Below are 144,179 nucleotides of genomic sequence, written 5' to 3'. Positions count from 1 at the left end.
ACTCATCGAGGTTGAAATAAGATGGATGAAACTTGATTAAAACCAAAATGTGTTTTTGAGTTGCTTTCAATATAAACACCAATAAAAAAGAGTTTGCAGTTGGAGCCCCAAAGATTATTCTCTCAGTTTTCTCATCTTCCTGTCTTGCTGAATTGTATAAAATAAAATAAAACTCGACTCCCCCAACCCAATGGCATCAAAATTGGACCTTGAGAGAGCTGGGAGCTACAGTTAATGTTTAGAAAAATGGTTAACTGTGCATAGATAAGAAATACTTCATTGTGTGAAGGCGAACAACGAGGGATCTGCTCCCACCAAACTCCAACTACCTACCCCAGGAGAGAAACCACCCCGGGAGAAAACATTTCCAGTGCCAGGAAAAGCTGCTGCACTCCCTCAGTGCAGCTGTTATCACCTCTGTACAAGTTTATTATGGAACTAAAATCCACATAATTGTAGCTGTTATTATGGAGAGGAGAAAAGCATTTGTTGCACAAAGATGGGAAGAGAATGGATGCATTCAGACAGAACTGAGCATCAGCTCGAGGCAGACAAGCCTTTATTCTTGGGTTTTAAAGCAAGCTCTCCAGCTAAGTGGTAAATTGTAATAGTCACCACATCAAGCAGCTACAAGGTAACATAATTATATTTATTCAGGCAAATATGTCGTGCCCACATTAGTTTTTCTTTACTGTTGCTGCTAAAAAGGCATCTCAATGTGAGGGCCCAGTGGTTCCTGAGCAGCACTTGAAGACATATTTAATAAAATACATAAAAATAGATAGGAGCACACAAGAGTTTTGCAGATTTTTAGGTCCAGGGATTCTTGATGAGATACTGTGGCTCACTGCTCCTCAAGGGTGATTTTCATGTGGGATCAGATAAAAGCTGCACGCTCCCAATAAAGATTTGGATACGCACGGTGTTGCAGCATGTGGAAAAAAAAAAATGTTTGGGTTTCCAATTTTTTAAAAAAATATTCTCTCTGCTTAAAGAGAAACCACAAACCCATTTCTCTCACTGGTGATTCCCTTAGAAACATATTGCTTTCAATTTTTCTAAACTCTCCCCTCACTGCCCATCAAACTCCAGTGCTTTGTTCACAGTTGTTTTGATTATCACACTCAGGATGAGCTTCCCTGCCCACTCAGAAAAGGAAGGAATGATTTGCTGGTATTAATTAAAGTGGACTGAAGGTAGAAACAGTGTCTGCCTGGTGAGGAAGAATGCAGGCTCTACCAGATGGAAGAGAATGGCCTAATGAACTCATCAATAGAGTCCTCTCAAATGTCTTTTTAAGAGTGAATTTTACCTTGGAGCCTTCTCCTTTGTCTCATGTATCCCTCAAAGATCAATGTTGAAGGATTATGGTACTGCTGCACACAGATCTTTGATATTTGCTCACCTTCCTTCCAAATCTCTCTTTACTCAAGGTTTACTTGCAGGCAGGAGCCAGCTCAGGCTCAGGGAGTGAATCCACGGAGCAGCTCCTCAGATCCACAGCAGGATTCTGCTCCAGACCCAATAACCTCGTTTTCCAGCTTGGGTGTCTCTAGCTGTGAACCTGCACCTCTGCTCCTGTGAATAAATGCCTGGATGAGACACCTCAGGACTGTTTGTCCATCACAAATCTAAAAAAAATAAAAAAAATCTACATTTGATTTTAGTGGGAGCCAAATCTTTGACTTTCCCAAAAAGTCTCAAAATACGGAGTCTGTGTCTTGATGACATAAAGAGGACATAAAGAGGAAATATTCCTTCACCAAAGTTTCACACAACTTTCTTTTGCAAACAATGTTAATTTCCCTGTTAAAACATTGCTGGTGAAGTTTTGCTGAAGCTATCTATTGAGAAAAACCCAGGATAACAGATTACTTTTAATGGAGTTTTCATTTTCCCAAACAGAAGTTTGCAGACAGGTTTACAATCAACGTCTCTGGTACCAAATCCTTCTCTGAGGGACTTGAGGGGTCTGCAGATCTCTATTAAATTCCATTTCACGTTCAGTTGGGAATATCCTGGTCCATCTACTGTCCATAGAGAAAAACTCTCTGACCCATTACCATGGACTTCTCTGCTCCTGGGGAAAAGGGAGCACTTTTTAGTTCTTTGTATTCCATCCACCCTAAAAGGATTACATTAATATGTCCCAAAGGAAAGAGCGGATAAAGAGAATTTATAGCCACTTTTCCTCACCCTTTGTTAACTGTGGCATCTGATTACTAGATTATGAGACAGCATAATTTGAATATTTTTATTCAAACTGGTTGAATTTGGAATTGATTTATTTTCTCATACTGTACACAAGGTTTTGTACCTAACAGACCTGAATGTCACTGAAGGATATTTGATAAAATTCTCCCGCTGCCTTGTCCATGCTCTAATCCCTCTTTCCAGGCTGTGCTATGCTGGCAGTTCCCTCTTCCCCCTTCGCTATTTGCCTTGTGTTTCATTGTTTACTCCTTGTTATCTCCTGGTTTATACTTCTTAGCAAGTCCTTTGGAGATTTCCACAAGTAGAGGATAAGTCCTTGAGAATTTGCTTTTGTCTGTTTAGATGCAATTCTGAGTTATTGTTTAACTCCTCTCTAGGTTCTGTACAATTATTGTACAGGTAGAGCAAACAGAGCTGTGCTTGTCTCCCCCCCTTTATGTGAGATTTGACTGCTGCTAAATCAACTGACATTAGAATGACTCTGTGGGATGTGAAAGGGTTTAAATGAACCAATGAACACATAATGCACTTGATTATCTGAAAACAAGAAAGGAAATTTGAAATGATTTTATTTGGAGAGGTATCTAGAGGTCAAGGATATTCTGAGATCTGAAGGGCTGAATGTGGTAAGGGGAATTTTTGGCTGGGGGATATTTTTTTTTCTTTCCTGGAGAAATTCAATTAAAACAAAGAGGTTTTTGTCATTTTAGGTGTTGTGATTCAGTGCATGGCCTCGGTGCAATATGGAAATAAGAGGACTGGAGGAGTGTGCTCCTGTCCTTTGTCCAGCCCGGGGGTGTGAACGAGCTCAGTTCTGCACATCCAAATCTCCTTGAAGGTTGAACAATCCTTATGACAGCGCTGCTCCTCCCTGCTGAGCTGGAAATCGAAAACTGATTGTGGCCAAGAAACCCGGGGAGTGGTTCCTGCAATGCTCCTCGGGGTCTCCAGGCAATTTTGAGGGAAGTGTCCTTGGCTCATCTGTGTTTGGAGCGTGGATGGCCAGAGGATGAGAGGAGCTGTTGGCAGCTGCTGGGCAAGGTGTGGATGCTCCCCACCTTGCTGGACACTGCAGAGGTCGCTGGGAGCCTCTCTCCAGCTCTGCTGAATCCTGGAACAAAAGGACGTCCCCAGGTACTGCATTTTACTCAACTTTCCTGAGATGATGGATTTACAGTTTCAAAATAATTTTTTTGGGTTGTTTCAAATCTGAGTTAATCTGTGCAAAAGCAACAAGGGAACAAAAAGCTGGGAACATCGGTTGTGCTTTTGGGAAACGCTCAACTAAACAGGCTCTGAAATTCCTCTGAAAAAAGAGGAAAAGCAACTTATAACACAGGCAGATGGTGACAGGAGAAGGGGAAAGTGTTTTAAACTAAAACAGGAGAGATTTAGAGAAGAAATTCCTCCCTGTAAGGGTGGGCAGGCCCTGGCACAGGTGCCCAGAGCAGCTCTGGATCCCTGGCAGTGCCCAAGGCCAGGCTGGACATCGGGGCTGGAGCACCTGGGACAGTGGGAGGTACGAGGGGCTAAATTTGGCATTTGCCACCAAAACAAAATTACTGTAGATCGCAGACCTTGTTGGAAGATGTTTCAAAAAGACCAAGAACTCACTTTAGAAAGTGAATTTAGATTTGAAAATATTGAGCTCCTAATGGGTTTGATTTTACAGTGTGGAAGCACTAATGAAAAACAAATGCCACAGGCCTTTTCGTCAAGAAACAAATTTCATTGCTTTAAAACATTCTTCTTCAAGGAAGACAGAAAAACTGTGGAATTAAGACAGCATTGTCAGTAAGTTCAAGTGGTGAATTGTGAAAATTAGGCAAAAAGTCATTTAAAACACACAGACTATGTGGGTGTTAGTTTTTTTGTAAGATCCATTAATTAAAGTGATGCAATTAATGAAACAATTGAAAAACCCACTTCTTTGACACATGGGTCACAAAGAAAAGAAGTACTAAATAACACATTATTTATTGCTAATTGTTCTTTGGGGTTAGTTTTTCATATTTAAAGGCTCCCTTGGAGGCAGCTCCATCTTGAAGCATTTCTTGTTTGCTGCCTTTTCAGAAATGGGCATCATTTAAAGTTAAAAAACACAAAGTTCAGTGTCTATCAGTATTTGTTTGAAGGCAGTCGCTTCATTCTGAATTATCTGCTTGAAGTGCAAAACCACCTATCCATTAATTAATTAAATTTATTCATAGTTCTCCACTTTTCCCCACTCTGCTTAATTACCTGCACATGGACTGAAAGAGGAATATATTTGGAGCTCAAAGGATTTTGGATATGAATTGAAAGCCTTTAGCCACAGTTGGATGTCAATAACCAAGAAATTTGCAATTTAATAAATGCCTAATACAGTGGAAACATTTTATTTTCTCTTTTTCCCATTTATTCCAAAGATTCCTATAACATATTTGATGTAGATCAATTTTGCTTCCATGTTTATTTTCTGTTTGCTTTCTTTGCTTTCCTAAAACATCTTAACTCCAATTTGATTAGAACCAATCCAACTTTTAATTTTTTTTCCTGCAAGCAGACATTTATTAAAGGCCAAAAATTGGATGATTGATGAAGAAATAATAGTGGGATTCAAAGCAAACCCTCCTAACCTTTGCAGCCATTTAGAACGGGATATTGAAATGAGTGTTTTAAAAAGACCTTGATAAAAACCTTTCATGAACAAACAATTCAGGTAATATTTGTTGGCAGAAGAATTTGAGAGAAGCAGAAAACTAAATGAGCTATCTCTGATTTCTCACCTGGTTTCCATAAAATGGTCCATTCACTCAAATAACCAAAGAAAAATGAATTCTGTTCTCTTGTTGGTCTCATGAAAACCTGTGAGATCTTTTCAGCTCATTGAAAATCTAAATTCCAACATTCTACCTTTTCTCTTTACAAGCCCTCAGGCATCCAGATTTTGACTTCCTGTAGCCATTGGAATAGGAGCCACCAGCTTTTCTGCAGATCCAGTCTGTAGCTCAAAAATGGAACTGAAAATCTCACCAAGGGAAAAAAAGAAGATAGAGTGGGAAAAAAAAAGGACCAAAGAGTGACAAATACTCTGTTTTGTTGAGTGGTCACTTTGTTAAGCTTGGGTTTCGTGGTGCTGAGCAACTGCACCTCCAACATCTCCATCGAGGATGGGTGGGGTTTGGAGATAAACTCTGTACCTCTAATCAAGCTGTAAAAACACCCATCATGAGTGGAAACAGCAGCTCGGTGAAAAGAGGCAGCTCATCGAGGGCAATTAGACACTTAGTGAGCCAATTTGTTAATGGCAGTTTAACTAATTTAGTGAGGAGGTTGGCCCAGGCAGGGGGCTGGAAGGAGATCATCCTCAAGGTCCCTTCCAACCCAACCCAACCCAACCCAACCCAACCCAACCCAACCCAACCCAACCCAACCCAACCCAACCCAACCCAACCCAACCCAACCCGGGATGCGGTGATAGCGCCCAGATTCCTGATGTTTTCAGATAAATCAGTGCTTAGGGAGACAAGGAGGTGGCGAGTGTGGCAGGGACACCTCAAGACCTCAAGAAGGGCCTGGGTGGGAGTTGAAGCTTTGGGATTTCAGCTTTTCTATTTCCCATCTGTGTGTAACCCTGCAGTTCTTTAGTGCAGAACTCCAAACTCCACACCCAGTGCCAGCTGCTGCTTCCCCACTTTGGGCAGACACAGCAATTCCTCTCCAGGCCTGGCAGTCAAGGACACCTCACTGCCTCAGGCCCCAGAGATGGAAACAAAAGGGACTTGGGGGCAGCAAACTTGGGCTAAATGACTTCATTACCTGAGCTGGAATTGGAAAATCAACCCCCAAAATGCAAATGGACCAAACTTATAAAAGTGTGAAACCTGTGGTCCATTTTTGGGTGCAGGCCCTGGGGGGCTTTGTCTGCCCTAAATGTCCCTGAAGGCCTTCAATAAATAAAACTGTTTTTCATTCTATTAATTTTGTCTGGCCTCTGTTTTTAGGTAGCCCCATAAGGCATCAGGAACAGTGGAATTAACTGAAGAGAATACAAATTAGCCCACAGATTTATTCCTCACACTGACACAATAAACAAATATTGATGGTTTCCCGTGGTGTAATACATCCTTATTCTCTGCTTCACAACTCACTCGGAGCTTCATCATTTTCTCTTCGCTGCTTCTAAATGGCTGATTTATCCTATACTTCGGGAAGTATTAGTCTGTTTACAGTGCTCAGATAGCAAACAGATTGTGCATCATTGAAGTTACAATGTGGAGACTTGCCATGGGTGATTGTTGTGCTATTCTCCTTGCTTTTCTTTTCTTTTTTCTTTTCATGCATCAGAGTTTTAGAGAAGAGAAGCAAACTGTATCCACTCTGTAGCGAAGGGAAACGTGATTATAGATTTTTGTAAAGACTTTTGGATCCCTTCAGCACCTCAGGATGGCTCCTGCCTTTGGAAAAATGTGATTTGGTTGGTGCAGGACTCGGGAGAAGAGCACAGATCTGCAAAGCACAGGAAAAATGCTGAGCCCCAAGGTGTAAACTGAACTGACATCCTGTGGCCGAGGGTAAAACTGAGCAGAAGGTTTCCAATGAATGGAATGATAAAACACAGCAAGGTTTGGGTTGGAAGGAAACGTAAAAATCATCCATTCCCACCCCAGCCATGGCAGGGACACCTCCCACTGTCCCAGCTGCTCCAGCCCCAATGTCCAGCCTGGCCTTGGGCACTGCCAGGGATCCAGGGACAGCCCCAGCTGCTCTGGGAATTCTGTGCCAGGGTCTGCCCACCCTGCCAGGGAACAATTCCTGCCCCAAATCCCATCAAAGCCTGCCCTCTGGCAGTTTAAAGCCATTCCTGGCACTCCAGGCTCAATTTAAACACAGTGAAGCCCAAACACTCCTTGATTGTGGTGTATTCACAATGCAGAGGAGAAGAAACACTTTCTCCTATCTTGGAGCCACCCAAACTCTCCCTTCACACTTCTCAAAGGCAAATACAGAGAGGGATCACTGCAGGAACACTGACTGAGACGGTCCTGTAGGATAAACGTTATTCCCAGCTCTTTTCTTTGCTCTCAGAATGAGAAATACTCTCATGCATAAAGCATGCAATACTTATTTTTCATAATGAAATGCCCCAGATATTGAAAAATTCTCAGTAGAATCCTTGTAGATTGAATCTTTGTATATAGACAAATTGACAGATTTTCACAATGAACTTTCCTAAAGCCAGGATCTTATTTGTGGGAATGATGTGCCAGAGGGGTTCTAGTCCAGCTCTGGACTTGCACAATCCCACAGAAATTAAAACATTCCTAGTTAAGACCCACAACCACAAAATTAAATTGAAGGTCTTCTACCAATTCTGAGATTTAAAAACCTCTCATGAGATCCAGTATTATTAAAATTTAAATAAATAAAATTCAAGACTGCTGTAAGTTCTCTGTGCAGAGAGAAGAGTGCTCAGATAGCATCAGTGTTATGGATTTTGATTGAAATTACCTGACAGACTTTATTCCACTGTTTCCACCTTATTATGTATAATTGCTTCTAGATTTCTGATTTAGTTTCTTGACATTAACACAGAATATAAATTAGAAGTCACTTTATAAATATAAAGTGAGCTCCACTGAGAGCTGAGAGTTTGGAATCAAACTCTACATAGATCAAAATACTCACAATTTGCTCTGTAGCACTTGAGTTTTACTAAATGAGTTAAATGCTTTAAAAGTTTCTTCCACACTCTGCAAACTCTAGACATGAAACTCTGCCTAATTATGTTATTTTGTGCTGTATTCTAATACGTCTGTTAAGTTATTCCATGTAATATATAAAATGAATCAAAGGCTGCCAGAAGGTTTAATTTGCTTTTGGAGCATTTTTGCAAGCAATATGTTAGAAAGTGTAATTCACAGTTTGTTTCAAATGAGGGAAAAAACAGATATATCAATGGAAAGTGAAACCATTTTGCCTCGATTATTGATCTTAGAAAGGGGAACATTTTAATTAAATCTCCCATTTGCAATTTAATGCTCTGGTTTTGCATGCACTCTCATTGGGATGAGATGAAGGATGTCTGTGAGAGGTGTGCAAATCACAATGGTGGGGCCTGAAGTCAAAAAAGGGCCTCACATGGCAAGGGCTGGAAGAAAACTCTGTTGAATTCTGTTGAAAACTGCTTCCCAAACACTGCTTCAAGCTCCTCTGGGATTTTTTACCTCTCTCCTGAATGATTTAGTCCACGGGGAAAATTGGAACTGGAGATGGATTCCCATTCCCACCCTTTCCCAAGGACATTTTCACCATTCTCTGCTCTGCTGAGGAGCCCCAAGCACAATTATTTTCCTTATTCTGTTTTTTTTTCAGTCCAGGTTCCAGTAGCTGTTATTTCTGGATGAGTTTCTGTCAGGAAATCCCCACATCCATCCCTCTTGTGCTCCCCGCTGGGGAATGAGGGCTGAGCTGAGGTGACCAACACCTCCCACCATCCATCAGCACCTTCACATCCCCGTTGTTCTGCTGGGCCTTTGGGAATGTTTCCATCACGGGAAATATTCCAGTTTTAATCCATCCGTGGCTCTGCCCGGAGCCCTGCTGATTCCTCTGATCTCCACGGGGGTTGTGTTGCAGCAATCCCACATTTCCACCTCCAGAAATCTGCCCCCAGGACTTGGAGCCCTGCACATCATCCTAGAAATCCCAATCTGGGGCTTTTTGGCTGCTCCAGGGGGCTCCCCAGTGCAGTTGGGTGTGATGGCCCATCCCTTCCAGCCCCAGACTCTGCTCCAGGAGATCAAACACAAAATTGATGTCAAATCCATTGTCATAGGGACAGCAGGATGGGATCTGTCCCTTGGAGATCTGTCACACCTCTCTCTGAGACAGAAAAATTCTATCTTCACTGTCTCGTTAAGGACTTTTGGATTTGGGTTCTTTTTCCCTTTGAACTGAAGATTGACCAGAGGGAGGCAGTTTTCTCTTGTTTGGTCTCAGTTGTTTATTCTTTTCTTATCAGCATTACAAGGTACAAGGAGCTGTGTGCACTATGATAGAAAAGGGGTAAAATGGCTCACAAAGATCCTCTTCAAGGTCTTTTATCTGTCCATTTACCCAATTAACAGATGCCAACTAAATTATTTTTCTTAGTGACCCAATGACCCAACACCTGTGAGCTGCACTGTGGTATTTTCTATCCAATCCCTTACTACTGCCCAAAAACCCCCAGGAGAAGAACATGAAGAGGAAAGAAGAAGGACAAGAGACAACACCCTAAATCTTCCATCTTGTCTCCTGTTTTCTAAACTACTTTTTCACCCAGTGATTTAAGAAACTTTCTAATCTACACACTTACACTTTTCCTATCTAACTTTAACATTTGTTTTCATGTATCACCATGAAAACATGCTCATGAATTTCATATTATGTGAAATTCAGTGTTTCTTTGAATCCTAGAACTAAGTATTAGAAACAAGGGCACACACTCTGGATCTCAGACTCCACCTTTGTTACAGGCAGGGAAATCTGTCCCTAAAACATGCCAAACAAACCTCTGAGGACACTGAGATTGTTCTGGGGAAAGTACAGAAGTTAGAGACGACAGGGTCATTAGTACTGACATTAGCACGGAATCGTTCAGCTTGGAAAAGACCTTTAAGATCATTAAATCCAGCCCTTCCCCCGGCAGAGCCACCGCTAATCCATTTGAATGCCCGCAGGGCTGGTGGCTCCAGCGCTTCCTTGGAAAACCTTTTCCAACACTTTAGGTGAGCAAATGTTTCCTGATATCCAACCCAAACTTCCCCTGGTGCAGCTTGAGGCCGTTTCCTCTTGTCTTGGTGCCTGTTCCCTTTTTAAAGCCTGTACTAACTACACCAGCTCTTACCCAGCTGAATTTAAAATTTTCTAGAGAATAACTTAATAGAGCTTGAATTTTTTTATCTTCTCCTTCGTAGAAAGAGTGCATCAATAAATTTAATGGGATTTTCAGGAGCCCCCAGTAGCATCTCTCAGCACTTCTCCACGATTGAACTCCACAGGTTCCACCGGAGGAGCAGAGTCCGTATCCATCACCCGACCCTGGAATCCAGGGACACCCAAACCACCCAGGACAGATGTGGAGAGACATCTGTAAATCACAGCAAACACACAGCCCGAGCCTTTCCCTGCTCTCTCTGCAGGAGAACCATCCCAAAGCTGCTGCTACATGAAACAATCCAGCAATCCAGCCCTTCCCTACCCCACTGAATTATTTCAAGTGGCTGTTCCTGCGTGTGCTTCTCCATTTCTGCATAGCTGTAGATTTCCAGCGCTCCTGAAAAGTACTGCAAAACATAATAATAGTGCTGCTCTCCACCCAGCTTAATGACACCGAGAGATTGGCTAATAAATCTCATTTTTGAAAAAGAATACATTTGTGATTATTTTGATTTGCTTTCTGCTTTTCCAGATTCGATTTCTCCTGCTTTACACTGCAATTTTTCTTTTCTATATCGGGGGGAATAGGAAAGCAGTTGTTTTTTTTTAGTTCAAAACCGAGACTTAATGTTAAAAATCAGTGGTTCCAACTGCAAAGGCAAAATCACTTGAAATCATTAAAGCTATGGTAACATTAAAGTATTTTCACGTTCACAGAAATCTTTTAATAAAATGGTGTTTCAACCCATTTGCAAGATCCATTCAAACCCCAAATATCTTTTTTCCCCCTCCTCTTATCTAAATCATACACAGTGAGCTGAACTCATGGATTAAATCTTTGGAAATAAATTATTGAAGCAACTGAACAATTTTTCTGCTTCTGATTTCTGTGATCTGCTCAGGATCGCTGCAGGTGTATTTATTATTAACAGCTGTTAATTACCAGGCAGGACCTCTCCTTGCACATGGCTGTTTGCAGCAGACTCCTGAAATTATTGAATATTTGCAATTTACAGCAAGGAATTGGTCATCTGAGTGACATGGGTAGTTTTTGTTTTATGGCTGACAATGTAGAAAAATAACTAAAAAATAGGAAATATCTTTGCTTGCCTGGAAGTCGAGACAGATGAAGGAAGAGCACCCATATCTCAGTGGTGTACAAAAAATTATTCATGAAAATATTAATGAATATTGAAAGATTAAAGGACTGGAATATAACCAAACCCAAACTGGTCTCTGGAATGCAAAGGAGCATATTCAGAGTTGGTTTGCAGCAATCCAAGAGCTCCTTGAGGCTTCTCCAGTGTGTAACACCCCTTGTAAAATTAGTTACTGCATATGTGAGCTCATGTGCATCCAGAGGAGAGACTGAGTCCCAAGCGAGCTCCTCTCATTCTCTGATTTGCTGTTCCGTGACTTTTCCTAAGGAATGGCACTTTATCAGCAGGCAACACACCAGGAGGAGAGGGGGAACTCCCAGCAGCAGTCCCAGTGCTTCCCACTCCCTCCAAATCTCATTCCTGAGCTCTCCTGCTCTGCTCTGCTCAGCTGCTGTGGATCCCTGCCACTCCTGGCCTCTGGAGTTTAATATTCCAGCACATCCCTCTATTTATTTGGAGTTGAACACATGAATCACACCTCTGTTTTTCATCTGATTCTACAGCACTGGGCTGGAAGTGAACAGCCTGGGAAGGAACAAATCTGACCTCAGGTCTCCTGATATTCCTTCCTGGGCTTGTGCTGGGGTTTCAACACAGTTACACTGCATTAATACTTTAAAAAACCAGATTTGGCTGGGATTTGTTGGGGAGGGATAGGGAAGCAGATGAGTGATTGTTTTAGTAATATTTGAAAATGGCTAGAAATTAAAAATCAAATAACTTCCCTTGAAATCGAGGGCTTGGATTTTTCCGAGGGTTTTGCTGGAAGATTTCATTGACAGCTGTGGGTCAGAGGCTGGCCCTGGAAAATGTGTTTTATACCCCAGTGAGTAACCCTGGTGTCTGGCTCAGAGTGGGATGAAACCCTGGCAACAGGAGTTGTCAGATACATCTAATCGAAAAGCAGGAAAAACAGTAAACAGCACTCAGGACCTCTGGGAATGATTCCTCCCCCTGAACTGCAGGCAGGGGAAAAATCTTTACCTGAGCTGCGTTTCAGAGCAGGTTTTCTATGGAAACCAGGTCCAGGTGAACACCAGGAATAGGTCTTGGAAGCTCTGAGCCCAGAGCAGAGGGCACCTGGAGCCCGGTGCCATCACAGGGTCACAGAGGCTCTCACTGGGTGTGAGATAAGCTGGGCTTAAATCTGCCTGAGCACTCACCTCAGCAGTGTTTCTCTGCTATCAAAACTTGGTGTCTTGTATCAAAATGCTCCTTTTAATACGAAATTCTGCATTTTTTACATTTCCTACTGTGTTTGTCAGGGCAGAATGGGAGGAAAGGGCAGGGAGAGAATATTGGGTGAAATTGGGTCACCTGCAGAGCCCTCCTGGTCAAATCTTCAGTGGTGTCATCACAGGAGAGCTGGAGAGGGACTCCTTCAAGGAGATGTAGTGTTAGGACAGCAGGGAATGGCTTTGAACTGGAAAAGTGTAGCTTTAGATGGGATTTTGGGGGGAATTGTGAGGGCAGTGATGCCCTGGCACAGAATTCCCAGAGCAGCTGTGATCCCTGGATCCCTGGCAGTGCCCAAGGCCAGGCTGGACATTGGGGCTGGGAGCACCCTGGGACAGTGGGAGGTGTCCCTGCCATGGATGGGGGACACTGGGTGGGATTTAAGGTTCTTCCAACCCCAACCATTCAGGACTCTATGATCCAGGCTTGTTTGGCATCAAAGCAATGCTTAATTCGAAAACTTGTATTTTTCCAAGCTACCACCTCTGTGCATCCCCTAATTGGACTTCAAACTCATCTGGTCAGACTTGTATTTGTTCAAAAAATACAAACCTAAACGTTTCTGGGTCATTAACTTGTGTTCATTGACAACACTAAGCACAGCCTCTATTCCTGAATGTATTTCAATGTGCTAAAATCAATATATCCAGAATCAATCCTTCCATTCAACTCCAAGCTTAAGGAATGCACCTCAAGGTTGTATCAGACCAAGAATTTGTCTGGTTCACTTCTTAAATGAGCTCCACTCTGCTGTTATTTAATTTTGGCTCTGCACAAAAGGCAGGTGAATGTCCCAGAGCCCACATCTCCCACAGCCACCTAAAGAATAACAAACCCAGCTTGGAAGAGGTTATATGCAAAAAGTTAAAGGAGACAAATGAATGAAGAATTTTTTCTTCCTTGTTATGAATTACATACAGTAGAAATAGGAGCCATTTATTATTTTGTGGCTGAAATAGAGCTGCCAGCATTATCGAGGCAATACTTAGATAACCCCCAGGAGAGAGAAGCAATAAAAAGTGCCCTGCAAGCAATATTGCCTCCTAAAGCACCATGGCCAGATGGATCTACAGCTGAATTTCGTAGAGCATCAGTGATAAATTACTTCCAATTTCATCTGTGATTTACAAATATTCTTTGGAGACTAAGGAAATGTCTTATTTTAATTAACCACCATTGCTGTCTTCTCAAAACAGGGTGAAAATCTCAAGTGCAGCTGATTCCAAACCCTTTCACCAAAATCTGAGCTATTAGCTCAGAGAAAGTCAGAGTTATGCCTCCTTCTCTTGCTCAAACTGGATTTGTTCTGAGCAAATTTCTAACAGATGGCTCCCAGTATCTAATGAATACAGCAGACCATTACAAATGGGACACGAGATACACTCAGATAAAGGAATTTGAAAGAGAGTTTAAAAATACTTCAGAAGTTCAGGAAAATGTTGCTAATTTAGACTCAGGTACAGCTAATGACTTGAATTAAAACAACAAGACAGAAAATGTTTTCAATTAGAAATGAAACTCATTTAGCATCTAATAAGCCTCCCCCTTGTTTGAAAGCTTTGCCAGAACTCCTGGAGTAGCTGAACAGGAGCTCACTTCACTCTTCCATTAAATACTTTGTGTGAAAATGGAAGAGTAATTTCTTTTTTTTTTTTTTTTTAAAGAATATAAATAGAAGTGAAAAAAAAAATAAAAAAGGAAACTTGAGTCATAAAATCTATTCTTCATAAAGTACAGAAATAAGGATTTGGGGATTATAAAAATAAAAAAAGGTAGCAAAGAGGAGAACTTCCCAGCTGCAGGAATAAAAGAGGTTTTTGAGCAGATGTTTCCAAAATGTGTCTGCCAGGCTGCTGAAGGTCAAATTGAATGGGACATAAAAATAAAGGGTGACAGGGACAGGGTGAAGAGTGGCTCTGGTGGCTGCTCCTCTGGGATATCATGGAGTTATTGTGGAAAACCATGGGATTTTCTCCAATTTACCCCAAACTCCTTCAACCTTAGCTCATTCCTCAGTTGTGAGCACAGGATGAGTGAAAGGCGGCTGCAGGGTAAAACTGAGTGTGAAACAGCTTCTCTTTAGGCATCTCCAGAATATTCTGGGCTTGCAAGGTGACAATAGGATTCCTTGGAAATTCTCTTTTTCCAGCCCGTGTTAAAAGGACCATTGGAGCCTTGCTGCTCTTTTCCACGCAGAAAATGGGAAGGAAACTGAGTTTTGTACCTGCCCCCAGCTGTCTCTGTCCCCTGTTCCAGTGCAGAAAACATTTCTAAGATAATGAAATTAAATATTTCAGTGCTTGATAACCTTTCCATGAAGAATTTTCCCCTGATATCCCATCTAAACCTTCCCTGGCACAACTCGAGGTCACTTGCTTTAGTCCTGTCAGTGGTTCGTGCCAGTGTTTGTGTAATGTGCAAGTGACAGTGTGAAGCTGATAACACCTGCTTAGAAAAATGACAGAGCTGTGTTGCATTTTTAATGACAACAAGTGCAATTTTCTGAGGAGATGGGTACAAAACCTGAGAAAAGGAAAAAGCCAGTAGCGTCCTGTTTGTCGTTAAACACTCTGAAATGTCTTCAGCTGAAAACAAAATCCCAGTGTGGTGTGTGGGGTGGGAATCTCTCATGGAAGTGTATTGACAATGCAAGTGCTTTAATCAGTTAAATTATCATTTTGTACAGAAAAAAGTCAGATTTGTTTAATGACCTCAATACTCTGGGGAAGGAAGAAGAAATTGTCAATAAAAGCAATTACAAGTTAAATGAGAGAGGCAAGAACAGTAAAGGATGGATCTTACCTGTTTTTTTTTTATTTTTTGAAAATTTTTCTTGCAAATAATAGTCCTGAAACAAAGCAAATGTGTCTTACAACAGGTCAATACTGGAGGATCACCCTGAAGATAAATACAGTTAGGTAGAAAAGAAAATTTAAGTGATGATTCCTGAACTGGCTCTTCCTGTGTGATAACAGGAAAGTTTTATTTGGCTGGACTGGCATCAAAAGTGATCTTGATGGTCACAGATTTAACTTACAGGGGAGGCAGAATTCTTGCAAGATTTCAGACCCTAATATCAGCATGAACCCTACAAAAAAAAAACCATTTTCATGTGGTTTGGAGCAATTTTTACCCTGTGGACTGTTTCCTCAGCAGGTCCATCCCTCCAGTGCCTTGTGGGAATTCCCAGAGTGGCCAAAGGCTCAGTTCAGTGATGATTTTGGGCTGATTTAAAGAGGAACAAGGGGTGATGCCATCTGTGACCTGAGGCACCACAGTGTAGAGCAGGGTGACAGAAATAATTTAATTACCTCTGGTTTTGTGTGATAATCTTCTGTGGGGAAGGATAAATTCTGTTGATATCCATATGTATGGATGAAAACTGGCATGCAGCATCATGGGAGACTTCTTTCTCTTTCCAGAACTCTGAATTAGAGTTTATTTTACTGATGAAACAGCATGGACTGCTAGGGAATATTATTTTTAATTCCTGCAGATATTCAGAGTGTTTGAGAATGGATTGGGTTAAAAAGGACCTTAAGGATCACCTTGTTCCACACCTCCCACTGTCCCAGGCTGCTCCAAGCTCATCCAACCTGGCCTTGGGCACTGCCAGGGATGGAAATAAAGGGAAATTCCCTTAACTGACACCTGTAAACAGCCAAAAACCAACCTGGAGGAACATCCAGGGCCAGCAGCTGATTTCCTTAGATTAAATCTCATTCACAAGTGACTGGGTTCAGCGTGAGAGACACCCCCAGTGTCACAAATCCCCAATTTCCAAGTGAGCAGATGACAGGAGCGTCTCAAGTGCTGATGAGTTTATCTGCATAAAGCACTGAAGTGCAAATAATTAAGAATTGCATTGATCACGGGGCTTTAATGGCTCTTCAAACCGCGGGGAGAGGCTGCACAAACATTTCTGCCATCAGCAAAGCTGCTTTGAGCCTTTCCCCTGGGCTCCTGCCCTGCCTCCAGCGTGCAGATCCCGCTGTTTGGGGGTTTGCTGCGAGCAGGACAGATGGAATTATCCGGATTAAGGAACTCAGAGCACAACAAACCTTCAGGTTCTGTTTTTTTAACTGGGATCATTGGCTGATCCAATTTACGGCGCAGCCCTGGAGTTACAGCGAGAGCGAGGGGGGGAGGAAGGACCAGGAGTTCTGGTGCCTCAGCCTGAGAAAATGCTTTTCTACCCACGGCTCTTTTGTGTTGCCTGGTGAGATTCCACCCAAAACTCATCTTAACTCGGTCAACAGGACATTAATATTAAGGATATGAGGTTTTTTTTCTCCTGTGGGTGGGTTTAGATAACATCAAGAGCGAAATTTCTCAATGTCCAGACTGAGTCTGTGTCTTCAAGGTCAGGTTGGATGGAGATCTGAGCAATCTGGGATAGTGGAAATTGTCCATGCTAGGGGGTTGGAAATAAATGAGTTTAAAGTTCCTTTCCAATCCAAACCTTTCTGCGATTCCTAAATGCAATGTGGGCTTTTTGTTTTCAGCTGAACCTTTCAGCACAGCCACAGGCAATGATTTTTGGGGTCAAAATTCCCCCCCTGTGCAAGCAGAAACCACCGGGAATTTGGGGGAGCAAGGGATGAGTGAGGTGGGGGATCTCTGCCACTGCTGCAGCACTGAAGGAGCTGTGGGCAGAATTTGTCCTAGGAAAAAGGACTTTCCAGGGTAATCCTGTCCTATGGCTCACAGGAAATGGAAAACAATTTTGGATGCCTCAGATTCTTCTGTTTCCAGTCTGTTCAAACCCACTGAAGGATTGTTTCAAAGAGCTCCGAATGAATAAGTTTCCATTCCAGGTGTCTCTTGGTTTTTTGATTATAAATGAGTTTTCAGTTCACCTGAAACAGATCAAACATTACCACTGGGAGCTGCCAGTGGGGCTTGGGCACTTCTGGAATTCCTGCTGCTGGGTGTATTATGAGAGCAAGGGAGCAGAACTGCAAAACCTGATTGACACTGTTGAACAGAAAATGGAAAAATAAATTATTTTTTAATAAAATTGGAAATGAAAGCTGAAAGAAAGCTGTATGTCCCTAGCAAGGCAAAAAAGCATGAAGAGAATACCCATTATAACAGAAAGTATTGAAAGTCCTGAATATTTGTTCTCAAAAATAGAAAAGATGAGCTGGCTCAAATCTCTGATCTGGGCTCCCTGTTGATGGATCTGCCTGTTTCCTTGCTTTGTTTTCCTCTTAACAGTTATTATCCCCTCAAATATTGCAGGGAGGGAACTTTTTAATGTATTGTTGTTTTTTTTTTGACTTGAAGCCTCAAAGAAAGAATGCTTGGACAATTTTCAATCCACATTCAGAAGTCCAAATGTTCTCTTTTTTTCATGCCACGGAGAAACATGAAAATGGAAGGATTGGGCAAAGAGAGTTTTCACCATCCCAGCTCTTCACCAAGGGAATATTCTCATCCCAGATCCCAGGAATGTTGGGATGGTGTTCCAACACCAGGGGAGAACCTTCCCTGTCTCCTGACCATGCCAAATGTCCATCCCTGCTGCCTCAGCAGAAATCTCTGCCCCTCCAGATCTTCCCAGAGCAGTCATTCCTCAACCCAATTCTGTCAAGGAGATCCAGTTAATTCGAGCACTTTTCATAGTAGAGGTTTCTGGTTTCCTTTTCCCAGCTGGGTGTTTTTGACAGACTGTGGAGCTGAGTGGGCAGGGAATGAGTTACACTTGGACAGATGGTCCTTGAATTCCTGGTGCTGTTACTACAGCCATGGAGGGCTGGGATAATGGAATAAAGAGACTGGAGTTCTGGTGCAGGAGAGATGGAAACAGAGAGATGGAAACAAAGCCTGGCCTGGAAAAACTCACCTCCCTCAAAGAACAAATATCCAGGAGAAGCTGAAGTGGAATAAAACATCTCCCTCAGCACCACAAGAAAGAGCAGAGTCCAGATCCTACAGGAAAACCCCAATGACAGAAGGAGCTCCCAGATTTTTGGGAAAATTCAAAAGATAATTATTAATTAGGCTCTTTTGGATAATTCCTTGGGCTTCTCCTGGTGGCAGCAGGGAGGCAGGAGCTGCTGACGGGGTCCAGGCCGCAGAGATCAGCCCAGGCTTACAAATGAACACTCTAACAAGACCAAAAATTGAACTTCTTTCTGCATCTGTTGACTTAATCACAAAGCCAACACTTCCTGCAGCCAGCAGAGCTCTCCCAAACCTAAATCCAGCCATTTCATTGCATTAATGGATGCAAAGATATGAATACCATGGATAATATCCTAATTATCTTCATTATACCACAGCTGGTTTGGGGTTTTGTTTTACATTTTCATGTCACCCACTGCCAGAATGAATAATCCTGCCCTAATTGCTGTTTGATCACTTTTCTTTAATTGACAATTTGTCCGTAGGAAAGAGCTGTGTGTTACCAGGGAAGAGGTGAAAACGTGGTTGGATAAGGTCAGGGATTTCTCTGACAGGTATTTGTACCTGGAATCCCAGTCCAGACACATCAATGGCTAAAAGGGGAATGGGAATAATCACAATAAACACCATATCCCAACTGCTTTCTCTGTGGTTTCAGCTGGGTTTTTCTCTGTGCATTTCTGTTTAATCAACCCACTGCTAGGTGATGCTGTTAGCAGGGATTCCTGTTCTTTCTTTGATATCTCAAAGCCAACAAAGCGTGTTATGGTGGTTGAACAATTATGCCATTAATGGCTCAATGTGGTTGGGGAGTGTTGCTAAGGAGATAAAATGATTTTTTTTCATAGCTGTATAACTCAAGGTGGGTCCTGAAGTGAAATTTCTGCCTTGTTTGTTGTCATCCTGCTCTAGATGTGACAGTGAGAGAACCTGGTTCCTGTTGTTTGGGAGCACAAAGGAGGTGGAACAGAGGACATCTCAGTCCATTGATTTTTCACTGGTTTTTACCATCTTCCTAAAGCATTTTCTGGCCTTTTAAATTTTCTCTATCATCAAGTTCTTACTGCTGGAGTTGTAAGATGGGCTCTATAAATGTCTTTCCCTCATTATATAATGCCCTTAGTCAGGCTGTTGTCTATAATTAAGTTCTGCTCTTTAGTCTGTAAACACCAACAGGAGATTTTCTCTAAACTCCTCCACATTAGCAGGACTTTAATTTGATTTCCAGGGGGGATCAGCTGGGCAGATTAAACACTCCTGCTTAGGATGGGACAGCATGGGGCTGTCCATGGTTCTTGGAATTCCTTAGGAATCGCTGGCTGTACCTACAGGTGCTTCAGGAACAGGGAACAGAGGTGATGCCACCCCCAAAAGTTCCTCTGAACATGATCCCCCAGCACTGCCCCGTCCCTTCTTGGCTGGAATTCAGCTTGATGAGCACACAGGATGCATCTCAAAGCTTGACCTCGCAATTTGTGCCTTTTTCTTCTGGCTGCCCTGAAAACTTTGGAGGAATCTGAGGAGGAATCCAGGGAGGCTTGGAGCAAACTCCCCTTCCCTTGACCCGCTCTGCATTTGCAATTCCTCTCTCTCCATTAGCAGGGAGCCTGGGGCTGATGGCACTGAAGCTTTCAGCTCGCAGGGAATTGTTTGCCAGACTTGGAGGCTCCTGTGCAATCTGTCCTGGGATTCTGTGGTTTAATGACATCCCACAGCCATAGCCCGGGGCAGCAGAGAGCCTTGGACAGGAGGATTCTGTGCATTTCATGTTTTCTAAAGGTTTAGGGCATTCACGGAGATTTCCTGAAGAATGTGTCAGGTTTTCCAGCATGTAAAATTCTGACTTTTGGGAAATGAAATTTCTGTTCTCCCTCTAATCCTGGGAGACAGGGGAGAAAGTGAAAATGGATTTGGTTGGGATCTATATCTTGGCAGGATTGGGGAAAAAAATAGTTAATTCCTCAGGAATAATACTAATACTAATACTAATACTAATACTAATACTAATACTAATACTAATACTAATACTAATACTACTACTAAGATTCAAACCAGTGTAAATACTATGGGTGTGGCCCTGTGGTTTCCCCTTATTTCCCATTCCATGGATGTTGAGGACATCAAGAATATTATTCCAAGGTCAAATCTGTGCCTGTGCTGCCTCACATGCCAACAAATTAATTTATTTCATTTCTGTTTGCCCACCCACCTGACCAGGTTCCTGATCCTGCTCTTTTCCTTCTTCATTAATATAAGTTTAAACCGTATTTTTTGGCAAAATCTGTTTGCATGCTGCTGGCTGAAGCACCTAGAATCCCAGATTTGCAGGGAGACAATCCAAAGGGAGATTTTGCTGATTGCCATGGTTTAATCAGACCAAACTGTGATGGATCCTGAAGGTGGGGATGCACTTTAGTGGTTCACCCACCACTTCAAGGTTTTCATTTTATTGCTTTTCTTCTTCTAGAGGTGCCAGGGAGATCAGAGAGGGGAGAATTGCTGAGGGATGATTTGGAATTTCTCTCAGGGATGTGGACAATGTGGAGATGAGTAATGCAGCTATTTCTGATGAAGGAAAATACATCCCATAGACAGCGAGCAGCCAAACCCTTGATTCTTTCTATCAGGGCTCTGTGGGTGCACAGATCATTGAGTTTTTGATTTGAAACGTCTTTTTCCAAGAGCTGTGAGCAGAACAAGGCCAAATCCTTGGATGATGAGCACAATCCTCATGTGGTTGAGCTCGTCTGTAACTGACAAATGAGTCACATCATTTTGACTAATTGATCTTGTCTTGTGTGTTTGTTTATTAACAGGAAACCACTGACTGCTGTTCCCAGTTTGCTTTTGTATGGAAATGAAGCTTGCAAGTAGTTACCAGCCAGGTTCTCGTGGAACTGGGATGGTGAGGGATCACCAGCAATTTTCAGGTGGATTTGTGTTCATGCAATGGTAACAAAAATCTATTTTTAAAAGTTTCTTTTTTATTCTTTCTTTTTTTTCTTTTTTTTTTTTAATGGCAAGCTAAATCATGGCTTGTTCCTAGTAGTCACTGCTTGAGGTTAGCAGGGAAAAGAAATCTGTGGACATGGTAATATTTCCAAGGTTTTGGGCTATGTTTAATGCCTTCACCTTCAGGCACCTACAGCACTGCCCCTGACTTAGGAGCTGGTTATTTAGAAACTCCTTTTTTGACTTCTATCAGCATTTTCCCAACTCCTTACACTTAGGAATGTTGTTTTTTCTTCCTGAATTAAAACTGGTGGATCTCCAGTGGCCTAAAGGATGTCCAGAGAAGAGCAGTGGAGCTGGGGAAGGGTCTGGAGCACCAGGAGGGGCTGAGGGAGCTGGGAAGGGGCTCAGCCTGGAGAAAAGGAGGCTCCAGGGGGACCTTCTGGCTCTGCACAGCTCCCTGCCAGGAGATTGGGGTTGGGCTCTGCCAGGTGGGATCAGGCTCTGCTCCCAGGGAACAAGGCTGGGCTGGCAATAAATGGCCTCAGGTCATGGCAGGGTCACCATCCCTGGGGGTGCTCAAAACACATGGCATCAAAATATGGTACAGTGGGCATTGGGGTATCGTCCAAATCTTGGAGTTAATGATCTTGGGGTCTTACCCAGCCCTGCTGGTGCTGTGATTCTGTGATTCTGTGATTCTGTTGCTGCAGTGCTGGTACAGCACAGAAAAGCCCCCCAGCTCTGTTCCCCCAGTGAGCTGCAGCACTTCTGCTCTACTTGGTGTCAAAACCATCCTCAGAAATGGGATAAGAAAGCAAATATTCAGCTCCACTTGTCTGTACTTCTAAGGGGGAAGTGACATTTCATAAATACTCAACTATGCTGTTCTCAACATCCAATTTTCTATATTGGATTCATTTCTCAAATCTACTTACTTCAGAAGGCTGAAATGTTAATCTAACAAGTCCTGCAGTTTTACAAGCAGCGTGTGGCTTTTCTTCCCATCTGACAGTTGCATTTAAATGACCCTACAGCTTTAGGGCATTGAGACAACCATTATTTCATTAGAACACTTCCATACAATAATAAATAATTCCATGCATGACGACTCTTGAAAGGAAACAACTTGCACTTGGTATGGCTGGGATCAGCTATGGAATTAACACGTGCTGGTAGGAAAATTTGTCTGTGGGGCGCTGCAGGAAATGTTTTCCCTGAGGTCAGAAATCAACTGTGCAGCAAAACTGAGCTGCTCCTCACGCTGCTCTGCTGCTTCCCTTTTTGACCTCTGCATTGGAACTGCCAGAGAAAAATTCCAGTTGGTGACAGCTCTGGTAGATTTGAGCATTTGCAATTTTGGAGCCGGCTCTGCTCAGTGCTCAGCATCACTGAGCACTTGTCAGTTGTTAATCAGCCAAAGTCAATTAGTGCTCTCACTATGGATTTGTTCAGGGTATGACAGCCCTGAGTGGCTCTGTGGGACTAGAAACCAGCTGAGAAAGGGGAAAGAGGCTTTTCTAGAAATTCCTTGGTTCTGCACGACAAACCCAGGACACTTCTGCAAATTTTGGCTAAAGTTTATAAACTTTTTTAAAGCTTTAAGTTTGAACCAGTCCAGTGAGCCATTTTATTTTGAATTCTAAAGCTTCTGGCCAACAGGACAGGGCAGTTGGTTTGTCCTAGGAGTGGTCACCTGGAGTTTTTCCCTCAGAGGAACCTTCTGGATGAGGAATTCCCAGCAGGTGAGTGTGGGCTCACCCCAGTGCCACACCTTTGTCTCAGCAGGATTTCTGTGTGGTCATCTGCTGTACCAGGGTTCTTTGTGTTCAGGGACTGCTGAGGAACACAAAGGGACTCCATAATTAAGGATAATGTGTAATAAGGGTAAGAAATTCCTCCCTTTTTTTAAGAAAAAGAATGCTATGCTGAGAAATGCAGGATAAACTTGTCAGAGCTCTTGGCTGAGTTTCTTTGAGCCCAAGGTTGAATTTATGACCTCCTGAGGTCTCATCCAGTCTCACTTATTCTGTGCTCCCCAGAAAGTGGCAGAAGAAGGACAAGTCATGATTTTTAAAACTCTAAGAAGCTCTGACAAGAAACATTGTGTTGACTCTTCAAGAAAATGCAAATTGTTGTGATTCATCTCAAGTCTCCCCTCCCAGAGCAGCACACAGCTCAAACCAATTAACTTCATTCCTTCAGAATTTTAAGAAATGAGCTTTCACATTAAAAAAAAAAAAAAAAAAAAAAAAGAAATTTTGGGTTGAAAGTTTTAATTTAGTTCACCTCTTTTCTCTCAGGAGATGCATTCTGCAGAGCACTGAATTATGCATGTGGACAAGGGGGATTCATTAACTGGGTGAAGTATGGGGACTTTCCTCTGTTTTGTTGACACTTTCTTTCATATGGAAAATCCAAGCTCCAAGTTCTCATCTATTCATGTTGTGGCACCCCTTGTAAAAGTCGATATGTCACAATTTTCTGTGTGTCAGCCCAGACTGATGGCAGTGCTGACTTTCAAGACAGGTCAGGAAGGCACTGGGAAAAAAAAAAGCAACAACCTTTGCTGAAGCAGAGTGATGCTAAATGTCACAAAACAAAGATTTAGCTGCAAATTTTGAGAGCTGACATGCAAAACGTGGCCACTGTGGAGTGCAGGGGCTTGCTTAAACCCCAACAAAATCTGCAATATTATACCCAGATAGCTCATTGCTTCCCCATTCCCCTCCAAAGCTTCAATCCATCTTTGAGGGACTGACATCACCCAGGGCAGCGCTCGGTGGAGCTCTGCAGCTCTTGCTCCGCCTTTCCCACCAGCTGGAAGTGCATCCACTCACATCCATGGCAGGATATTGTCTCCTTTCCCATTAGCCCCTTCCTCCCAGTGGATTCAGACTGAAAGTTTGGCTCAAAAACTGCTTTTGGCTACCCAGGCCAGCATTAGAGCAGCTTGAGCAGAGAGCAGAGGCACCGGCTGGAAGCGCCTCAGACCCCGGAATTCTGTGCTGGCACCAGCCCCATTTCCATTCCCCGTCTCCTGCTATTTTTTAAAATTCATGCATTACCATAATGCTGCAAAGCACTGCAGAAATCCATCCTCTGACTTGCCTTCAGCACACAAAAATTTGAGGCTGAGAGCTGAGCTGAGCCTTCTTTGCACGAGCAATTGTCATCAGAGCGAGCCATCCTCCCTGAGAGGGCGGGAGGCAGGGATGGGGACAGGGATGGGGACAGGGATGGGACAGGGATGGGACAGGGATGGGGACAGGGATGGGACAGGGATGGGACAGGGATGGGGACAGGGATGGGACAGGGATGGGGACAGGGATGGGGACAGGGATGGGACAGGGATGGGGACAGGGATGGGGACAGGGATGGGACAGGGATGGGACAGGGATGGGACAGGGATGGGGACAGGGATGGGGATGCAGAGATCTCTGCCTGGTGCTTTCCAGAGCTCACTTCTTGAGATTGATGGATTAGAGGATCTGCAGAGATCTCTCCAGAGCTCACTGCTCAGGATTGATGGATTGGGAGCCAGAGGATCTGCAGAGATCTCTTCCTGGCACTCTCCAGAGCTCATTGCTCAGGATTGATGGATTAGAGGATCTGCAGAGATCTCTCCAGAGCCCACTGCTTGGGATTGATGGATTGGGAGCCAGAGGATCTGCAGAGATCTCTCCAGAGCTCACTGCTCGGGATTGATGAATTGGGAGCCAGAGGATCTGCCTGGCTACAGCTTCAGACCTGATTTTTGTCTGTTCTTGCCTGTGACCTCTGTTGTGATGCCCATATTGTTAATTCAGTGCTGGAAATCAAAGGCAAGCGCAGCCTAAAAATACTTGAGCAGAAAAAAATGAGCTTGAATAACTTGGTCTTACCTTTGCATTTCAAAGGAGCTGTCACATCACTCAAAGAGCCACATGTTTTCAGTGATAATGCCATCTACACCAGAGACAGGATTCCATTCTCACCAAAAGTTATTGATTTTTTGACTGAATTTTAGTGAAAATAGAGGTGAACAAGATGCTTTCCAGTCCAGTGATGTGCTGTAGAATATGTCAGTTGGATGTCACTTGATTTCATATATATATATATATGAATCTATATAAAATATGTACAACCAAGCCTGGAAGTGGCAGAGCAGCTTTGGCACCTGGGTGTCAGTAGCTCCCAAAGTTATTCTGGATATTAATTTGGGATTCTATGAGATCTTATTTATAGGAGCATTAAATAATTCCTAACAATATCCTGTCACTTCTAGTTCCATGCTGCACCTTATTGGGAAAATATGAAAACAAACCAAACCATTTAAAACTTAAAGATTCCACTTTTAGCTTCTTTTAATATTCCATTCCTGGGGAACTCGCATCTTCTATCCAAAATTCTAAGAACTTTGATCAGCACAACAACATCTGTGAGATTTTCTGGAACTGGAGGATAATTTCTAGTTGCAACTTGGTTCTTAACATACAACAGATTGAATAATTGTGACTGACAGCCATAATTATTTAAACTATTGCACTGTGTAGCCCCACCTCCCCTTTAATGGTTCAGGGAAGAATATATGTATCAGATTAGCATAAATTTAATTTACTGTCTCATAGAAAATGCAAATCAAGAAGGCAAAACTTTAAGTAGCATTCATTTAGTTTTTCATGCAGGACAAGGATTCTTACCAAGGGTGAGGCAGAAACAAATCAGCATAAACTTTGTGAGTAATTTGAATTTATCTGTGAAGGTGGAGCAGAGTGCTGAGTGCTCCCTTTATGGTCTGGCTGATGCTCTTTTGGGAATCCTGAATTTTTGTTCTTTTTCTACCATTTTTCTCAAATGTGCTGGGATTCATCCCCCCTCAAATTCTTTGCTAAATCCTCCCCCTTTTTTTTTTTTTTTTAATTTTAATTTATTTGGAGGCCAGCTCTTCAGCGACACCACTGAGCTCTGAGGGTGAGAATTCCCCAGATATTTTGAATCCAAGACCAAGATTTAGCTTTAACTCTGACACTTAACTCTCAGTGGATGATCCATTTCCTTGCTGGGGATGATTAACTCAGAGCAGTTACCAGGGACAGGGGGTCAGCAGCCAGATCAGCATCTCAGCATCCCCACTCCAACCACCCTGGGAGATTTCCTGCACACAAAACCTCCCCTCAGAGCCTTTTTTCTGGCAAGTCTGGGAAAATAAACAGGCTTTGAAGTACACCCTGAAATTCTCTCCAAACTGCAAGTCAAGGATGACTTCCTACAACATGACAAGATTTTAACATGATTCCTATGTTTATATAGATATATATTTTAAGTCAGAGTTCCTTATTTATCATAGGATTCGAGAAACAAAGGTCTCCTGCCTTTGATTTCCTGGGAGAAAACATTTTACTGATGCCTCTAGAGAGTTCTGAGGGTTGTTTAAAGTCATCTGCTGTTTTTAAAGATGGAAGTTCAAGGGAAATTTTTTCAAAGGAGCTCAGAGGAGAGAAGCTCAAGTTGGCACATCTTCTCATTTGTGTATTCCTTAGCTCTGATTTAAAGGAAGGAAAAGTCTCATTGATTTGTAAAGACAGAAGAACTGAAATTGCCAACAAAATAAATCAGCTCTGAAGAAAGGAAGGTTTTGTTTTTCCTCTCAGCTGGATGTAGATCCCCCAGAAATGGAATTGTGAGCAGAGGTTAAAGGAGCAATGCAGTGGTTGAACCTCTGCAGCTTCATCAATTCTCTATTAAGGATGCAATTCAAGGAGAGGCATTGGAATAAAATCTCTCAGGGAAGCATTAAAAAAAGCTGAAATGTTTATGGAAAACAGTGGGAGAGTGATTTTTAAAAAAAATTTCTCATCAGTTTTCACTGTACATCCCCATCTGTGTTCAAAACACTCTTCTTATTATTTCCCCCCTTTTATTTAGTATTATTTTTGAAGGTCATGGGAATGCCTGATAACATCGGGGAGATTTTCTAGAATTGGAGGATAGTTTCTGCTCGTAATTTGCTTTTCTAACATATAAATAACAGTTCTGAAACAAAAGAAGTGGGAAAGAGCATCCTGCAATCCTGCAATCCCTTTTCCCACTTGACCTTTGGTGCAGACCCTGTCTGAGAGTTGCTTCTCTTCAGGGCTCTGTTTAGAAACAAATACTGCACAAAGGTTCCTGAAAAATGTTTATTTCATTCACCTGAAGCAACAGCAAGAGACTTTATAAACAGCCTTCAAGAGGCCTTGCTGATAATTTCTGCTTAGAACATCATCTTAAATTGTTATATCACATTGTACTCACAAAAATAAGAGAAAGCTTAAGTTAATTAAAATAAATTGGTTGCCTTTCATTCACCACTGGCGTGTTTACACTTGTGGCACCTCCTGAACTCTTCACAACATGACACAATAATTTCAGAGAGGGGGAAGTGATTATATTATCTCATTTAGAGCACAATGGCATCATGGCAAGGCGGATTATCAGACAAAACGGCGTGTCAGCTTCATTCCTGAGAAAGAAGAATTCTAGAGATGAGTTTTCCATCACATCTCATATCTGCTCTTCACAGTTAGCAGCTGTATTTTCTGCTTGATCAGAATTTGTTTTCCATCTTGGCCATATTTTCTTCATTGCCATAGAAATATCTTTGTTATCCTATTCTCTTTAAATCTAAAATAGCCTCTCAATGTCATTTATTTGTGTCTTCATTTAGCTCCATGTTTTTCCCAACATATTTAAGGCTCAGTGACTTCAGAATCCTCTCCAGAACACTCAAGGCAAGGGTTTGACAGCTCATTTTAGACCTCTCTAAGCCAATCTTCTCCAGCCTGCACATCAGACACCTCTTGTCCAACAGCCTGGATCAAACCAGACCCACTTTGGATTAAGTTGTTAAAGACACCGAGGGCATGAAGCACCTTTGACAAAAATCTGTGTAATTTATGATGATGATCATATTTGCAATTTAAGAATTCCGTTTTTCAAAGGTCATTTTACTGGATTTTACCAGCAGAACAACGTCCAAGGAGTGCTTTTGCTTAGAGTCCTCACTCATTGATTTCCCGAGCCCCACTTGCCATCTCACCCTCTTGCACCTGATGTTTGATCAATATTATGAGAAACCTGATCTAGCTGTCATTGAAACCACAGCAAAACTTTCTCCTTTTTTTTTTTTTTTTGGCTGGAAACATGGCCAGGCTCTGATGTTTGTCTTTTAATTAACAAAAGAGTTTAGAGACGAGTCTGTGTGTGGTTTTATTTGATGTGGTGGTGCCTTTCCTGGGGCTCTCACGGCCACATCTCCCAGCCCTTTCCATGGGGGCCAGGGAGCAAAGCAAGAGAGGGATAAAACAGCTCTGAAGATGTCCCCAAAACAACAAAAAGTACAACTAATTAAATTACTTTATGGCAGTGTTTAATCTTTTCAAATTATTTGAGGTTTATTTTCAATCTCCTTCCCTGGTGGTTTCTCTGAGCTATTCAACATCAGTGAATTCTTTGTCTATGTTGTTTCCAGACTGAATAAAACCTTGGTGAAAGTGTCTAACTCTGACTTTTATAATCCACTTTTGCAGATTAATATCTAAACTGAGCTGTGCTTTCTGTCCAGCCTGCCTGGCATTCTCTCTGCTGCCTTCAGTACACCTTCAAATAATCACTGGTCCCAAAGAAAGGATTAATCTGTCATTTCTTATTTAAATCCTTTATCAATAAATATTTGAAATTAAGACAAATGTGATAAATAAGGGATTCAATTAACAACAGAGTTTTAGTGTTCTTTTCCTTTCAGGTTAGGTTTGGCCTTTATGCGTTCTGAAGTCTGTGGAGATTATTCAGTTTCTCTTGCAATCTTTTAATCTCTTCAATATGAAATATTTAAACTTTCAATATGTAATAATTACGAATAAGATCAAGATTGGATCTTAGAGCTACCTAAGGTAAATTCTTTCATTTCAGCTAGTGATGGCCTGAAAGCATTCAAGTTACAAAAGCCACATTCTCTGTTTCCTTTAAGGCAATATTGTCTCTGCCTCTTATTTCAGTGTTCTCATGTTTCAGACTTGCTGACTGAAAGAGCCAAATTCCATTTGCTTGATTTGCCTATAAAACCAGATTCTATAAAAACTTCTTTCCTTCTTTCCTTCTTTCCTTCTTTCCTTCTTTCCTTCTTTCCTTCTTTCCTTCTTTCCTTCTTTCCTTCTTTCCTTCTTTCCTTCCTTCCTTCCTTCCTTCCTTCCTTCCTTCCTTCCTTCCTTCCTTCCTTCCTTCCTTCCTTCCTTCCTTCCTTCCTTCCTTCCTTCCTTCCTTCCTTCCTTCCTTCCTTCCTTCCTTCCTTCCTTCCTTCCTTCCTTCCTTCCTTCCTTCCTTCCTTCCTTCCTTCCTTCCTTCCTTCCTTCCTTCCTTCCTTCCTTCCTTCCTTCCTTCCTTCCTTCCTTCCTTCCTTCCTTCCTTCCTTCCTTCCTTCCTTCCTTCCTTCCTTCCTTCCTCTCCTTCCTCTCCTTCCTCTCCTTCCTCTCCTTCCTCTCCTTCCTCTCCTTCCTCTCCTTCCTCTCCTTCCTCTCCTTCCTCTCCTTCCTCTCCTTCCTCTCCTTCCTCCCTTCCTCCCTTCCTCCCTTCCTCCCTTCCTTACTTCCTCTCCTTTTTGCTCATGAACTGCCTGAACACATCATTATTCCAAGACTCCTTTGATTCTCCTTTTTATCACCTCAGAACTTTTTACAGGTGGGACGTGTGGATTGTTCCTCCAGCAGGAGCCTTCCTTATTCCAGCTCCGAGGCACAAACACATCGTTGAGTTTACACTGAGTTTTAGTTCCTCTTTTGTTCTCTCCTTTACCTTCACTTCAAATTGGGGATGTAAAAATAGCAAATGTCTTCATTTCATTGATGCCAGTTCCAGCTCTATGTAGGGCAAATTCTTCCTGGTTTTGTGGCTCCATTTGAAATCTCAGTCAACATTCTGCTGTTTGATCTTTTTTGGTCAATAACGAGAGCAGCTTTGGTGACCCTCTCTCTGTTCCTCATCACGTGCTGTTTAATATTTGCAATTATGTGGCTTTGCTGCAGAAAATGTGATGGACAAGGCACATTCAGAGCACCAACCACAAAATGGAGCAAAGGGAACCCCCTGGGAAGCACTCCCCGTTCTGCTGTGGGCCTTGCTCTCCCTTTGCCCCAAAAAGCAGGGGAAAAATAGGCAAAAATATTTAAAAGTTTCCTTTTTTCCCTTTTTTTGGTAAACTTTGTTTCTCCCTGCCTGGCAGGAGGCAGAAGCAGCTAATGTCTCCCTGCTGAAAGCATTAACTGATTGCATTGTTGCTTGAGCACAGCAGCTGTCCTTATACATTTAGACTCCCAGTGACAACAAAATTAAGGCAGCCTCCCCTTCTGTCAGGCAATAAAATGATTTTCTCAACTTCTTTATTTCTTCTGAGAACTTCTTAGTGCCTGCCTTTCTCTGGCTGCAGCGAGATGCTCCATCTGAACTGATCAGAACGAAGGAGAGCATTTACTCGGTGCTTTCCAGAAAGGAAGAACAAAAAATTATCTGTATTCCAGAGTGCCCTGAGGGCTGATTTCCTCCACTTTTCCATTTGCTTTAGTTTGGTAGGTGTGGGTGGGTGCTTAATCTCATTTATGCCACCAGTGCTGTGCTCAGTAATTGCCCGTGGCTTTCTGGTGGCTGATGAAATGGATCTTGCTGTGACACCATGGAAAAGAGCAGATCCCTGGCTGGGAGGACGGAGGGTGCTCCTGCAGGGGCTGAACTCTTTCATTTTGGAGTCTGGAAGGCTCCTAAAGCTTTCTGCAGGGTGATACCATGGAATGCCTGGCAGGTTTTGTTCCCTGGCACGGGAAGGGCTCCCGGGGCGAGCTGGAGCCAAAGGCCACCCCACCCGCTCCTGCTGTCCTGAAGGGAACAGGGAAGGGTGAACCAGGCTTTTGGGTGTCCTGCAAGGACTGTGTTGGACTCTGCTGCTGCTCTGGGCTCTGCCAGACCCCACCCAACCAGGCATTTTTGGGTTTGCTGTCACATCTCCCACTGGCAGCAGTGCCAGTGGCACACCAGGCCAGGCTGGGGCTCCTGAATCACCTCCAGCACCCCACAAATTCCTTCTCAACAAATTCCTGCCTCTGTTTTTCAGGCTCACTCTGACTCACCCATAGATTTGGGCTTCTCTCTTTTCACTGTTGCCCTTTTTGTGTGACAATGAGGTGACAACAAGGCCACCTTCAAAAGAGAGGGAGAAGTCCCCCTTAGCTTCCCCTGCCAGGATCTTAGGATGACATGGAAGCAGAGCTGAGTAAGAAAATTATTTTAAACTCGGTCTTTTCTTCTTTCAATGACCTATTTTGGATACTCCTCCTGCAGCAGCCAGCCCACCTGTGAGAAGAGCATTGAAAGTGTCTCGCTGCTGCTGAATTGCTGATTTCTGTGGTGAAATTCTCTGCATTCTCAGCTGCTGGTGTTATGTATATCCAAAGTTAAATATGCATTGTTTTAAATGGGAAAATCACCCTTCAGTGTTTTAATAACTTGTTTTTCCCAGCTCTGATTGTGTCTCTTTGCAAGCAGTTGCCAGCTCCAACTCAAAAAACACCAAGTCTGCTATAACTTATAGACTACAGGGTAAAATCCCACAGCACCAGGCTACATCATCCAAATTTGCCACAGCAGGATCCTTCACCTATTTTCAGAAACATTTAGTTTTATTTTTTCCTCTCCATCTGACCCTTGCAGCTCAGCGTTGGTAATTAGCCCCCTGCTTCTCTTGTAGTTACTAAAAACCAGGGAAAAATAAATGTTTCCATTTGAAACCATTATTGCAAAGGCAGCGCCGTGGAACGCTGGAGACTCACTCCTGCTGTAAGGGAGATTTTCATAAAATGACACTCAGGCATTTGGGGGTGAGCCTTCAGAATTAAGAACAGTATATTTTCTTTTTTTCTTTTTTAATGAAAACTTGAGGCAGTGCCATTTCTGTGCTTCAGAGTCTGAACTCAGCTGTTAAAATCTCAGCTTGAGGTGTTTTCATCCTAAAAACCCTAACAAAAACCTCTCCAATTTGAAATAATAAAAATTACAATGTAAGCAACGAAAAAGTCTTTGGGAACATCATCTCTTCTGCAATGGTACCCAAAGGAAATGATGTTTATATGGAAGAATGGTCAAGCAATGATTCTCTATTTTTTAAATTGTTACTGCAGGAGAGTTGCAAAACAATTTCCCATCACACGTGGTCCAAACAGCTCTTGGAGATTTTTGTAGCAGTTCCCTCCCCAAAATACCTTTCCAATTATTCCAACTGCGCCTCTCAGATCAAACTCAAAGTTTAAGGATCCAGGAAAAGGCTGGATCAGCTGCTCAGAGCTTTCTGCAGACAGACAAAATCAAGCTGAGATTTCATTTTATCATTAATTACCCAAATCAAACCAGAATTTACCAAAGCCACACAGGAAGTGTTGCACCTTGTTGGCTCTGGGTCTGCCTCTCTGCCTCTTGTTCAATCTGTGGATTTAAATTTAAATCCTATTTTCTTCCTTCTGCAAGGGACATATTAGAACAGATGTTATTGACTGAGATCCTAATCCTACAGTGACACTGTGGCCAGCTCATCCAATTTTCTTATGAAATTTGATGGTTTTCTTTAAGCTTCAGCTGCTTGTATCAACCACTTGTTTAAGGGGCTCAGCCTTTCATTCATTTCAAGGGATTTCTGACAGGCAGGATTGAGGGCTGGGGCTTACACTGAAGGTTTAAAAAGCCCCACATGTCCAAACATCAAAATTATTGCTTGTTCTGGGCAGCAATTGTGACTTTTTTTAACGCTTTCACCCAGAAATAAAGGGGTGTGTTCAGCTGGCTGGATGGGGCTGAGGAGGAGCAGCCCTGACAGAAAAAGATAGGTGTTAATTCTTCGAGGAGACAGAAACAACAACCAGAAAATCATGATGGAGCACTTCTCCAAGGAGAAAAAGCTGGGACAATTGGGATTGTTCAGCCTGGAGAGGAGAAGCTTTGGGGTGACCTCACTGTGGCCTTCCAGAGCCTGAAGGAGCCGCAGGAAAGAGACAATTTATATGGGATGGAGTGGTGGGACAAGGGGAAGGGCTTCACACTGACAGAGAGGGGGTTTAGATGGGATTTGGGGAAGGAATCCTTCCCTGGGAGGGTGGGGAGGCCCTGGCACAGGGTGCCCTGGATCCCTGGCAGTGCCCAAGGCCAGGCTGGAGCTCCTGGGACAGTGGGAGGTGTCCCTGCCATGGCAGGGGTGGCACTGGATGCGCTTTTAGGTCCCTCCCAACCCAAAAAAATGCCACAATCCCAAAATTTGACAGTGTCCATGGCTTAGCTTGAAGACTCCATTCCCCCATTTCTCTCTTCTACACTTTGGATTATCAGAGACAAATCCAGAGCTAACGTCTCTTTGTGTGTTTTATCGAGTTCTCCTTTTCCCATAAAGGTTTTATTTACTCCACTCCTGACTTGATGCCATTTGCCTCAGAAATTCTCCTCAACTTCGACTTTTCTTGCAGCACAAAGGCAGCAGGAGAGCCCTTAAAGACATCATCAAAATCTTTATTTTCATGCCTTCCAAAGCCCCTGGAAGCAGATACTACACATCATTGTAAATAGTATTTCTCTTAATGCAATGATCTCGTTCTAATCTTCCAGTGGTGTGAATACGCTTAGAGAGATGGATGCTAAATAAATTAAAATGAGCTAAGAGAAGATGCTTCATAACCCTGGAAATATTGCAAGCATTATTTAAAGTAGTTAATATTTTTACTGCCTCGTGAATGCTAATCTCTGAGAAATCTCAGGTACCAAATATAGTTTTAATTCTCAATTTTAGTTCTCACAAACTGGAACTGTAAATTAATTTCAACACTATAAAAAGTAATAGAGACGTTTATTTTCTTAAGCAATCTGCCTCATTCAGCTGCAGACTGGGTCTGAATTAATGGTCCTGGCATGCTGAATACAAAATTAGTGATAATGTGAAATGCATGTAATGATAATATCTGCTGCAGGAGTTATAATGCTGGGGTCCAAATTTTTTCTCATTAATCTTCTCCATTACTATTAAAAAAAATGATACTGAGCATCCTCTCTGGCACTTGAGTGCTTTTATAGGGGTTTTTTTATAAAAAATTATTCTTTTTGCAGGATGAAAGTAGCCCGAGTGTGCTTCAATCTTTTGGGGATGTTTTAAGTGTAGAATTAAGGTGCCTGTTGCATTTCCATAATCCAACGTCAGGATAAGATAAAATGTTGGAGAAGTCACTGGATGTGACTCCAAAGTTCAGTCTGGAGAAAGAAAAGGAGTTGCTAAATGCTTCCTTTACTCAGAAAAATGGGAAAGAACAGCAAAGCCCCCGTGCAGCTCAACAGCAGCACACACTTTCCCTGTCCCACAAATTCCTTGGATGATGGACTGAGGGTTTATATGGATCTGCAGGAAAGTTTGCAGGAGTGCCAGGACAAGAGGTGAGAGGCAGAGGAGGGCACAAGGGGACTGAAAATGTGATCAGGAAAGGAAGAGAAGAGAATTCAAGGCTGTGAGAAGCACACGTGAAGAAAAAGTGGCTCCCAGCGATCCTGTTGTGCATCAGAAACCAAATTAAAACCTTTTCATTTCCTCTTTTATTTCATTCATTTGCTCTTTTATATTTCCTGTGAGTGACAGGGCATTGCCAGAGAGATTCAGTGCTTGGTTCCTGTCCCTAGCAGGGGCACAGGTCTTCCACTGTCCCTTGGCTCAGATCATGGTTATTCATGAGATTTCCTGCAGTCCTGGGGTTTGTCTCAGCGCAGCTCTGGCAGTGTCCAGGTGGCCCTGGGAGGTGTTGGAGCTGTGCAGAGCTGGAGGAGGGGATGGGATCAGGAGCCCAGGTCCCCCCAGGGTGGGCTCAGCCCACGGTGCCCTCTCCAGGCCCTTGGGGTTATTTGGAAGCTCTTGCTGCGAATAACTCAGCGCTTGTGGCATTAAACAAAACTCAAAGCAAATAGCAGAGCGAGAACAAACTCCAGTTTTAAAGGTGCTTGATCCTTAAAGGAGCTGCTTGAACCTGAGTGTGCAGAGAATGCCAGGATCACTGAGGCTGGAAAAGCCCTCCAGGGTCATCGAGCCCAACCTGTGCCCAATCCTTGGGGACTGAGTGCCACGTCCAGTCATTCCTTGGACACCTCCAGGGATGGGAACCCCAAACCTCCCTGGGCCACCCCTTCCAATGCCTGACCACCCTTTCCATGGGGAAATTCCTCCTGGTGTCCAGCCTGAGCCTCCCTTGGTACAGCTGGGGGACATTTCCTCATCCTTGTTCCCGGAGAGAAGAGACTGATCCCCACTTCCTTCATTTTTTCTGGCTGTGGGAGCAACTGATAGCCCAGAAAAAATCCAGGGGTGATGCTGGGGAGTCTGGGTTGGAGGTGGGAGCAGCTGCCTGATGCAGTGGTTCTGCCAAGAACACGGTGGCTTCCAAAGGGTTTTATACCTTATGCAGTGAAAGTGAAATATTTTGTGCTCAGCAGCGTTTATTTTGTTTTCTTTCCTTTGGCCTGAATCAGGAAACCATGCAGGAAAATCAGTATGCAGAGTGCAAGCATCAATTTAAATCTGCAAAGTTGCAGTGGGCTATATAAAGATTTATTAATCAAAATATTTGCAAAATATTGACTGTGCACGTACACTGTGAGGCCTGAGAGATCATCTGCAAAGCAAAGCGTGAATTAATCACTTCTTCTCATCCATTAATCTTTAAAGAATTAAAAAATTATGTAGCAGATATTTGTGGGTATTTTGCGAACTAATTTCATTCTCTAATTTCAAATTATTTCCACTCAACAGTTGTCGTGTAGAGGGAGGAAACAACAGCTCAGGGCAATCAGCCAAATTTTGGCTCCCACAACAGGGGGTGTTTCAGGGAAATTATTCCTGGATCCTTCCCGTCCTGAGGGGACAAATCCAGAGGCCAAAAATCCTGAGGGACAAAGCACAATCACAGCATCACACCGAGAGCATTTTGGTGCCTCTTTTGGCTTAAAGAGCTCTGGAAAACACAGATCTGAGGAAATCTGGTTAGAAGGATTTGGCAGCCCCTGTTCTCTGCAAAAAGAGATGTATTACAAGGGAAAAACAGAAGAAAGTGTGGTTTTGTTGGAGGAAAAAACCCTTCATGTTTTAGTATCCAGGTAAAGAATACCAGTGGATACACGGTCAGCATCCTGCCCACCTGGAACGGTGCTGGGAGCCTTGTCAGCCCTGGATATCCCAGTGATTCAAAGCCAAAGGCATCATTTGGGCTGGGCTCTTTAATTTTCTGAAATGCCCAGGTAGGTACCAGCACAGCCCAGCGGGCCCATGAATCAATAAATGCTGGCAGGCTTATTTTACTTAAAGTTGTGAAGTGCCACAAAGCAGCCCTGTTGTAGTTGATGGCTTTAATTTAAAGAAAATAATCAATTTGTAGGGCTGGCATGATGGGGAGCAACAGCCATGATTTTATTTCAGATGTTTCTTTGGCTGGGTTTATGAAGATGTTTTAGAAACAAGGTTTTAAAGCACAAGGCATGTTGTTATTTTATTTCCTCCAACAACCAATAAGTGAGAGAGCCAGGGCTGTATTTATAGCAGGGTGTGTTTATGGAGGAAATCTCGCAGTGGCTGGAGGAAGGAACACACATCTCCTAACGCAGAGGAATGATTGGGAGCTCCTGCTCAGGAATGTGGTGCCAGAGCTGAATTAGATAAATTATTCTGGGCCCTAGATAGCAATGTCTGTGCTCTCCCCTGCCCGCCAGTGCAGGATCCCTCCTGTGATTCCCTTTCTCAGGCAGCGAGGGAAAATCAGAAATGTGGTGCTGTTTTCATTACACAGCTCTCTATTTCCTGCTCCTCATGTATATATACACATTTCTGAGTTTGCATGCATCTATATTTTATATACATATGAGTCATCGCTTATTTACCAACATTTATTTTTTAATTTTATCCCTTTTTTTTTAAATTTCCTTTTGCTAAGTACACTCCCCTCCCCTGTTTTTCATTCCCTGGGGACAGAAATTCCTCCTAAGCGGAACAGTGGGAATATAAATCCATAACCCCAGACTATCCCTGACCTTAAATCCATTGCTTGATGGAATAAACTTCACCTTTTGTCAAAATTACACCAGCAGAGCACAGCTCTCCCTTCTAACTTGTGATACTTGGATATTGGGAGAGAGCTGTGTGCATATTAAATAGGAGGAAAGGTTTATTACAAGTTTATTATACAAGTCAGACTTTAAAAGACATTTTAAAAGCCTTGTGAAACTAAATGGCCTGGAAGAACTTTCCTGTTAGAGAGTATTTCTGAGCTGCAGCAGTGTGGGTTTTCATGGAGGTTTCCTATAGGAGCTCTTCATAGATCTGTGCTAATTTTAATTTACATATTTCACTAGAAAATGCAAATATACAAATATATAAATATATATATATAAATATGAATATAGCAATACTGACTTGTAAACTGAAAGCAGCACAGATGACATGAAATAAAAGTGTTTCACCCTCTAGCCAGAGAGCTGGGATATTTGAAATATTTGAAGGCTGGGGGGAGGATGCAGCTCTGCACCCTGGTACTTGTTAAAAAGTGGAATTTCCCTGGCCTGATGGAGCAGTTCCACCAGGAGAACAGCTCAGAGCTGATGTGATTAACAGCCAAATGTTTCAGAGCACAGAGCTCTTCCCTCAAACTGGGAAAACCCTGGAACATCTGGGATCAGGGGATGTCAGATTCCCTTCATGGCACTGCAAAGCCACGAGATGCTGCCAAAAACTCCAACTGCAGACAGCACCTTCCCCAAAGCTGCAGGAAAAGCAGGAAAAGCACCATCCCATCCTTTGGGGGTCACCTTCAGCCCTTCCTAGGAGCCCACCCCAGCTCCCATTCCTGGGGAAGGACAGAGACATCAGCTTTAGGAGCAGCAGGAAGCTCTGAAAAACACGGTCAGGCATTGAAGGGAGAAGAAGGAAGAGCAGATTAATCCTCCCCCTCCAAATCCAACCCCAAAACGCCTGCCTGCCTTTTTACCATCCCAGCCCTCCAGCTTCTCACCTGGCTAAGGCTGGATTTAGCCCAGGCAGGGCAATTGCAGAGGGGTTAAGCCTTGGAACTTCTTTCCTCTGCTCTGCAGCAGCGTTTGTCTCCTACTTTTCTCTGCTGGAAGCAGGAACACAAAAAAAAAAAAGTACTTCTGGCTCAGCCAGTGGATGATTTTTATCAGCTCATTTTAGTCAATAAAGAAAGAAGTCAATCACTCCTGGAAAATAGCACTTTCCAGTGCTGTATAAACCTGGCCAGTACAATTGCAGAATAAATCAATAACTGCATTAATCAATACGATGTAAACTGCTGATCTCTGTGGATAAATTGTACTGGTGTAAGAAGGCTTTCAAATAAATTCTAAACCCACTCAAACTGCACAGGGTTTGAATCTGCTGAGGGCACTGGGATCTGGGGAAGATTTGTGATGTTTCTCTTTAAAATCTCTGGGACAGCAGGGCTGCAGAATAATGTAATTAAATCATGGTAGGAGTGCTCCCACAGACCATTGCAGTGAGAGCTCCAGGAAAGATCCCTTCCCTCAAATTTTCCAGGAAAAGGGGATTTCAGGGTGAATAGGGTGGAGAGCCCTGGCACAGAATTCCCAGAGCAGCTGGGGCTGTCCCTGGATCCCTGGCAGTGCCCAAGGCCAGGCTGGACATTGGGGCTGGAGCAGCTGGGACAGTGGGAGGTGTCCCTGCCATGGCTGGGGTGGGAATGGGTGGGATTTGAGGTCCCTTCCAACCCAAACCATCCCATGATTCCCATTATTCCCATGATTTCCATGATTTCCATGATTCCCATGATTCCCACGATTCCCATGATTCCCACGATTTCCACGATTCCCATGATTCCCACGATTCCCATGATTTCCATTATTTCCATGATTCCCATGATTCCCATGATTCCCATGATTCCCATGATTCCCATGATTCCCACGATTCCCACGATTCCCATGATTCCCACGATTCCCACGATTCCCATGATTCCCATGATTCCCATGATTCCCACGATTCCCATGATTCCCACGATTCCCACGATTCCCATGATTCCCATGATTCCCATGATTTCCATGATTCCCATGATTCCCACGATTCCCATCATTTCCATGATTCCCATGATTCCCACGATTTCCATGATTTCCATGATTCCCATGATTCCTATGATTCCCACGATTCCCATGATTCCCACGATTTCCATGATTCCCATGATTCCCATGAGTCCCATGATTTCCATGATTTCCACGATTCCCACGATTCCCGCGATTTCCATGATTCCCACGATTCCCACGATCCCCATCATTTCCATGATTCCCATGATTCCCATGATTTCCACGATTCCCACGATTCCCATGATTCCCATCATTTCCATGATTCCCATTTCCATGATTCCCACGATTCCCATGATTCCCCTGAGTCCCATGATTTCCATGATTTCCATGATTCCCATTTCCATGATTCCCATGATTCCCATGATTCCCATGATTTCCATGATTCCCATTTCCATGATTCCCATGATTCCCATGATTTCCACGATTCCCATGATTCCCACGATTCCCACGATTCCCATGATTCCCATGATTCCCATCATTTCCATGATTCCCATGATTTCCATGATTCCCATTTCCATGATTCCCACGATTCCCATGATTCCCATGATTCCCACGATCCCCATCATTTCCATGATTCCCATGATTCCCACGATTCCCATGATTTCCATGATTCCCATGATTCCCACGATCCCCATGATTCCCATGATTTCCATGATTCCCATTTCCATGATTCCCATGATTCCCATGATTTCCACGATTCCCATCATTTCCATGATTCCTGGTTCTGTGACTCCAGGAGCAGCAAGTGGTGCACAGAGAAGGGAAGGCTGCTCCTCCACCTGCCTATTTGACAGCCCCAAGAGCTGTGGGAGGTTTGGCCTCTCCAGACACCCCCATTTTTTATAAAAACCCTGCATTCCATCACCCCAGTTTTTATTTTGCTTCTTACCATGACAGTAACCTGGTGCAAGGCTGCTGGCAGAGCCTCTGGATGGTTTATGAGGGAAAAACTGGATTATACCTGAGGAGATGGGACCCGTGGCAGCAGAGTGGTCGGAACAGAGGGATGAGACTGGGAATGTGGCTGGAAAACCAGCACAAGGAGACAAACAGCTTCATGAACGAGGAAAGGTTGTGCTGGAAATTTCACCAAAGCCAATCTGGAAAAAAAAACAATTGTTAAGAGGTGATGACTCCAGGGCAACAATTCCATTTATCTTATTGAACACACCTTACAAAAAACTTCTGGGACCCCTTAGCATTTCAGGATTATTCCAGTCCATTCCATAAAAATGACAAACATTTGTAGCTGCTTTCCAGTACTGGAATATATTGGTGTCTATAAAACAGGTTAAGTAAAGAAACAATGCACACAAAGTATGATTAATATGACATTTTAATTTCCACCTCAGACCTATTTTCAAGTATTTAGTGCTAGGAACTGACAAAGGAAGTTCCTAATAAAAAAGCCCAAATGATTGAAGCTATTTGGAGGCCCTCATTGTACTGTGCTGTCAAAATGTCCAACTGACCTTTTCCTCATGGTAAATTTTTCCAAGGAAGATTTTATACAGGCTATTTTTTAATAGTGCTGATTCCCCACCCTCTCCCCCAGTTTTTAGATTAGATAATGGTCACAGCAAGACAAATGTCAAACCCTTTCCCAGAGCCTGGATTTGGCCAGGGGCACTCTGTGGCTTGGAACCTTATTTAAATTTTTAGGTGGATATTTCTGAATGCATCATTAGCCATTATTTCACATGTTCCATTCAGAGGGATCCTGGAAGCCGTGTCCCTCCCATGAGCTCAGTCAGGAGCAGAAGGAGCCCATGGAAATTATTGGCACGTGGAAATGGAAATGGAAATGACAGTGGGAGGTGTCCCTGCCCAAGGGGTGGCACTGGGTGGGCTTTAAGGTCCCTCCCAACCCAAACCAGTCTGGGATTCTGTGCTTCCATGACATTGTGGCTGCACCTGCACCTGGAACCTCATTTTTGGGAGAACTGAGATGCAGCAGCCCTTGGGCACGTCCAGGGCAATTCTGGGGGGTGGTGTCTTGGAAATATCAGTGCTGGAGGGGAATAAACACGTTGGTTTATTCAAGCTCTGACACCTTCGCAGCAGGGAAAGCAAAGACATTGGTTTATTCAAGTTCTCACCTCTTTTGTGCTCCCTGAGCAGACAAAAATCCATGGAGGGGGGCACAGAGGATCCCCTGACACCACCCACAGCCCCCAGTGAGTCCCCAAATCTCCAGGAGCAGATTAATCCCCTCCTCCACATGGGAATTCTCCACCACTGAGGCACAGCAGATATTAATAAAATGCTTTTTTTGCACATTTACAACAGATTTGTTCGTGGATGTGATTTAGAGCTCAGTGTCAAGGCATCACCAGGGCTGCATTCCAACAACCCACAGAAAACAGGGAGTTTCTGCACGCCGGGATAATGTTGATTTAGGGGCTGGTACAATAACACACATGGGCTATTTTATTTTGTTTCTTGGCATTCCTATTCAAAAATTGCCCTATAAAGAAGGGAGAAGATGTTAAATAAAGTTTAAATGCTCGTAAATCACAAAGAAACATTGTGCTTGGAGGGAACGGAAACATTTGGAGAGGCTCAAAATTGCTTTTTTCATGGAGAAATATTTTGTTGATGTGTTAAATTCAAAATGAAAATCCCTGACTGTGAGTCTCTTTCATGTTTTGGTACTTTGCTTAGGTTATAAAAAGAAAATAGGTATTATTTTTCCAGCTGTCTAAAAACTCTGGCTAGTTTGTGATTTTCTCTAAAATCTGCTAAGTCTGGGCCCAAAATTCCCTTTACTGGGCACCTTTAAATGGGGTTTTTAATTCAGGTTCTTGGCTGTTAAAAATCAGGAGCACTGCAGAGTCTTTCTGTTGTTTTCATTTCAACTTCTGGTTTTAGGGGATTTGTGCTGTTCCTATTTCCAAAGTTTTTCCTGCAACTCTAAGTGGCAAAACTCTTTTTTTGACCCTTTCTCTTTTCTTTTTAATGAAAGCTGCCAGCCATGTGAACTCTTTCCATTTCAGCATCAGCTGCTTTAATAACATTTTCACATAAAAAGAGCTGGACTTTCAGTGCTTTGGGCTGCTCAGACTCAATTTGTCCTGGTGAAACACCAAAGAAGGGACTGGGGAGCTGAAGAGCAGAAAATGAACCTGCACAAGTTCTGCAGTGATTTGGGGAGGATGGGAGGGGCTGGATTTAAAGTTTTTCTCCTTAAGACTGCTTAGTTCTGCTCCTGAGGCAGAATATTCACCCTGGAAGCTCCAGCTCCAAGGGAATTCATCAAGGGAACATTGACTCATATTCCTGGGATTCCTCATTTGTCCCTCTTTTAAAAAGAGCTGCTCCCATGGGAGTGACAAAATGGGGAAATGATGAGTTTAAAGAGTCTGGTTTGGATCTGCTGCAGTGAGGAAAGAACATCAGTGCAGCACAAAAATGAGAAGAAATCTGAAGAAGTGATTCATTGTTTACATCCACTGCGAAGAAAAATGTTTTTACTTCATTAAGGTATTATCAGGATTTTTAATAGCACATTCACTTCTTTCTAAACCATTCTCCTCTTTTGAAAGCTGTGTTAAATCTCTTCCTAATAACTCCTGTGATTAGGAACTTTGTAGAAATCCCAGAGGACAGACTTCTGTTTTATTTCCAGAGCCTCCCTGTAATTAAGCATCTCTCAGACCTTCTATTGAGCTGTAACTGCTCTGCAGAAAATCTCTTTTCACTCGAATAAAAAGATGTTTTGGACAAAGTTAGCAAAGAATTACATTTATGTTGTGGAGTATAGGAATTTCAGATTTAGTTTAATGAAGGGAAATAAAAGGTACCTGTTATTTAATGTGCACAGAGTGACCAGAGGTCCTGCTGGACACCTGCTGGGAAGGAATGATGCAAAAAGCTCTTTCAAAACCAAATAGGAGTGGCCTCTATAAAGTATTTTATTGAATTCAGTGTGGGGGTTATTAAATAGCTGTAAAAGATCTTTAATGCCCCTTTCAACCCAAACCATTCCATGATTCTGTGAAGAGTTATTTGCTTGGACACCAATTTCTACCATGTGGTTTTGCAATGATTTTATCATTTTTTTGAGTTTATTTTCTGCCAGACCAAGCAGTGGGCTCTGTGAGGAGGAACCAAAGTTTTGGAGCCTCCTCTATGAATTCCCATTCCCACGCCCATGGATAACAAACACGGTTTGAAGTGTTCTTTGAAGGATTTCCATGCACAGCTGAACTTCTTTTACTCATTCATGCACTGACACATCCTCACCCCCATTCCAACAGTCCCCTTTCTAAAAATATTTGGGGTATTTGGTTATCTTGTAGTTCTAAATGTTTACAAAGATGACACAACATGGATCTGACAGCGGAGAAAAGAAAACAAACTTCAGAGCAAAGTGAGAAGGAAGAAAGGATTTCCCAGGAATGACATCAGGCAAAGAACTCCTTTTATCAGGTGTAGTTCAAGTTGGCAGGAGCGTGGCTTCAAGTCTTCAGCTGCATCTCCTGACTTGAAAGCCAAGCTCTGGTGTTTAATTTGTCATTCTGGGGACTCAGGAGATTGAAGGGCTTAATTAGCTTCTTTTATTTATATTTCAAGATGATGAAAATCAATGTTCTTCTCATTTACCTTCATGCCCAACCCAAAGATGAATCCACGCTTTCAAGCCACAGCAAAGAGTAACAAAATCAGGAGACACCAACTGATCCTGCTTAATGACAGATTTCAATCTTCCCTCAAAAAATATTCAGTATCTCTGGAAATTTTGTTGCTCAGAGCAGTCTTTGCATGGAAAAGTCCTTGAAAATGGAATTGAGAATATGTAAAGTATCTGAAGGCATAAAAGGTGCTGCTATTTCAGCTCTGGTTCAAGGCCTGCTGATGCCACTGAACATTTTTCTATGGAATTCACTGGGCTTTGGGTTGGTCTGTAGGAGACTCCTTTTATTTGAGTTCCCCTTTTCTGCATCAAATAGAACAGAGCACTTCAAATAATGTGTTTTATGACACCTCTCCTAATGCAGACAAGTGCAAAAAGTAAACAAATAGCCTTTATTTAATTGAAAGTGGGTTTTTTTAAACAGGATACATTGAAGAACATGAGATAAATAATATCCACATCACAAGAGTTTTAAATCTCTTCTCCCCTCCATGGCATCAGCTTGCACAGGTTGACATTCCATTAAAATGCTGTTCCAATAACAACTACTTGGAAAAAACATTGAGACCGCCCACGTGTCAATCCCAAATTAGGTTTGGCACCACTCTGTCTAATTAATGCACGCTGATTTATCCCTTCATTTCCAAGCCCATTTTTAAAAATTCATGGAATATTGATACCTAATATTTTCTTAATGACACACCACTTCTACCTCCCTCCCCCTCCCCAGTGTTGCTTTTTCTCAGGAATGTTGGTTATGGTGAAGAATTAAGATAAAATCTACACTTTTTATTTTTAAAAGTCCACGGCTGAGCATTGCTTGAACCAGCAAGGAAAAGGGTTTAGAAGAACAGAACTCAACAGCAGGATTCCAGATGTCAATGTGTGGTTTATCCTTTGGGATAATTTCATTGCTCCAGAGCTCAAACCTGTAAAAATATAAACAGACAGAGGTAAATCTGCGTCAAAAATTAGTTTTTCTTTGCATTTTAGCTTAACAGCAATCTGTGTTCTCTTTTCAAGATGAAACATTATCCACAAATATTGTCTCTATTTATTTGTTTATTAAGTTGTAGTGGCCATTTCATGGAGTAGGGTTTTGGATCAACTTCCCACTTTTCCTGTGAGTATCTTCTTTATGAGGGTTTTGATTGTTTTGTGGCAAAACAATCTGTAATGTATAAATATAAAAATTCTCCCTTTTCCATGCATAGCAAGTTCTTTATGAGAGCAGAGGTTGCACCCTGGGCCATGGGACAGGGCTGAGATCTCTGTCCCAGAAACAGCTCCAGAGCAGATTTAGGGTCACATTACGTGTGAGAACTTTGACTTTCCCAAGAAATCTTGTTCCTGTGTTCTTCCCTGAGCTCTGCAGGCCAGGGTAGTGGAGACCTGCACTCAAAATTAGGTGTGGAGCAAACCACATTCTCCTCTAATGAATGTGAGAGTATCAGAGACAAATTTACAAGAGCCAGCACCAAAAAGCACCAGGAGGGAGGACACCTATGGCAAGGGAAAAACTGGGAATCTGTTGTGCTTAGAGGCACAGATTTCTTCTTATGCAACAGCATTCACAGGGGGAAAAAAAAAATCTCTCACTTACTCGATATTTTTGGAATCCTAATTTCCTCACTGCTGCTGCCATCGCCACCATCACTAACGGTTCTTATCTCGATGAGATAATCTTCTTCAAACGGGACCAGAAGTTCAGCTGAAGTGTTGTTTGTCTCCAGGATATGGGCTTTGCTGTGCCTGTTCTGTCTGTACAGAATCTAAGCAGAAAGGGATTGGAAAATGAGAGTTATTTCATTTAGTTTTAAGTTTTAATGGGTTTTTCTGGGCAGGGCTGAGAGATTCTTCTGTTGTGTCCCAAAGTTTTCTGAGCATTCTCAGCATCCTCCAGGGTGTTAAAAGCAATTTAAAACAGGGGAATAAATTCTGCAGGATTTTGGGGTGGGTACCACAGCAGGTGGTTTCCTAGAACTCGAGGATAATCAAAGAATTCTGCACTGCAACCAAACTTTAAAATAAATTTTTATTTCCTTTAAAAGTAGATTTATGGGAGTGCTTTTTGATTCATTCACACAGATCTTTGTGTAAGTATCTTCCAGTCTCTTTTTTAAAGGTACATTTATGAACTGCCAGAGAGTGAGAATGTTTAAATGTGGTTTATGACTGCCTTTAATGCTTAAAGGACTGTTCTCTATTTCTTATATATTTGTGAAACTCTTTCCCTGGAGATGTGAAAGCAAGAAAGTTTAGGTAAGTAAGATTACAAGGGAACAGGAGAAATATAGGTTTGGGGACAGAAAATCCCTCTCTTGGGACAAAGAAGTCATACTCTGAATGAATATTTGTATAAACATCAGCCAACCATCCCAATAAATCCAGAAAAATTGGTGATCCAGGTAATGAACATTCACCTTCCACCAAATCTCTGTACATGTGTTGTAACCAAAATATCTGATTAATGAGAGAAAAAAAATCACTTACTTTGTAGCCCAGCACCTCAGACTCATTCTCCATTGTTTTCACATGCTCCCAGTTCAGGCAGATTTTGGAATTTGTCAGCTTCCAGGCGATGTTTGCTGGAGGTTGACTTGGTGCTTAAAAATAAAAATAAATATGATAATAACAAGATAAAGTGAATATTAATTTTCATGGTGTAGCTGAATGAGCTGCTGCTATGGGAGTAGCAAATGCTTGGGTGATCCAAACCTAAAAGAACAAAAAACCATTTTCCAGTCCATCATTGCTCTGGTATTAGTCAGAAAAAAGATCAGTTCATAGCACAGAATCTCTTACTGTGAGACTTCATTTGCAAAATTAGGCACAGCCTGACAGTGTCTGACAGTTCAAGTTATATTTGAGAGATTTTGTGGAAGGAAAATGTTGTTCCTCTCTGCATTTCCACGTCCTGGAGGATGTTTTGCTGTCTGGATCTCAGAAAAAGCCAAAACTGAGAGCAAACTACAGAAGCCAAGATTTCCATCAGCCAGGACAGGTTACAAAGAGCTGCACATGAAAGTCTCCATGTGATCCACCATGAAACATCGCAGGATTTTAGAAATTCTCAGCACAATAGGCTGAGAGCAGCTTTTTCAAAGGCTTTTTATGCCTAAGTGTGCAGACTTTGAAAATTTGCCTACAAGTGCCTGGAATCGAATCCGGTGTGAACATGTGAGGGTGGAACTGTGCCTTTGAACTGGAGCTCGGATTTAGGCCAGCACATCCTCTCCTGTTCCATGGCACATCCTCCCAGGCCCTGCTGGGTGGTGGCACAGGAAAGGATTGAAACAGAGGTAAAAATGAGGAGAGATTTGGAGAAACACATTCCAGCCCTGATTTTAAATTGTTTAACTCTGGCATCCTTCTCTTCCCCCCTGTATGTTGGTGATTGATGGATGTCACTTGGAAGGAACAGTTGACTTGGTGACAATTTCTTTCATTTCCCACAGAGATAAAACAAACTGATGGTCCCTGCTGTTTCATATCCATCTGCCTGGAGAAGTTTAATCCATCCCTCTGGGAGGGAATGAGGTGTTGGTGGAGCTCCCAGGTGAATCCAGGGATGTCCTTCCATCAGCCACGCTGTCAGTGTTGGAAAAGATTCATCTCGTTTATCTACTCTCACATACATCAAACTGCAAATTTATTTAAGAATGGCCTGAAAGCTCTTTGTTGCTTTCAGGAAACATTTTATATAAGGAATTGGATAACAAAATAGTCACAAGAGGCAAAGGATGTCAAATACTTCATTGGCTGTGCACTCTGAAGAGGTTTCAAATCACTCAAAAAATGGGTGAATTATGGCCTTGTCTGAAGCATTTTGACATATAAACTTAAAGCATCTTAATTAATGATCTTGAGGCTGAAAAAACACCACAGGAGTATTTGCAAAACAAAATTATCTGGGTCTTTTTTTTCAGCCAGAAACAGGAATAAGTGGTAAGAGCACTTTCCCAAATCCATAGGAATATCTGCAAGCAAAACCAAGCAGTTCCAAGTCTGGCAGATTATTTCCTCAATTAATTTCTTGTAATCAATGCCATCAGTAATGAAAGAAATCCCAAATATCTGCTTAAGTTTGTTGAGGTGTTGGAATTATTGTCATGGTTTAGGTAACACTTGGCTTCATTGCTGAACTGAGCTGAGGTTTATCCATGCAAGTATTTCTAATATCTATATGTAATATTGATGTGTTTTGTGTGTATATGTATTTATTTGTAAGGGAAAAAGAAGAGGAAGATGAAGAAAGAAAAGGAAAAGGAAAGGAAGAAACGAGAAGGAGAAGGAGAAGGAGAAGGAGAAGGAGAAGGAGAAGGAGAAGGAGAAGGAGAAGGAGAAGGAGAAGGAGAAGGAGAAGGAGAAGGAGAAGGAGAAGGAGAAGGAGAAGGAGAAGGAGAAGGAGAAGGAAAGAGGGAAGAGGAAAGAGGAAAGAGGAAAGAGGGAAGAGGAAAGAGGAAAGAGGAAAGAGGAAAGAGGAAAGAGGGAAGAGGGAAGAGGGAAGAGGGAAGAGGGAAGAGGGAAGAAGAAAGAGGAAAGAGGAAAGAGGAAAGAGGAAAGAGGAAAGAGGAAAGAGGGAAGAGGAAAGAGGGAAGAGGGAAGAGGGAAGAGGGAAGAGGGAAGAGGGAAGAGGGAAGAGGATTTTCTGGAATCCATGCCATCTAATGAAAGAAATCCATGCCATATAATCCATGCAGAAGAGAACATCTCCTTATGGAGCCATGTCCATGGTTTGAGGACACCAATTCCACCTCCCTAAGTACTTTTAACTGAAACCAGGATGTCACCTTAGACCTTGCATCGATCTTAGAGGAGAACATTTCAATCAGAATTGCACCTCCTTGGCAGGAGGATCGTTTCAGCCTTGCTGAGTCCCTGCAATAATGGGATGAGCAGAGGGCTGCAGGAATCCTGGATGCTGAGCAGGAAGACAGAGCTATTACTTTGGAGCTCCATCTCCCGCTCCAGGTGCACACTGTTTATATTCTCTTGACATATCGTCTCTTCTCTTATTGCAAGTGCTTGCATCTTCCACAGACAGAGCTTGAAATTTTAATCTATATATTTAAATATTAAAAAGGTTATTTTGACTTTAATTTTTAAATGAGCCATTAGCACAACCCTGAATTTGACGGAAGATGAAGTAGATGTAAAACAAAAGCAAATTTATTCCTTCTGTGTTTTGTCATTTGACTGCCATGTCTTTAACTTGTCTTTCATACAGATGCATGTAGGAATAGAGGGGAAAATTCCCAGAGATGAATCTATTTTTCATTGAAAAACTGACTGTGAGAAAAGTCATGGAATTGCAGGAAGGTTTGAGTTGGAATAGCACTTAAATTTCATTTCATTCAACCCCCTGCCATGGTCACAGACACCTTCCACCATCCCAGGCTTCTCCAAGCCTCGTCCAACCTCCTCTTGGACACTTCAAGGGATGGGTCCTGTTTGGGCTCTTCAGAAATATCTTCTCTGGCTTTATTTTTGATTGTTTTATTTACAATAAATATTTTTTGGTGGCAATTAAAAATCAATTAACTCATTCTACGAGTTGTTCCTATACTGCACTTGGAGTAATGGCTTGGACAGCATATAGAAAAGAGGAAATTTGGTGAAACTCAGGAGAAATATTTCTCTTTTATGCTAAAGGGCTGATCAATAATTTACTGGGAAAACAGAGTCCAAGGAAAACAAGACAGCAGAGGGCTTTTAGTATTAAATAAAAGAAAAAAGAAAAATATTAAATTGCTTTTATATCAATGTATCCCTTATGCTGCCCTCTGCAGTGCAAAGTTCAGAGCTCTCAAAACCCCTCTGCATTCAACAAAACCCCCTTTAAAACCCCCAAACCTAAACAGCCTCAGCCCAGAATCTCTGTTTGGACCTGTGGACATCCTTCCTCCACTGACTCTGAAATCCCCTGAAAGCAAGGGGCTGCCATTCCAAAGCAAACAGAAATCCTTCCCTGTGATTTAGGGCATGAGGAAGTTTCTCAGTCACAGATTTTGTTGTCTGACTTATGAAGAAATTTGGCATTTAGTTTTTTTTCGCTATTGAAGCGTTTGGCGGCGATGGGTCGTGCTGAGCTGGCATGTGCCTGTCCCAGCCGGGAATTTGGGACACTTTGTTGTTCCAAATCCGATACTCACGGGATTTTTTGGTGGTGACATTCACCGGGGTGCTGGAGGGCCCCGTCCCCGCAGTGTTGTAGGCTCGGACTGTTGCAAAATACACCGTGTTAGCTCTCAGGCCCGTGATGTTTTTGGCTGTCACATTCCCACTGACTCTGACCTTCCCAGCTGTGCTTTCCTTGGGATCATCTATCCAATATAAAACCTGAAAAGCGAGAACAAAGAACAGGCAATTCATTGTGTTCCAGCAATTAGAGGCTTGGCTAGGAAGCAGACATGCTGACAAGGAAGATTTCGAGGAATACAGGATTTTTTTGTCCTCCAATCTAGCAGGATGTAAACCCTGGCATGAATATTTATAGAGAAGCAATAACGTTTCAGAGACTGAATCCCAATTAAGGAACTAAATGAAATCCTTAAATTTACAGATGTCCAGAAGGAAACCTTTGATAAGGTAAGGAAGGATAAAAGCTTTGTTGGTTTTATGGTTGAACACAATGAAAGAAAACCTAAAGAGATACAAAAGAACATTTATCTCAATCATCTAAAAGGTTTTTAATTATTTTGTATCCTGGCTCTAGTTTTGATTCAGTGACCCCTATTTAGACCTGCTTTTTTTTTCAGTGAGTAATTGATTTAGGAAGGTTTGTGGACTGTACATGACTCTTATTACCTTCATTTATACATTGCAATGATAGGACAGAATTTAAAGTGGTTTTGACTTGTTTTCCTCTTATCTACAAATTTAAAAAAAAAAAAAGAAAGTAGAAAACAGAAAAGAAATTGCTTCACTGTGCAAGAAAAATGAAAAGGAACGGTATCTGACATTACTTAATCCTGAAATCAAAGAATCATTTAGGTTGGAAAATATCTTTAAGTCGAACCATTAACTCAGCAATGCCAAGGCTGCACTAAACCATGTCCCCAAGGGCCACATGCACGTGGCTTTTAAATCCCTGCAGGGATGGGAACTCCACCACTGCCCTCTTCAAACATTTGAGTTAATTGTTAGACCTAATGGTCTTAAAGGTCTTTTCCAGCCTAAATGATTTTATGACTCTAAGAGGAGGGAGAAGTTAAAATCCTTTCAATGCACCACAGCACAAGCTCTGGGTAGCGCTGGAGGGAATTCATCCTGCCCTGTTCTGTCCCCAGATCTGAGCACAAAAGTTCTGGGACAGAGCTGCAGTTCTGGGCTGTAAATCCTCCTGATTCTCTCAGGTGGGTTGTTGTTAATGAGAGTCAGGAGAACAGCTCCATGTTCTGCTGACTTGGAAGCAGCCGTTTGTTGACTGGGAGGAGGAACCAGAAGGCCAGAAGGATTCTGGACAGGAAAGGGACATCTTCAAGGTGTCAGAGCCCCTCACCTCACAGCCCAGCCCTCACCTCGTAACCCAGGACCCTTCCCGTGTGCCGGTTCCAGGGGATGGGCAGCCAGGACACTTCCACCGCCGCCGCCGACACGCTCAGCGCCGAGGCGCCCGCCGGGGCCATCTGTGGCTCTGGGACAGGAAAACACAGCTGCTGGGACATGGGAGTGATCACAGACACTGAGCAACAGGAGGGAGAGCCCCTGCTGTAACCACGAGCTGTACTCTCCACTTATGGTGGAATGGCAGCAAAACCTGTTCTCAGAATTGGTCATTCCCCATCTGCTGGAGCAGATTTTCAGAGATCGGCTCCACTGAGCGGTCTGAGGAACCAAATGCTCTGACAGCAACACCTTTGAGTGTCTCCCGGTTTTCCCAACACACTCAGCAGCAGCACCTTGGAGACAAATTAGTTGAAACAGGGCCTCCACTGAAAATCATGCTGAAATTTTGCTCCTTGCTATTTTTACTTCAGATTCCCATCCCCTGCCTCATGTCTGTTACAAATATCCAATGAGCAGGTTTGAGCAGGGTCCTTAAAAACCCTGTGAGATCTGCCTGATCATACCTGTGACCTATTGCTGCTGCACACCCATTACTACTAGGAGTAACTTGTGTTACCATCCTCTCCTGAGTAGATGATGGAAATGGAGCTCAGGGTCCCTTCTCCTTCGTTGTTGTAGACACCAACTTTCACCTCGAAAGGAGAGAGGGGTGTGATGCTCTCATTCCTATAAATGTATTTGCTGGATTCCACCGAGGCCACCACAGCTTTGGTCCAGGTTGTTGAGCCCAGGGGACGGAACATGACGATGTAGCCAAAACCTTCCCCGTTCTGGAGTTCTTCTGACACTGGCTGCGGTGACAAGGCAGTCAATAAAGGTTTGAATGTATCCACAGTTTTAATTGAATCTTCATTCCCTGACTATATTTTAGTGGTATTGATTTAGCTGGCTGTGCCTTGGAGAAGATAATAATGTTTGCTTCATCCGTCAATGTAATATTGAAATAAAAATCAAAATAATAAATCTATCGGGGCAATTGATTTAGAAACAAAAGGTCTGATCAGCTCCATTAAAGTTGTCTCTTTCAGGCATGAAGTTTGCAAAATTAAAAGCGTTTCACTCAGTACAAGTTGTAGCTTGTAGATTTTTTTTTTTCCCCAAAGGGGCATAGGAATGCTAATTTTAAATAAATGATTTTAAAGGAAAAAAAAGAGTTGGGAAAGAACAAATGTATACAAAGAAATGTGTGTCAGTTGTATAATTGCCTGCCTCTGAGTACAGTACTGACGTGATTTTTTCAGCAAGGAGAAAGCCTCAAGTGCATGAACATATTTAAGTTCTCAGAACAGAAATGTTCCTGCAAGTCAACATGGCAAAATTAATGTTTCTATTAATAAAATCTCATGTCAAGGTATGTATGAAAGGCTCAAACTGAAAAGGCAATTACAGCAACACCGTGTCCAGCATGAAGTTTGGTTTTTCACGGGATGAAAATACTTCCACGCTCTCAAACCAAGAGGACATTTATGAAACAAAATCAGGATTAAATGGAGAAAGGAAGTGTTTCTCAGTAAAACATTTATTTCACAGGCTTGCATCAAAGAAAGGGGCATGGAAAAGCAGGCATGGAAAATGGTGAAAAAACACAGAAAAAGGGTCAGGACTTGAGTCCTGGCTCCAACCTCTTCTCCTGCAGACTCTTGGGAGCACAAGCAGTGTGAGATGATAGGGGAAAATCTGGAAGCACTTCAGAAGATTTTAGGGCACTCATGTTATTTTTATAATTTCCTTCTAATTCTAATAATAAAAATAATGATAATAAGCTTGCCCTGGCATTTATAACTCGTGTCTTTCCTTCAGTGTTTTACAAACACCCAATATTCCCCTTTCCATCTCTTTTCCAGTCCTGAGAGAGTTAAATGTGAGGGATGATGGCTCACTGGGGATTTATAGGAGTTCAAGCTACTTTCTAGAGCATTTAATTTGTTTTTGAGGCTTCTGTGACCTCAGATTTAATCAAGACATTTAGTGAGTTCATCACAGAAAGCTGCAGAGTCGTGTTCAGTGTTGTTAGCTGGCCATAATTAGGATTTCTTCTGATTGTTTTTCAGGACACACTATGGAGTCCAACAGGATAATTTGATTGAGACCTCTCAGGTTGTTTTCCATTTTCATGTTCTTCTGCTCCCAAAGAGGAGAAAATGAAACAAAAGAGTGAAAGGTGCAGATGGAGGAAAACTTAGTTCAGGGAAAGTGGAATTTCACTGTTTGCAGCACGGGATGGGGGGAACATCAGTGGTGTTATTTATCTAGTGGGGTTTTTTTAAAATTTCTTTTGATCTGATTTTTCCCTTTTTGACCAAGCAGCTGCCCCATCACTTCCCAGGCTTTGTCAGAGGCTGTCTGCCTTCATCCCAGTGCCTGTGGGAAGCTGCTGGGAGGCTGGAAAAGGAGGCACCTTCCCACAGCTCTCACTTTCTGCTCTCTGAAGTGACCTGCACTCACCCTTTGCAACTTGTCTGGCATTAACTGCTCTGAAAATGTGTATTCTTTGCTCTCGCTGGAGTGCTGGAGAATTAAAGGGCTCATCTCCTTTAACGCATAATAGGATATGTCTTGTCAGCACAGCGTTCCAGAATGGAAAACATGTAAACAAAAGTAGGAAAAATGTAAATGCAGAAAATGGCCAAGCAGATTAGTGTGTTAAGCACCTCCTGTACAATGGAGATAAGAGGGTTTTGCAGACTTTTAAACATCTTTACAACATGCCTCTTAAACTGTTTATTTTTATAAATTGTTCCCTATAACACAGAAAACTTGCTGTATATCTTACAGGCTGTTTGCTCTCCACATCCAGGGTGAAACCCAGGCTCTACCAAGGCCGGTGACCAAAATCCTTTGGATTTCAGCAGGGCTGTGATTTCACCAGGGATTCTCCCCCGTTAGCTGAGGTTAATTGAGCTCAGAATTACCTCCCACGTGATGACCAGCTCGGAGCGGCTCCCTCCTCCTCCGCTGATGTTCGTAGGTGCCACCACAGGAACTGGAGGAGAAAAGGTGTTTATTGCAGCTGGTTCCCCAGGGCTCACTCCTGGGGCCAGGCCTGTGTTTATGGCTGATCTGGACAGGGGGATGGAGGGCACCCTCAGGAGGTTCACAGATGGCACCAGTTTGGGTGGGAGTGTGGATCTGCTGGAAGGCTCTGGCCAGGCTGGACGCGTGGGGCCAGGGCTGTGAGGCTCAACAAGGTCAAGTGCAGGGTCCTGCTCTGGGGTCACAGCAGCCCCATGGAGCACTCCAGGATGGGGGAAGAGTTGGTGGAGAGTGACCCAGCATAAAAGGACCTGGGGCTGCTGGTGACAGCAGCTGGTGATGAGGCCAGGTGTGCCCAGGTGGGCAGGAGGGCCAAGGTCACCTGGCCTGGATCAGGGATAGCGTGGCCACAGGACCAGGCAGAGATTGTCCCTCTGCTCTGGGCACGGCTGAGGCCACTCCTCAAGCGCTGTGCCCAGTTCTGGACAAGGCAGTGACCGGCCAAAGGTTGGACTCAACGATCCTGGAGGCCTTTCCAAGTGGGATCAGAGCATTTCCTACCTCACCTGCAGCCATTCCACCTCTCAGCAGGTGGAACAGGGATTGCACTGCACAGAAGCCCATTTGAAATGAACTGAAATGATGTTTACACATTTTCTAAGGCTGAAGTCATAGATGCATTTGATACACGAGTACCCTGGTTAAAAAAATTAATTAAAGAACTAGGAGCATCAAGTATCTGACATTATTATGCCTCATCAACTAATTGGCAAAATGATGTTCCATTCAGACTGTAGTTGCAACACTACTGATTTACTAATTATGCATTTGTTCAGTAAACATGTTGTTGGAGCAATATATTAATTTTTTTAATTGGTTGTATGCTTTTCTTAGCAAATTCAAAACTCACAATTTGCTTTTCTCTTCTCCAAGACTGTAAGTGTCCGAAAGCTGGTTGATCAGAGTTGGATTTCTCCAGAATTGCACAGGTGTGTGACACCAGAGGTAGAGGATTGAGATCAGGGAACTCTGTTGAGGCTGAAAGGGCTCATGGTGGAGAGGCAAAGAAAACATCGGCATTTCCTGCCTCTTGCTTTTTATTTCTTCTCTAAGGTCCCTTCCAACCCAAACCATTCTGTGGTTCTATGATGTCATGCTTTTTTTCAGCTGCTGGAGAAGTATAAGAGAAGAGGAGATCCCTGGAATGGGCAGAGACAGGAACCCTCTACAGGACATTTTGTGGTGCCATCTCCAAACTCTGTCTTCAGAAAATTCAAGATTGTTTTGTCATTGTCCTCATTCAGCTCTCACTGTCTGAAAAGCTGATGTGTAGGGTGAGAAATAGGTGGGATGTTTACATCTCAGAAGCCTTTTTTCAGATATTTTGGGCAAGTTTTGCCATATCTGCTTGTCCCTCCCATTGACAAATGCATTAACCCATCTCCAGGAGTGCTTAAAGTTCAGAGAAACTGGTGTCAACCCATTATCATTTCCAGATTCTAATCCACGTATCAATATTTATCTGATTCCTTCCTCTAGAAATGGGAGGAATTTCAGGATCATTTTTTTTGTGCAAGGGCAAACAGCCTGGGCTCTTCTGGAGGCTTTCACAGAGCTGCTCATTTTTGTCACCCACAATCTTTGGGCACATCAGAGACAAATCATCTCAGGCTGACAGGAACTGCATGGAAACGGCAAAACAAACTTTCAGTCCTGGTGTTTCGCTGTTTCGTGAACCAAGTGATGCTCAATTAGCTCATGTGTTAAATGTGTTTGGTACTTACTCCATTTGCATGGGGAAAATTTTGTGCCGCGGCTCAGCAGAGCCTCAACTGGGTCAGAGTTGAGAAACAGATGAAAATTTACAGCTGAGTGCACCAACAGAGGCTCAATTAATTCTCAGCTCCATTTTAATGAAATGAACACTGGCTCATTTGCATCCACAAATCTACTAATGCTCAAATTTCAACTGGCAAAATAGTTATTACAACAGTGCAGCTCAAATTCACCCTTTCCTGGCCATGCATTTGCTGTCCACACTGCCCTAATGATTTCAGTTTCCTATTCTGATTAAAAATTAATAAAAATTGATACTGTCCCACTGCACTGCAACATTTTGAGACAGAAGAATTTACAGCAGTGAAGGAGTTAAGCAGCTAAAACCTGAAGTGAGTCTTTCTGTCCCTTTTGTTAAACTTCAGACAGAGCTATGCTGTAAGGAAATAATCTTCCCTGTGTTATTGCCATGATAAATAACAATAATTTCATTGTTTCTTTCTCCTTGTCACCCCGGTCTTATGAATCCCTCTAGTAAATAAATAAATAAAAGCTTTAAAAGATGAAAGCTTTCACTGACTGTCTGGTTTTGAATATTCTACTTTACAAAGCCCCATGGTGGTAACAGCAACAAGAACCTTCTCAAGATTAATTTGGTCTTTGTGATCAGTCGTGTAATGGAGAATATTTATTTGAGATGCTTTGCTGGGAAATGTAAAAAAATCTGACTTCCTCTGGAAGGTGCTGGGGGTTGGAACTAGATGGTCTTTAAGGTCCCTACTGATCCAAACCATTCTGGGATTCTATTCCCAGAAACAAATGGATTCCACATTCTAAAAGGAATGTATTTTCTTCTGTGTAATGTACAATACTGTATTTTGAGATCTGTCCTGAAATGCAGCTTGCCAAACTTCAGAGCTTGGCAAATGAGATAAACAGAGAAGAGAAAGTGGATTGTAAAAGCTGCTTCCATTTTACTGCTTTCCATCCTATAAAACACTGATTTTATAGGTGGGAGAGAGTTGATAAGCAGGGGGCTGGCAGGAAAATAAAACAAACCAAAGGCTTGAGCTGCAAATAAATTGTACCAAACTGAGCAGGTCAAAGGACTGACAGTGTTGGTCACCCAGGAATGAGGCAGCTTCCCGTGAGGTTCCAGCTCCCAGAAGATAAAGGAGTAGAGGTCAGACAGACAGACAGAAAGGGTTCCACTCTGCAGTCACCAGAAGCTGTTGGTTTCACTGGGCTTTGGATGCTGTCATTTATTTCCTCCAATTGCCATTGGAGGAAAATTACCCTGCTCCTCCTGATGCTCAGACATCAAACACCTCTGCAGCCAAGGGATATTCAGAGAGTGGAGTTATTATTTCATGTGCAAGTCCTTGAGTGGGGTAAAAACTTGGATTTAATTGGGAGAACAAAAATTGTTCTCCCCAGTTGCTTGAGTGAAAGGTTGGTTGGGACACATTAAAGGGGAACATAGGCTAACTCCAGCTTCTATCATGGATGCCAGAATGGTTTGGGTTGGGAGGGACCTTAAAGCCCTCTCAGTCCCACCCCTGCCATGGGCAGGGACACCTCCCACTGCCCCAGGCTGCTCCATGTCCATCCAGTAACTCAATCTTGTGGAAGTTGTTGTTTCCCTGCCTGTGGAATTGGGTAAATAACCCTGTAGGAAGGAGTGGCTCTGCTGCAGTGAAATTCACACAGCTGAGAGCTGGAAAAGCCTGGCAGAAAGCAGGGCCTTACCTGCTGCTTTGGTTCTCAGGAGAGCCGATGGCCTGCTCGGCTCCCCAATCCCAACGCTGTTGCTGGCAACCACCCGGAACTCGTACTCAACCCAGGGGCTTAAATCCACCACCGTGGCCTTCAGAGTCCTGCCATTAATCACCTCGGGAGCTGAAGGCAAACATGACACCACCAATGGGTTTTTGTGGTAATTAATAGTACATAGAAAATAAAATAATCCAAGGCAAGTCCCGAATTGCTCACCTGTGGCCACCGCCTGCCATCCCACCGAGAAGGGAGTCCTGGTCTGGACGCTGTAGATCTGCACTGGGCTGTTGTTATCTACTCCAGGCTTCCAGGATAAGCCAGCAGTCGTGCTAGAAACATGTTCAACTTTAACATCTTCTGGTGGACCTGGGGGGCCTGACACGATCAGCATTTTAAGAGGAAGGTATTGGGAAGAGAAGATTCACCGCTGGAATGGGTTGGGCAGCTCTCACTTTCTCAAGTCAGAGGAATTATTCATGAAGCTGCACAATCCCTAAATGATGGCTCCATGCCTGGATTACATTTTTATGAGTCAGGAAAATTAATGTCTTGATGTTGTTAACGTGGAAACTACAAACAAAGGAATGATTTCTTTTTTGTGTCTGACAAAGAGAGGCACCCAATGTTGTCTTTTGTTGAACCATTGAACATTCAGAGAATTCCGACTGAATTTAATCGAAACTGAGTTCAGAAAGAATGCAGGATGGTGCACTACACAGATTTCTGATTTCTCTTAGGGTTTACAGATCTGCTCCCATTACAGCATTTCCTCACTGCTGGCTGTAAAAAGCTGAGTTAGGAAATATTATTTCATATTATCTCCAAATAGGGGAAAGGAATGAGGTGTTTGGATTTTCCCAGCCTGCAGAGTGACCCAGAGATGCCTGAAGGAAATAACAACACTGCTGAGATTAGAGGATTTCCCTCTGATCTGTGTGGCCCAACATTTTTGCCAAAGAGACCAGGGCAGAACTGCAGAGGTTCCCCTGGCTTGGCTGAGCACCAGGATCATGCTGGCCACAATTTTGGGGCCAAGAGTAAAAGAAAGAAAACATTTCACTGTTGAGACATGGAATTGACATCCTAGGAACCATTTAAACAACAGCTGATGTTAAGAATTCCTAATTCCTCTAGAAGATATGTGTGTCTCCCTTACAGACATACCTCTCACAATTATATCTGCTGCTGCAGATTGACTGTCTAAAGAAGTTTGCACCATGCACACATATTTCCCAGAATGATGCAGCTGAATATTTCTTATCATCAAATCACCAGCAGATTCCTGGAGAGATACCAAAAAAAAAAAAAAAAAGAAAAAAAAAAGTAAACTAATTACTCACAACATGCTTTCTGTACTGGGCATTTTAATAAATTGCTCAATATTAATAAAAAATTCAGCTTTTAAATTAAAATATTCATAGCTATCATCAGTTTCTTTCATGGGGACATTTTTATTATGGCTTCACAAATAACTCAAGCGCCTTTATGAAATTTAGGGAAGAAAAATAAATGCTTGCAGCCTTTGTAAAGAAACAGTGATTTGCCAGGCACATGAACAGCGAGGGAGGAATTATGAGAAACATTGGTGCGGCGTAAAGACTGTGGCAAAGAGTTTCATGAAGGAGTTTGGGAAACTCACTCTTCCAATCCTTTCAAAGTGATGGATTCCTCTGCTCAAATCGATTCTCTGGCCATTGAATGACCACCAGAACACCACGTCCAGGGAGGGGTCGTGGGACACCTGGCAGGGCAGGACAATGCTCTCTCCAACTGTTGCGTCTGTGTCAGAGGGTGGAATGGTGATGACAGTCCTTTCTGAGGAGACAAAAAAAATTACAGCTTTTTTAATTAAAATGCTTATAAAAATAGAGGTTATTGAAGGAGGTTTGTACCATTTGGGAAATGATTTCAAACTGGCTCAAATGTTCTGTAATAAAGGGAATTCTCTCTAATGTGGTGATGATTTTAGAGCACTCCTATGGCAGCACCAGCCCCACGACCACGTTGTGTGCCTGAGACTGAGCAGATGTGAGAGGAACACCCTAAATTAGTTTGTATTTATATTAGGAACACCCTAAATTATATTTAAATTATATAAATATATATTATAATATATAAATTATAATATATTTACTTCATAAAGCCCATAAGCAATAGTTATGATTTCAGTCAAAAGGTACAGACTTCTCCTAAAAACATGCCCATAGTTCTTTGAACTTGAAGAATTCTCCTGGCCAAAAATTGCAGTAAAAGCAAAATTGCTGCTCATCTCCACTCACTTTAGACATTGACATTAATCTATATTAATGTCAGTGGTACTTTACTCCACAGCACTAGTCAAGTTATGGTTTCAAAGACTTTCCCAGGCAGGAAATTTATTTATTTGATCATTTTTAACCCATTACATGGAGACCCAAACTTGGAGCTCTTAGGAGGGGAAGTATCAGCTCGCTGAAGGGGAAAGAAATGGGTTTATATGGCTTCACTTTTGTTGATATGACTGGCAGACAGATTAGAGATAACAACCACTTTGTTGTAAGCAATTCCCTTGAATAAAGCTTTTGTGCATGGAAGTGTTATAAAGTGGTGAGAATTTAGACACATGTAGAAAACGAGAGCAGAATCTCTTCAACAATATTAATATGATCTGAAAATAATGTGAGAGGAGGAGGAGAAGGAAATGTGCACGAGGCTGGGTTAGTTCTCATCACAGCTGAACCCCAGAGTTTAAGTGATTCTTAAATCAGAGAATTCTGGAATGGTTTGGGTTGGAAGGGATCTTAAATCCCACCCAGTGTCACCCCTGCCATGGCAGGGACACCTCCCACTGTCCCAGGCTGCTCCAAGCCCCGTCCAGCCTGGCCCTGGGCACTGCTCTTATCATAAATCTCCTTCATTATGGGTCTGAACCTTTTTACCTCCACCAAATAAATATTGAAAACTGTCCTTTTAGAAATTACACTGGATTTGGGCATGAGGTGTGTTTTTTAGTAGTGATAACGAAAGCTGAATTAATTTATTATGGTATTCCCATCCTCTCACACTTCTTCTTGTATCCTCCTCATCCTCACTAATGCAGAATGTTCACTTGGGTGATATTTCTTACTTCTTTTATGGGCTTGTCTTCAAAACTTCCACCTCAAATACTTTTAAAAGCTTCTTAAAAGCTCTTGGTTCTGCTTTATCCATCTATCTTGCTTAGCAACAGCAAAAATGCATTATATGGCAAATCCCATTCCAGAGGAGAAAAGAGGGGAGATGTGAGTGCTGGAGGTGCAATAAAGTCTTCTCCCACAAAGAATAAACAACTCAATGAGCAGCAATAAACTTAATTTGCACATTAGCTATGCTTTCCCAAGTTCTGACATTTCAGTTGAAAATAATGCTGAAGCAATGAGGCCTATAATTGAACAGCCCAAACTTCTCCAGAGGGGAAACAAAAACAAATGTTCCCTGCAAACAAGATCATTTTTATACCATGTTGTTACTCGGTGTTTTAATAAACTTCCTAAATGCCAAGCAAACTAAATTTTTTTTTTGTTTCATGTTTTAATGGGATTTTCCCATATTGCCACAATGTATGGGACACGTGAAAGGGACAGAACCTGAATGAAGCCAGAGCTGCTGAAAGGATGAAGTTCTTGGTGTTTTCATTGCAGCACCACCTCAGCTCACACTCTGAGCTGTACCAGTGCTAATTGCTCTGTCAGAAGGTGAATATTCACAAGATTTTTGCCAGATGCAGAGTTAAGGAGGAGGTTGCACTGCAGGCTACAACAACCATTCTGATATTGCTGAAAACAAGGATATTAAAAAAAAAAGAGTTCCAAAATCAGAGAATCTTGGGTTGGAAGGGTCTTTAAAGCTCACCTCATTCCACAGAAGAAGGAAATACTGAAATACCTTTCACAATCAGGTTCCCTGAGTTTCTGGCCGTTCCAAACTGGTTTGTGGCTACACAAATGTAAACCCCAGCATCCGCCTTGGTGATGTTGGAGATCCTGAGGCTGCCATCCTCCAGGAGCACCACCCTGGGGAAAAACAAACAAAATGGGATCCCACAATCCCAGAATGGCTTGGTTTGGATGGGACCTTAAGGCTCATCTCACGCCCTGCCATGCCCAGGGACACCTTTCACCATCACAGGTTGCCCCAAATCCCATCCAGCCTGGCCTTGGAAACTTCCAGGGATGGGGAATCCACAACTTTCCTGGGAAACAATGGAAAAATAGAAATAAAAAGGATTTCTGGCAGAGGAATAGCAACAGAAATTCAGTGTGACTTTTAATATTTAAACAATTCCATTGTGATTTTTCTCTTCTACAGCTAGCTGAATATGTGTTAACCAATTTTCACCTCTGCTGCTTATTAATTTCTATATTAGAAATGTTTAATTGCCAAACCGGGGCTGATCATTCACTTTTCCTGGTGACTTTCTTGCAGCAAAATCTGGAATCTCAAGAAAAAGTCAAAAGACTCAACTTGCTACTTCCTTGTGTTCTATTTCACCATGGCTTTGTTGTTTTATTTTACAAACTCACTGTTCCTAAGCCAAGCTAAGGTTGTGTGTGAGCCCAGTGGAGCTCTGTCAGGATTATTAAAAGATATTATCAGGCTGGCTGAGATGCTCAAACGCCACCTCACAGTCCAAGGAGCCAAATCAATTCCATCACTGTCTCAAAGGGCCCCCAAACCACCTTGGGGTCATTGAGTGGTTTATATCAGCTTGCAGAGTATTGGGGAAATTGCATTTAATGGTAATTTCAGGACCACTCCTGGGTTTTTTGGACAAAATTAATTTTTAAAATTAATTTTAATTTTAAATTTTAAATTTGTTCTTTTTTTTTTTTTTTTTTAATGTTAACAAGATGCTTTGGGGTGTAGGTCAGGACAAGGATTGGATATTATTTCCTTGGATAAGCTGTCACTGTGCCTGGGTCCCTTCTGCTGTCACATACGAGGGCAGGACTTCAGGATTTTGAGGATTTTCTACAGAATCACACAGAACACGCATCTAAAAGTAGAGGATTTTCAAATCAAAGCTGAATTAGCAATGAACTTTAGTACAGAAAATATTATTCTGTAATATTTTGGGGTTTTTTTCCCCCAGTTCTTCAACATCTTCCTGCTGCACCTGGCAAATGTGGAACTTGAACAAATTTTTTCTGAGTTTAGAAGAAATTTAGGACATGAAGGTCCTGGAAGTTTCATAAAAATGGGGTCAGGGTCCCAGGTGTGTCTCCTTTTGCTGTTAAGCTCAGTTCTCAATAGGCATCAGAGAACCTGCACCCAAATGTCACATTTCCTTACACTCAAAAAAATTCAGTGTGAGCCACAACTCCACAGGAAACCAGGCTCCATTCACTCACAGCAGCACTGCATCATTTTTTACATCCCTCATTTAATTGACATTTAACTCGAATACAAGGCTCCTTTCATAAAATAGAAAATATCTAATTCATGCATCACAGCTTGAGTATTTAATATTTATTACTAACAACATAAGATTGGGTGATGCACTGAATTATTAAAGGAAATGAACAATCACAAGAGCAGAAGCTGGAGCTGGCAGCAGCATCAGAACCATTAAACACACAAGAAAACCCCATCACGGTGAGTTTCTGTTCCCCATTCTGGCATTTGTACATTTGTAACTGCCAGTGGAACACACGTCAGACCTTGTCCTGCTCCTCTGACACCCTCCCAGCATCTCAGCTGGGAAGGAGAAGCACTAAACGTGGATTTCTGGTGATCTGCTCACTTACATCCCCCTGATTCCATGTCTCCCACGCTCATCTGACCTTTCCCTGCACAAAGATCTGCTCCTGAGCAGGGCAGGGTGGATTTAGGACAGGGACAAGCAGAGAGGTCCCTGTGCTGCTGTCACTGGGGTGTGCAGCTGAGAGGGGAAGGGATTGAGGCCTGAATGAAAAATCTTTGTTTCCTTGGCAATAATCACCAGGTACTGCAGCAGCTCTGGGTTTGCCACTGTGGTACAGTGAGGAAATAAGTTCAGCTTTAATAATCCATCATTTTGAGCTGGAGCAGAGGAAAATAGGAAGAAGCAAAGTCCACTCCTCAACGCTGCCATGGATCAGCTGAATGATATTTTTTGGATAAGGAGGGATGAATGAAGTTGTGTCAGGGCAGGTTTAGGTTGGATTTTTTGGGAAAGGATCTTCCCCAGAGGTGCTGGCACTGCCCAGGCTCCCCAGGGAAAGGGAACATTCCCGAGGCTGCCAGAGCTCCAGGAGTTTGGACAGCACTCCAGGGATGCCCAGGCTGGGATTTGGGATGTCTGGGCAGGGACAGGGGCTGGATCTTGGCACCTGGGGCAGTGTTTCTGATCCTTTTGGGTCCCTTCCAACTCAGGGTATTCCATGATTCTGTGATCCCATGAGCTGAGCTGGTGTCACTCCTGTGCATCAACACAGGAGCCCTGGCTCCTCTCCTCTGTGTGGGGACACACCTCTGACTGTTCCAAAGGCAGCTTTCAATATGAAGAAACATTTCCAAGCGTTCCCCTTCTGCCTCTGCAATATTTTTTGCATTAATGGAGCGTTTCTTCCCATCAGCTTGTACCAACCACCAGAAAAACTGCTGGTGATAAAGTAGGGGATGCAGTCGAGTGCCTGAGTAACACATGGTGCTCATCAAACAGTACCCAAAGAGATGCCAGTGTGGATCAGCAAATGTTCATAAATAATAACCTGAATAATAATTTATAACACAACACCTCAGTGTCTTTCTCTCCATCAAATATTGATGACCTGTTACTTTTACTGATGTTGCACCTGAAAGCTCTTAGGTGCAAATTAAAATCCAGAAGTGGCATAAATTAAAAAAAAAAAAAAAATAAAAAAAAAGAGACAATCTCCATCCCCAAAAGCCTCAATGTAGGTAAATACACAGGGAAAAACAGTCTGTAAAATACAGAATGGCAAAGGGGAGAAGCTTTGAAAGCTCTGTCTTAGCCCCTGTGGATTCTGGTTGCAGCTATTTCACTGAAGTTTGGTCATGCCTCAGATTTTTCATCCCTGTATTCTTCATGATGAATTGAGACCTTGATAATTCCCATCTCTCTCATTTAGCCACTAAGAGGGGTTTGTACCCACTCAAGAGCTGTCAGTGTCACGTTTGATCTGAAGAAATGCTGTTCTGAAACAATATTTCAATGGCTGGGCAGGCTGAGGATGGAATGGCTCTTTCAGTGGATCAAAACAGAGCTAAGCAGAGAGAAAATCTGCTAAATAAAAGCTCCTGAGTTGTTTGAAACAGGTCACGCTACCTAACGACAATTAGAGCGAGCAGTAAATAAGACACTCGGGCAGAATTTGTGTAAGAGCACAAAGGAACTCCAGAGTAATTAGTTTAGTGGGGAAGGGAATTAAAAAAAAAAAAAAAAAAGAACGTTTGAAAAAGTGAGAAATTTCCAGCTGTCCTGAGCTCTGTGTCAGGAGAGGGATGGGAAGACAGAGCAGAGCAGAAAATCAGGATGATGCATTCCAAATGCCCTGTGAAACGCTGCCCCAGGTGCCAAGAGCAGCAGAGTTGCCCTAAAACCCCTGAGAGCCAGGCTTTGAGCCCTGGGTGGGTTCAGAGGGGCTGCACTTCATCCTCTCCCATTTCTCTCTCAAATCAGGGAGCTGTGATGCAGAAGGCGATGGGAATATTGCCTTTAATGGGCTTTGGATCAAGCTCTGACAAATGGTTTAAAAAGAAGCTGTGAAAGGCACGTCTCACCTGCTGAAAGGCTTGCTGGAAACCATTCCTTTTCACAACATTTGAGGCTGTGTGAAGGCTATAGATAATAATTCTTAGCAGCTGCATCGCCAGACAAGGTAATTCCAAGTGCTGTGATGAGACAGAAAAGTTTAACTTGTCCAACACAATGCAAGGAGAATATTTTGTCTGCCAGGAAGACTGGACTTCTCTCAATAAGTAAATAAGTGCCTGTCAAAGGACCAAAAGCACGAGATCTGAAGCAGATCTGATAAATGCAATGCTGTGAAAGAGGCAGGGGAAGGAAGAACTCAGGACCCAGCTGTTCATAAAGCCCTGAGTCAGCAAGAGATTGCTTAAGCACAGGCCTAACTCTAGGCTGGCATCTCTGATTTACAAAATGCTTAAATCCTGATCAGAGTCCAGCTGCCTCCTGTGCCCCTGCCTGCTGCAACCTCTGGGTGAGCAGCTCAATTAAACCAAGCTGATGTGAGCAAAAGAAGAGATGAAAATCCAGTTCTGACTATTCATGCAAAGCTCCTGCACACCAGGGCAAATTGGGAATACACAGAAATATTGTCATGAAGAAATTTAGAATCCTAGAATGGGTTGGCTTGGAAAGGACCTTAAAGATCATCCAGTTCCAGGGGCAGGGACACTTTCCACTGCCCCAGGGTGCTCCAAACCCCGTCCAGCCTGGCCTTGGGCACTTCCAGGGATCCAGGGGCAACCACAGCTGCATTTTGTCACCAGCAATGTAAAATATTTCTTCCTCCTTCTCAACCTAACCTGGCCCTCTTTCACTCTAAACCCATCAGATATAAATATTGAAATTCCCCTCTGAGTGACTCCATCAGGAGATGAGATGAGCACCATGTGCAGGAAGGGAAAACCAGCAGAGTCCCTGGGATCTGCTGGAGTCAGAGCTCGGTGTGATGTTCAAAAAGAAGAGTTTGCAAAGTTTGTCCAGAAGCCACGGGGCTGTGGGGAAGAAGTGAGAGCTCATTAAAATTGTCACACATACTTTTTAAGTAAAGAACTCGAGAAATCAAGCAGGGATGATAGGTACGGCTTTTAATTAACCAGGCCAAACAAACCATCTCCAAACGTGTTGTCTCGTGTGAACAAAAGATTGTTGATGGCTATTTGCTTTGATCTTAAGAGCATGAAAGAATAATATGTATTTAACAAGGCTGCTAGAAGAAATGAAATCTGAGAAAAGAAAGAGGTGTCAAGTCATTAGATTTGAAAGTGCAGCAGGGGTAGCTCTGTGCACCGCTGCATTGTTCAGCCAGTCTGTTTTTGGGAGAGGGGGGATGTTAATTCATGGATATGAAATGCATGGATTCGAACAGCAAAGGGCTTTGAAATCCCCGTCAAAATCTTGAGCTGCATAGGTGTAAAACTGGGTGAATTCTGCAGGTTTCAGCACTGCCAGAAGGGCAGCTCTCCCTTCAAGGGTGTAATTCTTTTCCAAACACAGTAACCCTGATACTTTGTAAAGATTCCCTCTTGTCTCCTGTCTGCCTCTAACATCTGACACCTCCCAGCGTTATTGAAGCCTCATCACGGCGCTGTGCTGATAAAAAGGGAGGAATCTGGATCTGATGAAATCAGAGGCAAAGTAATTTTTATTATCTGAGAAATCCGATTTGAAACCGTGTCTGCTCAGCCTCCCTTTGCTGCTCAGGAGCAAACCCCCTCTTTATTTCCAGGCTGTGCAAAGATATATTGTTTATAAATTTCTCCAGACATGCTGCCAGACACAGAGACAATATCTGACTCCTCTAATTTTACCAAGATTGAGGAGCAGGAGAGGCTGCATTAAAAACTACAAAGGGAAGAGAGAGAGGGGTAGAAAGATGAGCACAGCTCCCAGGTGACGCAGAATTAGCAGTGATTTATGCAGAAGGAAATGTGAGTAAAGTTTGGCTGAGTGAATGACTTGTCCCTGCTGCTGACAGCCCTGGTATTTTTGAAAAGGTCCCACTGAATCCCATCTGAGATCTGACTGTCTGTATCATATGTTAATGAACTTTGTACCTGTTTATTCTATTCTGAGCATAATTTGTATGCTAATAGTGTTGCCATTTAATAAACTGTGCTTAAAAGATTTTTTTCCTTATCTGCATGCTGATATAAATGAGCTTCAGGGTTGACTGACAATTAACTGGAAATCAAATAAATGCCATTATAATCTTTTAACTATTTGGATCAAAACAAAATTACACAATTCAGCTGAGTGGTCTTATTAAAATATTGTAGAAAATAATATTATTAGAAATTATAAAGCATGACACTAGAACTCTTCCATCCTATTTCTTAAAATTCTTCCCTCTTCCTAAAAATAGAATAATTTTTGCATCAAATCCCTGCGATTGGGACCACAAATATTTATTTATGTAAATATATACAGCCATCTGAACTGAGCTATACTCCATCATACAGATTCCAGAGAAAACACAGGATTTTCAGGAGCTGCTACTGCCTTTAACACAAAACAGCAAAAATTATTTTGCCCTGGCTGTAATGCACTCAAGGATTAAATGTGAGGCAGATGTTCCTCTGTGATGGCCAAAGAAAAAAGGGACAAAAACACCCCGTGCCCAAATGTCTTGTAGAGATACATCCCAGAACTGGCAGCCAGGGAATACTGGGCAACAGCACCTCTGTGTGTATGGGAAAGAAAAGCAGAAAAGGAACAGAATTGCCAAATAAAACCTCTGCCAATTTCTTCATCTTCCAAGTTCTGCTGGTTTTGTGAAATCTTTGTAACTCCACTACATCAGACAAAAGCTCTTCCAGCACAGGATGGGATGTCCACACTGCCAACTATTCTAATCCCACCATTAATCATCATTTTTATGATCAAGACACTATCAGGAGCTCTGACTCAGCCCTTCACACAACTAAATTCACTCCAGATGTAAAACTAAGCCCTTAATATGGGATTTAAGTGGAATTTAAACACTACAGAAGGCCCTGAATTACCCTCTGCATGTGAGTTTCATTCACTTGGAGGAAGCTGCTTCCCTCTCTGCTTGTCAGAACACATTTTAGAAGCACAAGAACAACAAAATCTGTGGGTAACCGTAAAGAATTCTGTCCAGACAACAAGCAGCTGACACCAGCATGGCCCTGGTTGGATTTCAGAAACCCTGGAATAGAATCAGAGACCAAAAACCCCCAAAACAGAGTCAGAGAATTCCAGGATGCTTTGGAGTGAAAGGGACCTTCATCCTATTCCATCCTCTGCCATGGGCAGGGACACCTTCCACTATCCCAGGCTGCTCCAAACCCCATCCAGCCTGGTCTCCTCACCTTTGATTTCTTGTGCCTGTTGGTTTGTCTCCCCAGAAAACCTGGGACAACCCTCCTGGGCTGGAGAATTTAAGCCCAGTTTGAGTGATGGGGACTGGGCGTGGTTGACTGAAGCCCCAGACCCACATCCTTGCTCCAAATAGCACAGAGCATAGGAAATTTCTGTCTTTTTGATGTGTTAGTCACCTTCTGTCACTTGTGTGTGTCCCTTCAGCTTTCCCTTCCCTTTTCCAGATTTCTCTTGCACTGAAAATCCGAGAAGATTTTTAGCTCTCGTGGAAAAGGAGCAGTGAAAGATAAACATTCCTTTGTCCCAAAATCCCATGGCTAAACCAGAGCTGTTTATGATCTCCTACGGATCTTTCATGTTGGCCAAGCATCAGCCACTTTTCCAAGGTGCTCTCACTCACATGACCCTTCCCACTGCAAATGATCCCAGAAACCCCAGCCTGGAAGATTCTTTGCTCATCATGCCTGGAAACTGCCTGGCTACAGTCCCTGTGCCCTCCACGTTTGTGCTGTGCAGCAGCAGGACTTTGATGCTCCTGGTGGATCCCTTCCAGCCTGGGACATTCTGTGATTCTTTGTTAATCAATCTCACTTTAGGTCACCTCCTCAACACACCCTGATCTGTTCCCTCTAATGTGACACTTCCTCAGAGAACTCTGGGCTTCAGAATCTTCTATTTGGTGCCTGTGCAGCAAATTTGGTGCTGGTTTTCCAAATTTGGTGCTGGTTTTCCATATTTGGTGCAGCTTTTCCAAATTTGGTGCAGCTTTTCCAAACCTGGTGCATGTTTCCCACCCCACATTGACATTTTTGATGCTGCTGCAATACCCCCAGCAGCAATGATGTGCACAGCAGCGCAACTTGGACTGGAAGAGAAGCACAGAAGGTTGCATTCTCTCTCTCATTCCTTTTTTTTTCCTGCAAACTCCTAATTAGGAACCTTGATTCCCAGCCTGCTCAGTGGAAAAAATCCAATGAGATTATCTGGTTTTGGATGGAGCCCTGAGCATCCATCAGAAAACGAGCATGGAGCAGAGACAGGACACGAGCTGGAAGGGGGAGAGGACACAGCACTGACACTCTCTGGGGTTTGGATTATTGCAATTCCCCGTGACAGGGAAGAGTGACAGATTTCCTGGGACATCCCAGCATGCAGGACAGCCCCTTGGAAAGGTTCCCCTTAACAAGGCTGCCATGACTTGAGTGGGAACAATTTCAAATTGCATTAGAGGGGTGTCTTGCAGAGGGGAGTTGTAATAAATCCTTCTCATTTTCACGTGAGAACATCTGCTTCATTTACTTCCTCCACGCTCACATTATCTGCTGTGCTAAACACTGGCACTGAGCACTCAGCAGTACAGGGTGAAATTAGGTTTATTGGCTTGTTCCACTGCAAAACTCTCCAGGAGGAGAGAAAAGAAAGGAAAAGCCTTTTTCTGCTGTCTTCCAATATCCTATAACGTAATCCCCTGCACCAATATCCTCTGCCTGCTGCCTGGGTCAGGTAGCAATGGGGGTCCCCTCCTGCCTCCTCGTTACTCTGCAGTGCCTTGACTTCAAATGGAGACAGAACAGAGAGAGAAGAAAGGCAGAAAACAAAGGAAAATAAGATAAAGAATGAAAAATAAAGTATTTCTTTTCTCTTCCCATCATCTGTGCTTGTTCTTCCTTCTCCTTATCTCCCTCCTTATCTTTCAGTCAAGTTTTCCATTCCCCTGCCTTCACCCTCAGCGTGGGGAACAAGAACAAAATCACCAGAAAGCTGGAGAAGAAGGAAAGACTTGAATTTGGGGTGTTTTCTGACAACCCTTTGGTTGTAAAACTTCTCTTATGCCAAAATCACCAGTTTTGGTGATTCTTCTGGGTGCTGCCATGGGTGGTGTTCCTCCCAGATCCAGGGGCATTGTGCAGGGGGAATCACTGGAAAATGCCTACAACCAACACCAAAACCACACAAACCCCAAAACCTGACAAACTTCCCTGCTGAGAGCAAATAAATATCAATCAATACATTGGAGCTGCCTCTCCCAGTTCTCAGCAATTCCCTTCTCTTTTCTGTCTGAAACCAGGAGCACTGTGGTGCCAGAACTGGATATTTTTAGCTAGAAAATACTTCCTGCAGCTCTCAGCATTCCCTGAGGGATGGTGTGATGGTGGGGTTTGTCTGGTTAGCACCAAATGTGCTGTGACACCGGGGCTTTGGAGATAAAAAACACTTCCAAACAGCATCCCCAGGTTTTGCAGGAGTTTTCATGACTTAAAGAGTAACTTCAGACCAAACACTGAAAGCAGGCAGGTAAATCCGGTGCTTTTGATTCCTGTCAATCTGTTTGTAAGCAGGGAACGGAGCTGAAGTGATTAATCAAATTTAGCAGAGGTGGAATCAATCCCATTGGTTCTCCAGGCAAAAGTGGGATTTCATCAACAGATAAGCTTAATTTGTATTCGTGTTGACTTTCAGCAGTGGTGTCTGAGATAGCTGGAATTGCTCTGATTGCTGATGCCCACACTTCAAGTGCTCTATTTAAATACTAAAATAGGAAATGAACTTCTTTACAAGCACACAGACTCTGATAAGATAGAAGGGTTAAGGCATCTCATCAAAGCTATGCAAAGCTCCTCGTGGTAGAGAAGCAAGGAGGATAAACATAGAGACACACTTAATCCAGGCTTCAAAACCCAGACTTAAAAAATAAAATAATAGTAAAATTAATATCCCAGTGCTATCCACCCAACTGCATTGCTGTAGAAAGCTGGGAATAGAACAATAAATTCTGGAATATCAAAAGAAAAATAGGCTTTATATGGAACTTGGTGCCTGCATGCAAATATCTGGGGTATTTTATGTGCAAGCAGTGGGTGAGGAAGGCAGGGTGGTTTGTGGCACTGGGCAGCCTGACAAGCAAAACTCCTCTTTGCCTGTGCTACTCATCTGCTTTGACTTCAAGGCAGTTGAGGGTTATTTCAGACGCTGTGGATGGGTTCCATTCCCTCAGCTTTTCTCATCTAAGTTTGGTGTCTCATTTGAGAGGGAGGCACCTGCCAAGAAGAAGTAAATAACTCCCTCAGGCTGCATGTTGACTTCAGCTAAAGAATAGTCAAGTGCCATCAATCTCCTCCTTTGTTAGCAGACTAGTGCAAATTTTGGAATTTTCCATCCATTTGGTTTTGATTCCTCCCCAAGCAGATTTTTTTATTTATTTTTAAGGATAACGGATATTCTGAAGCTAAACCAACAGCGCTGACATTCTGGTAATTGAAATGTTTCCCTGAAGTTTGCTGAACTGTCCTGACACATTTCTGCTCAAATTGGTTTCACAGACAATGCATTTTGTGTGTTGTGTTTGATCAGGGGATTGAGTGAGGGCTTCTCCTGTTTACCAAATAATCAGAGGAGAAGCTGAGCTGGGAGGGCCCCACAAGGATGAGAGTCCCCAAATCCCACCCTGGGCATCCCTGGGAGCGATGTCCCCTCAGGGCTGTGCCCATTCCTCTGGAGGAAAAGCCTTTCCCTAAAATCCAACCCAAACCTGCCCTGGCACAGCTCCAGCCATCCCCAGTCACAGAGAACAGAGATTGGAGCTGCACCTCAGGAGGAGCTGCACTTTTTAACTCCCTGTTTGTCTAATCCCACCCACAGACACAAAACAATCCTTCTCCTAAATAACAAAGAAGTTTAAATGTGTTAAAGAGCTGTGGTTTTGGAAGCTGGCTGTGAAGAGTGGAGGAGCAGATGGAAAGCACAAGCAGGGGGTGCTCAGAGGGTGGTGGGAGGACAGATCCTAAGGAAAGCTGCTGGGTCCTGGCTGCTCCCCTGGGAGCAGGAGAACCCCTCGAGTCTGGGCTCCAAGGGGCAGCTCCAAGAACTCAGCAATTCCCAGATAATTCCCCCTGCCAGTCACAAACATCTGCTCCGTTCTCTTCCCAGTGTTGATGAAATACAGCTTCCCACACCACCCTTTTCCCATGTTTCCTCTGAGTAATGGCAATAACCTGAGTGTAAAACACCAAATCCAAGTGTGCCACAGGACACAGAATTCACCAGCTTTATTTATGGCAGAGGATCCATTCCCATCCTTCACAGAACTGGGACTGAGCTGTTTCCTACAAGAAAGACTTGGAGCCAACAAGTATTGAGCATATTTTATCATCTCTAAATGTACTTCTTGCCTGGGCCCCCAAAAACAATTTAAATTATGAATATTTGCTTATTACTGATTATTAATGCATGGAAAGTGCTGTATATGACTAATGCAGTCTTCCAGCCTACCTCATTTCTCAGTTTCCCTCAGCTCTCCTCATCGAAATTCCGAGTGAAATGAATCCCAAATGTTTCTATGCAGTCACTGCAGTGCTTGGGGATCCTCAGCCCAGGCTGGGGGAATAGCACCTCTCTCTGGCAAAGCAAAACGAGGCCAAATTCCCTTTCATTAAAATGCTTCCATCAAAAGGAATTTTTTGTAAAATAAGTTTTCCATGAGGGTCCTGAATTTGAATCCACTGAAGGCATGAAGACAGACGTTTGTGATGAGATTGGTGTCTAGACTTGAAAATTTGTTTTATTTAATATAGGAATTGTTCCTTTCTTCTCTTTCGTTTCCTCAGTTGGATATGAGAGGATAGAAATGAGAAGTGAGATGAAGAAAACTCCTGTTGCATGCACTGAGGATGTGACACACATGAAAATAGCTGAAATCTGTGCCAGACTCCACAGGGAGGGAGTTTGGAGCATAAAACTTGGTTTTTGTTGTGTTGCATTGCTACAGTGAGCTCAAACCCACAGCACACGCCAGGAAAAGTTCTTTATTCCACAAAGGCCAAACAGCTGCCCCTTAGAGTGGCATTGCTCCTCAAACCCTGTTTCTCCAGATTTTGACCCAAAGAAGAAGGATAATTGCCCAAGAGAGTGCCTGAAGCTGAACTGGTGGATATCACATGAGGAGGGAGCAGGGAAAACCAGCCAGGATACACCAGCTGTGGGATTTCCTCTGGATTCCTGCAGCTGGCAACCTCAAATTCCCTCTCTCAGGTGCATGGACCATGGATAAATCCCAATACTCAGAGCCTGAGCCCTGCCAATAAAGGTAGAATGGAGTTATTTCTGAAAATCTGGAAGGGAAACATTCAGTGGAGAGGGCTGGGAACAATAAACAGATCTGGTACTGCTATGTTCAGGATTTATTTCACCTTCTAATGGAAAAAAATGATAATTTTGGCATTTTTTGCAGGATTTAGATGTGTGCTTCAAGTGCAGTGAAGTATTTTACAGAAATGAGAGCAGACAAGCTGCTGAAGAGCTGAGCAATGGTGGGTTTGAGCTACAGAAAGGATGGGAAAGACAAATGGGGCTGCAGAAAATTCTGCCCTGAAAAGGGGACAGAGGGCTGAGAACCTTCACTGCTGAACCCCAGCAAGAAATGCAGAAAATTACCCTTCAAAAACCTCTAAGATATTTTTCAGATAGCAGGGGCCCAAGTACTGCAGCTTTGTAAACTTTAAAGTGACCTCAAGAACTATGAGGAAATCTAATTAAAATATTTAATTGTGCATCCATTAATTAGTGTTCCTATTTAGCACACTCCTCTTTACACACTTACAAACTGAATTTAATATAAAGGAAAGTTCTCTTGTGATATCAAGAGCTCAGCTGATCATGGAGATTGGTTACCAGATATTCAGGACTATCAGGAATAAATTATTACCAGGAGTGAAAGGGAAGAGGTGAAAAAGAAGGAATATTTTTCTCCCTTTGGGCAGAATAGGTCTCATTTCACTATTTCCTTAACAAAATATTAAATTTATCTAAATAATTTAAAGGCAGCTGTGTGATCTGACTTATTTAAGAATGAGCCCATCACAGTTTGGCTGCCAGAACTGTAAGGGATTGGAAGGGATCCTTTTTTTTAGCAACTATAACCCTACCAAATATTTTTAAAAAGGCCAGTAAAAGAACCCATAAAGGTTATAATTGCAGCATGATAAAATGGGAGCAGAAATAAGGCTTTGTCAGGATTTAATCATATCTGTGGAGAAAAACAGATCATGTTCCCTCTCTTTTTATGTGTAATTCCAGCACTTTAATTAGCCATGTACTTTACAGCCACACAAACCCTTATTTCATTTTGTTTCCTGTCAGGGAGATCTCTGGACTAACACTGACTGATGATTTATTTCCCATCCTTTTAAACCATGGCATTAGCCAGTTTGTCATTTAATAATCAAACAACCTCATAAATTCCACTTTGCACCAGCGGCCACGCTGGCAATAATGTGCACACAGAGAGTTTAAACCCTGTCTCCTTTGTAAATCCTGCTCCTGTTATTTGCTCCTGCCCAGCAGCAGGAGCCTTCAGGGATATTCAGAAATTACAATATGCTCGGAATTATTGTTAGTATATTAATACAGGAGCACAAGTAAATACTGTACGGAGTGTGTAAATATTTCTTTTATCAGTAAATCAGGTGGGGAATATCAGAGTAGTGGAACCTCAAGATCCAGGCTTAGTTCAGCCTCTGGAATAGGCAATACAATCAAAATACAATCAGAAGACAAATAAAGATTTGATTAAACACTGGTTAGAAAAGTGTTTTCCATCGTAAGCGGTTGAAATGAAAATAAAATCACCACTTCTTAAAGGGGTAAAAGTAATTGAGAGATTTTCTATGCCCATGGGATGATTTCTCACCCAAATTTCTGCGTTCCATTGCCAGCACCTATGTAAAATTCTCAGATTTGCACCTTCTTTCATAAATACTCCTGTGATTTATCTCTATTGCTCATCCCTGCAACGTGGCATAGGGAAATAGTTCCTTGTGCCACAGTTTGGGATAATGTTCTAGAGAATCATCATCATTTTAAGTCTGATGTGACCCGAATTAACCTCCTCGAGCAAGTGGTCCTGTGTGAAAATCTGGTGTTCAGCTGCCAGAGCTTTATGAATTACTGATTATAGATTTCAAAGGCTGACGACAGAATGTGACAAAAGAGGGTTGCTGTTATATTTGTGAGCTGAAAGAGATGCTGAGAAGGACTCTCAGACATTCTCAGCACTTCTGAAGACACTGCTGCCCATTTAATCCATCTGTCTCCATTTGTGCATGGAAATATCCTCAGGGCTGTATGTTGCACACAATATCCCTCCTTTCTGTGAGTAAGACCCTCTGATTTTAATATTTCACTATTTAATTGCCATTAGTGTGGAATTATAGAATTATGGAAAAGCCTGAGCTGGAAGGGATCGTGGAGTCCAACTCCATGGGGATTGTCCACCCCAATGATCCCACCCTGTGCTTGAGGACATGGAATATAACAATGGAGATGCTTCCTGGCAGCTCAGAAATAAGGAATTAATCCTCACCAAACCCCACATGACCCAACCCAGTGTCAGTGCTGTGCCAGGGGCTCAATCCTGCCCAAATGTGAGCGGCAGGCCGGGGGGATATTGCACAGCCACACAGCGATTATACCTCAGCCTGGGGACACATCCTGCCTCCCTGGGCCTCCAGGGCTGCCTCCTCCTCAGGCTGATTCCCTCCAGCTCCGTGCCTGGCCATGGATGAAGCGATGATGAGCACAAATGTATGGATCACACGTGGTGTGGGTTCGCTCCGGTCTGCGCTCATCGTACCCGCAGAGCTCCACGGCCACTCCAATGACAAAGGGGCCTCTGGCATTTCCAAAGTGCTGCCAAAAGCAATCCTGAGCCAGATGAGCTTCAATCAGCTTTAAATGATGTTAAAACAGAGGAAATCCAATGGCCCAACACTGTAAAAGTGTTATTTACTACATGTATGCATGTACATGTGTTTGACTTTGATGGTTTTTCATGTTCACAGCAAGAAAACAGATATCCTACCTTTAATTACTAAAATGGGGGGAAACAGAGGCTATGCCTCAGAAGCATAAAAACCCTATATATTTTAAATTAAAAAAAAAAAAAGTGTAAAAATCTGATATATATTGCAAATTTTCTGAACAGTTTTTTCTGAACCGTTCTTTTACAAAACCAGCTCTGCCAATTATCAGGTATTCTTCTAACAGTACTCAAGCAAAGTTGGGAGAAAATCCTTTGGTTCTGGTCAAAAATCCAAAAACAAGACAAATTAAAAATCCATTTCAATTAATAACCTAATAACTGGTTGCTGCCCCTACCTTTTGTTCTGGCGCAGAAGCTCCGAGCCCTTTCTCCAGGAAACAACAGCTCTGGGAGAAGCACTGGGTTTGCAACCAATTGTAACTTCCCCTCCAACCTGAACAACAGACAGCTTCTTCACAGGATTTCTGGAAAAATCAGGGGCTGCAGCTAAAAAGAGAGAAGGAAGAAGAGACTCTGCTAAATGAACTTGCCAAAATCTTCTCACGGAGCTCAGCCAGATAATCCAGAAATTGTTTTGGTTCTCAGATTTCTGCAAAAGTAAATCTAAATCTACACATTAAAACTGTATCTATGGACCAAAGAATTTGAATTCTGTTTCTGAGCTCTCTACCTAGAGCTGTGTGCTCTGACACAGTAATTTCATAAATTTTCCTGAGGAAATCTGGAGACTGGGAGGACTGGTCTATCCATGATGGAAGACAAGATTCCTGAGCAGGATAAACTTCACACTCCTGATCCAGCCACATATATTCATCTGCAGAGAGTCTTCTGTCACAAGCACAGCTCTACTCTGGCTTTCTTTTCATAGACCTACTCTGTTTTCTGAAAATATGTTTATTTTTCCAGCAGTTTATGTGAAAACTCACTCTTGGAGAAGGAGAGAACACAAGATGCTGGGTGCTCCTGATGTGTGTTACTGGTTTCACTGATTTTTGGCTGCTGAGCAAACTTTACATTTTGAAGTCTAGAACAGAATACTTTTATAATATATGAGCAAATTCCATTCATGTGCATCTCTGGTTATCATTAATTAATGAGATTCCTTGTTCTGTGTTATTTGTTTATGTCCATACGTGCCATATGTGCTTTGTTTATAGCTCGACCGATTTCCCTTGCTTTCTGAAATAACTTTAAAACCTGCAGAATAACTATTAATAACTCAAACTAAGCGAGAAACAGCATTCATTAAACAGCTGTATATGTGATAATAAAAAAGACCACACATGGATTAGATTCTTTCCTCAAACAAGCCATGAAATTAAACTAAAAAAACTCCCACATTTCCATGTGGGTGAAAAGCAAAGAAATATCAGGTTTGAACTGCCAGGTTTCATCTCCTCTTTCCTTAAATTCAATTTTTTTTCAACGAGTGTCCTTTTTACTGGTACCTGCACATTTTAGTGACATTTACTCACCGATCACCCTCAGCTCAGCATTGGCATAAATGGTGTCATATTTATTTTCTGCCACGCACTGATAGAGGCCTGAGTCTGACAGATTCAGCATGGGGATGAGGAGAGTCCCATTTTCTATTTGAATTCTTTCCTGATAAGAGAAAAACAAGGAAAAACATTGACAAAGCCGACGAGTGAACAAATAAAAGGTTTTTTAGTATCACACCGATGCACCTGATCAGGATTCAGAAGCAGAAATGTTGTTTTCTTGGGAGCAATGGGGATGGATCCATCAGAAATGGGATGTGCACCTTGATGTGCAGTGGTGGTTGTTTTGTAGCCCTCTGAGCTCTTCCAGCTTTTCAGGAAATCCAGGCACACATTGCAGTGGTGGCTTTGGGCAGGTTTGTCCAGGGTTTCCATGTGTTTCCCTGCACTGCTGAGATGGGAATCTGTGGTTATCCTTCTCCATGAAGGTGCCACAGAAGCAGCCTGTAGGGATGCTCCACCCTGGGAGCCTGGAGCATCTTCCACCTGGATCCTGACCTCATCCCTGGCTGGGATTCATTCCATCATCCCATCAGATAAACCTGATGGTGATAATCCCAGGTGGTCAGAAAAGCTCCACAGGAGACAGCGGTGCTCCACTAACAGCAACATTTCAAACATCATCACACCCTGAGCCGCTGGAAAAGCTCCACTGCAATACAACACTTAAATTCCAATTGGAAAGCCCCAGGCAGCTGCTCAGAGCACAGGGAGGGCATTCTCCTCCAGACTTGGATTTTTACACATGCCAACTTCCTTCAGCAATTCTGCTGAAATACAGGAAGATGCACAGTGGGTGTATTTGGACCAGAGCTTGGAATTTCACGTATTAAAAGAAGTTTTACTCGCTCTGCTTCGGAAAACAGAAAAAAAAAAAAAAGCCTGTTTCATGCTGCAATCATAACTTAAAGCTAAATATCTTGTGATTTTACAATTACTACCCTCTGGAGACAATAATAGCTGCACTGCAAAGTGGAGCACTGAGAAGGAGAAAAAAAAACAACATTCCCCCAAACAGATGAGTTTGGAAGATACCCACGGGGAATATAAATCCCATCACCAAGCGCAAGCTTGAACAGCAGATATCACTGGGAGGATGCTGCTGCTCATTCAGCCTGGCTCTCCTGCCTCTGGAGCAGGAATGGAAGAGGTTGGAGTACTTAGTGAGGGGATGCACTCCAGTGTTTAAAGAACAGCCACAAGTGTCTCAAATGCACTTGTGAAGTGCTGAACACCTGTCACAGAATCCCAGAATGGGTTGGAGGGATCTTAAAGCTCATCCCTTCCATCCCCTGCCATGGCAGGGACACCTCCCACTGTCCCAGGTGCTCCAGCCCCAATGTCCAGCCTGGCCTTGGGCACTGCCAGGGATCCAGGGGCAGCCCCAGCTGCTCTGGGAATTCTGTGCCAGGTCCTGCCCACCCTCACTGGGAGAATTTCTTCCCAATATCCCATCTAAACCCAGTCTCTGTCAGTTTGAAGCCATTCCCTGTGTCCTGTCTCTCCACAGGCTCTTGTACATACTCTCTCTCTCCATCTTTCGTTCAGCCCAAAGCTTCTCCTGGCCAGGCTGAACAATGGCAGCTGTGCCAGCCTTTCCTGCCAGCAGAGCTGCTCCATCCCTCTGCTCATCCTGGAGCCTCCTCTGGGCTCTCTGCAGCAGCTCCAGCTCCCTCCTGTGCTGGGCCCAGGCTGGGGCAGCTCTGCAGGTGGGGTCTCACCTGAGCACAGGGGCACAATCCCCCCTTTCCTGCTGGGATCAGCCCAGGGCTCGGGGGGTTCTGGGGTCAGCACACACATCCAGGACATGTTTCCCAACACCCCAGATTTCCCTTGGAGGTCTCCCAACCACGAACTGACCCAGCCCAAGCTTGTTTAGCTTGGAAAAGTGATGAGAGCACAGCCTGGGGCTGCAAGGCTGCTGTGTGGCAAACTAATTAACAACATTACATTACTTAGCCACTGATAATTTTTATCGAGGCTCTCGCTACAGATATCTTTTGCATACTTAGTTTTACCTCCAGGCTGTTTTCTATCCTCTCAATGCATTCTATTTTTACAAACATCCTCTGAATACAAAACCCCTCTCTGAAGCAAGGCTCGTGTTCCTTGCCTATCCCAAATTCCCCACCGTTCTCTGCCGGCTCTTTTGAGCCGTGCAGACAAAGGGAAGAATAAAGCACGCCGTGTACACGAGCAGGGAGAATGCTGGCATGCCCAACCAGGTGGTCAGGCAGAGAGCTTTGACAAAGAGGAGACAATCAGAATCAGCCCCAGGGTGAAAAGCAGCTGGATGTTATTCTTCCTGGGAGAATTCCGACACGCAGGGTGCTGCGACAAACTGAATATTTTATTACATCTCCCTTGTACTTTCCCCTCCAAAGTGTCCATTCTGTCCATTGAGCAATAACATCCAGCACTTTGTTGCCTGAAGAATTGCATTTACAGCACACTGTAAGTACTGTGAAAATGCTGGTTGAAAATGTGTCTGTTGAGCGTTTCATTCCTCTTTATTGAAACGGTGCAATTGAAGAGTGACAGACTCTAAATATTGCTGCCTTCAAAGAGAGAGAAACAAGATAATCTTGCTCAGAAAAAGGTGACAATGACTACAATGAGCAGGTTCAGAAAAATTGCAGTCCAGGTAAATTCTGGCTATTTTCCCCAGATGCAGGTTGGGTCTGTTTAGGACTGATCCAGCAGAAAATTATATGGAAGATTGGATCCCACTCCAACTACTTTAAATAAGTACAACTAAATCAAATAAATGCTGGTTCTGCAGCCCAGCAGGTGCTAATTTAGCCCATATGTTTTGGAAATTCTCCTGTATGTGCTCTTGCTAGGCAGGAATTAATCAGAGTATTATTTTTTTCCGTCCAAGTGAGGATGCCTGGCAGATCGTGTGCCCCAGAGATGTTGCATGGATGCTCCATAAAAACAAAAAATAAAGGGAAATTTGTCCTCAGCAGAATGCAAAGAGCTTCTTCTCACAGAAATCCTTCTCCATGAGGGTGCTGAAGGCTGGAGGATGGATGTGCCAGAGCTTGGCCACCACAGGGATGCAGGGATTGTGCCTGGAAGCTGGGCTCTCAAAGACCTGGCTGATGATGGATCTGATCGTGCCTCTCAAGGGTTTCAGCTCCAATCTTCCCCTCTGCTCCTCCACTCCTACTTCCCTTTCCTCTTGGTCCTTTAAAGTGGCATTTTGCACTAATCCAGCTCTTCCTTTTACCTTTACATGGCTTTCTTTGGATTATCCTTCTCCAAAGCACAGAAAATATTACCCACAGGATCAGCTGATTTTCAGAGCTGACTGATTAATTAAGGTAAAGGATTAAATTGGTGGGAGAGCAGCCACTCTGCACAAGACCAAAGTCCCACCCAGCCACTGATTCAGAACAGAAACAGAAGAAAAGTGCAATTCAACACTGAGCATTTTGCAATTCCAGCTCTGGAATCCCCTTCCAGTCCTTTGGCATCCTACCAGTTCCCCAAACTGCAGATTATGTCTACAAATGTATTTAGTGTTTCTTTCACCAATTATAATTCATATTTTTAAGCCCTTCTATACCTACAGCCATATCTTGTAGCAATTAGATCACTCCCATGAAGAAATTGGTGTTTTTCTCTCCCTCTAAACTCCAATATCATACATTTCCAATAAAGATGAAATCCAAGAATTGAGGCTCTGTGTTGCAAAGAGTTTGTGCTTTTATATTTATTTTGATATATTAATCTTTATCCATTTTTTGAAACATAATTACTATATTGTGGAATTAAAATAATGACTAAATAATGAAAAAAACCCAACAAAAAGATGAAGAAGAAATCAAAGGAGACAGGAATCTTACCTCTGACATGAGGGGCTGGCCATTTTTTAACCAGCTATAGGAAGGATTTGGTGTTCCTCTTGCCTTACATTCCCAAAATAAACTGTCATAGAGAGACAGAAAGGCATTTTGGATTTTTTTATCCCATTCAGGGGGTGCTGAAAAGAATATGCAAAGTATTTTAAGCGGGAGAAAAGTGATTTTGCTTGAGGTATGCTGCCATTAATTAATGAACTGAGCAGGGCTAATTAATATCTCTTTAACACATTTTTATTATGCTGCAAGTGAATTCTGTACAATTCCCTGGCATGAAACTTCTGGACAAGCTTGGGAAAATGTTAGAAATCAAGTGGTCCATGGGTAGGGAGTTTGGTCGAGATTTTATTCATTTTTGTGTCCAAAATGTGCAGAAAGGCTTATTTCAGATGCCTGAAATTCAGGATATGTGCGCTGAAAACACCAGGACACCTAATTTCTGCAAATTTCTTCCTCTAAAAAAATCCCCTGAGGTGTAAAAGCAGAATTTTCAGGAGTCCCCCAGGAGCTCTGTAAACAGCTGAGTTTGAAGGACTGAGCTGAGCAGGAATTCCTGTGGGGAAGGCTGACATTTGGAACAGTTGTCAGGACAGAGGTGGAGGTGAGATCTGGGGAGGGTAAATAACACCTCATTCCATGGCAGGGACCCTCCCACTGTCCCAGGTGCTGCCAGCCCTGTCCAGCCTGGCCTTGGGCACTTCCAGAGATCCAGGGGCAGCCCCAGCTGCTCTGGGAATTCCATCCCAGGGCCTCCCCACCTTTATAGGGAACAACTTCTCCCAATATCCCATCCATCCCTGCCCTCTGGCACTGGAGCCATTCCCTGTGCCCTGTCCCTCCAGCCTTTATCCCCAGTCCCTCTCCAGCTCTCCTGGAGCTCCTTTCAGTGCTCAGAGATCACATAAGGATGAAGTTCACCCCACTTCCATTTACACGGAATTTTTACTGCTCTCAGAGCCTGAAGCATGGGCTGGAGGGATCACACACAAAGCAGTGTCCAGGAAAGAATCCCTGTTTTTTGGAGACAGCCTTCCTCCAAAAGAAAACCCCCAGAGAACAAAAAAGGAGCAAGAGGAAATCAATTACAGAGATAATTCACCAGCACACTCCTAATATGACAAAAAAACCTCATGCCAAGGCTTTGTGAGTGCTGTTTATACATTGCACCATGAACAGCTATTAATTAATGTACAAAGCACAGTTAATAAGCACATTGTTTTAGATTGAATTAACTGATCATAATTTTATAATTGCCTGTGCTGTTATCAATCACAGCCAGGTAATCTACTGAACTTAATTTTAATGGAACTGCTTGACTGACGTGGTGAAAAAAATTAGTGAGCAATGAGAGCAAATCTACCCCCTGAAAGCAAGGAAATAATGAAATATTTAAACCAGCAGCAGACTGTTCTATTCCTGGCATATATCTTGATATTAGCCATGGCTGCAGAAGCCTGGTAGCTTATCAGCAAAGCCTGCATCTCTTCATTAGAAGAGATTTACTTAAAAAAAAAAAGGAAAATAGTTGCCAGAGTCTTCTCAACAGATGTTAACTGGAGGCTCAGTCTCGCTTGCTGTGATTTTTTTTTCTCCTCACTGTTATGTTTCATTTTTTTTTATTTTTTTTTATTTTTTGCTTTCTCCTTTGAAAGATTTATGAGGTAAAGAAAAGATCTCTCCTCTTATTCCTGTCAAAATCTGTTGCTTTCCCTGGGTGTTAACAACTCCACTAAAGAGACATAATTCACCCTGGCTATGAGGGACCATCCTGTGTGACTGGGACTGGAATCAGTGCACAAGGGGAGGCACAAGGAAAGGGAGAAGATTCACAGATTATTCTCCACTTTTAGCCAAGCTGGAAGGAGAGGGAGGAATGGGATGAGCTTGTTGTGCTTTGTCCTCTTCTGTTTATGAGACAACAGAGGAGGTGAAATCACCTTCACTGCCAAGACCAAAGGATCCCGAATCCTTCCCTGCTCCTCCTCTGCTGCTGGACACTGATCCCTCCCTGCCTGTGATGTTCCACACAAATCCACAGGGATTCCTCTCTGCCTTGCATTAACATTCCCAAATTCCCACATTTCCAATCCCAGCTTTGATGTAAACCATCTTTATTTGCTGAGGTCACTGAGAGCCCCCAATCAGTTTTTAATCAACTTAACCCGAGCTGCACTTTCTGCCTCCAGGAAGGGGCTGGGAGATTTCACCTGCACCACCCAACTGAACACCATCCTGCTCTTCATTAAAAATCAAAATTCAATTAATCTGCTTACCATAGACAAATAATTGACCTCTTGCAATGTTTATTCCTCGAGTGTTTCCTGCGATGCACTCGTAGGAACCTTCATCTTCCTCCTCAACGTTGGGGATTTCAAGAACTCCTCCAGTCTTGTGCTGGATTTTCTTTGCCAAGGAGTTTCCATCAGACCTCTTCCAGCTAATACTTGGCACAGGACTAAAGGATTGTATTTATTGGAGAAAAAGAGACAGCATTTGTTACAGCAGAGGAAAAAGAATGTAAAATCCTTTATTGAGAGTAGCAATATTTTTTAAAAAGAAATAATTTCTAAGCATGACATACAGAGGTTCATATAAGACTGAGATTTTATAGCACATCCAGTATATTTAGGAGCACAGGTCCAAAGTGGGATGTAATCCTCAGTCAATTCTATGATTTTTCCTTAGGCCAATTTGTATTTTCCCCTTAGTAACTCGGGGCTCAAACCTGTTTTTAAACCCTGTGACACTGAAGCAATGACTTTGCAAGTCCAAATAAACACGGCAGAAGTGCTGAATTATTGACTGGTTCTCCCAGCAAACAAACTCTCTGTAGCACTAAAGGTATTTTCATACCCCAAAATAGGAAATATTGGCCAAGATTTCAAAAGACCTAAAAATACCAATCAATCTAAATATAAAAAATGGGAGCCAAGGTAGAAGAGAGCAGACAGAGAATTGTGTGAGGAGAGGAAAGAACAAAACACTGAGGATGGAAGGAGATAGAGACAAAAAAGAAATATTTCTTTCTTCATGTTTTTGAAGCTTCCTATAATTTTCATTTATATTTGGATCAATGTATCTCATACAACACAAAACACTGAAGTGTGAAGGCAGCTATAAATACACCTTGGATTTCTGGGAATATCACAAACCATAGGAGCCTCACTCTCATGATCTATTATGTCACCAAAACACTTTGAAATATTAATGGTCATGGATTTCACAGTTTGCTGTTTCTGCAAACTGAAGTTGTTTTTTCTAACAAATTCAGTTTTGAGCTTTTTACAGAGGCTTTGGTAATGCTGACTTCTTTTGCACTGGAAGTAACAACCACAGCAACTTAAAACACAACTTTCATGGAAATTACAAGTCCTTGTTTCCAGTCTCCAAGGTCTCTGCCTGAAGTTCTGACTTACAAAGGATTTATTCCTTTTTAGCAGAGACTGTAACTGCTCACACCTTAAATTATTTAAGTTCAAGTCCTTGTTTATTGAACAAAGAAATCAAGTCACAAATACAGAATGGATTAATTTCTTAATAATTCAGGAAGTTTGGGCCTGATTTCTGCATTTTGAGTCTGTGTGTCTGTGATGTTCACACTTCCCTCTAAGCGAGAAGAATGAGGATTTGGGAGAAATGCGAGTTCTCTGAACCATTTCCTACAAATGGGAGTGACTGGGACATGTCAGATATTGTTAACCAGTGAAAGGGCTGCAGAGCAAAACTGAGATTTTATTCTACTTTTCCCCATTTTGGTTCAAGTTATAAAAAATTCCAGATCTTTCTGGACAATAGTCACTGTCACCACCACCTTTATTAACTGTCCTTTCCAACAGGACCAAAAGCTACTTCAGATGTGTCATCTGATACATCAGTTTAATTCCTTCCTAGGGAATTCAGAAGGGTTTGTTTTTCCTGAGTGAATTGTTAAAAGGTGCTGTCTCCTCCAGAAAGCTTGTCACAGAATCACAAGATCATCCAGACTGGAAAAGACCTCCAAGACCATCAAGTCCAGCCTTCCACCTGCTCATATCAGGAGGTGCCACATCTACCCGTGCTTTGAAGCCTTCCAGCGCTGGTGTCTCCACCACTTTCCTGGGCAGCTCTTCCCAATGTTTCTCTGCTTTTTCAATGAACCAATTTTTCTTAAAATCTGGTCCAAACCACTCCTGGTGCAGCTTGAGGCCGTTGTCATGTCAGAGGAGCCCATCCCCACCTGGCTCACGCTCCCTTCAGGTGTTTGGAGAGAGCCAGGAGGATTCCCTCAAGCCTTCTTTCCTCCAGACTAACCCTGCACGCCAGCATTCCCGCAGGATTTCTCTACAGCACGTTAGTTTTGGTTATTTATCCAGTTATTTAGGCAGTTATTATAAAGCAAGGTACTTTCAGCTGTTTAAAAGAAGCACAACTTTAGTGCAGACGGAGCCTGGCTCACGACTGCCGCGCTCCAGGCAGGAAAACAGCCAGGGGAGCTTCCCAGCCTGGATGGGATTGATCCACAGGAAGGAGAGCACGGCTGGCTCTTCAAATCCTCCTGCATATTCAACACTGGGCGAGCAGCAACTGTGCAACAGCAGCCTGCAGGATGCCAGGAGCGTTTAACTGCTTGCTTTAAAGGCATCTCTTCTGGATTTAATTTTTATTTATGGGGTTTTTTTTTATAACAAAGAGATTAAAGGGAACTGACAGCCATATGGGAGAAGAAAACAATAATTAGATGCATTCTGCCACCTGAAAGAGCTTCATCTCCATATTTCCTATTCTCTCAGCCATTTGTTTTCTCTCAGCACTGGCTGCTCATGAACAAGGGAATTCTGTGCTGACACCAAGGCCAGAGGCAGTGCTTGGTGGGAAAAGGCCCCTTCTGTCACCTTGGCCAAGGTTTGAGCAGAAGACACTCCCCTGTTCTCCTTCTCCACACACAGATCTATAATCACCTCCTTGGGGATGTTTCAAGGCAAGCTCAGCTCATTTTTGGCCAGCCATGAGGGTGTTTGAAACTCACTCCTGGTGTCAGCTGAGCAGGAGGACAGAGAAACCTCGGAGTTCATCAGCTTTGCTGTGCTTAAAGACAATAAATGGTTAACAGCACTTTGTTCTCCTGCCAGGGAGCCTGGATTTTATCAGGAGAAGGAATTTCTGTGTCAGGACAGCAGCTCCAGCTGTCCTGACAGCTGGTAAAGGAGGTAAAGGAGGTAAAGGTAAAGGAGCAGAATCTGGGAGGATCCATAACTCAGCCAGTTCCATGGGATGGACCTTCCTAGAGAGCATCTGCATTCCTTCACTGATACCTCATTGCTGCAGAATTCCCAGCATCTTCAGTCACTGCATTTTGCAGAAAACAGTTTTTTTTGGCTGGTTTCACTGTTTTCTGCTGCTAGTTTCCATCTTTATAACCAAATCTCTTAACAGTAACTCAGGCCATGTGAAACCTTTCAAGGTGAAAAAAACCCTAAAACCGGTTTGATTAAATTGGATTTTGGAGTGAATAATCTATTTTGAAACGGATGCTTTAAGGAGTGAAACTTTCCTTTAGATGTAGGTAATTGTGTATAAAACCTAGTCCAATAAATACAGCCTTGTAGTTCTTGGGATTCTTGTATTCTATATTAATGTATTTCATATATTCTTGTATTTCTGTGGGATTATTTTGCAGGTTTATGCTCCTTGGAAGGTCAGGACCAGACCAGAGTCTGCCCATGCAGGTTTGGGGTGGCCCTGCCCCTCGTGGGTTTTCCCATCATTCAGTCCCTTCCAATAACCAGATTAAAAACAATAACTGCTTGGTGGGCCTGAAAAGTTTTGGAATACATAAAGAAACAATGAGTGCACTTCCCAAATTTATTATACTTCATAGACAAAGTCTGGCTTTCTCCTGAGTAAATAGGAAAACAGTGCATAAATATGAGAGTGTCTTAGTACATAAATCTGCAGTTTATTTGAAACCTTCAGAGCATCCAGGAGCACTAATTTAATTTATACTCCACCATACAGGCAGCAGAATCACAAAACCATAAGTTACTAACTGGGAAAGAAAAGGAGATGGAAAATATTTTGTGGTTGGTGACAAGTTCTTGTCACAGCGAACGCGAAATTAATTTGTCTGCAGAATTAGAACCCACACCGTGAGGGAGGTTTCACCTTTTCCAGCAAAGATGATGCATTGGGACCGTGCCTCATCTTTTGTCCTGTGCATCTGGGGGCCTTTCAAAGGGAAATTCAATCTGCATTTGGGATAATGAAGCCCGTGGTTCGTTAGACAGATGAGCCCGGGCTGAGGTCGGAGAGCCGCATCGCCGCTGACACCAGGAGGAATTAGGATCCGAGGAGCACCGTAATTAAAACATTTAATTTTGGATCCTCCTGATGGATTACCTGAAAGCAGCAGTTTTCTGCGAGGTGTTGAGTCTCGCTCTCCTGGAGGCACCACCTGAACTGTGTGAGAGGGGATCTGCTCATCCCTGGAAGGACAAATCCTCAGGCCCTGCTTTGAGCAGGGATGGGGGCTGGAAACTTCACTGGTGGTGCCAAAAGTCACCCCCCATATCTGGGATTTCAGGATCCTGTATCTGACCCTTTTAAATCCTCCCACATAAACAACTTGACAATGTACCGGAGGAGAAGCCTGGGATTTTTATGTAAATTTAGCAAAAATGGTTATTTGGAACCCCCTTGGAGCTGTGTGATTATCTTATTCCAAGAGCTGGCAGAAAAAACCCTTCCATGAATACAATTAGAGGAATAGGTGGGATCTTCCCATGAAAAATGAATATTCTGGGGTGAAAGAAATCTTGTTTTATATTGTTCACATATGCTTTTTACAACCTCAGCTGGCAACAGCCCATCTGCAGGGATTGTGAACTGATTATTTCCTTTTCTTTGAGAAGGGAATGAAGAAAAATATAAACCACAGACAGAGTTTAATAAATATGTGCACCAGACATGGAAACTACTTTGCTTATTTTCATTCCAGGGACTATTCTTATTTGTGCAACAGAAAATAAAAAAATAAAAAAGTTATTTTGAGAGAAATCTACAGAAAGCAGCACAGTGCAACTCAACTGAACATAATTCTTTCCATGGTGCTCAATCCCCTGAAAGACAGGGAACAATAATTTGGATATATGGCGTGATTAATAGAGCTTGATCCAAACCAGGACTTTTAATCCTGGCATAATATTAAACACTGTCATGGTAATGAATATTGGTGCAGAACACAAAGTCTCATCTCTTCTATTAAACTGCCACAGGCTGCAGGATTTGAAATAGTGGAGACACTATTTCATATTTCAGTTTTCCCCCTTTCAAAGGATTAAGTGTAAGGTGCAGTTTTTTGCCTGTTTAGACTCATCAGAGAGCTGCACTTTATCTTATATTTCCATCACAATGAGCATTAATTTGCTTTTCAAAATCTTCTATTTGTGTTTTTTATAAAATAAAGTTCAAAGTCAAGGACTGGCCTGAGATCCTTTGTCCATTTGGGATCCATCCCTCCAAACCCTCTTTGCAGGGAGAAATTCTTATTTAACCCCTCATCTTCCTCAAAACAAGAAGAATTTCTGGGGCTGGTAGATGATTTGTGAAAATCATTAGAGATATTTTAAGGCAAAGTGCAAAATGAGCTTTGCAACAGATCTGTGTGGAATGTACCTACCCCGGGGTGCCCCACAGGAACACATTTTGGGTGACTTTATCCCCCCCACTAAAAAAAAAAGCATCTTTAAGACGTTTTAAACCAAGTTTTAAACTCAGCCACGAGCTCTGACCTCTCGTAGCTGCATTTGAACTGTGGAAGTGCCTTTTGAGCGAGGCCCAATTGGTGTGATTTGCTGTTCCACACAGAAAAGAGATGCTATTTCTCTAAATACCACAAAACTACTTTCATTTAAGACTTTTGCAGACCAAAACCCCAGCAGGTTGCCTATGATCTGCCTTCAGCGTGAAAGATTTCTGCTATTCACCGTGCCCAGGTAGCAGCAGCCGCAGCATTGTCGGAGCCAGCGGCCTAACAGTGTGAATATAGAAAATTATGGATAATGGGAAAGCAGTTCTGAAATCTGAGCGAGATAATAACCACCGGTGCTTGTGGCAGATCAGAGGTACAGCTCAACAAATGCTGGGCTGAATTGATTTTAACATAAACAGACAATAGCAGGGGCCAGGGTTTTAGTGGAATTTGGGAATCTGAAGGTGCAGGCGGCCACGCTGCTGCATTTAGATGGTTCTGCCTGCAATTGTAAACAGTTGGAGGCAGGAAACTTCCAGCTTTTCACAGTGCCACTAATCACCTGCATACCTCTGGAAATCTGGCCTTATCTAATAAGTTAAGAGTGTTTCACCTGCAATCTGTTTCGCTTGCTTTATTCACACCTAAACGCACGCTCTGAAATGAAGCTTTTCTGCTGAAGGACATGTTGGTGAAAAGGTGGTTTAGGGAGAAATAAAACACAGACTGAAACCTGTGCAGTTCTGTATGATACATGGAATTTCTAAAAATAAAATGTAAGAGGAGAAATTCTCAGAAATTCTCCAGTATCGCCACCCAAGAGCCTCTGCTCCCAAGCAGCAGCTCCAACACTGGGTGCACATCTGCAGGGCGATACCAGAGAGTGTGTGGAAAATGGATTTTGGCCCGTGGATCCCTGGAATTTAGGCAGGATAACTCCAGGGAAGTCTGGCAGCGCTGCTTTCAGCTGCAGTCCCACACATGCAGAAGAAAATCTATATTAAAGCTGCATTAACCCTCTCAGGCATTCCTAAGCACAGCATAGAAGGGTCTCCCTGAGGGATCTCATTATCCATATATCCTTTCAGTCCTCTTTTTTCTCCTTAAGATGCTCTTAAAATGGCAAAATCTCTTTGTCACATTAACATGACCCATCTTTACCCCTTCGCTAAGATGTCAGTGCTTTGTACATCTCATTTTCTGGTTTTTGCTCTGTCATTGTCCAATGTTTTCCATGCAACAGATGGAAATAAGAAATGACAACTTGAAATGCAAAGCCTCTATGGACTAACACACAATTAAGGAGGTGTTTAAAGAGAAGAAGTTTGACAGTATTTGGAAAAGAAAATCAGATTTACCAAGGGTGCTAAAGTCTGGTACTGGTTCTGGGCCAAAAAAGTGCATATACCTTTAATAAAAATTAGCTCTAGTATCAGTTTGTATAGAAATCTCATCTGAAAGGCAAGGCCATTTCAATCTTATTAACTTTTTATTTGCTTTATTTTTCTACTTGCCAGCATAGGTTCCAGAGGAACATTTGATTAATTTGTGCTGTCTGCAAGTCAGGCTTTTAACCTCTGGGAAAGCTCTAAACACTTTAAAAGCTTACAGCCTTAAAATGGATTGTCAAAGTGAACTTAAACTAAATAGAGGTCAACAATCTAAGGGTTATTTGGGCTTTTCCAGGGAAAATGATGCTCGTTGGAAAGACTGGGGTTTGTGGGCTGGTTACAGTGATTCAGTAGCCCAGCTGCTCCCTGAATGCAGAGCAGCTGCCTGAGCCACCGCTGCAGCTGGGAACAGGCAGAGCAGAGCAAGGAAAATGCAGGAAAATGGATTTTTGGAGGGAAGGGCTGCTGCTGGATCTTCCCAGGGCTCCTGAGCATTGCTTTGGAGACAGGAGGGTCAGGAGATCCATCCCACACGCTCTTCAAACATAACTTGATTCCCCACGTTTCATTTTTAGCAATGAGAGAGCCCAGAGGAGGCTCCAGGATGAGCAGAGGGATGGAGCAGCTCTGCTGGCAGGAAAGGCTGGCACAGCTGCCATTGTTCAGCCTGGACAGGAGAAGCTTTGGGCTGAGCTCAGGGTGGCCTTGCAGGGCCTGAAGGAGCTGCAGGAAACCTGGAGAGAGACAATTGCCAAGGGATGGAGGGACAGGACACAGGGAATGGCTTCAAACTGACAGAGAGTGGGTTTAGATGGGATATTAGGAAGAAATCCTTCCCTGTGAGGGCAGTGAGGCCCTGAGGTTGCCCAGAGCAGCTGTGGCTGCTCCTGGATCCCTGGCAGTGTCCAAGGCCAGGCTGGATGGGGCTTGGAGCAGCCTGAGATAATGGAAGATGTTCTTGCTGAGGGCAGGGTGCTGAAACTTGATGAACTGGATGAGCTTTAAGGTCCCTTCCAACCCAAACCAGTCTGTGATTTTATGACATCGCACAAGCCAAAAAACCCTGTTCCTATTGCGATATCTATCAATGTCAGTGTGCAGCTACACTGAGCGCTGTCACCTGGACCCAGGTCTCATCTCAAAGTCAAAACTGATCTCAAGAAAGAAAATCTTTGTTCCAGTTTTCCCTCCTCTTCCCACATTCCCTCCCCCTGCTTCGAGCTGCACCCAAGTGAGCTTCAGTTACAGCACAGCGTTCTCTCTCATTTCCTTGGGAGCACATGGCACAGAAACAATCAAAGCAAGGTTAAAAAACAGTAAAATTCACAAACCCCATTCTGACCAGAATAATTCTCACGTTGAAGGAGCAGTGTTAAACCCCACATTTAATAAAAACAAAGCTCTTACTTTCCCAGGGCGAAGCATTCCAGCCTGACAGAGGAGCCCTTTGCCGCGTAGGTTGTTTCTGGGAAACGCACCTCAATCTTTGGCTCATACTCCCCCATCACACCTGTGGAACATCAAAACAGCTCGCTCCAGCTGAGCCCCAGACCTTCTCGTGCAACACAAGCTCAGGGTAAAAGGAAAGGTGGCATGAATCACTTCAGAGCCTCGTGTTCCACCCGTGGCGAGCGGCACATGATGGAGCAGGTTTAACCTCCGGGGTGGAGTTCAACCCTCTGCTGAAAATCCTGTGAAATCTCTGCATTCCCTGCATTTAGGAGTTGAAGAGTGTGATTTTATACAAGTTTTACATTACAAGTCTGCTGTGCATCAAGGTTTTCGAGATAATTTTGGGTTCACACCTCTTATCAAGCAACACTTTTGCCACTAGTCGCTCTCAGGACACTCTGTTGATCCCATGCTCAAGAAAACTAGAAAATTCCATATCCAAACTACTTGCAAAACTCTTAAAATTTCTTTAAAATGTCCAAATGTGAGTTGCAGACTTGAGGAAGGCCGATGTAATTAGATGGAATTATCATATTTGAAAATCTGCCTGAGCATCTGATAAATCACAGATAATCCAATATTAATTTAGGGCATTTAATTTTGCAGCACGTTTGGGATGGATTTAGGAAAAGAAACTTTTAGCTGAACTTCTTAAATATCCTTCATGTATCTCACAGTGAAACTCATTCCAACTGTAGGGATGAAGATAAATCAGGTATTTTCCTGCAGTGTCTTTGCCCAGATCCCCCACAGAAAATGAACCAATTCTTGTTTTATATTTAACAGGCATCTGGATAATTTTGCACATGCAACTTTTACTGTTGCCTCAGAGGCTGCCAGCATTGGAGCCAATCCAGAGGCCACCAGAGTGAAAGGGAGAAGATAAAGAGATCCAGAAAAGGAATAGCATGATGAAAAGAAAAAAAAAAAAGGAATCAGGAAAGATCTTAAGCATCTCCAATCAGAGCTGGTGCCAAATTATTAACTTTGGAGCTGAGGAAGTGCAGCTTTGCTTTGTGTGATCTGCTGGTGTTATTGAACAGGACAGCCTCGCAGTGAAAGCATTATTCCATAGTGCACAGCTGAGTTTTGTTTATCCTCCAAATCCAACTCTGCACAGACTTTTGTCACTGATTGTCACCGCTGCTTTGCAAACAGCAGAAGTATATTGAAATTTAGGTGGGCAAACTCACAAAATAAACTTTGTGTACAGATTTCCAGGTCTATATTTCTCCCTGTGAACATTTAATTACAAATGTTGCCAGGAAGGCGTTTGTACATGTGCAGGGGAGTTTCTCACCTCAGCAACTCGATTTGAAGCAGCTCTCTGGATTTGATATTTGAGCTATACTTAGATGACAAATTTAGAAAGATTTGTCAGATTTAAACCTCAACACAGGCACGAGGTGGGAAATATTAACGTCCCATGTGACATTCTCTTGTTATTCGGTGACATTGAGAACTTTCTTTGTGTGTGCATCTCCTCACCCCTGTCCATGACAGCTCAAACCTCACTGGTGCCTTAGGATTTCAGCATTTATATTTTCTATCTATTTGTAACCCTGCAGTTCTTTAGTGCAGAACTCCAAACTCCACACCCAGTGCCAGCTGCTGCTTCCCCACTTTGGGCAGACACAGCAATTCCTCTCCAGGCCTGGCAATCAAGGACACCTCACTGCCTCAGGCCCCAGAGATGGAAACAAAAGGGACTTGGGGGCAGCAAACTTGGGCTAAATGACTTCATTACCTGAGCTGGAATTGGAAAATCAACCCCCAAAATGCAAATGGACCAAACTCATAAAAGTGTAAAACCTGTGGTCCATTTTTGGGTGCAGGCCCTGGGGGGCTTTGTCTGCCCTAAATGTCCCTGCAGGCCTTCAATGAACAGAACTGCTTTTTATTCCCTTCATTCTGCCTGGCCTCTGTTTTTAGGTAGCCCCAAAAGTCATTGCCACTGTGGGGCCGTGTCCTGCTGCACACCCTGCCCTGGGTGAATTCCCAACACCTGGAGCAGGAGCAGGCGGGTGTTTGGAGGCAGCCAAGCCCCGCTGTGGACTCACCATCGCCTCGGAGGGTGAGGGCAGTGGGGGGCCCCCAGACCTGGCGCTGAGCCTGGGCGCTGCTCACGGCACAGGTGTAATTCCCAACATCCCACGGCTCCACCTTGGCCAGGTACAGGTTTCCTGTTGCCTGGGAAACAAAGCGCCGGCTGTCTTCCCGAAGATCCAAGGTGTTATTGTTGAAGATCCAGGTGTAGGACAAGGCTGGAAAACAGCAGACACACATCATTCATCCCCTCCAGCAGAACCCTCTCCCCTGCGGGAAGAGCCAGGCAGCTGCAGGGAAAACCACCGGGGAGACACAAATTAGCACAGGCCAGGTAAGCATTGCTCAACTTTTCAGCTCATTTCAAGCCACTTCAGGAGGTCACAGCAGCTTCTGTCCCCTGCTACTTCTCATTTTCCTGCTCAGCCTGCTCCTAAGCAGGAATGGCAGCGCTGCAATGGCGTGGGAAAGCTGCTTTAGTAAATAATTTCTGTTTATGGCATTTTCCCTCTGAAAATCCAGGGGGAAAATTGCTGCTCGGTGCTACAGCTCCTTTCTTCACTCTCAAAATGGAAAAACTGAACTGGCAACATGGAGCTTGATCACTGGATTTTCACAGAGGGATGAGCTCAGCTGCACAGAAGTATTTTGGAAATGACTAAAAATTTGATCCTCTTGCACATTTGATAATGAACATTCCCTTTTCTTCCATATTTCTTGCCCCATCCTCACTTCCTGCCCCTTTTCCCACAGGGTGCTCCACAATGCAGATCTTCATAACGTAGATCTATTAGACCAGGCAACTTAAAACTGATTAATTTGGCCAGCCCACCCTGGAAAAGCAGATATCCTGGGAGTTTGCCATTCCCTGTTCTTGGGAAAGACTTTTGGGCCAATCCTTGGGCACTGAGGAGCAGGTTCAGAGCTGGTCCCTCAGTGTGGGGTCACCCAGGGTGTCCTGCCAGCCCCTCTCTGCAGCTGCTCCACACCCAACAGCAGGAACAGGATTCAAACCCTGTCTTTTACAAGCCACAGTAAATCAGAACTTTCCAAATCTACCAGTTTAGCTCCTCTTAATTAAATGCATAATTCATAAGCTAACAGTGTTCTGCCAACAGCTTCATTTTTACACATTTCCCCCATCAACAACCCCATTCCAAAAAGATTATTTACGTTGCTTTTCCCCCCCTCAGCTCCGGCTGGGGAGCAGTATGGTAATAAGTCTGCAAACTCCAGTAGTTTTGTGGAGTTTTATGTTATCAGCTTCCAGCATTTTAGGACTCTCATTAGAAATGATGCATCTCCAGGGAGCAATCAATGACACTTCCTATACTTGGCTAAATCCTGCAACAGGCTCCGTTTTACTGCAGATAATGCGAAACTTTGCCGTGCTCTGCAGTAAACCTGGGCGATGCAGCAATGAATCCTCAGTGTTACACGAGGTGTGTGCAGGTCCATGTGCTCAGCCACAGGATTAAAGCCCCACCTTGGCACATTTACTGCCCACGGACTTGGAGGTGCCTTAAAGCATTTATTTACAGGGGAAAATCTGGACCAGGAGGGGTTTTCTTAAAGGAAATAAGGGCTGTAGCCCCGATGTGATCTGTCTTGCAGAGATACACAGACTGTTTCCCTGTCTCAGGCACAGGTTTTGCTGACTGCAGACTGTCTGGGCAAGCAGACCAAAGTGTGCAAAATTCTGATTTCAACTCATTTTTTGGAGGTTTTTAAGCTGCCAGATGGGGACTCTACAGAAAACGCTGAAGATTTGCAAAGTAAATACTTTAATCTATGTTCAATTAAATGTTGTCTTCATTTCTGTGGAAGAAAAACCTTGGATCTGCCCCCTCCCCACATTTCCCAAAACACTGAGGGCTGGTACCCCAATGTTCTTTTCCTGCCAGCTGGAGTTCTTGCCTTCCTCCTTACTCAGACCTGCACTAAGGCACCTCTGGGCAATAAAACCACTCCGAGTGCTTGAACCTGACATTTGGATGCCCAGATTTCTAGGCCAGGATAGTGTGTCCAAGAGAATCTGGAAATAATTTTAAGAATGAGTAATAGGGAAAAGCAGCTTGGAATTTCTCTGCCAAAGTTCTGGTGGTGGCAATTAGAGAGCTGAAGAAAGCCCTGACCCCCTCTAAGGGCATCCCTCTTCCTGCCAAGACTCCAAAAGGACGCTCAGGAAAGATCTTTAAAACATTTTATGGCATGGAACCAAAACCCAGACTCCAGCCGTGGGAGCAGGTGATGCAGCTGAATTCTCTGTGCAAAACAGAATCAAATAAAACTCTATTAAAGCCAACTTTGTGCTACACAGACATTCTTCAGGAGGTCAATCTGTGAATTAATTAATCACTAAAAGAGAACCAGACCTTTCCTGTCCTGATTTCTGTTCTCAGGGGACTCCAGCTGACTTCATTTTCTGAATTTTCTCCCCACCATTGCTTCAGGGACTCTTGATGAATTTTCCCATCAACTGGGAACAAGCACAGGCTCCTCTTAGTCATATTTAAATCCCTTTTTCCCCCCAGTATGAGGGATATTAACACTCCCCCTCTCCTAACTGCAGCTTCATCATCACCCATCTGCAGGCCATCCTTGCCTAGAGCCTAATTCAGCTCCAGTAAACTCTGTAGAAACCCTAATTTTAATTGACTTCAGTGGGAGCTGGATGAAATCTCAAGAGGGAGGAGCCAAACTTTAGAAATTGAACTTTTTTTTTATGCTCTTAAGGCATAATACCAGCAACCTACTTCCCTAACTCAGTATCTTTTCTTGGAAACTTACTCCAGCAACAGGTAATAGAGTAGAAAATCCAGAACTGTGCCATAAAATCTTCCATTTGGGGTCACTTGAAATAAATCAGATGAGCAGATCCACTGAATGAGCCAAAAAAAGGAGAAAAAGCCCTTTGCTCTCACTTTTAGAGCAGAGCAGGAGTTATTTTATAGTGCTGCAATATTGGGGTATGTTTGCTTGGGGTTTTTTGAATCCAAGGGAAGTGATTGTGGTGCCAATGTCCCTTCTCACCCCAGATACCCCAAAAGCTGCTTAACCCACCTCACCTTCCAGGTGGGCAATGCCTGAGCTTGGCCAGGCTGGAGAGCATCTCCCACCTCTGTCACTCCTGAGAGTTCTCCTTCATTCCTGATAATCATTCCTGATGTGCTGATCTGGGAACTGAACATCTCAGTGCTTCCCTCAGCCCAAGCAAATCCAAATCCAAATCCAAATCCAAATCCAAATCCAAATCCAAATCTGTGCTGCTGGCTCTGCAGCTCCAGGCTGGGCTCAGGGAGGGGACTCTCCCTCCCTGTGGAGCTGAGGGAAAGCTGGATTAAAGATTCATAGGAGCAGAGAGAAAGGGACTCTCAGCCCGTGACTGAGGCACTGGGCTCTATAAAGGGAGAGACACTTCAAACCCTCCTTTCAGATTAGGCACTTTATCAAGTGCAGCCTTTAATGGGAAATGCAGAAATCAAAGGCCCTTTCCAAGCACTGCTCATCTCATCCCATCCTCTGCACACACCCATGTTCACGTTTCACCTCCTTCACCAAGCTGAGAATTAAGAATTTTTACCCCCCCAAAGCAAGTCCACAGGGCTCCTACATCCTTAGGAGTGTTTTGGGGTTTATTTAGCAATATCAGCACAGAAGAAAGCCCAGATCCTCCGTCCCACTCCCAGCCCTGGCAGCTCTTCCACACAAATAAATGCAAATGCAGAGTGATCCTGCTGCTCTTAACAAGATTAGCAACTTCCTTAAAGCTCTGCAGGGAGCCAGCTCGGAGGAAACAGGCTTTAGATCAAGCTTCACTTCTAAGGAAATAAATGAACAGTCCACCCCATAGTCTTGTGTCAAGTATTACCATTTAGGCAGCAGCTTCTTAAGCACAGGCAGGTCAAGCTCATGTGTAGCTGCAGAAATTAAAGCTTCTTCCAATTTACTCCCTCCGTGCCTTTCCCTGCCTCAGAGCTCTCTGTAAACCGCTTTTTTTCACTAGTAAAATATTACTGTATGCTGGTTACACAGGGGAAAGGGCTGGAGAAGTTAGAGCAGAGATGGGATGAGGTTCAGGGAGAAATGCAGCTCCCCTGGTCCCCCTGCCCTGCTGAGCCTGGCTAACAAGCAGAGCTGACCCTGTGAGGTGTGGTGATGAGCATCATCAATAACAGCAGAAAAACTGTCTATAAATTAGAGAGCAGGGACAGGTAGAGGGAATAGAGGGTTTGGGGTGGGTCAGGTAAGCTGGGGCTGCCCTGCTCTTGCTTTCAAAACTAATTACAGGCTGTGATGTTTCTATTTTTTTTATTTTTTTTTTTGTCTATTAACTGTTCACTTTTAATGTCCTAATTGATCCAAGATAGAAACTTGGGTGGGGATTCTTTTCTTTTTCATGCTTGTGTTTGATCAATCTTAAAACTCCTAATATTAGTTCACAGCAACATGAAATCTCCTTTTTGTTCTCTGAGATGGTTTGAAGCCAGTGTGGAAGCTGCTGGAGCAGCGCTTTTTGTCTGTTTGTTTGTTTGCTTGGTGGGTTTTGTTTGTTTGTTTTGGGTTTATAGCTGACTAATATATTTTTGTCCTCTATTTAAATGAATCACTCGTTTCTCTTGTACAAAAATAGGTTAGCAGTGCTCTCAGTTAAGAAACCAGCACACAAAAAAAGGGGCAGCACATCTTTCCTTGTCAACTATATTGGAAAATTAAGTTTAATTCCAATTGAGCTTTAAATATTTTAAATATTTTTGACCATAGGCCAACACTTTTGGGGTCTGACAAGCAGCTGAGTGTCCTGATGAGCTCTGCAGAGTTTTCCTGTGAGCAGGAGGTTTAAACCCAGAGCTGTGGTGCAGGACCAGGAAAACTTAGCAATGTGAGGGGCAGAAAGAGAAGTGAGACACTTCCCTAGAGACCACGGGTGGTAGAAACACTTCTGCAGCTCTTGTTCCATCTTCTTGATGTTATATGGGTGGAATTGAATTAATGACCCCTCCTTGTTTTCCATTCCATTATTTCTATTCCTCTTTTTCTATTGTTATCCTGACTTTTAGAGGTTGGCAGGAGGTTTTACCCAGTGCTTCCTATTTCAAATTTCCTATATTAATAGCAGCTGCTTCAAACAACTGCTCTACAGAGGGTTCCTGTCTTCCTTCAAGTCATTACATCACAGGAAAGGCAACTCTTTCCCTCCTGGTAGGGCTTATCTTCCAAATTCCTTGACATCTCTCTAATTCCTGACACGTTTAAAGTGCTGCACAGAACTCTTGTAATGTGAAGCACAGTTTGTAATCCTTCCTCCTGTAGGTATTGTGAGGTGGAGGCAGGGGTTTCAATTAAAAAAAAAGACCTAAATATACAATCCTTTTCACCAAAAACAACTTCCCGAGCATCTTGAAATAATCTCTGACTTCTCATGGCTCTCACCACGTGCTCCATCCCCATGGCACATCATTTTGGGTCCTACACAGAGTGTTTAGGGATGACAAAAGGACTCGGGCTCTGTTCTCTGGGGACTTGTTTTTGCAGGTTTTCCAGGACTGTTGGCCAGCAGCTCCCAGCCCCAGCTGCAGCAGCACTCTGGGAAAGGCTTTGCTCCTGGATTCCATTTTGTCAGTTCAATTAATCTGGGGGGAACTCACCTGGTAACTCTTTCTTTGTTCTGAATGTTTTCTTCTTCTCCTTCCTATTTGTCAAATCATAATTTTACCCTGCAGCAGGAGGGAAATAGATAGTTCACCGGCCCCAGGATGGATGTGTTGTCTTTCTGCCTGTCCCACTGATACATTTGAGGAACTCTTTGAAGCCTTTTGTGCCCTTAAGGACCAGGTTTCACTTCATCTCCTTGATTATATCCTCCTTTCATATGGCTGTAAAAACCCAGTGAACTGACACTTCCTTTCCATAGGACTGGAGGGGTTCCTACTGATTGATGGGTTTTTCTCCCTCCCTGAAATACTGCATGCTCTTCCTGCATCACTATTTACCTTCTCCTGGGACTTTGGCTTATAACTCTGTTTCTTTAAGGAGGATTGCTGGGAGCAGGACATGGAAAACTGCAGCTCCTGTGGATGTGTGGTCACTGCTGCCAAAAGCAGGACGTGAGTCACCCGAGAGCTGCTCATTCTTTAAGTCCAGAACAAGACAATTTGGTAACTATGCCATTGATATTTCCCCTCTATTTATAAATACCTGCTTTACTTGGGTAAAATTTTCACCTGGATTTACCCCACTCAGAAAGGAAGAACTCCAGGGTCTTATGGTCAGCCCTCCCAAAATAATTCATCAGAAAACTCCTTTTCATTCCCCATCTGAAGCACCGACAATTAGAGTGAAACCTGATCTAGGCCCTCCTTTAATCAGGCAGTTCACCTCTCCAGAAGCCCCTTCCAGCCTAAAGTGTTCTCTGATTATCAGGAAGGAATAAAATCAGGGATTCAAGAGCAGAAGCCAAGGCTTCATGACAAATCCAGTGTGTCTGATGCAGGACTCAAAGGAGGGCACTGCAGCAGCAAGCACTAAAGGGGAAAGGAGCCTTTCCATGCAGACCTGGAGCAGATTTGGTGTAGGAAGAATTGCTGAGCTGCTTTTCTGCCATTCCATGAGGACCCTGGGATATCCAGGAATGTCAGCAGAGTGTCTTGGAGACCTTCATGCCGTCCTTGCTGTGTCCCAAGGAATGACAGGTTCTACTCCCTAACAAAATAATCAAAAGGACCCTAAAAATGTGTGTACCCAGTGTCTTTTGAAGAAACAAAACCCAAATTTGTTGTCAACCCCAGAAACTGATGCACAAGCAAATTCCAGTGCCAATCCCACAGGGAATTCTGGCTCTCCTGAGGCAGAGCAGGGGCTGCTCAGGCTGTCCCTCATCGTACCTCCGTGGTGGGGAGGAGTTCCACAGAGCAGGACCACTCCTTGTCCCTCTCTCACCGACACCGGGCTCCTCGCTCTCGTCTCGAAGTTCTCCAGGTCTTGAGGGAGAAGGAGAAAACAAGGCCTGGTTATTATCCTGCAGATTCCTTCCCAACTGCATCCCAATTTATCCAATTTATTAGCTCAAGAACAGTCATGTATTGGATGGCAGAATTTAATTTCATTGAGAAATTGTACGCAAAAATAGCTCACCCAACCTGGTATCGTGGATTTAAAAGATCATAAAGGTTGGAAAAGACCTCCCAGATCATCCTGGATCAACCCAGATCAACCATAACTGAGTCCTTTAGCATTCACAAAATATTTATTCCTGCAGCAGTTCTACTGCAACTCTGGGAATTTGTGTTTACAATTTCTATTTGCAAAGCCAGTCTATTATTCCACGACTTTTTCCAGCATCATTTTTTGGAACTTGCAAGACTTAATCTACATGGATTGGAGGAAAAAAAAAAAAATGCATTTTGTAGTGTTTCCTTTTCTATAGAAACAGAGAACAGCTGTGTTCTATATATACAAGTGATAATTAAAGATCAGCAGGACTCCCACAGAGTGTAGGTTTAAATGATGATAAAAATATGTTGTTTTCTTTAAGATTCTGGTCTGGCCTAAACTGGCTGCAGTGTTTGGATATGTTTTAATTGCCATGAGTTTTAGCACTGGTTTTAAAGGGGAGGAAGAGGGGACTTTCAATGGGAAATCTGTCCATGCCCATCTCCCACAGGTGATTTTTATGGCTTTTAATGTCTATTTTTCACTACACCTAATACCACACTTAATCTGTTGCTTCCTCACGTTTCACTGAGATGGTGAGGAATTATAAGCCTGATTCCCGTTAATTCAATTACAAAACATGACACAGGAGATGTGCTTAAAACAAACAAAAAAAAAAGATTATTTACTATTTGATCCAGTTCTCATCCTAATGAGAAGCCTTCCCATTTTCTTACAGCCATTTGGGAAATGATTGCTCGAAACCCATTCAAAATACATTTTAATACAATAAATATCAGCTTCCCCTTAAACCTCTTTATACCACAGAGCTGTAAATTGCCTGCCCTAAGCTCATTTTATTTACCTTGCTGCAGATTCTTGTTTCAAACAATTGTTCCATTTTTCATCAGCTGAACACCAACCTGAGCCAGAGTTCAATAGAGAGAAACAGCCCTCGTTGGTCAGAGCAATAACGATTACTACCTGTACAGCCTCAGCTATTTATGTCAATATATCAATTTTCTCCCCCTTAGCTGAACTTTACACAGTTAATTTTTCTTTTCCTCCTCTTCATCTCCTGGATATTGGTCTCCTATGAAGACATTGTCTGCTCAGAGGGGGCTGGATTGAATTAAGCACCTGTAGCACCTCCTCGTGCTGTCATAGCACAATGGATGGGGCCTGTCAATACATGGGGAAAGGGTTTTAAACTCTGATGTTCTTTTAATTGCCTGCTGGCTACAGCTCTGCCATGGATTATGGGTAGCCCAAGAGGAAAAAAACACAAGAAAGGCCAAGAAAAATAAGTAAAAAAAAAAAATATTTAGTTGTATTCTATCCTGTAATTCTAATTAAAAGACAAAATAGTAGGTGGGCATAATATGATTAATTAGAGTTTGGCTTCATACTTAATCCAGTCTCTGAATTTTTGGATTTATTTACTCATTTTGGAAATTCCATCTGAGGAAATTTACTGCATTTTCTTTCTTTCCTGGCAATTATTTTCTGAGAAGAAAAAGGCCAGCACCAAATGTCTGTGTGGAAAAGCAGTCCCTGGAGTTCCTGTCAGGATTTGCTTGGGGTGCCTGGTCTGAGGCTTTGTGCCCTGGGACAAGGGGAAAAAAGACCCTCAAATTCTCATATTTATTATGTTAAATATTTTAATTTATTATTAAATGTTTTAAAAATATTAGAAAGGTGCAAAAATTCTGATTTTTTTTAGGATTCAGGTGCTTACAACAGAAATGGTCACAGTTCCCTTTCCTCTTTCCCTCTGCTGCTAATATGAAACAAACTGCAATTTCTACTTAAAAATAGAGTTAAATCCCCCCAAAAACTCTGGGGCAGTATGGAAAATCTGTGCAGTCTAAGTAATTCTTCCCAATATTTTCACTGTGGGAAATCAGCCCTATGTTTTTTGGGTTTTTTTGGGTTTTTTTCTAAGAACAAAATTTCAGTTGTTATGAGACATCCGAGAAAGGAGGGAGAAAAAAAATAAAGGAAGCGCAGTGCAGCAGGAGGAAAAGGTTTTCCTGACAATTGAGAATTAACTGTGTAATACCTCGCTCTGAAATGGGAATAGATTTTGGAAAGTAATGAGCTGCTAGTAGCAATTTTTAGTTTAATGACACAATATGTCATGTTATCAGTTTTATTCTCATTTTAGGTGCTGTGTCACCTGTCCGTGTCTCTCCATTAAAACCATGACAAGTGTCCCTGACTCGAATAATTAAAAGCAGGAGGATGAGATCTCTTAGGGATCAGTTTTATAGGGAGCAGGACCATTGTTGATTGTATAATGGAGTGATGGAGTGGTTTGGGTTGGGAGGGACCTTGAAACTCATCCAGCTCCATCCCTGAGACACCTCCCACTGTTCCAGGCTGTTCCAAACCCCATCCAACCTGGCCTTGGACATTTCCAGGGATCCAGGGACAGCCACAGCTGCTCTGGGCACCTGTGCCAGGGCATCCCCAACTCCCACGGAGAGGAATTCCTTCCCAATATCCCATCTAAACCTTTCTGTTAAATCCATGTGGGGAAAAAGTTGGCTGTGCCTTTTCAGTCTCCACTTTTCAACCTTGAGGATCAAAATCCCTAGGCAGGAGTTTGGGCTCTTTCATGACGTGTTTGTAGCTTTGTTTTATGAAGCAACTCGGATTTTCCAGTGCGGGAGAGGAGATTTCCATCCCTTTATGCTTATTAATCATAGGTATAAAAAAGCAGCTGTGGAGGCACATAAATCATCATTTAATCTCTTCATCTCACCCATGACAGGGACAAATATGCAATGTCCTTATTTAACCCAATTTTTAAAGGCCTTTAAGAAAAGATCTTTTCTTTAAAGAATCCATTCCACTGCTTAACTCCAAGATCTTCATCACTCTGCATCCTTTAGAAACCCTCACCTCCCCAAAATTTCACAGGCCAAACCAGAAAAGATCTTTTGCTTTGACTGATTTTGATAGATAATTGCAAAAAGTGAATTTATTCACTGCCTCTCTCTGTAATACAAAATCATTGAAGAACAAGAGAACCCCAAACCTCTGAAAGAGCAAACCAAGGCAAAATAGATAAAAAGAATTCATTAATAGTTGGTGTTGCTTCTGTTTTCATCTTTATTGGGCTCTTCCTCCAGGCAGGCAGCATCTCCCATGGAATATTGTGACATCTCATTTAAATGGGTTCAATAATGAGCTATAAAATAATCCACTTTGGCTTTGCAGTCCAGGTGGATGAGAGAAGGAAGAGGTGGACGCTCAGAAATGATGTTTGTCTTTGCCACAAAGATTTCTCTGTCTATTTTCCAACCTGTGGGCTTGTATTTTCAATGATTCATTGCAATTTGAAATGTGTTAAGTGTATATATATATATATATAAATTACCTGAGGATAAAAATACAGATATTCTACTTTGTTCTTGTTATTCTGAAATTCTGTCTGCTGTCAAAACCACTTCTCCTTGCCCTGGGTGTTCATTTTTACCAAGAGAGCACAACCACTGTGTTCTTCCAGCTCCTGTTCCCTAGCACAGCTTTATAACGTAACATGACATAACCTAATAAAGCAGAATGTTGCTTGTCAAAAAGAGTATCAACTAAGAAGGCTAAGATCAGGTGTTTGGCACACATTTAGATTGCTAATATGCACTTAGGAATAAGATGACTATTTAACAGATGGTATATTTGCTAACTTCAGTGTTTCTGCAGAGATCTATAAATAAATTATCACCTAGTTCCTACATAATTCCTTTCATTCTTTGTCTGTATTTATCTCACTTGAAGAACAACGAGTTCCCTCACACTCCATTGCTCTCTCAGCTGCGAGTTTTAACAAAAAAACCACATTTTTTTTCCCCCGGATCTGTGCATGTTGGCAGCCTGCTCTTGGTAGAGCACGATTAATCAGTTTGATGTGATAATGAGGTCATGGAGGCCAAGCAAAATGCTCAGATGCACAAGAAATCCTTCCCAGGGAGGAGTGGGAACGTACGGACTCAGCTGCGCGTGGCACGGCCTCGTCCCGGGCTGGGAATGTTGCAGAGCTGAGCGAGGAGGGGCTGTGCTCACAGCACCCCAAACATATGGCATTTTGTGGGATGGAGATTGGGAACAGCTTTCTCCCATGGGAGCAGGAAGGCTGGAGGTGGAGGAGGCTGGGAATGAAGGGAGGAATGGGGAGAAGGAATGGGTCAAACATTTTTCACCTGGTGTAACCCAACTTTGCCCACTGAGGTCAAGGATGCTGTCATGGGATTACAGAAGGTTTGGGTTGGAAGGACCTTAAAGCCCATCCCATTCCACTCCTGCCATGGGCAGGGACACCTTCTGCTATCTCAGGGTGCTCCCAGCCCCTCTGACCTGCCTTTATCCTGATTTATAACCTGAAAGTCTTCCAGGGAGATTTTTAACAGAGTAAAACCAGAGGCTGAGAGGAATATCAGTGCTGGGTGAAGGTGACCATCAGTGCCACTTTGCTGAGCACAAACCTGACAGTGAGAGAACCAAACCCAAGCTGGGTGAGGTGTTTGCCTGAAAAAATGGCCTCTGGAGACAGAAACAAAATGGAACTGATGGAAATCATTCCTGCTGAAGCATTTGTGTTAATTAATAGGTTAATTAATAAGTTCAGCCATACATTATTTTTTCCTTAATGTTTTAAAGCTCATAATAATGGAGATAATCAAAAATGCCACAGCACTTTGGGTTGGAAGGGGCTTTAAAGCCCATCCTGTCCCATGGCCTGCCATGGCAGGGACACCTTCCTCTAGAGCAGGTTGCTCCAAGCAACATCCAGTTGCTGACTGTTCATTAATATATTTATTCTAATTTCACCACCACCTCCATTACCTACACATCTGGGATTTTGTTTGGTTTATTTTAATATAAAACTGCCTTACAGGTGTCAGAGTAGCAGATTTAGCTACACAACAGAGGGAAAGCTCAGTTTTCCTGGGATTAGGTAGTTGCTTCTTAAATATATTGGATAGGAACAAAAACTTAATCACAAGAAGCAACTCAGTCATTTCAACCTCCAAATCATGGCTTTGAAATTCCTGAACCTGCTCAGGGACAGTCCAGCCAAACCCATCCATTCCAAACCAGTCCATCTTAACAAGGAGCACAGAACTTCTCCAAGGAAACCAAGGAAACTTGGGTGTTTTAATATATGAAATTGTTACAGACAATTAGAGAAACTCCAATTTATCACCTTGCATAATTACCACAGTTCATCTGAATTAATGTGATTTCATGCTTTCTTGAACTTTTGATTTTTATTTTTTTTTCCTCCCTCATAAATGTTTTGTCATTACATAATCCCAAATATAATGGTTGTAATTACTTGGTATTGAAATGTGCAATGAATGTTAAGGCATGAGGAGTAAGAGCTCCTTACAAATTAGCCACGCTTCTGAGGACAAATCAATACAATTCCTCACATTTCCACGTGCCTGTGTCAGATGCTGATAGATCACTTCTGTTGCCTTTATTTTTTTCCCTGTGTCTCTTATTGCCTGTGATATATTGCAATAGGAGAGGTGCTCCTGCAGTGGTGCAGCACCGCAGGAATCTCCTCACAGGGAAATGGGGTGCAAAGGACAAGCTCAGCAGTTTCCCAAGGAAGCTCCTGGTTATGATTTGTTGTATTTTCAGCACAAGTCTTATCAGCTGTCAATTAGTTCCCTCCCTCTGCTCTGCCTGTGGTGAATTAGGGGCCCCATTTGGGTCTGAATTTGGTGCCTGAATCAGAGAATTTAGGTCTGTCATAACTACAGATAATTAAAGCAGAGCCTATTGAATCTTTTAAATTATCTCAGCTTCTGGAAGGCCCCATAATTCCAGATTTTGGGTTTGTTTCTTCTCTCACATAAAGTAAATCCCAAAAAAATTTGGGTTAAAGCCCTTTTAGCTACAGGCTGTGCCTATCCAGACCCCCCCAGATCCCTCCTGGACATTAATCCCTAATTTTTACTTCTCCTCTGTGTTTTTGTACTTAATTGCCTTGTAGGAGATGAGCACCAATCTCTTGCAGCCTGGATACTACAGGGTATGCTATGGAAATATCTTTCTTTCTCCAAATATCTCCCAAAGGAACGGCTAATCTCCTTCCCTACAACTTCCACTGCAAAGTAAACTCTCTTTTTCTCTTTCCAAACTGCACTAAACTTGCTGAACAAACCCTCTGACAGTTCCTTTGTCTTGATAATACTGTCAATACATTAATCTTTTCCCGTTAGCATCTAATCTCAATTTTTTAAATGTTCTAATTGATTTTCTATGAATTCAATTCTGAGATTAAGAGCAGTGTTATCTCTAATTAAGGTGTCTGAAAGCCGCTTAGTATTTCCCATTTCCTGCCTTTTAAATACTTGGATTTTTTTTTTTTTTCCTCAACACCTGCTGAGTTCTCCTGCTCCATTTGAAGCACTCATGAGCCTTTAACACCTCAGGTCTGGAAGATTTGGAGCTGAATCAGCCAGGAGCAGCCTGGGAAATGCTTGAGTGTCCCCTTCCACCAGGACAGGTTAAAATTCCACTGGAATTCCCAATTTTGTTCTCATTTCCACCTTAGGGGACTGCTGCATCCCAGAGTGGGTAAAGGGAAAGCTGCCCTGTCCCCCAAAATTCCCTGATACTTCTCAAAAAGAAAGAAAAAACCACAATCACTGGGTCCTGTCCTTCTCCAAAGCTGTGCAATCATCCAAGGGCCTTCATCAGTTCTTCCTTATTTGGTTAAATTACTTTTGGAGCTTCCTAGGGAAAGGACCTGTAATTTACACTTCAGGATGAACACGGGTTCTCAATTCAGCTTAAATGACCTGAATGGCCAATCCAGGCACTCATTTTCAAGGTGGGGAGCAATAATTTCTGCCGCAGTCTGATTGTCTTATTCAATTAAAGAGTGAAAATGCCCTTTACAAAATAATACCAAGCTTCTCTAGAGGAAAAAAGTGGAAGGTCACAATTAAATTAAAGAAGGAGGGTGAGGTGAGGGGGAGAAAAACCCTGAGCTGGCTTGATTTTTGTTCATGCACCAACAAACCCAGAGCACAGAAACATATGCTGGGGAGTTGTAGAGCTGGTCTACATCTGGCCTTTGTTATTTTTTCCCCTGCTTTTATAGAGTTAGCAGCATAAAATATTAAATTTCTCTTCTGAGCTGAGCACAGGACTTGCTCTGAGCAGTAAGTGTTGACACAGCCTTAGGGCTCCTGCTCCAGAGCCCATCTGCAGGCCAGAGGCACAGCTGAGGAGCTGCCCCTCTCCCAGGGAGGGGCACAGAGGGAATATTTGTTTAATATTTTATATTCCTGAACAGTTTTCTCACTTGTCATGGCACAGTTCATTTGTCACCTGTCATCACCAGAGTCACTTCGCCGTCTGCAGGAGTTTTCTCCAGATTGGAGAGCTCTTAAAGACAGATTTCTCTTCCTGGGCTGAACCTCAAGGGTTGGATTTATCCCTGCCACAGCTACACTGACTCGCCCGACTTCCACAGGAGACAGCCCTGGCTGCTGCAGCAAATGTCCTTTTGGCAGGGGGGTTAATTCTTACCCAAACCTCTTCTCCTTCATGTTTCCCACTGCTCCCACAGAAACCTGTTCTTAACTATGTGGAGATGGTTCAGGAACTTCTCCCTTCCCTCAGACCCTGACCTTGCTGCTGGGGACACAGAGATGTCCCTGCTCCTGCAGGAAGGACCTCTTGCATCCCTCTCCTGGCTTCTGGTGGATACAGTCCCACCTCAGGCCACTAATTCTTTTTGTTATGTTTCTACCAATAAAATAATAATCAAAGCTCGTAATACATACAATATAAATGGCAAGGAAGAGAGGGAAAGTGGCAAGGAAGAAAGAGATCCCACACACTGCTTCAGCCCTTCCCAAATTCCTGCTCAGCCCTATGGAGATCTTGATCCAGCACAGAATTACCTCTGGTAGAATTACCCTGAGTTACCCCCAGCCCCTTTTTTACCTCCCTCATTCCAGCTGCAAATCCCTCAAAGAATTCCTTCCAATGGGAATTTCAAGATTTACCCGAGCGATTGATGTAGGGGATTTTTGAATGTGAATCTTGTCAGTGGGATTTCAGGTGTAGGTTACATTATTTGTTCTTGCTGTAGCATTTAGAAATGGATATTTACAGCTCAGTGCATTCTCAGTGCCAGATGTGGTTTTCCTGTTGAGCAAAGCAATGTCTGTGACCTCATTCCTTCACTCCATGAAAAGTCCAAATGTTACACGCTGTTCCTCCTTCTCCAATATCAGCTACAGAATAGACAAGTTTATCTGCTGCCTTAAAACATTACACAGGATCAATCTTCACTGCAAAAATAACTGATCAATTAATTTCATTCTTTTTATAAGAAAAAAAAATCCCATCATTTATTCCAAATAATTTAGTATTTTTTCCCTTGCAAACCTCCACCATAACTTCTTTCGCCACGCCAAAAAATGAAGAATCTCATGTGAACATCATGGATATTTCACTCAATAATTTATTGGAATCTACATCATCTTGTCTGTAATGAAAGGAGAGCAGATAAAATAGCAAATCACCCAGACTGCAAACATAGACTGGTTTTATCCTTCCCATGTATTAAATTTTATCAATCAGAATCTATCAGCTCCAGGACCTGTGGATGCTTTGTTCCCCACCATATCTCAATCACATATATTGCTTTTCCAATACAACTGGCAATGGGTTGATTTAGGATAAGCACTTTTAAAGGACCTAAAGAAGAGTAAGTAATATAGAACTAAAAGATAATCTTCAAATACTTCTGTGCTCCCTATTACTACTTTATCTGCCTGGTTCACTGCCTGTATTGCTCCTTACAACCCCTCTGCAATGTAGATCTCTGTTTCACAGATTAAAAACCTCCTTTTATAATAAAAGTTTAAGGAACTAACCTGGAATAAAGCAGCTTTAACCAAGAGCAGAGCCTTGAACACAGTGGTTAAGTACTCTGAGAGAGATGTTAAAACAGTTGGAGGGGCAGAAAAGTGGAGTTTCTGATGTTTCTGGTCTGTTACAACATAAAATAAACAGAGAATGTTGCTCCCATCAGCTTCAGGATGTGTCTGACAGGAGAGGGGAGTCTGTGACAGCATTTGGTGTCAATGGACATCACATGGGCTCTGAGAATGCAGAGGAGACTAAAAAAGGGAATGATGGAGAAAGCAAACCCCCTTCCTTATGGAGATACACCCATATCTTCTGGTTTTAAGAATCCAGGCTGTTCTTTGTGTCTTCAGGAATGGCAGGAGATTCACAGAATCCTATTCTTGTGATATCAGAGCTTTAAAATAGAAGTTCTATTATCGCCCTGCCTTGTCCTGTCAGCAGGCAGGTGAAACCCTTCCAGGCTTCCTGCTTCATCACTGCTGAGTGGTGGTTCCTGCTCTTCCTGGAGCCTGCAAGAGGCTCTGTGTGTGCAGGATTCTGCAAAGAAATAAACACTGGGAGGCTCAATGGGGATATGGGAAGATGAGTTGAGCGTGGTGAGGTCTTGCAGCTGTTCTGGTCTTGGAGTGATTAAATTGCATCACTTTAGAGTGTTCTCTGCATGAGTTCTGTTCAAAGTGGCCTTGAAGGATGCCCAGTGCCCCAGTTTGGGGTGGGTAGAGCAGGATAGTGACCCCTTAGAGACCCCTTCCTGTTGGAACCAGCCCAGAGGAGGCCACCGAGTTGATCAGAGTGCTGGAGCGCTTCTCCTGTGAGGACAGCTGGGAGAGTTGGGGCTGTTATTCCTGGAAATGTCATATTCCTTACAACCTCACCAGGTTTGTCCTGATTTCCTGAGGAAACTCTGTGAAGTAAAGGGGCAAAAAAGGAAAACTTGCCTGAGGTTGGTGGGTCTGCTCCACGGAGAGCATCCATTAAGCAAAGACCTTGGTGTGGTCTCCTGCTGCAGAGAGATCTGGAGCATTGGCACAGAGTGTCCATAGCAATCAGAAGTGATAAATGAAAGTTCTCTTTCTTTTCCCTCCAAGCAAAATTTTGACAAAATACAGGGTTTATTTCCTGTAACTCATTCTGCTCTGGCCCTCAGCTCCCCACACCAGGGAGGGTGGCTGCTGCTGCTGCTGCTGCTGCAGTGATATTGGATTCTACCTGTGCTTAGAAGTCCAAAAGGCAATTTTGAGCTGTGAGCCTGTTTAGTGACATATGGAAGAGATGACAGCAGCAGTTCCATCCTCCAGACAGGATCGATCCACAGCGAGTGCTCCCACTGCACGTTGCATTTGTTCCTCACCCGCTGAAGGGAAGATGCAGACTGGGAGGTGTTACCAGGATCACCAGGAGGGCTGTGCAGAGCGTGCCAAGGAGAATTTTATGGCTGATTCTCCCTGTATCTGCAGCTGAGATGTGTTTCTGCATCAGAGGAAGGTGTCCCTGCCTGTGGAAGTGGGGCTGGAATGAGATGAGCTTTGAGGTACTTTCCAAACCATTCTAGGATTATATAGAAGGCCACACTTTTAAAAGAGAGGTGTGGTCAGTGCATTATTCAGCATGTGTAGGGTAGAGAGAGGTGATAGAATGGGGATAGAGGCTGAGAGAACTGGGATTGTTCAGCCTGGAGAAGCAAAGCTTTGGGTGAACTCACTGTAGCCTTCCAGTGCCTGAAAGGAGCTACAAGAAAGATGGAGAGAGACTTGGGAAAAGGTCCTGGAGCGACAAGACCAGGGGAAATGGCTTCAAATCAACAGAGGGCAGGATTAGATGGGACATTGGGAAGGATTTCCTCCCTGTGAGGGTAGGGAGGCACTGGCACAGGATGCCCAGAGAAGCTGAGACTGCCCCTGGATCCCTGGAAGTGTCCAAGGCCAAGTTGGATGGGGCTTGGAGCACCTTGGGATAGTGAAAGGTGGCAGAGAGTGGAACTGGATGATCTTTAATGTCCCTTCCAACCAGGCCATTCCATGATTCTATGTGGATATAGGAAAATCTATGGCTTTACCTGATATGCCCCTAAAGGGAAAAGGGAATTTAGAAAACCAAGTCAAACTTTCGGGGACGTATTTTTGATGATGGTGATGATGATGACCTTTTCCTGGCACTGGCAAGCTGAGCTCTTTCTCCTTGCTGCTCCTCAGCCATCAGCTGCACATCCCTGAGTGCCTGTTGAGTGCTGAACGGAGCAGTTTTTGCCTCCTTTTGATAAAGAAAGGAGCTGCCAGAGTTCATTCCTGCAATCCAGCTGCCAGGGAGTCTGATCAGTATTCCAGCCCTCATGTGCTGTGATGAATTAACAACCAGCTTAAAGACCCAGAGAGCTTTACTCTAGGTGGTAGTTACAACAGCTAGCACACCTTTTAATCAAATACAATTGTTACAGAGGGACTTCTGGACACACACTGCACCACAACACAACCCAGCCAGAAGTGTAGGTGCCATTTAGCCTTAAATTCATGCATGTCCAGACTTTGCAAATTCAGCCTATCTGATCCAAGCCTATTGATTTTTCCATTTTCTGTTTCAAAGCATACACTGCCAGTGAAAAGGGTTATGACATCCTGAGGCTGCTGGATTGCTTTGTGATGTTTCTGTAATTTGTGTGCACTCAAAGGTAAATAACACGATGAAGTAATCAGATGAAAAGCGGGTTTTCATGCTGACTGAGCATCTCCCAGTCAGCCCCTCCAACAGAGCTCTGCTAAAGCTCAGCCTGTCACCATCCAGCAAACACTAAATGGGTTTGATTTGGTTTAATATATTCCTCTCTGAAATGGTTAAATGCTAACGATGGACTGTTATTTTTGTGTTTCAGAATGGCAAAAACTCAGTCCAGGAGGAATTATTGCCTCTAATTTGTTATTTCAGCAAAACTGTGTCTTCTGTCTCTGACAAAAAGCACGTGGAAGCTCTTGGGAGATGCAGATTTCATTCCAAGTGCTCCAGCACTGTCACTCTCACTGCTGTGAGCACATCACTGGCCAAGAGCAGTGAGGGTGGAAGTGCTGGGAAAATGCTGTTGAGAACAAGCACCGAGCAAAACCCCTAAGCACCACTTTGAAAACCAGGAAAATGTGCTTGGAGCCCAAAAACACCAAGGAGAAATCCTTCCTGGGTCTGTAGCATTGTGGGGAACTTAAAAAATTTTAAATTTTTTTTAACTTTTAAAACCTTAAAAGGCTCCAGTGTGTGCCCTCCTGTGTGGCTCAGGGCAAAGTGACCAATTCTAGTCATGAAATTAGATTGTTGTCATTGTTTCTCAGAATTTCAGGTCTGAGGAAGCTGCAATCATCATGACTTTTATCATCAAGGGGAGAAATATTTGACTGAGAATCTAATTTAAGATCCCTAAGCAACAAGATGCTTTCAATTAATACTGAATTTTCTGGGTTTATGCCCTGAATAATTATGAATTAGGTTCTCATTTGATTCTTTTTCATTGTGGAGTCCTTTTTTATTCTAGTGTGTTTAATTGCAGTTCTTATTTCTCCTGCATATCCTTTAATGCCTCTGCTATAGATGTGTTTGAGAACTAAAAGAACAAGTAACAGGCCTGGACAGGCTGTTTCATGCAGCCTGTTACTGGGATTTCCCTCAAGACCAGTTGTTTGCACACAGTTATTTTTGCTTAAAATTGAGGAAATAATTAAAGCAAATCCCCTGTGTGCCTTGGGAGAAAGTTCTGGTTGAAGCCATACTGAAGCAGTTTTCCCTAACAGGTTTTATGTTTCTCTTTTTTTTTTAAGGCATAAAATGCCTTAAACAAAAATGCCTTAGGAAAAATTTCATCACTGAAAGAGTGGCCAAGCTTTGGAACTGGCTGCTCATGGAAATGATGGAGTCCCCATCTTTGGAAGCGCTCAAAAAATGAGTAAATGTGGCATTTTATGATGTGGTTTACTAGCAGGGGGAGATTGAGCAAAGGCTGGACTTGATGATCTCAAAGGTCTTTTCCAGCCCTGTTAATTCTGTGATTTTGTGATTCTATGATTAAAGATGGAAAATACCTCTAACCTATGACCTAACAATACCTTATGAACTACACCATGGCACTGGGTGCCTCATCCAGTCTTTCCTTAAACACCTCCAGGGACGGTGACTCCACCGCCTCCCTGGGCAGCCCATTCCAGTGCCCAACCACTCTTTCTGAGAAGAACCTTTTTCCCAAAGTCCAGCCTAAACTTCCCCTGCTGCAGCTTAAAACTGTGTCCTCTGCTGCTTCTGTGATTCTAAGCTGTGTGAAAGCTGAAGGAAAAGCTCTCACATCCTCATCTCTTCCTTCGAGCTGACTCAGGCCTACTTCCAAGATGAACCTCCCAGGCCTTTGACCTCCCTTTAGGCTGAGCTAAAGCGTTGCTGGTGACCTTGTGCTGGATGTCACCGCTGCCCTGGAAGGGGAAAAGCCCTGTGGGTGACAGGCCATGACTCCAGCCTGGACAAGAACCCTCTCCTGGTCTGGCTCTGGCTGCAGCAGCCAAGGCCTGACACCAAAGCTTTACAACAACTTCCACCTCAGCAACTCCAGCTCCTGCAAACCACACGTGGGCTGCTCTGAATGTACTGCTGGCAGGGGAGCAGGAGACGTGCAGGATTTATAGGCAGCTTTCAAGTTTATTTATGACAAAACAAGCCTTGTGCAGGAAGCGGGGATGCCAAGGGCCTGCCATCCTTGCATCCCGCTAATGCATTTACGCGCTCCCTCTCCCTGACGCTGTCTCTCATTTTCAGCTTGTAACTTTAATAATCTATGCCACTGCCTTCTGTACAATATTCCTCCTGCAGCTTTCCTTTGACAGCTCTGGTTTTAATAGAGGATAAGCACCAAACTCCAGCTGAATCTGAAGACATATTTCTAATCTTGTCCCGCATTTATTTTGCTTCTCGGAGAACTTCCTATCTTGAACAGAGGAAAAAAGTATTTTTCACATATTAAGTTGACATGTTGAATAGGTTTCTGGAGGTATCATTAATTCCAACTCCAACTCAGAGTTAGTTACCTTGTAGTAAAGAGACAAATACACATAAACCCTGGTACTTGGATAATAACTTTGATTCAATTCTTTATCAGGGAGATTGCAATAATATTCCAGGCATTCCAGTCCAGGGAGAAATCCCATTTTGTGAGGTGTTGAATGAAAGTGTCATAACAGCAACGTGCCTGCCTGCCTGGATTTTAAGATATAGCCTGAAGTACTGGTTGAAACAAAGAATTAAATTGGATGGCAACATGAAAATAACAAGGAAATGTTGACTGTGAAATAAGTGTTTCAAGGTAATTTGTTCCACTATTCTCATCAGGTCATTATGACGTTTTCCATGTACTGTGGGGATTTTTTCCCTATTGTAAGACAACTTAAAACTCCCAGTTCTGCAGTGATGCTGCTAAATTGAAGCATTTTCCTGTAAATTTGTGCTTGTCAGTGTAAATAACAGCCTTTGATTTGTCTGTCCTCTCTCTTCTCCATGGGGAAGGATGTAAATATCTGTCACCACTACAGGAAAAGTGGTGTAGTGCTTGATTAGGGGATGAATTTAGCATTCTGTGGTGCTGTTAGACTGGAGCAGGCTGAGAGCTGGGGGCAAACCAGACCCAGCTCTGGGATGTGCTCCCTGCAGGAACTTTGGGAAGTGCTTGGGTGGGGGTATTAAGCTTAAGTAAAAGAGCTGCTTGATATAAAATGCTGAATAATCACCAGGGCCTTCTTTTTTTTTACAGATATTCCTGTTTTTCTTTCTGTCCCCACTTTATTTTTTTCAATTTTATTTTTTTTACACCTCATTTGTGCCTTCAATTAAGGATATTCCCTTTCCCTAGGTCTTTTCTCAGCTCCCTCCCTGGCCTGCCTTGGTTCCTTGGGGATTACAGACTCCATGGACAATATTGAGGTGGCTGTCTACTCTTGCTCCTTTCTAAAATGGAATTTGTTCTGTCACTAAGCAACCTTCACCTCCAAATCCTAAAAAAAATTCCCACACAGGAAGTCTGGCTTGAAAAAATGTTTCAGCAGAAAAAGTGGTAAAATAATGAATCAAAATTTTATTCTTTTTACGTTTTACCAGCTCTTGGAAATCAAAGCTATTTGAGGAATTCAGGGTAAAACATTATTAAATGAGGTACCAGTGATACACTTTTTGATCAGCTCTGCTGAAAGAGACTCTGTGAACCAGCCTGACCTCTGATGTCTCCTTTGTGTAACCCCTGTGACACGAGGTTTGCTATGAGAAATGGAACAAGATTAATAATTAATCCATTTGCTGGTGTCTGAAATAGTGACACAAGGTTGGCTTTAGTCACATGTTTTATTAATGAGCTTTGAAAACAATTGCTTTCTCCCAGCAACAGACTGCTCTGAGCTTTAGACTGAAAAAAATATAGAAAGGGCTGGAAGGAATATCTGGAGTTTTTTTGGTTGTCACTGTTTTTTCCCCCTCCCCAGGGCATTCACAGAACTCGGTCACCGTGTCCAAACCTTGTGAAAAAGGTTGTGAAGTTGTGAAGAAGTGAAACGGGGAGCAAAGATGAAATAAATTTTAAATCACCTCAAGACAGACAACATGCTTGACCTGAGGGAGCTGAATTATGAAATATTTCAGAGAGTAGCTCACACTTTTACACACTGTAAGGAAAAAGAGTGTTTCTTTATTAATGTAAAAAAAAAAAAAATTAAAAAAAAAATCAGTGTTCCAATTAGGGGAACAATGTTTTTGTGTCTCAATTAGACTTCATTAGCTACAGAAAATTCAAAGCCCAACTTTTTGTAACAATTCCCCCCGCTCCCAGCTGTAGCTACCTGTGGGATAACAAAAAACCCACTGTCCTAAAAAGTGAAAACACCTTTATTAAGTGAATATAATTGTGCTCATCTTCCTTGACCTTTCAATTTCCTGATTTTTATTCTGGCTCCCGAGGGCAGCAGCCATCAGATGTCTGGTTTTGTTATTAATATTTACTAGGAACATTTATTTTTTTTTTTTAGGAATAAGCAGTGCTGAAGGAAGTCAAACCTTTTGGACAGAATCCCCGATGATCGTTTAATTACCCAATAAATTACAATCCATGTGCAGAATTAATCGGAAAATAATGCTCCAATAAACATGATCTTCCCAACTTACATGCAAATTGAAGCTTTGCCTTCCTGCTCAGAATTGTTCCAAATGAATTTGTGGCCAAACACTGGTATGTTCCAATATCCTGATTTTTATGTGGGTTATTGATTGCCAAGCTGCCTCCAACCAACCTGTAGTGATAACTCATGGTAAGATCAATATCTGTGCCATTTTGCTTCCACCTTTGAGGGGAAAAAAATCAAATTATGCTTATAATTTACAGAGCCTATTCATATTTATCTTAAAAAGTGTGCTGTAGCATACCTGTAATGATAAAAATGTAGTTAAATATCACAAAATTAGATCATTTTTCACACACGACTGCTTCTTACATCAATCTTAATGGTAGCAATAATAGTATTCTTTGGAAAATCTTTACTTTAGTCACCCAAATGTCCACGAAAAGTAATTATAACTTATTCACACAAAGTTACCCATTCAGTCAGGAGGGAGGTTTATACCTTGACTACAACTACATTATATTTTATAATATCAGTGGTACCTGAATATGCTTTACAGTCCTTGCAAATGACTAATCATGAACTTGGCAACAAAAATGCTTTGGAGATATAGATCAGGAAGGATTGCACTTCAGAGAGCAGAACAAAAGCTGAGAGGGAAGTTTTTATACAGCAAGTCTGAGACTGATCATTTAATGATGAGAACACTGCTATTTTAAATCATCATTCGTCCCCTTTAGTCCACTAAGCAGAAAATGGATCGCGTCTGCAACATTACCCAGCTGTTTACAGATGTCAAAATACAATTTCTCTTTCAAAGAAAATGAATATTATGTGGTTGAGGAAGGGAATTTTTGTGCCTTTGCCATTAGTCACGTTAGGGTTGAATTTTCCTTGCTCATGTGAGGGCCAAAGGAAGGATAAAGGACTCAGCCACTGAGGCCAGCAAGTTTGGGGTTTGTTAATGCCACTTTTTAGGTGGTCAGTAATCCTAAAACTACACAACCAGGTGCTTTCTTCTCCTGATTTTACATCAGAGCCATGCTCTGTAATATAATTTCTGTATAATTCTGTATAATTTGTGTATAATTCTGTATAATTCTGTATATATCTGTATAATTTCTGTTGATCTCTGGGTGTGTTTCCAAGCCCTCCATGGGATGGAAGGTTTATACAAAAACTGCCAATGGCTCACTTTGGGCTCCTGGCAGTGCCCAAACCAAGGGCAATCATCTCCTTGTTAATTATCTGAAGGATCACAACATAAAAACGTTGCATTTGTGTTTTTTTGCAGAGTTCCTGAGAGTGAGGGCAGTTTCCCCAGGTAACAAATGGAAGCAAACTCACACTTTATCCCTGGGTACAGAGCACAGGGTTTTGTCAGTCCCCTCCCAGGCCTCTCTCACACACTCACACTGCTCAGGAGCTGCTTTTGTGCGGGAGGATTTCCACTCTGGACTGAAAAATGCAATTCTGTGCTCCAAGGGAAATCTCCACAAGTACAGGGAGTGTCCTGACCTTCAAGTGAGCGCTTGTTGTTTTGACAGGTAATGACTGATTAAATATGAAATCAGTGGAATTCTGTGAGCAAATTCTAATAACAAGAAATCATTTCTTTGGGTTACTGTCTCCCCTGTCATGGATGCATCCACACTGAAAAATTGGGGTGCAACACTCGACTGTCAGGAGTTCTTCCTCCAAATTCCAGCTGATTTTTCTGTACCTCTCCTCGATTCCTTTTTGATATTTGTTTTAGCTGGTCTAGGTTCTGCTGTTATTTTAGGGTATTAGTGTTAGCATTTTGCCATATTTCAGGATTTACATATGCTCCAAATTGTCTCAAGCTTTCCATTTTCTAATCCAAGATATTCTGGTTTTTAATTTGCCAGTTCTCTTTAATTTCAGAATCAATCACTGAAATAACTGCTGTCATCATTGCATGGCTCCCAATTAAGGTCTATAATTGTTTTTCCAAACAAATGTGAAGACGTTGGCTTAGTTGCTGCAAATGAATTCTTCACAGTATCCCCATAATCATTCTAATCACCATGGTACAATGATTATTAAACTTTGCATATAGATCAGGGGTTCAGCTCCTGGTGTGGGCTTTTTCCCTAATTAATATGTTTACATCACTGAAGGAAATGAATTAATGAATTCATGTGGTAGACAATGATTTAATGACTTGGTGTGTTCTGCAGTGTATTAATACACAGAAATCCGGATAATTATTTTAGGGAATTTTTAACATAAGCCCGTTAAAGCAGAGATCATCTGTGTATTTTTTGTGATTTTTTTTCATGCAACCACTGGAAAATATTTTTTCTCAACTATAGGAAATATATCCTGGATTGTTTTTCTGTCATTGTTTTTCTTTTTTAGGTTAAAGAACCTAAACTTTAAAAAATTTCCTATATTCTGATGCTGAATTGATCAGTTCCCTAGGAGCCCAAGGACTGTGAGTAGGTATATGCTCACATAATAATTACCAATAAATTATCTTTTCAGCCTGCTGCTATAATAAAAATATCAATGTTTTTATGACTTCATTGTGTTCTATATTTCTTAGATTATTTGCATTCAAATGGAAATGTCCTGCCAAGCCACCTGAGGCTTTCTTGTAATTGGGAAAAGGATTTGCAAAACCCCCATTCATGTACAGCATTTCCAGTCAGGAAGAAAATATAAAGTTTAAAAACTCTTCCCTTTGACCAAGACAGCAGAGGGTGAAGGAGTTTTTAATCCCACCCCATTTTTGAGTCAGAATCTGCACTAAGCCAAGGAGCAGCATTCCAGGGAACAGGGACATGAGATCAGGGCTGCAATTTCTCTGTCAAGGGTGGATTTTTGGGATTACTGGGAATTGTTCTCCAGCTTGATGCAATGATTATTATTATTGTAACATATTTGATGTCATTTACAATCCTTGTAGACTTTGTGCTCTGTTCCCTCCCTTTCATTTGTGCTTTCCAGTTATCCTTGTGCTGCTTGGATTTGGATTGGATTTGGATCTCTTTATCTCCTCTTAGTGAAGCACTCTGTGTTGGGCTGAAATATTAAAATGTTCTTCTAATGAATGCTGCTTATGCTGCCCTTGGATTTATTTATTGGTTCCACTGACTTCTCTCTGAGAAGATTATTGAGGGGAAAACACCCTCAATTTCCAGCTTGCATGAAAATGCAGGACTGTGGGATTGCTCTGGATATTGAATGGAAGTGCAGGGAAAGAGAACAACTGAAATCAAACAAAAAAAGTCAAAATACTGCTGGAAACACTGCAGGGTGTTCATGGATAGACTGCAAGTAAAAAAAAAAAAAGAAACAAACCATAAAATTCCTTGAGTTAGTTGGTGATAAACCCTCTGGTGACTATAACCAAAAAAGCTTTAGTACCAAAAATGATAAATCTAATATAAAGTTGTGTTTATTTATGACCAACATCACACCAGGAAACACCTGGAATAACACCTAATATTATAGACAATTTTGACTTTATAAAAAAGACATAAGAGATAAAATTATATTTATCAGAACATTGATATAGATTTCTTAATGGTTTCAGAGATGCTTCCATCCATATTTTTGTTTCCAGTGTAATCTGTGTTCTCTGTTACTTCCAAAGGGAAAACTGTGTCTCATTTTTATTACTCAGCCCTTCCACCTACAGTTCTACACAATTCTTGCACTGTGCTTCTCAGACACACAATATTTTGAGGGGGAGTTGCAAAAAATTATCACTATATTTGACAAGTCTATAAGAATAAAAAGAGTACTTAGTAAAATAAAACTTTTTGGAAATGCTAAGCATTTTTTTTTTTTTATTTCAAGAAAAGACATTTACCAGCATATTTTTTGATGTAAAAAAATGCTAAATAGCAAATTAACTCATATCTAAGTTTCTGCCTCTTGGAGTGGCTCTGTATTTCTAAATCAAAGAGAAACCTCCAGCAGTCCTTGCTGCTCTTTGCCATCACTCAGCAAAAGAGATGATTAAAATTTCATACTGGGCTTGATTTATCTAAAATTGTTGGAACTTTAAATATATGGGCTCAATCCTTATCTGACAAAGCCAGCATTAGCTGTGGTGAAATCAAAGCCAAGTGAAAAGCTCCCTGTTCACTCCAAATCGTGGTGTAATTGCAGCAGTGATTGTCTGATAACTTTTAATTGACCTCAGGGCTCCAGGATCCATCCCCAGATGTTGATCTCATGTCCCTGGAGCCACTGAGGCTTCGCAAAAAAATGGGAATGGTGAAAAAAACCCAGGGGGTTTAATTAATGGGTGAATAGAAAAAATTAAGCTAAAAAATATGGATATTAAATATGGGATGGGGGAGACCTCCCAGCTCTCCTGCCTGGTAGAAGCTGTTGCCTCTGCTCTTTGTGGATGTGAGGAATCCATGGGAGGATACAAGAGCCCAGGAATTTTCTAGGAAGTTGCTTAAATATGAAACAGAAGGGTGGATGATCTGATAAGACTTGAAATTCATGGCCTGAACCTGTTGATGTTCATGTTGAGAACAGGGAGAACAAATGGGTTGGGAAATACGTGAAGGTTTCTACCCGTAGGAGGAGAAGTTACTCTGTGAAAAGGAAATTAAGGGTTCCTTTCATAAAGGAAATTAAAGAAATTAAGGGTTCCTTTCATAACACAATGTCTGGGGACAAATCAAGCCATGAAATCCAAAAACCAAACTGATAACCAGTGATGGTCCTTTCCAGGGAAGGCCGTGGTGAGAACAGTTAAAATCTCTTCAATAAATATTCCCTAAGAATTTGGTAGGACACAATTTTGTTTCATGTCTTGCATGAATGATTTATTTTTTGTATATAATTTTCCTTCACCTCTACCATTATTTCCCCATTATTTTCTGAAGAAAGCATAAAGTCTTTTTTTATTTTTTTTTTCTCCCTAGATTCCCAGTTTTCCTCTTATCCAACCTGGATTTCCAGATCCTTGGGGCAATATAATAAATTATATTGTAAATGATGATACCATAGTTACCAAATAAACAAAGAATCTTCTGTACCAAGGTTTTTTTAAGTGACTCTTGTAAGGTAGTGGAGCTGTTTCTCTAAACAAACACCACAAATATGTACATGAAATGCTGGAATTAGAAAAGGGGAAGGATACTGCTCTTCTGCTTTCCAAGAATTTATTAGTGTATGGAAAGTTTTATCAAGTACAGATGCTCAGTGCTTCCATTTTCCCATTTTTTTCACAGCTGTTCTGTGGATTCAGAATTAATTCTGTATATTTTTAAATACTTTGGGGATGATTTTTAATTATTTTCTTTTCCTGTGTTAATTTCCTTTACAGCAAAGAAGCGAAAATATTTTTCCTTCGTTCCTCAAATATACTCTAAACTTTGCATATTCTTGCTGTGAGCTCTCAACAGATTTTGGGGTGTTTGTTTCTGGTGTTGCAGTGATTAAAACACAACTCAAAGAGCCACAGTGAGACAGTATTTCCCCAAGGTTGACTTCACCTGTAGTATGGCAGTGGATATCCTTTAGCTGTGCAGTTCAGGAGGATCTCTGGATTTGCTGAGCCCATGGAATAAGTGATATCATATGGCTCTTGGATAAAAATAGGCCCATGAAGGGTTTCTTCCCCTGTGAAAGAAAAACAATAATTTAAGATTAGATGTCTTTAGCGTGTCCTTCCACATAAAATTGTCCTTTGGAGTCCTTTGCTTTCAGCTGCGAGTTAAGGTCTGCTATTACATTCAGCAGAGAATCCACCTCCAGACATTGGACTATTAAGGAGGAAATATTTCAAGGCTGATTGATAATAAAATCGCAGAGCTCAGGTGCTGCTGATTTATTTTGCAGGTGACAGTGAAGCTTCTTTGCATATTTCCCATGGAAGCTCTCTGGCCAACTGCTCAATGTGCCCATCCACCTCCTCCTTGTGCTGTGGATCAGGACTGGCAGCAGGAAAAGATGGAATTGTGGAATTGTGGTTCTGTGTTTGGTGTTCCTTGGTCTAAGGGAATCATTCACCTCCTTCTCCTCTAACCCTTCCCACCCCCTGAGATATTATTTTCGTATACTTTATGTATATTTTTCTATACTGGCTCAGGTTTAGGGTTGTTGATGGGATTTTTTTTTGCTTCCTTATTGGTGTTTTGAGGTTTTTCCTCTCCTCTTTTTCAATCCTTTTAAAACAGGAGTAGCATTACATCACCAACCCCTATTTCATGTCCAAAATGAAATGGTTGGTTGCAAGGCAAAGCAGAGTTATTTTCACATGTCATGGGGACCTTCCTTGTTCTGGGGAGCAGGGGAGAAGACAATTTGTTCATCTGGGATGGTGCCTGGGTCTGCTTAAATAATCTTTGTGTCTTGTCCTGCCACTCCTCTGGGTTTAGTCCCTTGGCAAGTTTGAAGACTTCTCTTTTCACTGTTTCTACAATTGACCCTTTGACTTGTCTTTTCTTTGGAAGGAATTTTCTTCCCTTCTGGGTTCATTTCCTCAGTCCTTCTCATTACCTCCCCAGAACTGCCAGGGAGTTTTTCTGAAGCCACAAAATGACCCAGGGATCATCATTCTGCATTTTAAATCCCTGTACCTGCCTGGGCCAGTGGTGAACCATCTGAGGTACATAAAAACCCCTACTGCACCTCATAAAAATGCAAATATTTTGGTAAACCTGGGATTAATTTCTCATGTTTTTTTCCTAAATGGAATTTAGATTCATTTGTCATCTGCAGATTATTGAATATCTTCATTTTATATCCCCTTCCCATGTCCTTAATACAGCAAGCCCTTCATGTGTAGAATAAGGACACAATATTTTACAGCTCCTTTCCAGTGGACATGTCACAAAATACTGCCCATGAATTTTAGTAAAGGCAGCTTCTTGCTGTTGTTTTGTTTTCTCTTTAATATCCTTTCCTTGCTGGCTGATCTGCAGCAGAGAATAACATCAAATTTGTGAGAAATGATGTGCACTCACAGAGCCAATGGTGTCCTAGGAGTCCATCTCTTATTTATAGAAAAGGTCAGGCTGGTCATTTCTAATTTCCTGATGCATCCTTTTGTGTTTCCTATAGAGAATGGCCGTATATTTCTTCTCCATCCTCCAGGTTCTATACAATCCCCATGATTTCTCCAGAGATACACATGACAAATGTGTTTTTGTGGGGCTGTTTGTTTTTGTTAAAATTTAAATAGTTCAGATTTATTTTTTTTAAAAAAGCCGATTGGAATATGAATATTTAATTAAATGTATCATTTCTATACATAAAAATTGTGTGTGAATCCTCAGCATAGTGCTTGAAAGTAAATATAAACTCTTGTTATGGCATGTTTGATAAGAAGTTAAAATGTAGTTCTTTATGATGCCAAATCAGTTTGATCTCCATAAAGACCATAATTATGCCAGCCTGAATTCAAAGCTAAAGCAGGAAAATGAATCATCATTCCTTCATTCATTACATGATATTGTCTTCAGCCAATCCAGGGATTAAAACAGCGCTAATGGAAGAGGAGGAACCCTGTTTTCCCCATAATTATGGAAGAAGCAGGGGGTGCCCCAGTGCTTCCCAGCCACTGCTCCATGGGCAATGGGTGGATTTGTCACACCCTGATATTTCTGTCAAACAGAGTTAAAGAGGTTTTACTCAGCCATGATCAACATTTAAATATTTATGCTCTGCCTCGTCCAGACGGGGAGAAAGAAGCACAGATCTGGAGTTCACAGTTAATCAACTTAATTTCCAGCCAAATCCTGCCCCCTGTTCTTTCTGGTTTCTGACTCTGGTTGGCTTCTTATTCAGCTCCTCGTGAGGTCTCTGCCCTGCTGGAAATACAGAGATCATGTCCAGAGCAGGTTAGGCTGGCCCAGGCTCAGTCTGTAGTGTGAGTAGGGATAACTCCAAAGGCCAATATTGTAAATTAGCAGACTTTTATCCCTTTCCTACACAGATCTTCCTTCCCATTAGGATTTTTTGCAAAGTGCAACTGGAATTTCCATCACTCCAAGCTGCTCAGTGATATCAGATAAAATCTGTTTGGTGAAACTTAGAGTGTCCCAGAAATATTGTGATCGATCTGCAGGGAAAGAGTTGAGGTTTTCCTGGGAGAATCAACTCCAAGGAGCCAAACTCCAGAGGATTCAGTGCTCCAGGAGCAGGAATGGAGAGTTCTGGTGGGCTGGGAGCACAGAGAAGCTCCTGGAAGTGTCCAAGGCCAGGCTGGACAAGATTTGGAGCCACCTGGGGTAGTGAAAGGTGTCCCTGTGGGGTGAAACTGAATGAGTTTTAATGTCCCTCCCAACTCAAACCATTCCATGGTTCTGGATGGACCATATCAGCAAATCTTTATGGAAGATCATAAGGAGAAGCTTCTAAATGCAAAACTGCCATAATTCACATAAGCAAACCAGATAAGAAGGAATTTATCCAGGCTATTAAGTTCCAGGAAGGCTGTAAATTCCAGGGGTAGTGAGTTTCTAATGAATCTTTCTTAATGTGCCTTAGATAGAGCTTCATATCTGATCCAAAACATTAATATGACTTTATGGGCCAAAGCTGACACCTGATTAAGAGGCGTCTTTTAAATCAGTGTGATAGTAAAACACCTGTCAGCTCCAGCAAAAGGGATGGGACAGGTGAATTAGACCATTCCCCCTTCTAATGACAGCAGAAAAATTATGAAAAATCCAAGTTATTCAAAATCTATTCGATTTTTCAGCTGAGGACATGGGTAATTTTTAATTGGAAGATGGGGAGTTTATGGGGTCCTCAGATTTTTAAATGCCACAGAGTGTTTCCCTGCAAAAAGCACTGGAGTTTTTGATCAAATCTTGTCAGAAGCAGAAGGAAATTATTATTTCCTTCCTCAAAGGCCTGGACCAGGGAGCTCAAGGACTTTAAAAGGAGCCTGACAGATGCAAAACGAGATGTAATGGATGAGGCACTGCTTGGCACAACCTAAAGCAACACACATCCCTTCAAGGAGTCAGATTTTTACACTGGGAGAGAAGATGGGAAAAGATGAAGCAGAAAAATGGCCATGAAAATGTTCTGTGGGAAGAAAAACGAGTTGTCAGGAGCACAGGCAGGATTCCCTCTCCCTCCCAGCACCACCAGCTCTCTGGGAGAGAAGCAGCAGCACAGAGAAAGGCAGATTAGATCTTACAGCCTTGAGCAGGAAGAGGCAACATAAGACCTGGAGGATTTTCCCAAAGGGCCTTCAACTTCTGTGTTTTCTCCCTTCAGATGTTGATGGACAGAGCTCCAGAGACACAGGGCTCCTTTCAAGTCTCAGCTTCTATTGAAAGAGTCAAATTGGGAGCACTGGTGGAATTCCACCGTGTCTCTGTCAGCAGACACCAAACCAGGGAGACATTTATCTCCCTGTGATGTTGGGAGGAGGGGAGGCAGTGATGAGGCACACGGGGGGAAGTCCTGACACTGCTGAAGTCGGAAGAACTCTCAGTAACGACGGGAAATTTGCCACTCAAGCCCAGGGCTTTTAAATGAAACTCTTTAAAATGACAGCCAAGAGTGCAAGGCGTCCCTTTGACAGAACCATGGATTCCTTGAGCTGGAAAAGACTTCCAAAGCAACAAATCCATCCATCCCAGCACCATCACTGCTCAACCACATCCCCAAGTGCCACATCCACACTTTTTTCGAACACTTCCAATGCTGGTGATGCCCTGGGCAGCCTGTTCCCATCCTTTAGAACCTTTTCCATAAAGACATTTCTTTTAATTTCTTTTAGATTGGATAATCTAAACCTCCCCTGTCTCAACCTGTCTCATCTGTGAGACAGGGGGAAAATTCCCAGCTGTGATGGATGGAAGTTGCCTCTGGCTCACTCGGAGAACCCCACTCTTGATTTGAGTTTGGAGATACAACTTTTATTTAATCAAGGCTCCTCCAGCCCTAAATGACACAAAAACTTGGAATGTTTTCAGTAAGTTGATTCTGCATCCTGTCAATTTTATTCCTTGAGAAATGAGTCAGATATTCCAATATTTTTCCTGTTATTTAAACAGGATCTCTGTGGTGGGGCAGCTGAGGCTGATGTGGCAAACAACATGCTCAGGTTATGACTGCACATTTTCCTTGGGTGTGTAAACAAACAATCAAGCTACAAAATACGGATTTAATTCCTAATATAACCATGATTGTCAGAACCTAGCAGAGAAAATTAGGGTGTAATATATCACAGGTGATAATTAAGGAAGTATTATGCAAAAACTGTCATAGGCATGAGAATTATGAGCCTTTTTCAATTAAATATATATATAGTGACAAAAGATTTTGTCAAAATGTGATACTCCTAACATTTTTTTAAAAGTTCTATAATAAACTGTATTTCTTCAACACTTTCCAGGAATATATTTAGGTAGCAGCAAATATACTGTATATATATATATATATATACATATATATTGCAGATACACACATTCTAATCCCAAAATAATTTAGGATGGATCCCTAAATTCCAAAATATGATGTTTTCTCCTGGTATCACCCCGAGTACAGCAATCAAACCTCAGATTTACAGGATACTGTGTTCCATACAAACCCCCAAATATTCCCTGAAGATTCCAGACCAGGAGTTCAAGTTGCAGAGAAGGAAAATTACTCCTAATGGATGGGTTGGGGGGAGCATTCAGTGGAGCTGCACTGATTTAAGCTTTCAGCTGGAGATGAGCACAGATTTATGAACAATTCATTGTGGGGATGTGTGGAAAGGTGCTCCAGGAGAGGGGCTATAAATACACAATGTGTCACCTATATTAATAATGGAATATTTTACTGAAAAATAAACAAACATGTGAGGCACAGTGCTAAAATTCCTACCTGGGCCTGACATATTTTGGCTTTATGAAAAGATTTCCTGAAGACTTTGTGCTATTGTGGGAGATGTAGACAGGTGAAATAAGAGGTGAAAATCACCTTTTCATTAGTGTGGGTGATTTGTTTCATGTCATGAACCTGGGCACGTTCTTCAGATGGAGAACTCTCGTGGAACAGACATCTAATTATGGAGACAAATATCCTTGATGAAGTTGGAGGGATGAGCTTTTCTGATGGATACCAATCCTGACGTGCCCCCTTCTCAATGAAATTTCATTAGTTTTTTGTGTTACCAGGCAAGATGAATAAATAATAATGAACCTTTTCCAATCTAGCATTTTGTTCACTGTAATTTCAGTTCGAAGGGAGCCCCAGATTCAGTGACAGATTCTGTTTGCTGCATTGTAATCCTGTAATATTCATTTGGCACTGCTGCCAAACTGACTGAAGGCTTAATTCAATAATTTATACCACAGGAAAAGATAACACTTATATCATTTAATATCCTGCCACTTAAATAAAGCCAGCACTTTGTTTCTAACTTTTCTCTGTTTAAAATGTAACTGTTTTTCTGTCTTAGAGGATGAGGACTAGTTAAGCTCAGATGATTTTTGTCATTGGAATTTTGTGTGATGATTCCCAAATTTTATTGATAGATGCCCTGTCAGTGTCGCATCAATGTGATCTTGATAGAGGGAAGAGAGTGAGACAATGACTCGAATAAGCACATAACAACATGAGAAACTGCAGTTCTGCTTACACAGAAAATGAGGAAAAAAAATAAATTGGAGAAATTTCAGGTCCAGTTGGGTCTTTGCAACCCTTTGCTCCCACCCAGTGACTCTGGAGACAGAGGGGGACAAAGGAGAATTGCTGCACTCAGAGATCCAGCCACACTGGAATGCAGAGAAATCATGGAAAAGGCTGGTTTGAAAATAGTTTGAATTTACTAAAGCAAGCACTGATTCCTCTTTGTTTCCAGAGGCCACACTTGGTAATTCCCACTTATGCTCAACAGGAAAATTGCTGTAATGTGAAGTTGTATTTTGGTTCTGCAGCACTGAGAATCCCAGACCTTGTAAAAATCCAGATACAATCTCCATTCTACAGCACGATAATGCAGGTGGGTGTTTAAGCGCCTTGTACAAGTTATTTAAATTTAGTTTATTTATTTTGAATAACTGGAACAAAATGGCTCCTTCCCAGATGCTTGTTTTTCTCACTAGGGCTTAAGTAAGAGGCATGAATTAAACCAGTCAGGAATTAGCTGTAAGACCCTGACATCAGCAATGATTTTATATGCAGATAACAAGGTTTATATCCTGGGATAACACTTAGAAATAATTGAGATCATGAAGATAATAGAAAAAACATGTAGAGAACATTTATTTTTGTAGCCCAAATTACTGCCACGGCAAAAAAATTCCTCAGGACACAGAAAGATCTGATATAGAAATTTCAGGCTGCCACCTACTTCTTGCTTTCAGATGATTGATAACTCAGGAAGAAAATCTTGGGATATAAATCATCTCAAGCAATGATCCAGGCAAGATTAAAAAACTCTTTATTTTCTTACATATAATTGAAGAGGAATGTAAGGGATATTTAAAGCATCTTAAACCTAAGGCAGGTCCTGATTTAAATTAGATTATTCAGGCAGGATATTATCAAAATATTTATTGTCTTGACTGCCTGTTTGCATGCATTTGTCATCCCTGTACTGGCATCCATTTGAAGGACCAAAACTAAATCTGGAACTTAAATTTTTAGGAAAAAAAATGGTTTCTCTTAACCAAAAATCAGGTTTCAAAACTGACAGTTGGCCAGTGGAGATCCACCTGAGATAGATCAGACCTCGTGTAACTTTGTTGTGGCTGTTTGGGTAAGATAAATTTTCCTGGCCAGCAGCACCTGCATATGTGCCTCATCTTGAGAATATTTATGTTTAATTCTTATTTTGACATCCTGACAAAAAAAACCCCAACAAAACAAAAAAAAACTCAACTATCGTGAGCAGCAGAAGGGAAATAGAGATTTAAACAGCAAAATGTGGTTGGGGTTTCACAGGACTTGGTTTTATCCTTTGACCCCTCCTGCATTCCAGAAACCTGCTGAAAACAGGGAGGTGAAATCACTCCCCAGGAAAAGTCAGCATCGTCCTCTCTTGTGGAAAATACCAGGCAAGGAAAATATAATTAGCATTGTATATTCTGTTATTGTGTCTAGCATGCTGAAAGCTCCCAGGCACTTTCAAAATAAACAGAATAAACAGAGATGAATGAAACTGAACTCTGCTAAATATCATCAATGAGGATCTGCTTTATTACTGGCAATTAAGAAGGGAAAGTCAAAACACAAGCTCTCATTATCACTCATTGATTAAAAACCAGTTAGAACATTGCAATCCCAAGCAGCCCACTGCTCTGCTCGTTCCACATTTCAGCACAGAAAACAGCACAATACTTCAGAAATAATTAGGAACACAGAGTTAGTGATCAGCCTTAATGTTCCCCAATAAAATTGCCAAAGCAAATGATTATGGATCAGCCAAAAGACACTATTTGAAGCCATCATCTTTTGTGGTTGTTTAATACCTTCATGATAATCTCTCTCTTTTTTTTTTATTTCCCTGAGCAAACGCAAATGAAGTTAAAATCCTTCCAGTAATGGCACCCTGGACTTTTGTAGATGCCACAAGCATAACTTTGCAAATGCTCTTTTTTTGGGAAATTACTGCCAGCCATTGAGCTGCTCAGGTAATTTTTGTCCCTATTTTAAAGGAGCTAATGTCAACATTTCTGATGTAGAGCAAGCTGGGAATGTCTCACTGTCAAAATTACTGTGCTTTTCCATTCAAGGGAAAATGACCTTTACCTGATGTGTTCTCCAAATAAAAGAAAAAAGAAATGACAGCATAAACAGCAAAACAAAACCCAGCTGAAAAGAGGGGGGAAATGCAGGCTGATAGGGCTGCTCTGAAATTCTGCCTTGGAGCAGGGATGGAAAGGGAATCAGGAAGGGCTTCAAGCCATGGACACGTGAGGTGGAAATGTTCTACCCATGTCAGCAGGCTGAAAATCCAGGGAAAACTGGAAACTGTCCCATTTAGACACTGCCTTTCCTCTGCTGATGCTGTTTGACACCATTTTAAAGCTGCACAGAAACCTCAGCAGCCCAAAACTGGGGTTTGAGGTGTCCCAGTTAACCCTTCCCAAGCCTGGAGCCTGCAGAGCATGGAATGCCAGGCCATGGGAAGAGTTTGCTCCATTTGTCCTCCTGTATCTCCTGTGAGAGTTCCCAGAGGGAAACCAGAACCTGAAATGCTTTTCATAAGCAGATATGAAAAATTCCATAACTCTGGCAGCTGTTCCATGGCCAGTGCCAGTTTAGCTGCCTCATCACCCTCTTACCTCCTCTCTTTTATCTCTACTTTCATTATTTGTTAAAATCCAGCCATTTTAGGAAACAGGAATGATTTATTATAAAAAAAAAAAAATACTGTTTTCATCAACTTTTATAAGTTGTAATTTCCTTTAGCCTTTACTTATTCTATCAGCAAAATTATTTCACAAACCCATTTTTTTCCAGCTGGGATTTACATTGATTCTTCCACACTTCGGTTTCTACCCTTGCCCATTACTTCACTTCAGCTCCCTGGTTTTTAAGAAGCTCTAAAAAAACTAATTTATGTCTTTTTCCCACCTGGAAACATTCAGAAAGGACATGAGTGTGGGAGAAAAAGCGAGCCCAGGTTTAGGACTTCTCAGTCCATTGAGCTCTCTGTGATTTTGTAGAATTTTGCTGCTTGGGTTGAAAACAGAAATAAAAATCAGACAATCCACAGTCAGAATGGCTTGATGGGAGCTTTAGCACCGGGCCAATAATGAAATGCAGAGAAAACATTTCATATCTATTACTTTGGGGTAATTTTTCTCTAATCCAAAAATCACAAAACCGCTGTAATTCTGCGGAAATCTCACATACTTGGCTGGCATATTTTCCCCAGCTCTAGTAGGAACTGATAACAGGCTGCTGAATTACTGCTTAATAAACCACTAAATGAGTGCCATCCAAGATAACGGGGCATTAAATGACGGCTATTCAGGGAAAAAGTAGAAGTGCAGAGAGAAATGCAAGAGGACTCTCTGCATAGAGGGAAATTGGATTAGTCATCTCATCTCTGCCAGTGGTGGAATTCAAACTGCAGCAGATTGGGGATAAAAAAAAAACAGGAAAGTGTTTTGATGCCAGAGAAAGGAGGACTCTCGATGTAGGGACTGCTTCTCATCACTTGAGCTGGGGCAGAGTGTTTAAATGGTGGGGGTAATGCCAGCAGTGATGAGAAATACGCTGTAATGTGTAATAAATGCAATAAATGTATACACTGCAATGTGGAATAAATGCAAAGACAAAACAGAAATGCAAAGATGAAATCCAAAAAGTGAAAATAATATACAGATGAGATTATAAATCAAGATAAATCAAGAGATACAGAGGTGGTGGAGAATTTCAGGATGTGAAGACAAGAGGGCAAGTGTTGAATTCAGGCTGGATCACAGAATCATTGAACACAGAATGGTTTGGGATGGAAGGGAACTCGGTCCCACCTCCCTGCCATGGGACACCTTCCACCATCCCAGGCTGCTCCAAGACCCATCCAGCCTGGCCTTGGGCACTTCCAGGGATGGGCAGCCAGCATTTCCCTTTTCCCCAGATTTCCATGGGATTTCAGAGCTGAAGCACCTGTCCTTCCCTAAGGATTAAACCCTGACCACAGCCCAGAGGAGCTGCCCTGTTCCTGCCATCTGTCACAGCTTGGTGCCATCCTTCTCCAGCAGAACTTGTCCCACAGGGCTGGGGACACCTTTCCTTGCCTTGTGGTGGCTGGGGAACTGTGTCCTCCTGGCTGATGGCTCAGCAGGTGCAGCATCACCAGCAGAGCTCTGACAAATCTGCTCAAGGCCATGAGGAATGACACAACCAGTGATGGGTTGTTGAGGGTTAGGTGGGAATTTTTACCCATTATGTGCTGGGACAACCTAACTACCGGTACTTAGGGGTGCTCACAAAGGACAAAGAGTGGCCGGGCCCAGGGTGGGGGGGAAGGGAGCAGAAAAAGGAGGGTGGGGACAGTTTTTGGCTGGCTTTTTCCTCGGCTTCGGGGAAGGACGTTCATGTGCTGGGTCGCGGAGCTGCTGCTTCTCCTTCTCCCCTCTTTGTTAGTGGCCTCGCACCCCCTGTCCTGCCAGGCATCGCCGTGGAGCTGCTGATCCACCTCATCCACCAGCCCAGGATCTCAGCTCATCCCTGCTGATACACCTCATCCACCAGCCCAGGATCTCAGCTCATCCCTGCTGATCCACCTCATCCACCAGCCCAGGATCTCAGCTCATCCCTGCTGATCCACCTCATCCACCAGCCCAGGATCTCAGCTCGTCCCTGCTGTTCCAGCTCATCCACCAGCCCAGGATCGCAGCTCATCCCTGCTGTCCCACCTCATCCACCAGCCCAGGATCTCAGCTCATCCCTGCTGTTCCACCTCATCCACCAGCCCAGGATCTCAGCTCATCCCTGCTGTTCCACCAGCCCAGGATCTCAGCTCATCCCTGCTGATCCACCTCATCCACCAGCCCAGGATCTCAGCTCATCCCTGCTGTTCCACCAGCCCAGGATCTCAGCTCATCCCTGCTGATCCACCTCATCCACCAGCCCAGGATCTCAGCTCGTCCCTGCTGTTCCAGCTGACTGTTTCCTCAGAGCCCTGCAGGAGCACCGGGACTGCCCGCCCGAGGGGTTTGTGAAAACAAAGCCTCTCCTCCATCCCGTCTCAGCCGAGAAAGCTGTCCCGGGGTCCCTGGTTCTGTTTTCTTGTTATTGCTGTAGTTATTGTTTGTTTGTTTACCTGGTTATACTAGTAAAGAACTGTTATTCCTATCCCCAGATCTCTGCCTGAAAGCCCCTTGATTTCAAATTTATAATAATTCGGAGGGAGGGGGTTTACATTCTTTCATCCCAAGGGAGGCTCCTGCTCTCCCTAGCAGACACCTGTCTTCTAGAACCAAGACATGGGTTCAGCTCTGATTTCAGATTTAGACTGCAGAGTTTTAGAGAAAAGAGAGGAGGGTGTTCCATGTTGCCTCTCCTCAGTAATTGCATCCGACTGAATTTACAGCACGTCCTATTTCACCACATTCATTTTCTGTGTGTTTGTGTTTTCACATCCCTAATAACTCAAAAACTATGCAGACATTTGGGTAAAATGTCAGTGCAATACAATAAATGTTTGTTTGATTATTTTGACTTGCAGTGGGCATCCACCTTCGAGCTGACAACAATTCTCTTGTCTCGATTTCTCCTATAAATTAGCACATAAATAAAATATGCACAAGCATTTTACACATCAAACTGGGACAGAAATCTTGATTCAGGTTTGTTTTCCTTAAAGTTTTCATGGATTTCTGTTGATAATGTGGTTCAGCTTTTATCCAAAACTCTTAACCCAAGTTATTTCAAGGCACAAAGTGTGAATTAAGCTGGATTCTGTTCATAAAAATTCTGTTCATGGGATTTTGCTTTTTTCCATACAAATTCTGGGTGCTCACCTTTCAGGTCATTCTTAATCTGTAAATTCTTTTTAAATTAAGAACTTGGGCTTTTCTCTGGGAAGGAGAGGTTTAATAATTCGTAGATATTTCTGCTCTCTGAATCTCACTGTGCACTCTTAGTTTTATGTGATTATTATTAGATTCTCTGAAGAAAAGACATTGTTGTTCCCTGACAGTGAGCACTGAAAGTCGGTGGCATCACTGGCAATAAAACCATTTTAATTTGCAGTCAGGCTGGTGGGATATTAATGAGGTTTACCTTTCTTTAAGGCAAATTTGTGGAGTACATGTGCAGCACCATTTTAATTGCAGCACACACATAATTTCGTGTATCGCCAACTTATCTCCTGGAGAGGCTGGGGGTTAATTGAGTGAATAAAATAAATGTAGACTAATTAGGAGATGACAAGTTATAGCTGATAAGGTCACTTGTCAGGCAAATATGAATTCAATATCTATTGCATAAATGGTTACATTTTCTCTGGCCTAGAGCAAACTATTTGTGTTTTGCAAACTCACAAATGTACCAGGCAGACACAGAGAAAAGTCTTTTATTTCTACCATATTCAGTGTAAACCACAATAAATCTAAATAGAAACAGCAGTTGGAGGTATCACATTGTATTCTGATTTAAGTTGTGTTATACCATCAGTGATTTTAGCAGCTTTAGACTCATGTGGCTGAAATATGAATTTGATTAATGCTCAGTAAGTTACTAGAGATTAACCCCTAGAGTTTTGTTGACATTGTATTGATACCCATTTTTTTATAAGCTGTAGGAAAAGCAGTAAATCATCAAAAACAATTTGGCATAAGTGTATGAAGTGAGACAATGTTAGAGGATGAAGAAATTGCATTCCATAAATCACATTGGGGCTGGGGGGAAAGGGCACATGAGCCAAAGTTTGGGTAGATTTTACTCTCAGGTACTCTGAATTTTCCAGGGTGAGCTCAGGGCACTGAGATGGAGATAATGCCAAGGTTTGGGAGGGAAGAGTGGCAGCCTGGTACCTGCTGGGCAGTGAAACAAAACTAACCCCAAGGGCAGCCAACAATTCCACAAAGGAGAAGCCAGTCCCAAGGGACAACGTGCTATGATGTTCCAGGAGGTTGCTGCTTCCCAGACAATTCTCCCAAATGATAACTTTGAGAGCTTTGCATCTGCTTTGAAGGAAATCTGGTGGCAAACAATCTACCCAGACTGAGATCAATGCACAGAAATAGCTTCCCATGGAAATAACCTTCCATTGGCTTTGGGATGATGCTGGAGTGGTGAATCCCTGCCTGCCTCACAGCTCTCCTCCCTGTCAGAGCAGGGATGCTGCTGGAGCAGGAGGTGCTGAGGACCAGACACAGCTGGGGCTGTCCCTGGATCCCTGGCAGTGCCCAAGGCCAGGCTGGACACTGGGGCTGGAGCTCCTGGGACAGTGGGAGCTGTCCCTGCCATGGCTGGGTGGGATGAGATGAGCTTTTAGACCCCTCCCTACCCAAACCATTCCATCACCCTGTGATTCCATGGCAAAAGAAAGGCCCAGCTGCTGCATGTGTGCCCAGGTTTGTTCACAGAACAGCTCCAGCACAAATTCCTGCCCCTTTTTTACATCTCCCTGAAATGGCTGAGGAAAGAATCACACAGGAATAAACCCTTTTTTTCAGCTTTTCCTCAAGCTAATGAGATATTCAGGATATGTCAGAGGTTGTGTCACTGAGGAAGTCCTGCTAACACCAGGAAGCCCCCTGGCCATTAATGTGAGTTTTCACTCCTGACTCCAGCATGACCTTTGTGTCTCCTCTGTTTATTTGGTAGCCAAAGTGAGTAAAGCTCCCAGGCAAATAACAAAGTGATGCTGCCTCTTCAGAGGAGATATTACCCCAGCAAACAGCGTGACAGACCTCACAGATGTTTTGTGCAGAGAAGACAATTTAAAGCTACAGCCATTTCCTTGCTGATACCTTGAAGAGTTGGAATTTTTCAGGCATCTTTCACTTTTCCCTCAGAACCTTCCTGCTTCTATTGTGTTTGGAAGCATTGAGAACAATTACTCTATTTCTAAGGAGCTCCAGGGCTGCAGTGAAAGGTGCATTTGTCATTACAAATATCTTTGTCCATGAGAACTTTTCATTCCCACCAAGAGCAGCTCCCATCACGGCAAAGCTCGAAGGAGTTTGATTAAAAGCCCTGATTTCTAAGTTGAAATGAATGAGTTACAGGTAATTAGAGCAGGCTGAAAAGCAGGACGATGATGTTTGGAGCTAAACAATGTCACACACAGTGCCTTAATTAGCAGCAAAAGTGATTTAGCAAAGTAATAGTCTAATTCCAATCCAATTGCTACAAATTATTAATAACAATAAGCATGGAATAACCGGGATCCACTAGCAATGAGATGCAATATCTGTCACAGGAAAATATAGGGCCCTTTAATAATGAGATTGTAATTAGAATAGAACAATAAAGCAGATATTAATATTGAACACAGGACAAAATATTGGTTATGCTACCCAGAAGAGGAAAAAGTGCTATTACTAAAATTCTACAAGGGTCTGAAAATCAAATATATCAAAATAAAGTTTATAAATTTTCCCCCTGCTGCAAACCAGGTGGGAATTTTGGCAGTGTCTGACCCATAGGACAAGAATTGTCACCTCTGGGTGAGCTTGGCACATGAGGAAAGCAGAGAGACCCAGGGAAAGGGGGGATGCAGGTCCCCTCTGTGCCTGATCTCTGCCTCCACACTCAAAATTTGCCCTCTTTTTCCCCTCTCACCTCCTGCAAGAGAAACCTTAGAAAGCTTTATCTGCCTTTGGATGTTAATTGTGATAACTGTGCCAGGAGCCACAGCAATTACTGACATAAATCCTCACGTGGTGCATGTGGGGCTGCTCCTCCAGTTCCTGGAACTGTGTGATTCCATGACAATTAAACATTGCTTTTAATTTTTAATATATATTTTTTTAAGAGTTTAATCCTAACTATGAATGGAGTAATTGAGAAAAGGGGTGCTGGGAGGGTGAAAAACATAAGATAAATAAAAATACTCCATTCACATTATGACTGGCTGGCTCAGGACTATAATTCAGTCTCCTGGGAAATGTGTGGTTGGCCTGTGATTTTGACTGGTTTTGGAGCTAAAAGTGGGCAAAGTGTGGGCTCTGAATATCACAAGAGCAATGAAAGGAGCGCTTCACACAGGGCCCAGCTGTGCCAGCATCAGCCAGAGCTCAGAGCTGTCCCAGACATTTCCATCCATCCAGCCCCAAGGATTCATCCATCCCTATTTCCTTCTCGTTGTCCCAGAGCTGCCTTCCCATCCACGCTCCACAAGCAATTTTTTGTGGCAGTCACAAGATTTCCTCTTGCAGATGGGGATGAAAAAACACCTCCCAACCCCAAGAGGTTCATTTTTGTAATGTTGACACAATAACCATGGCCTAAATCATCCTGAGGGGCTGGAAATGACTCTGGGAGCTCAAACCCTGTGACAACCACATTTTCTGTCCCAAACAAGTGCCAACCACAATATTATTATTATTATTATTATTATTATTATTATTATTATTATTATTATTATTATTATTATTATTATTATTATTAATGATATGATATGATATGATATGATATGATATGATATGATATGATATGATATGATATTATATTATATTATATTATATTATATTATATTATGATAATAATAATTTGGTTTTATTATTATTATTTTTGCTACTATTATTATTATTACTATTACTATTATCATTATCATCATTATCATCATTATAATTATCATTATTATTAATTCTTAATTATTATTATTAATAACAATAAAGATTAATTGTTAATAATAAATAAAAATATTATTATATTTAATATATGAATATATTTACTACATTAATATCTTAATAGTAATTATTAATATAGTTATTATTATTGATAATATAATGATTATTTAATATATTTAAATAATGATTATTTAATATATTATATATTAAATATATATTATACATTTATATATAATATATATTATATATACAAATATATATATTATATAGTTATATATATAATATATTATATATATTAATATAATAATTAATACTACTATTTTTTAAAGCTTTCTGCATCTGAATTTTTTTTTTGCTAGCAAGAAGCCAGAGGAGAAAAAGCTGATTTTTGAGACCCCCCCAGCTGGAGTGGGATTGTGGCAGCAAGATTTCCCTAGGAATGTCAAGTAGGTGTGAATGCAGTGAATTGCAAGAAGTTTTCAATGTTAATTCCTGCTCAACAAAAAAACACACACATAAACAGCGATCAATAGGCGCTAAATGAAAAAGAAGTAGCAAATCAATAACCCCAGACGTTTTATTTTCCAGCTTCTGCAAACAATGGGAGGGATGATCAGCCTGTGATTACGTGGAACTCCCAGATATTGTTGTAGCACTTCAGAGTTTTTGGGCAAGGTCTTCACCCGTGTCAGGGTGTGCAGAGCTGCTGGCTGGGAATATTAAACAGCAGGGAACTTTGCTCTGGGTTTTCATGTCAAAAAAGTGAGTTAATTTCATTTTTTTTTTTTTATTTTTTGCATTTTCATGGTCGGATTTCTGGGGGAAAAAATTAAAATTCTCGTTTCTGCTGGTGGGAAATGAGAGTTCAGGTGGGTTTTTCTCTGTTTCGTGTAGGGTGCTGATGATCCTTGAGGTCCCTTCCAACCCAAACCCTTCAGTGAGTCCATGATTTAATGGCCATCATTCTCTCCATAATAAAATCTAAGGTTTGAAGCCTCAGTCCTTTAATTGAGGAATTGGTTGTGGAGATGAAAAGGGAGTGGATTTGGCTCTTAAACTCAAAAAAAATCCTTGTTGGTAACTCTGAAATGAGAATCACAATATTCAGCTTCTCTGGGCAACCTGTGCCAAGACCTCAACACTTTTTAGGGAAAAAATTATCTCTAAAATCTAAAATCTAAACTTACTCTTTATTTAAACAATTACTTAAAGCCAGCAATTTTCCTTGAAAATTTTGTGCTTCAATAAACTGCTACAGTAATATATTATTGTGCCTTCTTAAGTTTAATTTCTTTATACTTAAATTTGCCATTGTTGACAATAGAAAATGCTCAAAATATTTGAAGTGCTTAATCACCTGCTAATTTCAACTTCTTGGCAGTGATAATAAAATAAAATTGAATTGTCTTTGAAGCTGTTGCAACAAAAAAAGTGAAAAAAAAATTAATGACTTCTAAAGTACCAGGATGTTATTTTACAAAGTTAATGAGCCTTTTGTGCTGGGAGATGAAATGGTTTGATATGAAACAGGAAGAAATCATGTAAAATTTAAATAAAAGGGAAAACAATAATGTAAAGCAACTAATTGAAAAGATTGGGAAGCAATAATTATTTAAAGCAGCATAAAAATAGACAAGGCCTTTCAGACTAGAGAATTTAGATGCTAGAGCTATATAGAAAATGTAAAACTCTGGTGAATTCACAGCCAGGAATTCCATCATCTCCATCATCTCCATCATTCCAGCATCATTCCAGCATCATTCCAGCATCTCCACCTCACTCCAGGAACCATAAATAACATTTCCATGGCAGCAAAATCAACGTAGGCTCCAATCTCAAAGCATCACCTGAGCTCTCACCTCTTCTCCACCCCACATCCCTGCACTCAGGGAATTCCAAAAATGGGTTTTCCCCTTTTTTCTCCCTTGGGAGATGAAGCCAAATGAGGGAGATTCTTCTGCTGAGTGAGCCTAGCCCGTGGTAGGGAAAATCAAATATAAAATCAAATATAATTTCCTGTCTCCAGGTTTGGGGTGGTCACTCAGGGCAGAGCTTTGAAGTGGGTTTATGTCTGGTGGAAAGCTTCAAACCCCTCCATAGTCAAATATTTTAAAATCATAGAAAATCTGGGGAATTAGAAAGAAATTTAGGCTTGGAAAACCCTGGGAAAAGTGTTAAAAGTAAGACCTGGGAAATGTTAGGCCTTGTGCTTGCTAAGATCAGGTAAAACTGCACCTGTGTAATCAGTAGATGATAAATTATACAATTGATAGATGTGATTAGATATAATTATTGTTTAAAGAACATGAGGAACAATGTTAGGGGGCTGGGGGGATCATGAGAAATCCATGCTTGGGTAAAATCAATGCATACAATGGAACAGTGTAAGTTTAATAATTAATATGTAAGTTATATAATGATAGAGTATGACCCAAGTTGGGTCAGATTTGGATATGGGTACCCCTGACACCCAGAGCTCTTAATAAAGCACCTTCAATTAATCATTCCATGATTATGTGTGTTCCTGAACGCTAACACCCTCACATTCCCTGAATGCCACAGTGCCTCTCCAGGGCATGAGGTTCCCTTCTCTCCTGCTTTGTTGCACCAGGGGATGCTTGGTGTTCACTGATGTTGGGCAATGGGCTGAACCTCCTGGCACCCCACAGCACGGACACAAAACTTCTTCAAATGTCGCTGCTCCCTCTCCTGGGAAGGTCATTGCAGTGTCAGCCACATCCTGCAAGTCATTTACAGAAATCCAGCATTTTGTTTCCCAAACCCATGGAAACCCATGGAAATACCTAATTATTATCACTGCCTGACTCATCAGCACATCTCCAAATGCCTCTGGCTGTTCAGGGAAGCCTTAACATTTCCAGGCTGGTCTAGTTCATCTCCAGATTTTGCTGTTAGAAATAGCAAAGATGTCACTTGTCTGAAAATATATGGTCTGCTGTTCCATCCCTAAAGGTGCTGTTATGCCAACAATAAATCTGCGAGACACTGCAGGCAGAGTGTGGGATGTGATGTATTCAATATTCATCCTGCTGTGACCCAGAGGAGGATCAGGACACTTTGCATCAGGAAATGTCTCTCTCTAATTTAACACTTTCAAAATGATGGGCCAAAACTCCAGCCCGGGAGGTTGCGGTTGCATCTTGGATTGATTTGGAGGCAGGAAGCCAAAGGGCTGTGTAAAAATACAGCTGATGCCTCATTTCCAAAATGCAGGTCAGACTGGCTGAGGAATATTTCTACTGTCCACAGCCTGGTGGAATTCACTGCCATTCTGCTTTTCCCTTGTCTTTAATCCTGGAAATCCCCTTTGTTTCCACGGTGGGGCCAAGAGCATCAGCAGAACAAAGGAGAGCCACAAAGGCCACCTCTCCATCACGGGTGTATTTGAAGGGAAGAAGCCAGCAGAAATCAGGTCAAAGAGGTGCCATTCCCTTTAGGAACAGGAGGGACACAGAAAATGTGGATCAGCTGTCCAGGAGGAGGGCAGACACTTGAAATAATCAGAAGGTGATTCCCTATTGACAGAGGAGAGAATGGAGGGACCAGAGAGAGAGAGAAGTGAGGAAATTTCCTTTAACCTGATGGAGAATCTGACCTGGCATCCACACCCAAAGAACAGCCTGAGGTTCAACTGATGGATGCTTGAGACAGAAATAGGATATTAAAAATGAAAATAAAATTTTCCCTCATTAAGATATTCTTGTCAACCTGCCTTGCACAACAACTCCAGAGGAAGCAGCACAATGCAGGAGCAGCTGTAGGAGGAAAACATGAGAGACTTTTGGTGTGAAGAGACAATTATTTTATTTTATTGAGCACTTTGGACAGGTCTGTTCATTTCAACTTCCCAAAATCCTGTCTACATCTTTAATGCAGAAAGTGAATGCTCTTTCTTAGCATATTCATATCAAATAATGCTTAAATTTCAACAATGTCAGGAGATTGTTGTTGTACATCCCTATAGCAAGTACACAGAATTTAAAGTAATGATCTCTGAGTTTATCTTCATCACCCTTCTTGCCTCTGGTGCTCTGCTTAGATCAGATTATCTCATTTAAATAGCAATGGGTTATGAAAAAAAAAAAATCTAATCTGTTCCCTCGCTGTGTCACTGTGGATGCATTATTTTATTTTATTTTGTCCCCTAAGGCACTGCAAGAAAACCCTAAAAACCCTTGTTGAGACACATAAAAAAGCTCTGCTGGAAAATAAGAGTTGGAGGGAACATTATTCATTCCACGGTTTTTGTCTATAAAGACAATATAGAGGGCAGTTTGATTTTTGAGTAATTGAATTGCCATTTTGGGGGGTAATAATATCCAACTCTTCTGCACAGCACATTTAATCCTGAGATTCAAGATTAATTTATAGGTCAAAATCATTTTCATTCTACGTGTCAGGTGGAATTGAGGTAGAAACAAGGAGGAAATGAGTGACCAATGCCATCCAACACCCTGAATTACCTTCCCATCCCCAGCCCACAAAACTGCTCTGCTCAGCATCTGCTTCCTCATCCCACTCATTTCTATTATTCCTAAATTGATGTGAACCTTCCATGTGATAAATCAGAGAAGTTTTGCCGTAAGTGCAGTTTGACTGTGACCATCAGGCGTATTTCAGGATGTCATGGAGTGAAAAT

At 42.4% G+C, this 144,179-nt stretch overlaps 1 protein-coding gene across 1 annotated transcript; it reads right to left on the bottom strand.

The window, feature by feature from the left end:
• Positions 1-44,982: 44,982 nt before the first annotated feature.
• On the bottom strand, positions 44,983-118,516 carry CNTN6 (contactin 6). The gene is made up of 20 exons (XM_058844934.1): positions 118,360-118,516; positions 102,021-102,116; positions 95,151-95,354; positions 93,046-93,148; positions 84,795-84,976; positions 82,507-82,643; positions 78,629-78,758; positions 77,489-77,639; positions 62,188-62,315; positions 59,924-60,099; positions 59,449-59,566; positions 58,501-58,659; positions 58,258-58,407; positions 54,672-54,742; positions 52,316-52,550; positions 51,711-51,826; positions 50,343-50,529; positions 46,681-46,793; positions 45,791-45,959; positions 44,983-45,116 (listed from the first exon to the last, which is right to left on the bottom strand). The coding sequence occupies exons 1-20, from the start codon at positions 118,499-118,501 to the stop codon at positions 44,983-44,985; spliced, it is 2,901 nt and encodes a 966-aa protein (XP_058700917.1). The 5' UTR covers positions 118,502-118,516.
• Positions 118,517-144,179: the final 25,663 nt, after the last annotated feature.

Source organism: Poecile atricapillus, chromosome 9 (assembly GCF_030490865.1).
Source record: "Poecile atricapillus isolate bPoeAtr1 chromosome 9, bPoeAtr1.hap1, whole genome shotgun sequence".
Lineage (NCBI taxonomy): Eukaryota > Metazoa > Chordata > Aves > Passeriformes > Paridae > Poecile > Poecile atricapillus.
Note: the sequence above shows the minus strand (reverse complement) of the source record. Positions and strands in the feature narration are given on the sequence as shown.

Excerpts from the sequence above, each read along its gene's own strand:
- CNTN6 (XM_058844934.1), bottom strand. The coding sequence starts at position 118,501 with ATGAGTTATCACTACAGGTTGGTTGGAGGCAGCTTGGCAATCAATAAC. Across the intron at positions 52,551-54,671 it reads AGCTGGTCATCACGTGGGAG|CCAGTGTCAGAAGAACTCCA; the intron begins GTAATTCTGAGC and ends TTGTCACCGCAG. Across the intron at positions 45,117-45,790 it reads TAGGATTCCAAAAATATCGA|GTTTGAGCTCTGGAGCAATG; the intron begins GTAAGTGAGAGA and ends ATATTTTTACAG.